At 35.4% G+C, this 144179-nt stretch overlaps 10 protein-coding genes and 1 pseudogene across 37 annotated transcripts in view; 6 read left to right on the top strand and 5 right to left on the bottom strand.

Moving 5' to 3' along the window:
- The window catches only part of LOC140801676 (protein phosphatase inhibitor 2-like), a 13347-nt gene extending 2121 nt beyond the window's left edge, over window positions 1–11226 (top strand). Inside the window, exons 3-5 of one of the 3 annotated variants that reach the window (XM_073156902.1) lie at window positions 6941–7053; window positions 7163–7327; window positions 10616–11226. In XM_073156902.1, the coding sequence (XP_073013003.1) occupies window positions 6941–7053; window positions 7163–7327; window positions 10616–10887 (550 nt within the window). In that variant the 3' untranslated portion in view covers window positions 10888–11226. Of the gene's footprint in view, window positions 1–6896; window positions 7054–7162; window positions 7328–10615 lie in introns of all 3 variants that reach the window. The other 2 variants (XM_073156901.1, XM_073156900.1) reach the window with 2 other exon arrangements.
- Window positions 11227–17870: 6644 nt separating this feature from the next.
- On the top strand, window positions 17871–24843 carry LOC140801814 (lipoxygenase 6, chloroplastic). The gene is made up of 9 exons (XM_073157113.1): window positions 17871–18367; window positions 19611–19891; window positions 20265–20502; window positions 21395–21724; window positions 21894–21979; window positions 22068–22175; window positions 22251–22552; window positions 22863–23129; window positions 23755–24843. Exons 1-9 carry the CDS (start codon window positions 17983–17985, stop codon window positions 24512–24514), a joined length of 2757 nt encoding a protein of 918 aa, XP_073013214.1. The 5' UTR covers window positions 17871–17982; the 3' UTR covers window positions 24515–24843.
- A 479-nt stretch (window positions 24844–25322) lies between these two features.
- On the bottom strand, window positions 25323–30663 carry LOC140801815 (4-coumarate--CoA ligase-like 7). The gene is given in 8 exon segments (XM_073157114.1): window positions 25323–25513; window positions 25645–25747; window positions 26693–26760; window positions 26899–27044; window positions 27562–27748; window positions 28942–29272; window positions 29928–30135; window positions 30138–30663. Coding segments are annotated over 8 exon segments (1668 nt in total). The 5' UTR covers window positions 30637–30663; the 3' UTR covers window positions 25323–25387.
- Window positions 30664–38063: 7400 nt separating this feature from the next.
- Window positions 38064–46316, bottom strand: LOC140801729 (cyclin-dependent kinase G-2). Of its 14 annotated transcripts, XM_073156986.1 has the most exons (16): window positions 44359–46310; window positions 44145–44273; window positions 43927–44062; window positions 43764–43852; window positions 43536–43647; window positions 43327–43433; window positions 43087–43249; window positions 42882–43011; window positions 42624–42752; window positions 41112–41196; window positions 40783–40902; window positions 40628–40718; window positions 39553–39627; window positions 39308–39419; window positions 38686–39186; window positions 38284–38573 (listed from the first exon to the last, which is right to left on the bottom strand). In XM_073156986.1, exons 1-7 carry the CDS (start codon window positions 45864–45866, stop codon window positions 43150–43152), a joined length of 2181 nt encoding a protein of 726 aa, XP_073013087.1. In that variant the 5' UTR covers window positions 45867–46310; the 3' UTR covers window positions 38284–38573; window positions 38686–39186; window positions 39308–39419; window positions 39553–39627; window positions 40628–40718; window positions 40783–40902; window positions 41112–41196; window positions 42624–42752; window positions 42882–43011; window positions 43087–43149. The 14 variants fall into 14 exon arrangements, with proteins under 14 accessions (XP_073013092.1, XP_073013087.1, XP_073013088.1 ...); XM_073156991.1 differs by lacking the exon at window positions 39553–39627 and adding an exon at window positions 38064–38227 and having other exon boundaries at window positions 38437–38573; window positions 40628–41021; window positions 41123–41196; XM_073156987.1 differs by lacking the exon at window positions 39553–39627.
- Window positions 46317–49125: 2809 nt separating this feature from the next.
- LOC140801929 (ribulose-1,5 bisphosphate carboxylase/oxygenase large subunit N-methyltransferase, chloroplastic) lies at window positions 49126–56523 on the top strand. 4 transcript variants are annotated; one of them, XM_073157318.1, is made up of 13 exons: window positions 49126–49608; window positions 49696–49771; window positions 51333–51538; window positions 51682–51768; window positions 51865–51957; window positions 52518–52672; window positions 52817–52901; window positions 52985–53071; window positions 53146–53265; window positions 54332–54433; window positions 54513–54683; window positions 54775–54878; window positions 56196–56523. In XM_073157318.1, the coding sequence occupies exons 1-11, from the start codon at window positions 49258–49260 to the stop codon at window positions 54678–54680; spliced, it is 1530 nt and encodes a 509-aa protein (XP_073013419.1). In that variant the 5' UTR covers window positions 49126–49257; the 3' UTR covers window positions 54681–54683; window positions 54775–54878; window positions 56196–56523. The 4 variants fall into 4 exon arrangements, with proteins under 4 accessions (XP_073013419.1, XP_073013418.1, XP_073013421.1 ...); XM_073157317.1 differs by having other exon boundaries at window positions 49129–49608; window positions 54764–54878; XM_073157320.1 differs by having other exon boundaries at window positions 49129–49608; window positions 56250–56388.
- Window positions 56524–57399: 876 nt separating this feature from the next.
- On the bottom strand, window positions 57400–70939 carry LOC140802089 (exocyst complex component 5-like). 5 transcript variants are annotated; one of them, XR_012111590.1, is made up of 26 exons: window positions 70793–70939; window positions 70546–70719; window positions 70398–70472; window positions 68587–68688; window positions 68370–68420; window positions 68168–68273; window positions 67045–67164; window positions 66869–66960; window positions 66424–66595; window positions 66266–66342; window positions 66075–66170; window positions 65887–65977; window positions 64844–64929; window positions 64549–64716; window positions 61315–61368; window positions 61113–61235; window positions 60898–60990; window positions 60680–60817; window positions 60008–60102; window positions 59844–59928; window positions 59094–59152; window positions 58562–58971; window positions 58301–58461; window positions 57946–58044; window positions 57781–57864; window positions 57400–57657 (listed from the first exon to the last, which is right to left on the bottom strand). XR_012111590.1 is itself a non-coding variant. In XM_073157518.1 (24 exons), exons 1-24 carry the CDS (start codon window positions 70856–70858, stop codon window positions 57588–57590), a joined length of 2376 nt encoding a protein of 791 aa, XP_073013619.1. In that variant the 5' UTR covers window positions 70859–70939; the 3' UTR covers window positions 57400–57587. The 5 variants fall into 5 exon arrangements, 3 of the variants coding, with proteins under 3 accessions (XP_073013619.1, XP_073013620.1, XP_073013621.1); XM_073157518.1 differs by lacking the exons at window positions 58301–58461; window positions 58562–58971; XM_073157519.1 differs by lacking the exons at window positions 58301–58461; window positions 58562–58971 and having other exon boundaries at window positions 57991–58044.
- A 4451-nt stretch (window positions 70940–75390) lies between these two features.
- On the top strand, window positions 75391–77805 carry LOC140802253 (inactive LRR receptor-like serine/threonine-protein kinase BIR2). The gene has a single exon (XM_073157714.1). The coding sequence runs from the start codon at window positions 75554–75556 to the stop codon at window positions 77396–77398; it is 1845 nt and encodes a 614-aa protein (XP_073013815.1). The 5' UTR covers window positions 75391–75553; the 3' UTR covers window positions 77399–77805.
- A 3044-nt stretch (window positions 77806–80849) lies between these two features.
- LOC140801999 (uncharacterized) lies at window positions 80850–91638 on the bottom strand. 2 transcript variants are annotated; one of them, XM_073157403.1, is made up of 7 exons: window positions 91242–91638; window positions 90504–90854; window positions 90270–90375; window positions 87631–87745; window positions 86803–87534; window positions 82146–83802; window positions 80850–81648 (listed from the first exon to the last, which is right to left on the bottom strand). In XM_073157403.1, the coding sequence occupies exons 2-7, from the start codon at window positions 90703–90705 to the stop codon at window positions 81236–81238; spliced, it is 3225 nt and encodes a 1074-aa protein (XP_073013504.1). In that variant the 5' UTR covers window positions 90706–90854; window positions 91242–91638; the 3' UTR covers window positions 80850–81235. The 2 variants fall into 2 exon arrangements, with proteins under 2 accessions (XP_073013504.1, XP_073013505.1); XM_073157404.1 differs by having other exon boundaries at window positions 80850–81560.
- Window positions 91639–96019: 4381 nt separating this feature from the next.
- LOC140802368 (protein Iojap-related, mitochondrial) lies at window positions 96020–102456 on the top strand. The gene is made up of 4 exons (XM_073157881.1): window positions 96020–96378; window positions 96942–97029; window positions 97258–97355; window positions 102052–102456. Exons 1-4 carry the CDS (start codon window positions 96088–96090, stop codon window positions 102118–102120), a joined length of 546 nt encoding a protein of 181 aa, XP_073013982.1. The 5' UTR covers window positions 96020–96087; the 3' UTR covers window positions 102121–102456.
- A 12473-nt stretch (window positions 102457–114929) lies between these two features.
- On the top strand, window positions 114930–116105 carry LOC140802304 (uncharacterized; annotated as a pseudogene).
- Window positions 116106–123310: 7205 nt separating this feature from the next.
- LOC140802303 (thymidylate kinase) lies at window positions 123311–139647 on the bottom strand. 5 transcript variants are annotated; one of them, XM_073157780.1, is made up of 7 exons: window positions 139304–139647; window positions 137453–137555; window positions 134833–135165; window positions 133545–133656; window positions 133398–133457; window positions 132707–132811; window positions 123311–123606 (listed from the first exon to the last, which is right to left on the bottom strand). In XM_073157780.1, the coding sequence occupies exons 2-7, from the start codon at window positions 137539–137541 to the stop codon at window positions 123466–123468; spliced, it is 840 nt and encodes a 279-aa protein (XP_073013881.1). In that variant the 5' UTR covers window positions 137542–137555; window positions 139304–139647; the 3' UTR covers window positions 123311–123465. The 5 variants fall into 5 exon arrangements, with proteins under 5 accessions (XP_073013881.1, XP_073013884.1, XP_073013882.1 ...); XM_073157783.1 differs by having other exon boundaries at window positions 137453–137549; XM_073157781.1 differs by lacking the exon at window positions 139304–139647 and adding an exon at window positions 138377–138470.
- Window positions 139648–144179: the final 4532 nt, after the last annotated feature.

Raw genomic sequence — 144179 nt, 5'->3', positions numbered from 1 at the left:
CACTTGCTACTGTCATTAAAGTAATAGTGATGACATATAGTAGGTTAAACATTGATTGATTATGTAATTTTGGAATTGGCATATAGAACAAATGTCAATGTCTTTGTAAGGGCATATTAACAACTTAATCTTAGAACCTTAGTCCTTAAGTGAGACTTTATGATGCGTAAGATTAAATGAGCGCATGCCCAGGACCAAGAGCCTTATGAGGAGAGGATGTATCCTCTATAAGTAGTTTATACTAGTTCATTACAGGCCTAGATGTCCTTGTTTCTCTAAATCACTACATGATTGCAGATTGCTCATTCTGGTGTGATATTTTAATTTGGATTTGATTTAGAGTTGTCTGCAAGCAAAAGCTTAGGCAATAGTGGATATTTTGCATTCAGGAATAGAAGGAAACTATTGAGATTATTGGTTTTATAGGGGCTTATGAGAGAATAGGCCATCATGTTGTAAGTGTACGTTGTAGGCTATATAAGCCAAGTCGGTAGATCAATAAAGAAGATGAAAAAGGGTTTTTTAGAAAACAATATGGTATCAGAGCCATGTTAGGTTAGCCCCAACTGAGAAAAAAAAAGAAAAAAAAAAAAAACAGGAAAGGGGATCGTCGGCGCAGACTTGATCTGCCGCTGGGCTCCCCTTCGCTCTCCCCCCCTCCTCCACGAGCCTCTGGTCGCGGTGGGATTGCTCCCTCGACCGCGAGCTAATCCACCACGCGATCGAGGCCTTTGAGGAGCACCTCGCGAGCGCGGAGCAAAAAGGCAAAGGGCCCTGTGGAGATCGAGGCAGAGGAGAAGGTTCTAGAAGACGCAAAGCCAGAGGAGAAGGTTCGCGAAGTCGGAGGAGCCGGAGGAGAAGGTTCTAGAAGCCCTGAGCCGAAAATCAAGAAGATTACAGTAGCTGTCGAACTCGAATAGAAGAAAGAAGATGACGACGAGGTGGAGGAGCAGGCAGTGGCTGAGGTGAACCAGAGGAGAAGGGCGGGGGGGCTGGGTGGACATAATGAGAATCCTAAACCCCTATTTATGAGCCTGTGGAGTCCAGGGGAGTAGACCACATTTCACATTTCCCCTACCTAAAAAAAGCAAAAATTAGTAGAGAAAGAAAGAAGAAAACAGTGGACTGAGGGAAAAAAGAAAAGAAAAGGAAGGAAGTCATGCATGATCTGCGTGGCCTAGGCTTGGATCCTTGAGATTGATTTATGGAGGATATTATGAAGAAGTTGAGTGAGATTGAACTCAAGACCTTGCTTCTGGTGTTAGGTCGGCAAGGCGAGGGGTCGATGCCGGCACATCCACAGCTTATGAGACTAGATCTTCCTCCAGTGGATCTAAAACTTGATGGACCAGCTACTTACTTGAGTTGGTCGCGTCGGGTTGAGGCAGCTCTAGTAGAGAAGAGACTAGATGGATACCTAACAGGAGTCAAGGCTAAGCCAGCAAGTGACAGTGCTGAGGCAGATGAGAGTGGAGGACCACACAAGCCTTGCTGTACACCTGGCTACTGAACTCAATGGTTCCAAAGATTGCTTCATCAGTGGATGGCATTCGAAAGGTAGTGGATATCTGGGCGAAGCTGAAGAGGACCTATGCTAGGGCCGAGAACCACATGAGGGTGTTCCAGATCCAGCGCGACATAGAAGCAGTGTTACAGGGTGATAGATCTATTCAGGAGTACTCCATGGAGTTGGAGCAGCAATGGCAAGATCTTGATCATTTCTCACCTGTGTCGAGTTGTAGTGATCCGGAATTCAAGAGCAGGGAGTTCAATGAACAGATGAGGACTATGCAGTTCTTGGCTCATCTGAATATGACCTTTGATCAGAGGAGATCAGTCCTTCTAGCCCAGACAAAGATCCCTTCATCGGATGAGGCCATCTCTGCGATGATACAGGAGGAGAGTCGCATGAGGCTACATTTTGAGCCGGGTGGACTTCCAGGTGCTCGATCAGCATTAGCTATTGTGAGCTCAGGTATGGCAGATGCATAGGGGGAGACCCGTAAGTGCTACAACTGTGGAGAAGTGGGACACCTGAGCAAGGCATGTCCGAAGCCACTGAGGGAGAGAGAGATAAGTGGGAGATGGCAGTCTGGAGGTCGTGGCCGTGGACGTGGAGGCCGTAGAGGAGGCAGAGGTAGGGACTATCAGGCACATCTGATGGTGGACCCACATGGTGAGGAGACAGGCTTCATCGAGGAGGAGCACGAGTTGTTTGAGATGCTCAAGAGAAAGCAGAGAACGGCAGGAGATGGATGAAGAAAGGAGACATCCACATCTGACCCCAAGGGTAACTTTGCTACCTTTGCTCATTCTGCCACAGGTACTTCACATGCTCTTGCCTCTATACCTCCCACGAGATCACTAGATTGGATCATAGATTCTGGTGCATCTAGACATGTGACAGGGGCCTCTAGTGAGTTCACATCTTACACTCACTTGACCCCTCTAGAGAGTATTCAGACCGTAGATAGTACAACCCAGCCGGTGGTTGGTAAGGGTATTGTTAAATGTACCGATTTAGTGACCTTGTCCAATGTATTGCATGCTCCCTCATTTCCAGTAAATCTTTTGTCTATCAGTGCTATTATCCTCCAACAAAATTGTGTTGTTTCCTTTGATATTCCTAAGATGATCTTCATGGAGAAGGAGACGGGCTGGAGACTTGGGACTGGCACGTGGCATAGAGGATTGTGGTACATGGACAGAGGAGGTTTGGATTCAGCACTGACATCTGTGGTAGAGGGGGCTGAAGTAAGAGGTTTTGGGATGACTATAGAGGAGGTGTTTCTACGGCATCATCGACGTATGGGTCATATTTCCTTTTCTGTTTTTAGTCTATTGTATCCTTCATTATATGAAAGGGCAAATAAAGAAAAGGTAGTCTGTGATGCGTGTGAGTTAGGAAAACATACCAGAAGCTCTTATCATAGCTTTGGGAGTAGGAGTTCTGGGGTTTTTGATCTTATTCACTCTGATGTATGGGGGCCTTGTCCGGCAAATACAATCAATGGCTATAGATATTTTGTGACCTTCATTGATTGCTTTTCTCGAGTTACTTGGCTTTATTTGATGAAGAACAAGAGCGATATACTTGCATGTTTCAAAGACTTTCACAAGGCAGTACAGCCCCAACACGGTGCAGTGGTTAAGGTACTTAGATCCGACAATGGGACAGGGTACACCAACAAGGTGTTTGGGGAGTACTTATCTGCACAAGGGATACAACATCAGACTGCTTGCCCATATACACCGACACAGAATGGGGTAGTAGAACGGAAGAACAGACACCTGTTAGAGGTAGCTCGGTGCATGATGATCTCAATGAATGTCCCAAACTATCTGTGGGGGCAAGCAGTCTTAACAGCTGCTCAGCTGATCAACAGGATGCCCTCAAGGATATTGGATTGGAATCCCCCCTGTGAGATGTTGAAGGGTGATAATGGAGGGGTTCTTCCCTTGAAAATGTTTGGCTGTGTGTGCTTTGTGAGAGATAACAGACCAACAGTAGAGAAGCTGGATCCTAGGGCAGTCAAGTATGTCTTTGTAGGCTACTCTGCCACTCAGAAAGGGTATGTGTGTTGGAGCCCAAGAGAGGCGATTGTTTGTGAGTATGGATGTGACTTTTCGTGAGTTTGAGCTGTACTATCTCTCGAGAGTAGCCCCACCCCTTGGTGACTCGCCAGATAATGGAGAAATTAGGCGAGAGAGGGAGAGAAGTGAAGAAGAAAAGCCCATTCAGTTAGAGATGATATTAGGTCCTATTGTGAGAAAAGAAGTGGGTGAGGATGAATTGGAAGTAGAGGTGACAAGAGAAGGAGAGAATCAAGATCAGGGAGAGTTGAGATTGTACCAGAGAAGAAGAAAGGTGAATGTGCCTATGCCTACAGTACCGCTCGTGCCAAGTCCCTCATCTCGGTCTCCTCCAAATCCTGAGACACCTGCACCATCCACCACAGACCTATGTGATATGATTTCTTCCTCTTCTCTTCCCGTGACACTAAGGAGGACCTCTCGCAGCAATGCGGGAAATCCTCATGATCGTTTCAGACATTATTCTAACCTCTCATCCATATTCGAAACACTCATTTCATCATTGGACATTGTCTCTATTCCCAAGTGTTGGCAGGTAGCAAAAGAAGACCCAAAGTGGAAGGCAGCTATGCATGAGGAACTAAGGGCTCTTGACAAAAACCGCACATGGGAGTTGGTGTCACTACCATTCGAAAAAAAGGCAGTTGGATGCAAGTGGGTTTTCACTGTGAAGCAGAATCCAGATGGGCAGGTTGAACGCTACAAGGCACGCTTGGTAGCAAAAGAGTACAGTCAGACCTATGGTATTGACTATGATGAGACCTTTGCACCTGTAGCAAAGATAAGCACCGTTCGGACATTGATCTCATTAGCAGTGAATGGTGGGTGGCAACTACACCAACTAGATGTAAAGAATGCATTTCTTCATGGGGACCTAGCGGGAGGTGTACATGGATATACCACCAGGATTTGGCACAGACAAGACGGTGAGCAAGGTCTGCAGGTTGAAAAAGTCTCTCTATGGGCTAAAGCAGTCTCCACGAGCTTGGTTTGATAGGTTCAAGAGAGCTATGGTAGGTATGGGGTATCAATAGATCAATGCCGACCACACCGTATTCTTTCGACGAAACGGGGGTCACATTACCATACTTGCAGTCTATGTGGATGATATGATCGTCACAGGGGATGATGAGAGAGAGATTGCCCAACTCAAGGTGAGACTAGGCAAAGAATTCAAGGTAAAGGATCTTGGAACTCTTCGATACTTCCTTGAGATCGAGATATCTCGAGGAGCAGAGGGGATTGTTCTCTCCCAAAGGAAGTATACACTGGACCTCCTTACTGAAACATGAATGTTGGAGTGCAAAAATGTGGTTACACCGATCGACCAAAGGTTCAAACTTAGTGCAGAGGCCGGAGAACCAGTTGATTGCGAGAGATACCAGAGACTGGTAGGCAGGTTAATCTATTTGAGTCATACTCGTCCCGATATCTAATTTGTAGTAAGTGTAGTGAGTCGCTACATGCATGACCCACGGAAAGATCATATGGACGCGGTGTATCAGATGCTGAGGTATCTGAAGAGTGCCCTTGGAAAGGGATTGATTTTCAAGAAGAATGGTCATGTGAGCATTAAAGGCTACTGTGATTAATTGGGCTAGTTGTGCGACGATCGGAGATCCACCTCGGGTTACTGCATCTTTGTAGGAGGCAACTTGGTCTCTTAGAAGAGCAAGAAGCAGTCCTTAGTGGCAAGATCAACAGCAGAAGCAGAGTACAAATCCATGGCTTTAGGAGTCGCAGAGTTGATGTGGCTGAAAGGTATATTGGTGGAACTTAGGTTGGATCAAGGGGCCAGAATGAAGTTGTCGTGTGACAAGAAGTCAGCCATAAGCATCGCCAACAACTTAGTGTAGCATGACAGAACCAAGCATATTGAAATTGATCGGTTCTTCATCAAAGAGAAGTTGAACAGTGGACTCCTGGAACTAGATCATGTCTCAACTAAAGATCAAGCAGCAGATTGTCTGACGAAAGGGCTCAACTCGTTGGACCTAGCTAGAAGATGTAACAAGATGGGTTTAGTGGATATCTATTGCCCATCTTGAGGGGGAGTGTTGAGATTATTGGTTTTATAGGGGCCTATGAGAGAATAGGCCATCATGTTGCAAGTGTACGTTGTAGGCTATATAAGCCAAGTCAGTAGATCAATAAAGAAGATGAAAAAGGGTTTTTTAGAAAACAATAGAAACCTAGCAGCTTAGCTAATTAGAAGAATAAAGAGCTGGTTTACTTGAAGTGGATAACTTAGAGTCAGAATTATAGTAAATTGGATATTTGATTTTCATATTGTACTCCAATGGTTTCTTAGTGTACTTTAGAGAGTTCCTCCTAGGATTTTTGAGAACAGGAGATTGCATAATGTAAATCCTTCTTGCAGCTGGATGCCGTTTTGCAATGTTTTTGGCTAAATGGTATAGCTACTATTAGATTTAAGATGGATATAGTTATTGCTTAATGAAGCCTATTGTCTGATGCGTTTTCTTTTCCAGAAACCAGATATTATATGGGAAGATTTTTATTTAGGTAGAAAGATGGTGGAAACTACTCATATTTACACTTCGCCGCTTGCCATTGACCTCGTCATTGAGGGGCGATGACTCGACCTCAAGCTCAACTATGAGGTCGATGGTGAGCGGCAAAGCTGCTAAAAGGGGTGCTGTGCAGCACCCCTTGTACCACGTGCTGGTTAGCCATCAGCACAATAAGTGCATGCCCCATGCTAGTCGGTACGACTGTCGTGCTTATGCTTATATGTATGTAAACTGTAAGAAAATGAGACATACACACATAATAATATGTAAAAATTACATGTTACTACTTAAGTTCTTTTGCCCCTACACTATTTCTTTATGAATCTGCTGTGTTCTATTCTTGTTCTATATACAGAGATATTGATGGACTTTCATTCTGTCTCGTTTTCTTTATTTCTTCTGTGCATTATGCTGAACTGAATTTTGAATCACATGTATATTTTAAGATGAGATTGTTCTGATATTTATTGGGTTATGATAGTTGCCATCATTCAATCTCTCTACATGCAAAGTGCCATGATTCTTATGCCTAGGATAGCAGAACAATAGTGCATAGGAAGAATTAAGCTAACTAGACAAGTATTCTTTCTAATTTTACCCATGCATAAATTTATGGTGGTTGATTTTGTTGTCCCTTCTTTAAGGATGAAATAGATACTTGCAGTTGACGAGTGCCATATTCTGCTAGTAGCAAACTTCACCATCACTAGAACTTCATGGGCCATAACCATTTTTTTGGTCTGAGAATATTATTGTCATTTTGGTTAGTTACTGTCACAGACCTTTGATCTGCCCATGGTTCTCTTTTTAAGGGGCCGTGTGAGATGGAATGAAGCAAACTTATATGAGATTGAATCAAATAAGCCAGTGCGGCAGAAAATTACTGAGCCCAAGACGCCCTATCACCCTATGGTTTATGATGATGGTATATCTCTGTTTCTTCACTTCATTCTATCTCCTTATACTCATATGATAAAGACACTATTCTACTGATGATTTCTGATGAATATCTTTGACCATTACTTTTTCTTTAGGTTCTGCATCACCAAGATGTGCTTTTGATGAATGCCTGGATGATCCTGCTAATGCTGAAGCTATTTTATCTGCTTTAACTGATGTAGCTTCTTCAAGCAGAAGTTCCAGCAATGGTGATTGGGCATCCTCTGAAGATGAAGCAGATGCTATGGAGCAAGACGAAGGTATTGAGTATTACTTATTGTTGATTAGTCTTGCTTTTAGTTGTTACTATTCTAATTTTACTTGCCATCGTTATATTTGTTTTGTTCTTTTTTGGCTTCTATCCACGTGTACATGTGTTAATTAGCCCTATACCCTAGACCCTAAACACTGACAACAACTTGCTTACATGGTTTATATCATCATGTGAATCTGTGAAAGATGAGTTTTGTGATAAAAATCCCTAGACCCTAAACACTGACAATAACTTGCTTACATGGTTTATATCATCATGTGAATCTGTGAAAGATGAGTTTTGTGATAAAAATGGGAAAATTATGGGAAGTTAAAATCTATATTGTCACGACCTGAAATAGGAATCATGACCGGCCATGCATCTCAATATGGTTGAGATACACGAAGCCTTATTAACACTTTCTACGTGTACGATGACAAAATAAATAAATAAAATGAAGATCTACTTTATTAAATTTATAACTAATTGCAATAAACATAAAACAATGTTAATGTTTTTGAGTCTCTAAACGAAATAAATAAAACTTCTAATCTAAAGCATAAAATCCAAAAGAGCGGAAAAGTAAATAGGTGAATCCTAAGTGGAGGTGGAGTCCGAGTACATCTCGCTCAGTCGCCTCGCTGACTATTACCTAAGATTGATAAATAAATACAAAAAAAAGAATCCATGAGCTAGCAACTATAGCTCAGTGAGTGGAGTCCCCTCGAAAACCAAATAAATTCTAAATTATATTAATGATGAGTAAAATTAAACTAAAAGCAACAATATCCATAACAATTTGCAATAAGCATGCTCTTTAAATAATGACAATGATAATAACAGAGAGTCACAACTTGTAACCTTGCACAGTTTCATCGTATTAATATCTTTTCAATATTTATACTGTCAAATGTCTCAATGAGTCTAAACCCTGTGGATCCACAGCAACTAGAAGTCACCTCGAGATGATGCTCATGACTTTTCTTCATAGCTAATCCGGTTAGGGTCATCAGATGGTATCACTATGTGATTAACACATTCTGTCTTTTTCACTAACCGTTGAGAGAAGTTAGTCACCTAGGAATTTTATCATTCATCCTAGGACTGTTCCCTAACCCCGTCAGAGTCACTTAAGAAAGTCACCGCAGTGATCTGATTTAGGACTTTCCCCTGGACTTCCAGATAAACTTGAGTTGCCACGGAAAAATCGCAAGTGATTTATACCGGGACTGTTCTCTAAGTTATACCAATACTAGTCTCATTTTTCTTTTCACAAATTTCGATATTTGTACAAAGTATGGTGATGCACTGAATATAATGATTAAATGCACACGGAAAATGTAAAAATTAATTTTTGCACGTACGGATAAAAATAATAATTTTGCACACAGAAAATTTACATGGTCCGAAAAAATATACGAAATATAATAAAATAAATATGTGAGTGAACCCACTTACCTTAGTCTAGGCAAGACAACCGAAATCTCAAATCTCTAGCTCACGTACTAAAAATCACCACCTTTAACAATAAATAATAATAAAATTTTTAATTTGAATAATATCCATATTTTTAAAATTTTAAAAAAAACTAAAAAGAACTAAAATAGGTTTAATTACCCATTGGATTGGGCTGGGCTGCTGCTGGCCCGACCCAATCCAAAAAGAAATCTAATTAATCAAGTTGGGCCGAGGCCTAACCAAAATTAAGTGGATTGGCTCCGGGCTAACCCGCAGCCCACCCAAATAAATGGTTCGGTTCGGGTCGGGTCTTTGGATCTGAAATCCAACCCGAACCCGAACCTAAAACTTAATAGAAAAGGGTTGGCTCAGGTTTAACCCAAGCTCCACCCATAACCTTCTCTTCCCGCGATCGACGCGAGGAAGAGAAGGATCGAGAGAGAGAGTGGCCGCCAGCGGTTCACGGCCGGCTCTCTCTCTCTCTCTCTCTCTCTCTCTCTACTTCGTCGTCCTCACGAGGTGGAGGAGAACCCACCACCGACGGCCGACGTCGATTGGAGCCAGGAGGGGGCTCCCTAGAAGATATCACCGACACCGGGCTTAGAGCACGAAACTTCCGGTGACGATGCGGTTGCGACCCGAAGTCGCCGGCCGGCCTGATTTGCTGATGAAGCTGAGAAACCCAAATTTAGGTATTTTCGCTATATCCTATTAATCTTTAATTAAATTTGAGGGGTGGGAGAAGGTTTACCAAGGAGTCATGTGGTGGTCTCCGATGGCTCCGGCGGCGCTCCGGCAGGCCGATTCCACAGCGTGACTCCGTCGGTGAGTGAGAAGAAAGCGAAAGAGGGGAAGAAGAAGAGAGAGAAGGGGCTGAGGTGAAATCCTTTCTGCGCCTCGTCACGTGCCGGAAAGGGAGAGGGGAGGGGCTGCACGTGCACCCTTCTCTCTCAACCCCTAATTAAATTTTTTTTTCTTCTGGTTCTTACATATATGATTATGCTAAATTAACTATACTAATTTAAAGAAAAAGAAACTCTCCTAAACATTGGAGTCAGTGTTGCAAGAATCACCTAGATTTATGAATTACCAGTGGGCACAAAAATATGAACTTCTTAGTTCTTGATAACTAAGCCTGACAATGTCATGGGAGAGGTAGTGAGAACTTGTTAGATGGTTTTAGGGGAGAGGATTACTGCTGAAAAGCTTGATGAGTGAGCATAAAATGTAACATGATGTTCCCTCCTTATTGAGTACTTCTGATATTCTCTACTGCAGGAATTATGAGCTCTATTAATAGAGATGAAAAAGAAGTGGCATTGTATTCTATGGTCAAAGTTTCTCATTGGTGGTAATTAATGATAAAATGTAGAAATGACAGTATGAAATTGGAGTGTGAGGTTGTACTTTTCTACTCCCTGCACTTCCTGAATCATCCCAGTTATTTCTTACATTTCACATATGTGATACATTTTCATGGAACGTACCTTCTCCCTCAACTTATAGACTTCAGCTTGATTACCATTTACATGAGTGACCTAAAATCTTCTAACTTTACAACTGTGCTTTTTCCTATTGCAAATTTACACAAAAAATTGCTAATTTCTGATGAGATAAGTGTGATGTAGAGATCAGTGAGTGTATATATATATATATATATGTCGAACAACTTAAGTTCTCTTTGCTGTCATTCTTTTTAGCTTCTTTAAATGTTTGCTTTTTTTTATTGCATTTTTCATGTGCATAGTAGTTTGTTATCATCTCAAGGGAGTGCATGTGCATTGATGCCAGAGGCTTTATTTCTATTGGGCTAAGATGTTCCATACTTCCTTTTTAGATTCTGAGATTGATAAAACAAGATTAAGTTTCAAAGAACATCGTAAAGCTCATTATGATGAGTTCAAGAAGGTGAAGGAGCTACTGCGGACAGGATCCCTTGTAGATGATGAGGCTGATGAAGATGGGGGCCAAGAAAATGGTAAAGAAATCTTCAATTCAACTTTTCCGAGGGAAGGTTTGAGGAAAAGTAAAGATAGTTCAGTCTCAATTGCTGAGTTGGAGAACCAGCTGCAGGAACTGCATCCTCCATGTGATGGAACTGATAAATAATACTGGCTGTCTTGAGGGTAAGCTCATGGCGAATGTATTTCTGTTACCCTCTTCTCTACCAAACAAGAAATAACTAGTTCAGGGATGTGGCAACTGTGGTCTCATCTGTTCAATCTGTATTACATCTTTCCAAGTGTTGGAAGCTGAAATATCTGATGTCTTGCTTCTATAAACAGTTCTTTGTTTAGTTGTGTTGAGAAGTGCATCTACTAAAGTTTGACTTTTTTTTTTTTTTTGGTTTCGCTATGTTAAAAGTTAAACTGATTCTGGACTCTTAAATGGATAGGTTGTGATTCCACTGGGAGACTCCAGTACAGGGAAAGATGTAATTATCCTTTACATTTGTTGCTCGTGTCATATTTCTAGAGCTCTGTGATTTGCCATCGCATAGCATCTCCAGTGGGCTCTATATTAGGAGTGCACCGGGTCTATATTTATTATTTAATTAATGTGATATATTTATATTTTAAAATACTTAATAATAAGTACTCTTAGCATTATTATTTTTTAATAAAAACATATAGTTAAAAAATTAGTAATTTTTAAAAGTAATATTCAATTATTTAAAATTATGGAAATCCATAGCCTATTTATTGAGCTGACAGCACAATAAATTGCATTTCCTGCATCTCCTCCAGATCGATAGCCGCCATCGGAGGAAGGGGTGGGAGAGGCAGCGGATGCATCGAAAACGTGGGCATTATAAATGCATCGGAATTATATTAATAAGCACCCAAATAAGCATCACTATGAGCATTGGAGTTACACGAAATAATTAGAAATTAGTATTTAATAATAGGAATAATAAGTATTTAATAATTTGGTGAAAATTACTATTGCTTCTAATAATTTCATGTCTTTCAAAGTCTTTTTGAAAGAAAGCACATTTGGATGTTTGTCCAGATTTTCAATTTTATGGTAGAGACACGGGAACGAAGAAATATAAATTTTTATTTAATATATTTTATGTTTAATATATTCTAATATTTGATGTTTATATTAGAAGATAATTTTGAGTCACTGTTTAAATAATTTTGGGTCTAATTTTGAATAATAAATAAGAAAAATATTTATTATATAATTATGAAAATTAAAATTTAAAAATAATTTAATATTAGACTCGTTATAAAGGACTTGATATTTTTCCAATATTACTATGCTTGTTAAAAACCAATTAGTGAAACTAATTATATATTTAATTTTAATAATTATATTATTTAATAAATGATACATACGTAATTTAAATTATTGAATGGTACTTTAGGTGATTTGCACCATAAACCAAATTTTTTCAGAATTTTGTCTTACTAATCATTTTAAGTTTCTTTGCATCTTCTCCAAAAAAAATTTCAAAAGTACCCAAACTGTCTTTGCACTGATTTTAAGGATATCTCTCTCTACATTAAATGTAAAGAGAGATCTTTAATTGTAAGTTATGATAAGAGGTATTTTAAATACAAATTGATTAAATCATCATCAGAAACATATTAAATGTTATTGTGTCATTTTCTGTTTTTATACTCACTAGTAATGACTAACCAAAGATAAAAAAAAAGTACCAAAACTTTTTTTTTTCTTCTATTACAGCAAAACAAACTCCATACTTATTTCAGAAAAAAATTAAGTAATACTGAACTAAAAGCTTTTTAATAATAGATTCCATAATTAGTATCTTTGGATTCTAAAGTTACTAAATATGAATTCCAAAGATGCTAATCACTCGGAGTTCCACCTCTTAGTCTTAGTCTTGATAGCTCCTCATGACCGAATGGGCCACAATAAAAAGTATATAAACAAATGAATAGGAGGATCGCTATGACTATAGCTCTTGGTAGATTTACCAAAGAAGAAAATGATCTCTTTGATATTATGGATGACTGTGAAGTAGCTAATAAAAAAAATTAACCACAACTCAGGAGATATAAAATTAGCTCAAGTACATAAAAGAATTGCTTTTATATAAATTATAAAATATAATCAAATAATACAATACAATATAAAAAATATATTAAATATTACTCTGACTATTTATGTTTTTTTTTTTGTAAACGCATAATTAAGAGCTTTTGTAATTTATGAAAATAAAGACATTCATATGCAAAATTTGTGACAAGTGAATAAACATATACCCACAAATCCTGAAGTATCTTCAATCCCATATAAAGTGAATACCTCTTCTCACTAGCTCATTTTTTTCTCTTCCTCCAATTCCAAGAGAATTCATTAATAAGAAAATATATATTACAAAAGGGGAAACAAAAATAAGAAGGAAACTTGCCTAAACTTTGCGCTCTCTAATTTCTCGACGAAGGAAAGGTAAGCCTTGGCTGCTGCGCGCACTGATTCTATTAGCCGTAGATAAAGGTGAATTTAAGAAGAGGAGAGCTCTCATTAGCGAGGAAAATATTCGAATTTTGGATGGTTTATTGTTTGAAGGAAAAGGGTTATGAAAATAATATTCATAAGAAATTTTAATTTTTTCCACCAAAGAAAAGATAATTAGATTTTTCGTATTTCACATTTAATGTAAGAAAATATCCTCAAAGTTGCAAAGAAAACTTAAAATGGGTAATAAGGCTAAATTATAAATAAATTTAGTTTATGGTGCAAATCACCCTTAACCTGCTTATATAGGGCAGGACTGAAATTATGAAAAATTAAATAGTAATTTAGATTTGAGCTCCAAATTCTTAGGTCTGACTCCAAATTTGGTCATCTTAGTATTATTATTTTTAATAAAAATATATATGGTGAGAAAACTCTTATTGAGATCTTTAAAATAAGACTAATATTCGATAGTTTCAGAAGTAATTTTAAACTACTAATTTTTTAATTAAACGTATCGAAATTATATGATAGAAATAAGCATCGAAATAAGCATTATACATTATTAACTTAATATATCAAAATTATATTATACAAAAATAAGTAGTAATTAGTATTTAATAATAAAAATAATAAATATTTAATAGTCTGGTAAGCCATCTTCATAGCCACTGGTTTAATGTATTTTAATATTTAGTATTTATATTGGAAAATAATTTTGAGTAGATATATTTTAGAACACATCTCTTTTAAATAATAATAAAAAATTTAAGATTTAAATTAACTCAAAGCTAATTTAATATTATACTCGTTTTAAAGGTCTCGATAAGTCCTTTCCAACGGTACTATTTTTTTTGTTAAAAACTGATTAGTAAAACTAATTATATATTCAGTTTAACTAATTAGATTATTTAATAAATAATTATATATGAAATTAAAATTATTGAATGAAATACTTATCGGGCAAAGTAAGAATTTTTTAAAAAACTTAAAAAAATAAAGTCGGGCTCTCCAAATTTGGAGCTAGCAATGGAGCCCAGTTGGAGCTCAACCCGACACGGATGGAGATAGATGCTCTAATAGCTCTATCAGACTCCAAATTTAGAGTTTAGAGGCTAAGTTGGAGATGTTCTCATAGGGCAGAACTGAAATTTTAAAAAACTAAATAGTAATTTAAAGCCTCGTTACAACAGGCTTTAAATTTGGAGCTCTACTAGGCTCTAAATTTAGAGTTTGGAGCCGAGTTAAAGATCTCTCATGGTGCATGGGGGCATGGTTATTTATTTAAGTGCAGTTCTGAAATTAGCAGTAATGATTTACTGTTCGATATCAATCATTATCATTATCATTATCAATGTTTGGCAGGCTACCCATTACGTTCTCAATTTCTTCGAGAGTCTCTTTCAATTAGTCAATTCTTTCTATCAAAAAGAGATACTTTAATCTCACGTCTTTCAAATTGATTGCGACATACATACGTCAAAGTCTTCAGGGTCTTATCAACCCATAACCTCTGGAGTTTATGTATTCTGATCTAAAGAAGGCATGAGAAAACTTGGGAGTGATAATGTTTGGATTTTTTTTCTCCTCATATTACTTTATTTATTTATTTATTTCCTATTCTAATTTCAATCAGATATCTTATTTATTCTACTGTAATAAGCTAATTATATTAATATTTTATATGAATACATTTTTTAATTATTATTTGAACTATCACTTTTTTTCACAACGATCCTTTGAACTTATTTTGATACATAATAACTCCCTAAACTATTTCAAAATGACTCATTTGACTCCTTCTATTAAGGGATTATTATGTATCAAAAATAAAAATTTTAAGAGGGTTATTATGTACAAAAAATAATTCAGAGAGTCATTAGTAAAAAATGACGATAGTTCAGGCAGTAGGTGAAAAAGAAATTATCCCTACTCTGTTAGCAAGTTTTTCTTCTTTCTTTTTCGTTTTCCTTTCTCTAAGCCAATCGAATCGGCCCAAATAGTTCCTTTCCATTAAAGGATCATTATGTGCCAAAAATAAAAATTTAGAGGATTTATTATGTACAAAAAAAAGTTCAGAGAGTCGTTAGTAAAAAACAATGATAACCCTACTTTTATATCCAATCGAATTGGCAAAGTACAGTCCCCTTCCACTACGGGATCATTATGTGCCAAAAATAAAAATACAAATAAAAGTTCAGAGAGTAAAAATAAAAATTATCCCTATTTTTTCTTTCTTTCTTCCTCTCCTCTTAGTCTTTTCTACAAAGTACTGTGCAAAAGAGACATCTAGCACTACGTCGGTGGAATACTCGTGCTAAAAATAATTTAAAGCATGGGAAACGTTACTCTCTCTCTACAGATGAAAACAAACTTTAAAATATACTTCTTCTTGGTTTACTTTTCCCCACGATTTGGCTTGCTCTTGCCTTGGATCAATAATTGAAGTTCCACTGCATGTGCGAGAAGGAAATAAATAATTTATTAGGGAGTAATTACAATAACTATTGTTTATTTTTTACGTAAAGATAACAAATATATATATATAATAATTATTTTATCTTAATTTTTCTATTTTTTATTTTTTTAAAATAAAAGTATCTAATGAAAGGAGCATCTTGGGTGATGTTTTTCTAATCAAAATTTTTTTTCTTATAAAAAAAAAAAAAGAAGAGGATTTAAGAAATCATGCTTTCCTTAAAATTTATATATTAGAAGAGAGAGTTTAAAGTAGCTTTTAATGGATAGCATTTTCTAAAGTAAAAAAGGGCAAGGATACTTCTGGTCAGAAAATCTAATGGTATTAAATTAGTTTAAAAAAAGGTTAAATATTATAGTACAGTCACAAGAAGCATAAATAATTTTCTGTTATTCTTTTAGAAAAAAAAAGAGGATAAATTATGTTCGCACGTGGGGGCCATCATATGATTATTATATTCTTTTGCCCCATAAGGACAAATGAAAATGTTCATATAAAAATCTAGCCAAAGTTTTGGTATTTTTATTTTTTTAGAATCTACATAACACCCAGTCCCGACCACATGCACGAGTTTAAACAGCATCTAAAACACCTCAGAGGTCGGCAATAAGTGCCACTAGTATAAATTATGTATAATTATCTAAACTATGAATATTATCATGCACATCAAAGCAACGCTATAACATTTTATTAACAAAATATACCACTATTATATATACACAAAAGGTTAATATATACATAATATATGTACTAAGTCACCTGCTTATATCAAGCTTAAGTGACATATATCTAGAATATAATAATGCTCCTTGATTCCTGGTAAGTTCTTTGGTAAAATAATACCCAAAGTCTTACCCCTGTTAATGAATTTTTCAACGTCTCAATCATTAATATCAATTTGATTATACTAGATTACTGTGAACAGTCCACACTCAATAAACTGGTGTTACAAATTCTACCCAAAGTCTTACCCCTGCTTATAGGCCTAATCTATATTGTGTCAATCATATAGTATATCAACCTTCCAGCCAAACTGATATACTAATCTAGCTGATTGAAAGTACACGGAGATCATTTGTATATTAATAATCATAGTAATATATATGATGTCATACACTTTCCAATCATTTCCGTATCATATACATAGTTTACCTAAGATCAAATCAACAATTAAGAGATAAATAATATGTTTATTTTTAAATATCTCTATATACGATCGTATAATCATGTTAGAAGTTAAAAAATACGACGCAATATCTAAGAATTGCAAAATATAATCTAATTTGAGAAATGTGTCTAAAGGGTAAGATTATTTACTGTACAACTATAAAATACTCAACAACTACTTCCCATATTTATTAATCCCATGTTAAGTCCTAGTTAAGGGTCCGAATTTGAGCAGGGAGGTCGGGATCTTATAACATTAGCATAGTGTAAAGTTAGTCATCTATCTAGTTATAATTGATTTGAGTGGAAGATGAGGTTCCAATTATAATTAAATATTACTAATCCCAACTCCAACTCTAATCTACAATCTATGAGCTCGTGATTGCTAATAGGATAGAGCTCAATTGGCTAAAGGTAGAGGTGTAAACGAGTCGAGTCGGGCCTACCTCGACTCGATAGCAAAATTTCCCTAGCTCAACCTTAAGATGAGCTAGAAAAGGCAAAAACTTGAGTTTGGCTCGACTAACTCGATGGTGCGATAGGGAAGGAGATCGAGCTCTTAGGAGGAAGAAAGAGATGAGAAAGGGTAAGGACGAAGGAGATAGGGTTTTGAAGAGGAGGAAGGATGATCATGACCATCAAATATACATAATCAATGAACTAACATGTATTTGATGACGCATCACGATAAACTCGGATTAATCTAAATGCTTTGAAACCCTTGCCTTTCCACGCAAAAAGAGTTGCCCCATAAGGATCATTTTCCTTAAATAACCCAACCTAAATAATAGTTCCTGTCAAGACACGATCGACTACACTACAGTTGACCTCATGCCCATAGAGATATTTTAGTATTTCATCCATTGCGGTTAAGTAAAATTTAACTCTCGGACTGTTTTGGAGGTATTAAACTCATAAAGTAGGATGTAAATGGTATAAAAACAAAACATATATTATTATTTTTTTATTAATTTCCCACAAATATAGTTGGAAAAACAAAACATAGTAGCGCTTAGTTGGAGGACAATTTATATTTAAGAGTATAAGATCTAAGATCACTCCCATTTCAATCTTCTCACAGAGCAAAAATCTTCCTCCTCACCGGCTGCGTTGACTTAGACAAGATGCTATCGAAGTCAACCACGCAAATCCTGCGGAAGGCGGCTCCCTTCCCCGTCTCCAATCTCCGTCGACTCTCCGGTGGCCGGAGCACTACGACCCGCCTCTCCGGATCCTGCCGCCGGCGTCCGGTGGTGCGCGCGGCGATCAGCAGCGGCGACAAGGGAGTCAGCTCCGCCACGTCGGCCGCCGGTGGGGTGCTGCCGAGGACTTCTCCGGTGATCCCACCGGAGTCTGACGAGGACCTCGTCGACGTGCGTGCTGTGCTGACGGTGAGGAATAAGTTGAAGGAGAAGTTGGTGGATAAGATCGAGGAGCAGTGGGAGTATATCATCAATGGGATCGGCCAGGGGATCTTGGTTCAGCTCGTGAGCGAGGAGATCGATCCAGGTGAGCTACTTTTTGGGGTTAAATGATGTGAATATTTAATGGTTTCTTGAGTTCATTTTTTTTCATCATCAAAAGTTGGTTTGCTGAGGTTGCCCAAATTGGAATTTTGTAGTCGGAGGCCTCCTCTTTCTTGTGATCTATCTTTTGCGGCGTTTGTCGTACGCCTGCATATTGTTTGTTTGTCCGTTCGTTTACTGCGGTTTATTTTGTGTCTTTTATTTCGTAAATATATGGATTTATATATGAAGTGTTTTAGGAGGTCTGCACAAGGATATGAGTGGCAAAGGAAGAGTAGCAAGTTCTTAATGGGTTTACGGTATCATTCTCAAGTTGGTGCTTGATTTCTTTTATTAGAGATTTGACTAGACGATGTTGATCTGGTGATTACTCAATGATTTTGCTTCACTCTTCGCTCTTATGGCAGTAAAACTTGTTTTCATCCTAGCTGGTAAAATTGACACTTCTTGTCTTTATTTTGGTTCCATCCAGAATCAGGGGAGTAATATTGTTTACACAATGCAATTAGATTAATGAGTCTTTTAGTCCTTCTATCTGCAATGTAAGTAAACATATATATTGTTTTGGGTTTGTGCTGATTTTTAATCTACAACAATTTTCATGTTCCTTTAACACATGATGCTTTGGTGTTAAATTGTAGCAGTATGGTCTTTACCTAACATTTTGTGGAAATTGATGATCTTTTACTAGTCATGATGGGCTTTGTAATTTTAAACTAATTATCGTGATCATGGCCCTCGTAGCCTCAACTGTTTGTATAATGTAAACGAACAGAAGTCACTGGCATCAAGAGAGTATCTGGTTGGATAGCAAATATATGGTCTCTGGTGACTGTTGTCAGGAAAATGGTGATAGATAAAGTTCTACGTCCATGGTAATGGGAAAGTAATATGAAAACTCCCGAATTGCTTTAAAAGCTTAAACTGATAAACAACACTGGTTTTAAAATAATATCCAGTATCTTGGATGAACAAGGATAAACAACACTGGTTTTAACATAAGATTCAGTACCTTGGTTGATCAAAGGAGTAAGAGCATGTCATCTTCCTTTTTCTTTATGTTTCTAGTTTGAATTTTCTACTACCCGTCCCGTTCTCGGCTCCATGCTTTTCCTTTTTTCCTTGGGCTGTTTGGCTAGCTGGGCATAGTATCTGAGTTTGATCGTATAGTTGATATGCATGAACTCAGGGAGAAGTTCATTCACATTTTTCTTGTCCTTTTGCAGAGACCAATGTAGGCAAGAGAAGTGCACAGTCAGCTGTAAGAGGATGGTTGCCAAAGCCATCAAATCATCCTTCTATAGTTGAATATGCAGCCAAATTCACTGTGCCATCTGGTTTCGGTCGTCCTGGGGCCCTTATCATCACAAATCTTCATAACAAGGAATTCTTTCTGATGGAGATCGTCGTTCATGGTTTTAATGATGGCCCAGTTTTCTTCCCTGCAAATTCATGGATCCATTCTTGCATTGACAATCCAGAGAGTAGGATTATATTCAGTAATCAGGTATGGATTGACATGAACACATTTGTTTTCTAACTAGTGTGTTGAATCACCTATATTGCCCAAACAATTAAAGCAACATAAAGTCATGATATGTATTGATATAGAGTGGGGCAAGTTTTGTAAGAAGCAGTATTAAATCTACAGAAACGCTTGTTTTGGAAGCAGTATTAATCCATGTTACTCTGTATTCTGCCTTCCGAGTTAGCCTAAGAACTATCCAACTTTTCTTCAATTAATGAACTTCCAGACTCATGTTTCTTGATATTTGTGGCTAGTTTCTTCCCAAGATAAACAAGCTTATTAATTTGTATATACTATATAAGTTTATTTGGTTTCCCTTTTACTACTATGATACCTTCTCTGCAAATAACAGACATTTCTACCTTCACAAACTCCGGCCGGTATTACGGACCTGCGGCAAAATGTTTTAGTTTCTCACCGTGGCAATGGGAAAGGCGAGAGGGAGAATTTTGAAATGATCTATGACTACGCACTCTATAATGACTTGGGTAATCCTGATAAAGATGCGGATCTTGCTAGACCAGTCTTGGGTGGATCAGAGAGGCCATATCCTAGACGATGTCGAACTGGCAGACCACCAACCAAATCAGGTACTTTTATTTCCACAAACAATTACATAACCAATAATTATTCAATAAATTCTGAAATCCTAGATCTTGATATTTGATCATTTGATGTAACCTATGAGCATTAAAATCATAAAATGTCTATGTACAAAAGAATCACTAGTTCTGGAACCTAATTGCCTATAAAATTAGCATCTCATGTTATATAATTTAGGTCAGTTCTTTCCAATAATTTGATAGCAGATGCGACAAGGTTAGTTTGTGATTTTTGCCCACCAAAATTTAGTCAATGTTCTACATTTGAGAAATTATACATTTTCCTCTATGATAATGAATTGAAACAATTTCCCAACCTTCTGTGGTTGCCATTATTGGAACTTTCATATATAGTACTGAATTCTCAAATTAGTTTTTTCCTGTATAGGCGTATAGCTGACCACATATTGTTGAGCGTTAAATAATTGTGGAAAAGATACAGTTGAATGTGTTTCCATGTAAACTGTACATTTTACTCATGCTTGTCAACCTCATTATTCATACTCGTTCGTCCATGTATTGGAGACAGACCATTTTAGAAGTTCCAACTTCAAAGTATACTTGCATTACTCCAGACCTCATAAATATAGAAATCATGCATATCTCAAATAATTTTCTATTTTGTTGATTCAAAGCTTCTAAACCTTTCTATTTGCTGGCATAAAGTTCTAGACATAAATGAGCTTTTTCCTGCTATTTTAGTTGAAGACTAAATAAAATTGTTCTTAATGCATTAATGGAATTAGTATCTTAGCTCTTGGTCCATCAAATTAGTTGTTTCATTGTCTTCTTTTTTAAAATTACTTACTTCTATTTTCACTATCAATAAGAACCAATACTTTGTTAACATTTTATATTCACTTCTTGAACTGTAAAACAGATCCAACTGCTGAGAGTATAATTGAAAAGCCCCATGCGGTATATGTTCCACGGGACGAAACTTTTGAGGAAGTCAAGCAAAATACTTTTTCTGCTGGTGCTATGAAAGCATTACTCCACAACCTTATTCCTGCCCTGGTGGCTGCACTCTCAAGTACAGATAGCCAATTTGAATGCTTTTCTGATATTGACAGACTGTATAAAGATGGAGTGCTTGTAAAGACCGAAGACCAAAATGTTACTAAGAGCTTTACCCTTCCCGATATGCTGAAAAATCTCATGAGCATTAGTGAAAAGCTGATGAAATACGATGTTCCATCAATTATATCAAGTAATATTCTTGGATCATCAAACTGAAGTTTAGTTGGTGCATGTCTATTCTGTTGTTCTGTTTGTGAAGACTGATGTATATCTTGTAATATTCAAATGTCCAAAATATTACTGATATTCTTCATAACCTCTGCTACTTTAGTTCTTCTCATTCATGGCATTATCCTCAGGAGATAGATTTTCTTGGTTACGTGACAATGAGTTTGCTCGACAGGCATTAGCTGGTGTTAATCCAGTTGATATCCAAAGACTGAGGGTATGTTCAAGAATTTGATTCCTTATTTACATTTTTTTATCTTCCACACTGTGCTCCTGAAAGAATTTATGTTGGATGAATTTTGAAGGAGTTCCCAATTCTCAGCAAGTTAGACCCTGCAGTTTATGGCTCCCCAGAATCTGCGATAACAAAGGAATGCTTGGAGCATGAATTAAATGGAATGAGCCTTGAAGAGGTCAGAGGCTATATCAATTAATTTAATCACTAACTCTGTCTTATATTATTCACTTCTTTACTGCTAACTTTGCAGGCAATTGCAAACAATACACTATTTATACTTGATTACCACGATATCCTTTTGCCCTATGTTAAGAAAATCAACTCCTTGAAAGGAAGGAAAATCTATGCTTCAAGGACAATTTTGTTTCAAACACGTCAAGGCATCCTTAGACCAATTGCAATTGAGCTTAGCTTGCCTCCTGGCCCTTCAACTGCTCCATGGAAAAGAGTTTACACTCATGGACATGATGCGACAACTAACTGGATCTGGAAATTAGCCAAAGCTCATGTCTGCACAAATGATGCTGGTGTTCATCAATTAGTAAATCATTGGTGAGTGCACACTTTTCTGAAATAACTTGCTGCTCGATATTCCAATGTCATTGTCCAATTCATTTTACTTCTGTTAGCAGAAAAGTACATAAGTTATACACAATGAGTTTCAACTTTCAACCCACACATCTCAAATGCACCATTAGTTCTTAGACACCTTTACTTTGCCATACTTGAAATGACCAAAATTCTCGCTTTTCAGTATATGCTTTTCCTTTTCTTCCATATAAATTGTCATTTATCACCCTTTTTATGTTCTTATTTGATTTTTCTTTGTATGATAATGCAATATGTAATTTGAACTTTCTAGGTTGAGAACTCATGCTTGCATGGAACCATATATCATTGCTACTCATAGGCAGCTTAGCTCGATGCACCCAATTTTTAAGCTGCTTCATCCACATATGCGGTACACAATGGAAATAAATGCTTTGGCAAGACAAAGTCTAATAAATGGAGGAGGCATTATAGAAGGTTGTTTTAGTCCTGGAAAGTACTCAATGGAGCTGAGTTCAGCTGCATACAAGAGTATGTGGAGATTTGATATGGAAGCTCTACCAGCTGACCTGATCCGGAGGTAAGGGCTCTATAATCTTGGCTTTGTTTGTTATAGTTGGTAAATTAAACCGAAAAACTTTCTTGGGCTCACACATCAAGAATCAATTTCATGAATGCATTGATACTAACAGTGTTCAACGTTCATAGACACTGCATTATTATATTCCCAAGTTTTTATCATAAATGTTCTTCCAAGGCTAGGAAGTAGGAATCAGGTTCCCTGCCTCGTCATTACTGTTGAGTCATGGACTGCTTATATTACCTTCATTCTAGTCTCCTAGATCTATTGTATTAGGTTTATGTTTGGAAGATATCATATTAAAAATCCTGTCCACAGTGCATATTTCAGACGATTTAGCTGATTAGTTTTGTCAAATTTATAGATTATAATTTTAGGATCAGAGTTACAAGTTCATTATGGTTCATTTTCTATCTTCCATTTTTACCGAGCAGCATTATATATTTTTTCCTGGTAGTTGTTTTGTCACTGATGTACATATGGCTTCTTATCAAGTGTCATTTGAATTATGAGATATCAACAGCCTGTGATTATGTGCTTAATATACTAGAAAACAATTCAATTACTCAACTACTTTTTACCAACAATGACTTGAGTTTTGTTGTTTCATCTCTATTAAATACAGAGGCATGGCAGTGGAGGATCCTTCGATGCCTTGTGGCGTAAAACTTGTCATAGAAGACTACCCTTATGCTGCAGATGGCCTTCTTGTATGGTCAGCAATAGAAGATTGGATCAAGGATTATGTAAATCATTTCTATCCTGATGCCAATGCAGTCTCATCTGATGTAGAGCTCCAGGCCTGGTGGGATGAGATAAAAAGCAAAGGGCACCCAGATAAAAAAAATGAGCCATGGTGGCCTAGATTAACCAACAAAGAAGACTTGGCGCACATACTAACCATAATGATATGGACTGGATCTGGGCAACATGCAGCCATAAATTTTGGTCAGTACCCATTTGGAGGATACATGCCAAATCGCCCAACACTAATGAAGAAGCTCATGCCACAAGAAGGCGAGCCTGAGTACGAGAAGTTCCTATTAAATCCTCAATACGTATTCCTTTCTTCTCTTCCATCTCGACTTCAAGCGACACAAATAATGGCTGTTCAAGACACCTTGTCAACACACTCTCCAGATGAGGAGTACCTTGGCCAGTCAAACGAGTCACATGCACATTGGTTCAATGATAGGCATGTCTTGGATTTGTTTGAGAAATTCTCTGCCAAACTGGAAGAGATTGAGAAAATCATCAATAAGAGGAACAAAGATTTCCATCTGAAGAATAGAAGCGGTGCGGGAGTTCCTCCGTATGAGCTCCTCCTCCCCACTTCACACCCAGGAGTGACAGGTCGTGGTATTCCAAATAGCATATCAATCTGATGATTCAAATCATGGCTCTTGCTGTTGCAGAACTTATTGGTATGCGTCTACACACCTAGATTGTTCTGGCATGCAAGTTTTAGTTATTCCAAAAGCTTTTGTATCCATATTCTTGAACTGTACTCTCAAGAATTTTATAAAATACTACTATCGTTTTATAGAGCTATTGTCGACATAGGATGGATGAACTCTTTTTTTCTCCTGTCAGTGAGCAACTGGCTGGGCTTAGAACCTATGGGCTGATGTTTGAAGTCTTAACTATTTTATTCCTGTAGATGTTGTACTTAAAGATGCTTATTTTATCCATGCTTTGCATAATTAGTTCTTAATATTATCTCACATGTAGTAACTCTTCTTGCATAGCTGCCTTAAAGGCAAACTTCTACTCATTTGAACTGTCTTCTGAACATTCTTATCCTAATTATTCTTTCCTTTCATGAATCCTTCGATCACCCGACTTAACAATACTTGCTTCTTGAATGGTATATATTCTTCTGGAGAAAATAGTTGAATATTGGAAAGAGCCTCAATTATCGGCATCATATCGACAACCTGATTAGTTATAAAATCACTGAAAAATTGTATGTTGGATTATTAGAGATAAATCACTATTTTAGTTGTCTTTCAGCAATCTGTGTGGTTAAGGATAATCATTAACTTTTCAAGCCATTTCCAATTTATAGAGGCAACACATTTTTACCAATGCTTATGTTGGCTACTGTTGATATTAGTAAAAAGCTCTGTAGGGAAACAATCATTTTGCCTGACAGCTAGGAGAACACAAAAGAATATCAACTGAGAATATAGATTAGGCAAATATAAATTCTTTGACCTCATGATTTTGTAAGTTTATTTCATTATCTGATACACAGATTACAATCTTGATATGGAGCTTCCGATCATGTAGTTCTTTAATTCCTTCCTCAAGATCTTCCCAGAAGGTGATTTTGGTAGCATCATGACAAACATAACTTTCCGTATCTTCTTATATGGTGCAACCTGTAATGAAAACATCCCGATCGTCGCAGTTAATATCAAGAATTATTTTCACAATTAGGTTATCTTGGATGACATATAAAGATGAGCATATGCACATTCTCTTCTTATTCAAAAAAAGAAACAGAGTGTACCTGCTTTGCAACATAATCAATTACATCAACTTCAGTGATCTTGCTACCTGTCTGTCTTACCACAAGTGCCACAGGTATTTCTCCTGCTTGTTCATCAGGATACCTATGATCATGTAATCAGAGAATGATTGAGTACAAGTGAGATATAATCATATATGCTTGTGGTCTTCGCAGTGTTTGCATTCTAGCCCTAAACCAGTCAAACTTTATGAACAAGAAGCATTAAAGTAATATTTGTCTTCAGAATTGGGTACAAGAAAAAGCCTTAGCCATCTCTCAAGATGCTTTAATCACTTGTAATAGGAAATGTTATACTTTGTTGCTGGTCAACAAGCACAAAGATAAACTGATATATGTGTACTGTTAAATTTTGTTGATCATTGTTGCTATTTGTTTCACTTATAGGAAGAAATGAGTGCATCTTGTTAAACATTTTTGTCCTTTGACAAAAAGGAAGATCACTATAATTCTTTTTTTGCATTTGTATAATTATATTGCATATCATGACCTATATTTTGCGCATCATTTCACAAAAAGGAAGTGTATTTGATGTCTAGAGACCACTTTGACAAAAAGGAAGAGCACTATAACTCATTTTGCAAGCCTTATGATGGAAACCCTCTTCTTTTGAGGTATACCCAAACAGTCCTAATTTTCAAGTATTTTTTTTTTCAACAAAACCATCTTTTCCATTCATGAGGTTATCAAAGGTTAAAAAAGAGGGATAGAGGATAAGAGCACCTTACTCCAATAAGGAAATAAACATATATTTACTGAAAATATTCCTAATAAATGAGGTGCCCTAAATAATAAGACGTGAGACACACCGCGCCGCAATACTAAAAGTTAGGCAATAAAAATGGGCTAACGAGATTTTGAGAACTCACGACCTCTAAAAATACTACCTTTGATAACGGGCCAAATAATCAATTGACTCAAAAGCTTAAATTCTTTAGAAGAACAATTGGTTTTTGTATTTTATATTCAGATAAAGTGGTATATTTTTAATAAATATGCAAAAGTTTAAATGTGGGTTTCAGGATCATACGCTAGAACTGCACAATCAGCAACTCCTGGCAAAGATTGGAGAACATGCTCTAACTCTGCAGGTGGAACCTGTAACAATTAATATCCAAATAATGCATAGCTTAAAGATACATACTCAAAGCAAAATTTTATCCTCTGAACTAAGAAAAAGATATATATATATATATATATATATATATATATATATATATATATATATATATATACCTGATAAGCCTTGTACTTGATCAACTCCTTAAGCCTATCCACCACATAAAGGAAGCCATCTTTATCAAAGTAACAAAGATCTCCAGTCTTCAACCAACCATTGGAATCAAAGGCAGAAGCATTTGCTTCATCATCACCAACATAACCTGCAGCAATATCAAGTATTTTTACATATGATTAAAGATGAAGGGCATTAACTCTTCTACCCTAGTCTGTTTTGGTGTACTTGGTGTTTGACTCACTTTTTGATTGTTGTAATTTGTCATTTTCATTATAAAGTAAATTGAATCAAAGAGAAGAAAATTTTCATTTTGCATCCTGCAATATCACTTATAGTTCTTTTTTTTTTATTCAAGTTTAACATAACATTTCCTATAAAAAATGCATAAAAAAGGAAATCGAAGTTTATCTCGTGGGGAATAAATAGTAGTGCAATTAGGTGATCATTGTAGCCACTTAGATCAAGTCTTATTAGCCCGTATTAGAGGTCATGAGTTCTAATGAAAGTTGTGGTTAATATTTAGTGAATTTAAGCATGTTGTGATTTATTTTTGTGAGTGTGAGCTCAGTTATCTAATCTATATATCAAAAAAGCGGAAAGGGCTCAGCCCTTTGTCTAGTATTAGTTTATAAAAAGAAAATAGTAATGCAATTCTATATTACCAATCATAACAGCAGGGCCTCTAACCCATAATTCTCCTCTTTCGCCAACCGATAAGGCTTTATGGGTGACATGATCAATAATTTTGGCTTCGACATTCTCCGTCAGGCGACCGACAGAGCTCAAACGACGACATTCTTCCATACCTACCATCCTTGCTATCCCTCCGGCCTCTGTGGAACCATATCCCTAGCAAAGAACATAGATAGACTGTCATTAGAAGCTAGTTGCACCTGCAAGTTATCTTTAAGAGGAATAGGAAAAATAAAAATTTCTATGTAGTTTGTAGTAACATGCAACCATTAATATTTTTTTTTTCATCCAAAGATAAAAGTGAAGGTAATTTTCTAGTAAGATTATCAATCTTTCAACATTTTGCCCTTGTATTTATTACATATTCTATCGACCAACAGAATAGGGCCTTAGATTTTTCATTTAAGAAAGAAATAAAAAAGAATGGGAAATTTTGACTGACCTACAAGCACAAATATAGTTGATGGAGATGGCGTCTAAAATAATTCGACTTCGGTTAAATAAATATATAATGTGAGAAAAATATCATAGTGGCCTTATGATGTAAAAATAAATAAAAATAATGGCAATGCATAACAATTATAGTCGATAGCTTGCTCTTAAAAAAAGGTTCGATGGAGTTAAAATGATTTCTATTCAAACTTTAAGAGTAAAATATATTTAACTTTACAAACAAAATAACTGCATAAATCACTCTGAATTATGACTTCATGTTACATTGCACCTCTAAGTAACAAAAGTATATATATATATATTACCCTTGTTACAATCTCTACTGTTATAAAAGAAAACAAAGTGTTACATTTTAGATAGTATAACTGTATAAGAACTGAACTGTATGCTTTTATTCTTTCATATTTGTTTCATTATTTATCTAATAATTTGTTAGAATCCTTGATTAATTCTATATCTCTCTCTATATACTATCAATACACATCACCAAGAAGAGGGCATATCATTGTTATTGATCCTCTATTGGTAGTGCAATTGGCACAATAAAACGGCGTGCTCCATATGAATAACATTCAATAATGTTTGGACCCTTGTAATGAATGCCCCCCACCCCAGTCCCCAGTTAATAATTGGGACTTCTGATGTAAAGCAGAAGGAACCTAAATTGCTGAAGTACAACTTTTGACCAAACTAGCCCTCTAAACTTTTTTCTTTCTTTTTTCCTTTAGCGAGTTATATTTTAGAAGTTCTTAAATTGAAAAGGGGCTGTAGAAATTTTGTAATTTTAAGTTTGGAGGTGAATTAGATTTCTAAAAGAAATTAGTTAAAAACTCGAAATTGGTGCAGATGCAAGTACCAAACGTAGGTATCATAGGATCGTACGTACAGCAACGTACCTGCAGTAGCTCCACGCGCGGGAACCTCTGCCGGAACTTCTCCGCCGCCGCCACGTGCAGCGGAGCGCCGCCGGACACCACCCTCTCGAGCTTCCCCAGGTCGAACCCCGCCGTAGCCTCGTCCCCCCTCGCCATCGCTACCACCACCGGCGGCGCCGTCGTCATCTGCGTCGCCCCGTGTCGCTCCGCCGCCGCCATCATCTCCCTCAGCCCGAACCTCCCCCCGGCCATCACCACCGTCGTCTCGCCGAGCGCCACCGCCTTGAGCGCGAAGAAGAATCCAAGGGAGTGGAACATGGGCGCACCGAGAAGCCCCACCTGGTGCTCGGCCCTGTTAATTAAAAAGATTAAAGTTAAACTAATTAAATTTATATTTCACCCTCCTCTAATTAGACGTTACTATAAAAAAAAATTTCGTCAAATGCTATTTCAAGAGATGTTATAATTTGGACAAAAAATGCCCTTCTAAAATTTCGGTAAAATAAAAGAAGATAAAATTTATAGAAAGCACCCTATATTTTTTTACTTTTATTATCACAAAACATTCTTATCATATTGGTTTATTTCTCGATATTGATATTTAAATAATATATCTTACTCAATTTTTATTTCTCTTAGTAAATTATAAGTCTATAGACTAATCATAATAGGAGCTTCCGCTTATCATTATAAAAAAATAAAGTAAATATACCAATCATTATGGGTGTATGACTTTACTCACTAAACTCTTTTTAAGTATGAGAATAAACAACTATGTAAGGGGTATTTAGAAAAAATACATATTTCTTTTAGATTTTTGGAAATAATAAAATATTCAGTATTTGGTCGGTCACTATTTGACTTGCTATATTTTTTAGACAACAAAAGCGAAAAAAGTTGGCGAATGATAAATGCCATAAATGTCCAGGTGCCAATGATAATAAAAGCAGAATATAGGGTTTTATTTATAAGTGTCCAAAAAAGATATATTTAAAAGTAGTCATTACCCCGTAGGTCGGAGCGCATGGAACCCTGCCGTCATCGCGATGAAGCTCCGGTGCGGCAACGCAGCCGCCTTCACCCGCCCCGTCGTCCCCGATGAGTACTGGATCGCCGCCGGGTCCGACTGCCGGATGTCCTCGATCACGTCCCTTTCGGAAACCCCTCTAAACTCCAACAACGACCGGAACTCCGGAGAGTCGAGAAGCACGACGGGGAGACCGGGGGGAGCTTGTCCATCGTGGACGACACGGCGAATGCGACGGCGGGGCTGGAGAGGGAGACGAGGCGTGAGATCTCTGTGGCGGTAGAGGCGGGGTTGGCGGGGGAGACGACGACGCCGAGGGAGAGGAGGGCGAGGTAGAGGATGGGGATATCGAGGCTTGGGGGAGAGAGGACGAAGGCGACGTCGCCTTTGAAGAGGGCGGAGCGGAGGGGGGAGGAGGAGGAGGAGAGGGATCGGACGCGGGAGAGGAGTTGGGGGAAGGAGAGGGAGTGGCCGGAGGCAGCGTCGAGGAGGGCGGGGTGGGAGGGGAGAGGGGAGGGGAGGAGGGAGAAGGCGAAGGAAGGGAAGGATAGTGGGAGGGAAGGGGGAGGGAGAGGGATGGGGGGGCGGAGGCTGTGGAAGGTGGCGGTTTCCTCGCAGAAGCCGGTTCTTGGATTGGCGGAGGAGGTGGGCGGAGGAGGATGGGCGGTGGTGGTGGTGGTCTCCGCCATTTTAGGAAATGGCAGTGAGGGATTAAGAGAAGGGAGAGTAGTAAGGGATATTAGAGCATCTCCGATGGTGGTTTGGGCTCCATATATAGAGGCTAGATCGCCGTGTTTATTTTTTAATTTTTTTAAAATAAATATTTTAATAATTAATGAATATTTAAAATAAAACTAATATTGAATATTTTCATAAATAATTTTAAATTATTGGTTTTTTTATTAAATAGAGAATTTAAAAGAAATACATGAAAACTGAACAGCAATACTATCTTAAAATAACTTAAAAATAAGTTAATCTTAGACTCGTTATAAACGTCTAAAGAGATCTTTTCTGTGGTATTATTTTTTATTAAAAACTAATTAATAAAACTAGTTATATTTAAATGATCAGTTTATAAAATAAATGACAAATAAAATTGAAAATGATAGCTTAAATCATGAGAGGATTAGAGTTGGAAGTTTTAAAAAAAATTAAAGTTAAATATAGGAGGGCCTCAAATTTGGAACTGTACTGTAACATGCTAAATTTAGAGCCCTATAGCCCGGTCGGAGATGATTAAGATAAGAGTAATTGACATTTATAGCGAAGCAGGAGAGAGGTTAGGAGTTTTGGATTATTATTTTTTTTACATTTAGAGTTTTGTTTATTTATTTATGGTGCTAGATTAGGTTTAATTACTTTACTAAAAAAAGATTAGGTTTAATTACGGGGAAGTCTCAATAGAAAGTATGGAAAAGTGATTTTTTTTTTTAAAATTCCTCTGTTACTTTCAGGTGTCTAATGAGTGAGTTCCTTACTTTACCAAAATTGCCCTTTTTTAAATTTTGGATCTATCTACTTATGTGTATGTTTTATTGATGAAAAGTTGGAAAAGAAAATGGTGGAAATTTCTAGTGGAGTCATTTCAAGTAAGTAATCATCACATATTAGTATTTTTGATAAAATTAAAAGTGTTTGGTGAAAGTAAATAATTATTATAATTAATGATAAAAATTACTCTCTTCTTTTGTAAATGGGAAGTGAAACGAGAATTGTGTGGTTTTAGGGAAGGGGAGATTCATTTCCCACTCAATTTTTTTTAATTTAAATACTATAAAATCTTGGAACTCTAGAAAATTATCACTTTTTTCTTTAATTTACATTAACGAAACAAACCCTAGCATAATTAGCTTCTCTTTTGTAACTTAGAAAATTATTGATAGTTTTGTAATTTATATGGATATTTATTATCCGATTCCTATATTTTACTCTTATCAGAATATGACATTTTACAAATCACATTTTATATTTTACCTATTTTGTGATTCATAATTCATCTTTAAGGATTTTATAACCTGAACCCTTATTTTTTCATATACTTTTCATTTAACACTGTGAAGTTACTAACTAATATTAACCTTATTATATTTTTTATATCACTATCTTATCAAATTACTAAAATACCCCATCGCTCCTTCCTCTCCCCTCTATCCCATCTAGTGGATCTCAGTCAGGGAACAGAGCTCACCTAGGTAGATAGAGGAGGTGGAGCTCGGCGGATGAGGAAGGTAGAGCACGGTGATGGGTTTCTATAGTGTAACACCCCATTTAAAAAAAATGGCGTGCGCATGTAGGGCACATGCGCCATTTGCCTCGTCAGAGCACAATGGAGGCTTACCGTCGACGCCAACAGATTCACTGGTAAGTACTCTACCAACCCCCTTGTAGTTAATTTGCGCTAGATCACTTTTTCATTCGTTTCTCCCCTTTTTGGCCTCATTGGCTATTTGGCCGGCTAGCGACCTTGGTAACCGTCGTGCTAGTCCGAGAGCTTTACCTCGTGAATCTCTCCTGGTTACTGCCCTTATTGGGCCCTTTTCATCCTATGCAAGGCTGCTCATCGAGGCTTATCCTAGTGGCCTTGTGAGCTATTTTCCGACTGTCGTCCAGCTTCGCTACCCGACAAGTGGGTTAGTTTCCTTTTCACGAGGAGTCTCCATGGGGTGCCCACATTTGGGCCCTTGTGGCCGAAGTTGTCGAGCGGTCCTTCACATTAGCCGGTGGCCAAGGCGAGGTGGATTCTCACCGTCAGTCGCCTTTGGCAACTCAGCTTCCCCTCAGCTGGCTTCTGCTTACCGAGGAAGCGTGTCGGTGGGTTCGATTGGGTTGTCGGCAACCATTCCTCCCCCCTCCCCCCACCGATTGGGTTGTTGCTCGTCTATGGAGGTACCCGCCTTTCCCACCAGACGGGTAGGCACCCTAGATACCTTCCTCTGCTATGGGGTGTCAACCGATCTGTCGGTCCTAAGTGCAGCCCAGCTCGGGGCCCGCATGCCGGGTTGGGTGTGGCCCAGCCCGGGTCCGCATTTCGAGTCAGGCTAGATGCGGCCCAACTCGGGGCCCGCATGTTGGGCTGGGCTAGGTGCAGCCCAGCCCGTGCTTTGGGGTGTGGTTGAGCTACAAGCAACCCAGGCTACTTTTTTGTGGGTTCATTTTGGCTTTGTGCTGACTAAATAGAGTAATTACTCTCTAATTATCTCTTTAAATTATTTAAGTTATTTTTAATTATTTTTAGTGCTGGCAACCGTGAGCCTTATTAATAATTGTTTTTAGCTAATAGTAGTGTTCGTTGCATTAATTATTTTATAAATTTATTTTAATGAGTTAGATCGTGGCCTAAGAGTGTCGTTACAAATAATACATAATAGGAACGAACTCCAATTAGATATTAATATTTGCTGATTATAGTTTTGGGCTAATTCAATTTTATCAAAGGAGTCGATGGTCTGAGTTTATCTGTATTAATTGTTCATATCTGAGAATTAATACAAATAATATAGGAAAATGATATTATGCAAGTTGCATTATTTGAGGAAGCTTATTAATTAAATATTATCTATGCGATCTTTCGTAAATTTGATAATAGTGATTTGGGCGATAATTTGAGGAGAATATTTTTATTATATTTAATAATTCATTAGGCCTTGGTACAATTATGCCAGCTCTACCTGATTAATAAAGGTAAGAATTACGAGATGGACCTACCAAGCCTATAGTGATATAAGTTTATTTAACTAATTAGTGATAGGCATATTGTGCTTATGCTTTTTATTTACTTTTCTTATAGTTGCAGCTAGTATCAAGAAAATGGTTCAAACAAATAAAACTTCTATAATCTAGGAGTAGTGTAGAGAATAAAATAACTTACCTTATGACATCATCACATTCATAGCATGCATATGCATACGTTTTTCTTACAGTTATTATTGCACGTCATGTATAGTAATGTGAGCTTTTCACTTGTATATTATGTTAAAATATTGGTCAGTATGTCACATGATAATCACGTGGGTTCTACCCACGTAAGGGCCACGTATTTGGTGACGTGTTACATATAGTTTCTTTTTTTTTTTGGTTGTGTGAGGAAGCTGATGAGTAGTGTGAAATAGAGGCTTTTTGTTAGGTTTTTAATTGTTGGCAATTGTGTACAAAATATTCTAAGTATATTTATACATGTATATGAGCTTTTATACAAGTCTAGAAAATCTCTGGTTTGAAGAATTGCAAGATTATTGAAGAAAAGTTTATGAGTTCACATCGCGTTCACACAGACCGAGAGCTGCGTTCACAAGCGCGTTCGAACGCGGGCTCACGCATTCACACAGATCGAGAGCTGCGTTCACAAGCGCGTTCGAACGTAGGTACATACGTTCACACAGACCGATAACAGCGTTCACAAACGCGTTCGAACGTACCTGAGAGCGTTCGAACGCACTTGGGTCCATTCGAACGTACCTGAGATCAAGTCAGGTCGTTCGAACGCACCCGGGCCGCGTTCGAACGCACCAACGAAGTTTGTAATTCTTGGACTTTCGTGAGTTCGGATAAGACTTGGATTTGACTCTATCTTGAAGATCATATATAAGTATTGTGATGTCCTAACTCTAGGGGGGTTGAAGAAGCAATTTTGAAGGAGACTTCTTGATGCTACATCAGTTTTTCAACTAATAAGGTTCTACTCTTCTTAAAAGCTTAATCTTTCATCTTAAGGGCTATCTAGACGAAAGATCAATCTCGAGGGCTACTGAGGTTGGACATTAATTACGAGAAGCAGTGAATCGTGGGTTCTAGCGAGCAAGACTGAGAGGAACAAAGTCGTTTAGATCGACGGTTTGTTTTGTGAGTCAGTCTTGTAACTGCTACTATCCTAGTGATTGGTTTTGATCCGAGTTTGGATCCATGGTTTTTTCCCATTTGGGTTTTTCCACGTTAAAATCTTGGCGTTCATCTCTGCTTTCGTTTTTAATATTTCTTCGGACTTTTACTTAAGCGAACGAGTTATATCATTGCCTAGTATTTAGATACATACTTGTGTCTCGGGGTTTTTCACTTTTCTCTCTCCTTTTTTTTTTTTGTGGTTTTAGCTTGGCCGAGTAAGAGAGGAAGGAGAAGCTTAGTGGGAGGTTTTTTAGTTTTTCGACGGTGGTAGGGTCATTCTTCATAAATTAGAGATGAGAATAGGGGTAATTTAGATATTATATAATTTACGCAGTATATGTTGGTACCATTTTGTTAAGTTACTCAAGGGTGTTAAATAAAATTTATAGGAAAAGAAAGGGTCTAAGTTATAAAATCCTCAAAGATGGGATATGAATCACAAAATATGTGAAATATAAAGTATAATTTATAAAATTTCATATTCTATTACAAGTAAAATACAAAAGTTGAATAGTAAATATCCTTATAATAGAGCATGAGTGGATAATAAAAGCATATTATAGGATGATTTTAATTAATTTCCCTAGAAAAGGTGGATGTGCCCAAAAAATATTTGTCTTAAGCCTCTATCCATTTGTACACTCTTGTAATTAATAAAAAGTTTTAATGATTAAGTTTCATTCGAGTTTGGGTCCATAGCTTTTTATAAAATATTTTCATATTAAAATCTGTGTTTGAGATTATTTTTTTACGCTTTATTTTTTATATTTTATTATTAATAGCATGCGATAGATATCATTTCCTAAGTCATATATTATATTTTTTTTTTTAATTAATATCAAAACATACCTAAGGATTCACGCATTTTTTCCAAAGTGCACTCTTATCTTTCTCTCAAAATTAACGGTATACTCTCCTCTCTATCTACAAAAGTCATTGTATTCTATTCTCTATTTCTCTCTTTATCATGGAAATTTTTTCGCAGTGGAAGGAAACATGACCGCTAAAAACACCAAAATGCCCCTTAATTGATATAAATAAGTACTAATATATAAATATTATTTAATTAATCCTTACAAGTGCAACATTTGAATTTGATGAGAAAAATGCGGATTTTCATCGTTCAGTGCATACTTTTTACCATATAATGTTAACATATTTGTTGTTCTATGGACAATTTTTTTTTGCATACGTAAATGTAATGCAAATTTATATAGATAGTGCGAATATATTTTCTGCACCTCGGATAAATTTTTTTATGTATTTAAATATAATGCAGATTTATATAGATAATGCATAATTTTTATTCTGCAATGTGAGCATATTTTTTGCACTGTAGATAAATTTAGATATAATGTAGACTTTTAAAAATAGTGTGAGCTTTTAGCTATATAGTAATTGTATGTCACATTAAATAAAATTATTACTTCTTATATTAATATACAACTAAATATTAGAATTCTTTTAGAATTGGCATTATTCCATAATAAGTGATTGGAGCCACTTTTCTTTCCATAGAAAGGAGAATAGGATCAAGTTAACCCTATCTTAAGCAACAAACCAAAAAAATGGTTAAGTTAATTAATTTGATTTGAGATATATTATAGCATTCAATAGGGCTGTCAATAAAGCTTGTCGGCTCGTGAGCTCAACTTGTTTAGAGCTCCACTGGAGCTCTAGATGAGCTAGATTTTTTACCTCAAAAGATTAATCGAGCCAAGTCTAGCCAGAGTCCTCAATTCAAATAGGCTCAATAAAAATATATAAGATGGTATTATATATATATATATATTAAAATAAATATACAAATGTTATATAGTATAATTGGTTAACATAAAATCTGAGTTTGAATTCTATCTTATACCATTTATTTGTTATTTTTTCATAAAGATTATAGACGAAACTATGAGCCGAGCTCGAGTCTCATCGAGCCGGAGAAAAGATGAGCCGAACTGAATTTTTCCACCTCTCAAGCTAGACGTGATCAAACAGCCCAGCCCACCCGTGCCCGACCCGACCCAGCCCAGTTTGGACTAGGCTAAGCCCGACCCGGACCCGGTTTAGGCCCGGCCCGGCCCGAGCCCGAACTACCCATGGGCAGCACGGGCTAGCCCTTTGCCCGCCCAACTCGGCCCTGAAGCCCGCCCGTTCTGCTACAGTATTTACCTGTTTGCTACAATAAAACCAACTAAAATTTTGGTACTGTACCATTTTATATTTTTTAAGCACATATTTAAATTTTTTAATTTATTATTATTTTTAAATAGAGGAATATAAATAATTTAAAAAAAAATAAGCTAATAGTAAAACAAATTCTAAAAATAACTAAAATATGGGTTGGGTTGAATGATTGGTGAGTCGGGCCGGTCCGACTTGACCAGCTAGCTCGATCTCTTACGGGCCAACGGATGATAACGGGCTAGACTATTCTAGCCCGGCCCGATTGGTAGGTCGAGCTATGAACAAATATTTAAGCCCGGTTGGCCCGAACCCGGCTCAGCCCACCCGATGATCATGTCTATCTCAAGCAGAACTGAGTTAGGGCCAGCTCGATTTGATTTGTTTATACGCTCTAGCATTCAGTAGGTCAGTAGGGATCCCATGTAGTCAGTCACCAAAATAAGCTTCTAATATACGCAATCCTAAACGATTACCAAGTAATAAATACTTAACTAATGTTTAAGAGGAAAAATAAAAGAATCTAGTGCAGGAACTTGCGTACGGCGAAGTGAAGTACACAATCTTATCCTTATTTCTAAGGAGATTATTTTATAAGATTTAAATTTAATTTTGCCAATAAATAATGTTAAAAAGACTCGTATTATATAGGTTCCCAATTTCGAAACCCAATGGTCAAACTCATATCTCACAAACCGAACACTAGGGCTAAGTCAAATTTATGCTCGATCCAAGTCGGACAACTTCAACTCGGGCTTGAAAAGGGCAAGAATTTTGATATGATTCCTAAGTTGGTGCCTAAAACTAAGGGCATTTATATAATACAAATCTTGCACAACCTCAAAATATTTTCAGAATAATGATACCTAAATTTCTTGAACAATTAACCCTTCTTTAATACAAAGCATTGAGGTGGAGATCGCATATGCGTCACCTGGGTCACAACACTTCAACGCAATCACCTAGCAATGCCACAGCTGGATGATTTAATAATAATCCCTTTGGGTACCCATATATTTTGTTTCTATACTCTTTTGAGAAGTTTGCCCTAGTAGAGTTTCCATAAAAATCTTTTAATTTCCAAGGGAATATACAAGAGGCCAAACCTTTTTGGCAACCTTTTAGTTCTTATGAAGCCTGCAGGCTTACGCATAAAGCAGTAAGCATTTTCAGAGGTAGACAACTCAAAGGGGTTAAAGCTTCCAAATCCAAACATCCTCCCTATGTCAAATTGGAATGGCAAAGTTTAGGATACGTACAGTAAGGCCAAGGCCAAAAGAAGCAAAAATAACCTCAAATTTCCAACCAGTGATAAGATCCAAAACCCTACACACACAGGCTCAGTAACTCATATTAACAAAAAAAACTAGGTCACTTGTCTAGAGGGGTTGTGAAGATCCATGAATCCATTCAGATATCGGTGGACTTACCATTGTGAATTATTTTGACCAAACCGCCGCTTGGTATATAGAAAGGTAGATTAATTGACCACATGAGCTCTAGAAACATCAGAGCCAGAAGATGGCACCGGAGAAGCACCTTCCCAAAACCTTTCATTCGAGCCAATCTGTACCCAGAATAAAAATTTTACATTTTTAATGCTTTGTAACGTATAATCCGTGCATCAATAATAGCCCATACTTGAAAGCAGCACAAAGGAGTGCCATCAGGAGAAGCACCTTTCCTGCCCACGCTTCTTTCACTGCCCACGCAGTAAAAGAAGCACAAAGGAACTAAGGCACAAAGGAGTCCCAAGCAGGCTTCTTTCACTGCCCACGCTTCAGCTTTCCAATACGGCCCTGAACGGCCGGCGTCTATTTCCTGCAATGATAGGAGTGCCGTCAGGACCAATAATGCTTTCAACCATATACTATGTTTCCACGCAAAACTTCAGACAGGAACTAAGGCACAATTGCAACTTTCCACATAGGCCGTGCAACCGAAGCTTCCCCTTACAACAGCAGCTTTCGTAACTCTCGAGAGTGATAACGTTTCAGAGGTAAGGCTACGCAAAGCAATAAAGTACCATACCAGATCAATTTAATCAAATATGTAATGCCACTTCCGGTAAACTTCCAATGAAACCTTTCCAAAGGATAACTGCAACCACGGGGTACTGCACTCTCGCAGTGTATGTGTAGGGCCTAGGCGTTGGCCGACTGGAGCAACTAATATACATCCTTCGAGAAAGAATTTACAAAAGAAAAGGACACGTTGAGACACTAGCTTAAAAGAAATCGACAAATGAAATGAAAAGAAAAATAAGGGTATTGCTTAAAAGGGCGTCCAAATCCACATTACATCATCTCGTCGGCGACTTCACTGTATCAGTAGAGAAGCAGCATTATTTGGTAGAGATCAATGTGACTATACGTGCTAGCTTGCATATCTCCAGGACAGCAGGACTAGCCCCCTAGAAAATAGAAAGAAAAAATAATACATAAAAAGGAGAAGGCCTCTGCAAAAATACAAATTATTGTTTCTCCTTCACATATGAAAATATATAAACTGGCATCCTCAAGGAGTATACATATTTAAAGCTCTACCTCAAAAGCTCCAGATGAAATCCAGGATGAACACTCAAAAAGCACCGCACCATGTGTTACAGAATAAAGTACTTCCTACCGAGAAAATCAGCAACAATAACAAAAGGATATTAACACAAAGAAAAGCCGAGTACCGTCCAAATCAGATATACCATAAAATGGAGGTGCACAAGTAGAGGGGGGTAAGTGTTCCAGTAACAGGATATCTAAAATACTAGCCAACCAGTGATGCTTACAAGAAGGGAACTATTATGAAATTTTTGTTTCTTGAACAGCAAGTCCACTAAATATTGCTGATGCCAGAGAAGGTCGCTGATAAAAGGCGAGCAGAAACAGTCCAATTACACAAAACAGAGATTGAATCCAACCCTGCTAGATACATAAGGATCGGCTTGCTGGGCTTTCATCTGTGCAATGTTCTACAACCAGAACGCACCTTTCTTCACATCTCCAAGTTAACAGTAGCCTAACTCTCTTCCTACCTATAGCATGGTTCTATAGTCTGGCCTTCAAAAGGAGGTCAACCACAAAAGAAATGGAATCCATTGATGAAGCTATTTATGATATTAGGATAATCAACCAAATAAATTATTCAAAAAGAAAATGACTCAGAAATATCGCTGTGGTTATGAAAAACATTTAGGTCAGTCCTTAGGACATGTAAACGAAGTTTCATAACAATGCCAATACGAGCTTAAGAACAATGTTGTTGGACATTCAATATTGCCCTTGTTCAACCACATTCTGTCTTTATTTCCAGTTCCAGAATAACATAGCCACGGCAATTCTTAGCCATTTACCCATGCAATTTTCTTCAATTCCAAGGATTTAAAAAAAGACAAGCAGATAAGAGTGCCTAAGCAGGAATATAGAATTCATTGCAGCTAAAAAAAAAAGAGACAAATAAATGAATCAAGAAATATGTAAAAGGAATGTTAGTCCAACTTATAAAAATTCCTTAAAATAACAATATTATGTTTATATTAAACATTTGCAACAGCAAGCTAGTACACTAAATCAGATAGGCAACATCTCTAAGTAATCCAAAATCCGGATAAAATCTCTGCAGGCTCACCTAAGGCAGGTGGCTGGATACCAAGGAGACTTGTCTTCTGAATCTATGATCAATCGCCACCTTAGGAAATTTACTAGAGCGTTCATCCCACCTATTTATGCAGTCAATCCCACCTCTCCCAAAAAGAAACAAATAATAAAAACTTGAAAGATTACCAATTTCAGTACCATCACTTTTGATGCCCAGTTCCTCAAGAGTCAAGATATCAATCTTTGCAATGTTCTTTCCAAAGAAAACAGGATTCCTTACAAGGTAGCTTGTACAGGTGATGTTGCCTTAATACAAGATAATTCCATTAAATGTAATAACAGTACAATTTGAGATTGGCCTTAATCAGAAATTAGAAACTGATAACCACATTCCTTATACAGAAACTTCACCAAAACTAGCATACCTCCATGCACAAAAGTAACAAAATAACCAGGTTTTAGCAAACAACCTTATAATGAATCGAGCATCAATTCCCAAGGATGTAAACAATCACCTGACACGTACTTGAATTGCCTGGGCAGTATCATCTACCGCATTCAAGTTGCTGTCTTTGATACTGCAGCATCATCTCAATAGTACTGTCAAAAAGATTCTACACCATCACCAAATCTCACAGTGGTTGCATTACATTGTATCAAAAAGACTAAAAAAGAGAATAGGACAAGATTTGCAAATAAATCCCTCGAGTTACACCGGTTCAACTTGAAAACTACATTATAACAAGTTCAAAACCAGAGATGAAGAAAGGGCACTGGGAAAGAGCAGATTAAAGCGCTAGTTCAATAAGAAGCCAGACATGCTGAATTGACCAGAGTTAGTTAGCTTAAACTGTGCGGGAAGTTACAAGGATAGTGGACTAACCAAAAAGAACTTGTCTTGCAGTTAAGTAACAGAGTACCATTCTTCAAGACCTTTCACAACAAAAAGTCAACTAGCTATTAGGCACGATAATTCGACTTAGATCCCTACAGTAAAAGCTTAAGCTGACATGCCATAAAATAGTTGTAATAAGTTTGGCAGACCTCCAAGCAGTTCTGCCGCAACAGAAAAATGAGAAGGACAAACAATTAACTGAAAACCTATAATCAAAAAGAAACAGATAATGTTTTGTCCTTCTCAGATGAGATAGAAAAAGAAAACTTGCATACTTGATAAGACTTTAAAAAAAGCATGACACCATTATGTTATTCCCTCATCCAATGGAAACCAATGATTTGCAACAAATTATGATGTTTATGCCAGACAAATTGACAAGATTTAATAACTGCGCATGAATTTTGTACATGTACCAAGAACTTCCTTGTCAAATCCAAACATAGAAGCAAGATGTTTGAAGCTGCTTAATTTCTTTGCTCGCGTTTGTTAGGGCAATCACTGACATAATGGAATTTATTCCCCTTTATTTTACTCAAGTACCACTTTCCCTACTAATGATTTCAACACAAGTTCCATTTTTATGTTACATAGATTTTAATTTGCACATGAACAAGATCTCAGCTACCTTTGTCTGAGATTGACATGTTTAATATATTTGTCTCTTTTGCATTTAACTATAGAATAGTTGGTATACATATTGTAAGATAGTTTACATAGGACAAGGCTGTATAGTCACAGTACCACAGTTAATATAGAAGGTACCTTACCTCAGGAGACAAAACCTCCTAGATGAGATTGTTTTAAGTGGCAGAGTTAAGCACCACAAACACATGAAGAAACACTAAGATCATGCTGTAGCTACCTCACACAAGAACCAGATTCTAATATCATTACTTCAGAACACGTATATACAATATAATATCTCAATAGTGTATGTCACTCTTGAAAGGGATTCCACCTTACACAGAATTTAGTCATTTACTTCATGATAATATAGTACTATTTAATTTAAATACACATATAGAGCCTAAGGCATTATAACAATGAGATACAGAAAGCACAAAAATTCATCATCAGAGATGCAACAACCATCTTCACTTAAAAACATCGGTATCTATTATTGGATTACCTTTCTCCTTAAAAAACAATTCTCTGAATTCCTTCAGGAAAAGCAAAGAGCATCCCTCCGCTTCCATCATTTGTCTCTTGCAAACAAAAGAGAGAGATCAAAAGGAAGAGCACTGGTAGTATAGACAACCTATCCATAAATTTCTCATATTTAAAACCAAGATGATTGAAGCTTCTTACAGCGTATCAATGAAATATGTTACATAGAGTGGTTTCAAAACTAAAACTGATTTTAGCAATAAAATCCAATATGCCACACCTCGCGATGCAGGCTTCACTATATGATGTTCTTTATATGATCAATTGGATCGAAGAATAATTAATCCTGCAATAAAATTTGTTTTGACGAGGATATTAAGGCATGTAATCCATCCAAACCACCAAGGTTCCTGCTAAGTAACAGCATCAATTGTCACCGGCCAGTGGAAAGTTATGATACTTCACCCTCAATGCACACCTCTCACCTCAGCGAAATCTGTCACAAAGGCTACAGCTAAAACACAATTGCATTCAGTATTAGCCGCATGTTAGTCAAAAAGGCTGCGAGTCCCTAACTCCCCTTGTTGCAGCTCTCTTATTCGCTGTTCCTCTAGTGGATCAGGACTCTTCGTAATTCTTCTTAGACGCCTACAATTATGTAAAAGAATTGTCAGAAATAAGGCATTTCAAGTAAAGATTCAGTTGTAAGATTCATTTCCACATACCTGTCGTGCGCATTTTGAGCAGGAAAAGTTGGCATGAAATCCTTGGACTTAGGCAAAGGAACTTCACGAAACCAATCATGCTTAAGGGCAGCTTCTGCTGTTATGCGCTGCAAAACAAAGGCAGAATTAGCACACAGAGTGAAATATTTTAATTTTTAAGGAAAAAAAAAGAAAAATATAAATGGTCCATGAACATTTTAATGTATCACCTTCTCAGGGTCATAAGTGAGTAGCTTATTTAACAAATCAAATCCAGCTTCTGACAAGGTCGGGCGCCCAGAAAATGACGTAGGGGGGAACTTTTCCCGGAGCCTGTTATACCTGAAAAGAGAATAAAAGGTCATTGATCATTTGCATCATCTATTAAAACGTTAAGTTTACACCAGACTACCATTTACATAAACAACCAATTAAGTATATCACAATTATAAACTTACGGCTGTTTGACAAAGTTAACTTTCACTCGAGGCAATTTCCCAAATCCTGGCCATATCTTCTCATTTGGTGTGCCAAGTATTCTGAAAATCTGCAAAAACATAATTTTCTGTAATTAGCTCAGATCAAGAACAGCTAATTGCACTTGACATAACAGAATGATACCTTATCAAGTTGATCAAACTCAGTTTTTCCATTGAAAAGTGGTTCTTTGGCTAAAAGCTCAGCCATTATGCAGCCCAAAGACCACATATCAATAGCAGTAGAATATTCTTTTGCTCCTAATAGAAGTTCCGGTGCCCTGTCATTACAAAACACATGAGATCAAGCAAAATAATAATAACCGATAATCAATATGCATAAGATGTTGGCAATGAAACTACCTGTACCACAAAGTTACAACCAACTGAGTATACGGCTTCAATGGGCTCCCATACTGACGAGAAAGTCCAAAGTCGCATATTTTTAACTCACCACAATTATTCAAAAGAAGATTTGAAGTCTTCAAATCCCTGAAGAAATGATACAAACTTCAGAAAAAATGCAAACTCCTATAATCAAATAAAGGATAAGAATGCACAAGATGAGAATTCTTACCTATGTAGCACCCAGTTATCATGAAGATACTTGACACCCTCCAACAGCTGCAACATTAAGCACTTAACCTCACTCTGACTGTAGGGTTGCTTCATTGTCTCCATGAGCCCTTTAAGGTCATGTTCCATGTATTCCATTACCATAAAAATACTATCAAGACTGCTGCCTACAACAACTTCCTTGACATCTACAATTGAGGGATGATGGAAAGACAACAAAATATTTATTTCCCTCAAAGAGGTCAATGGGAAACCCTCTCGTTCTTTCTCCATCTTCACCTTCTTCAGCGCAACGATTTCACCAGTTTTCTTGTCCCTTGCTCTGTATACAACTCCATAAGTGCCTTCATTTATTTTATTAAGCCTCTCAAACTCATCTACACTTCTGCATCCTTGAAGCATGTTTATACATCTTTGGGGTGGGTGTTGTACAGCTTCACAAGTTCTATCCCTATCATCCTCATTCTCGAACGATGTATCAGACAAATGGTCAGATACATCATTGTCACCCACAACTTCATATCGATCCACCTCCATCTCCTCATACTCAACTCCACCTTCTCCCCTGGAATCAGATGACTTGGATGAAGCCCCTCCTGAACCATCTCTAACAACCTCCCCAAGCTCTGGACTGGCCTTCTTATGCCACCTTCTGTCCAAAGTATCTGCCGGTGATATACTCTTTTTCTTGGCCACAACCTCCTGTTCATCTTCATAGTCATCAAAAGAATTATTCCCATCTGCCCAGCGAGAAGCTGAAATGTTTCTTGTCATATGGTACTCCTCGTCGTCCTCTTCCATCTGAATGGGCCCCTTATCTGCATCGCCAAACTGCCGTGCATGAGGCGAATCAATTGAAACCATTGGATCGACCAAAGATGCATCATAGGGCTGCTCCATGGACAATTGTGCCCCCACAACCAGATCTGATGGGACATCAACCTGAGGCAAAGGAAGAGGCGGCGGCGACGGCAGCGGAAGTGTGACAGGTTCCGCTGCCTCTTTCCTACTTATTGGAATAATGGTACTGGACTGCTTTGCATTATCCCTATCCCACACAATAGGGGAGAACTTCCTCTTCTTGCTGGGCGATGGAAGTGAATTATCTTCCTGACCACCGTGAACCCCATTTTCTTTAATATGCTGCAGAGGTGTCCCAGAATCATCCGACCCGCTTCCACTTGACAGCTCCCCAGGCTCCCGATCTACCGATCTCCCTAAAAGTTGGCTCTTTTTTTGCTCATCTCCACTGCCACTGCTCGAATAGCTTCCATTCACCATGGGAGAGCGGCTGCGGTGATGGTGGTGGTATCCATTCAAAGATTCCCTCTTTTTAACGTCTCCTGGCCTATCCCTAATCCTAGCTCCCAAATCGAGGACGGCGCTCCTATCCCTGTCCCTCTTCCGGTACCGATCCAGGTGATTCTCTCTCCTCCTGGAAGCTTCGGAATCCACTTCCCGGTCCCTGACTTCGTAGTCTCTATAGCCTCCGTAGCGTCCCGCGGCCATTAAAGACTCAAGAAAGTGGAGAACGAAACGAAACGAAAATGAAACCCTAGGAATCTAAAGGGGAGGAGACAAAACTAACTCGTAAACCTAGCAAACCGGAGCCCAACAAATCAAAGACAAAGGATCCAGGCAAACGACAAGTTAACCTCTCCTAATCGCGTTAAAAATCAAAAAAAAATTATCAGATCAGCCCCAACGGATTTGAACGAGAATAAATGGAGATGGAAACCCTAGAAATATACAGAGAACAAATCGAGAGGGACGATGCGACCAAGACTGGATCCCCGATCACGAAATCGAACTGCGAAGAGGAAAGACACGGAGAAATCAACAGATCTGACCTGCGGCAGCGCCTTCGGCGACGCGGTTTTGGTTCTCGGCGATGCGAAAGTCGTATAGGTTTAGGAAAAAGGAGGAAAAGAATTTTGCCCTCACTTGCCTCCTTGTGTCGGTTTGGAATATTCGTCTGATGCACTTAAGAGTTGAAAACGGGTCGGATATTCGACTGGGATCCAAATTGAATACCTTTTTGGATTTGGATCCGAAGACGGTTAACCTAGTTATATGATGTCCATTTACCCACACAAATCTAACCTGATAATTAATAAATCTTTTCTTTTTTTGGAAAAAGAAACTTGATAATTGAGCCATTTGCAGCAAGTTGCTCTTTTATTATCGAATTAGTAGAAATAGGTCCCTCCATTATCGAATTACAATTACGAGCATTTTTTAGTGATTTAATTCTAACAAATTCTAAAAAGACTGTCATATCCTAAAACAGTAGAACTAATACCTGGCAAATTACCTCACTACCTCATTTACTGATTTATGCTAAGAGTAGCAATCGAATCGGATTAAGCTGGTTCGGGTCAAGTCGAGTTCGGGTTTGCTCAACTTGAACCTGACACGAACACGACCCAATTAATAAATTGGCTCGATTTGATATACACAAATACAACTAGATTATTAACCATATATCGCGACACAATCCATCAAACATGTTTAATAAATGGGTTATTATTACAATCCCTCTAAAATTAATATATATATATATATTCAAAATATTTAGTTTTTGTATACATATCTTCGATCTCTCTCAACCTTAATTAATCATTAATATTTTGTCAAGTTAACTATAAAAAAAATAAAAACACCCTAATTCTTATTTACATATATTCATTTTTAATTAAGAGTATTTATATTTTTAGCATGCTAAAATTACTAAATAATTTTAATTCACATTGATATATGTCAAATGATAACCTCAAGAGTATGCTTGTTTGGGGGATATAGACGATAAGATTGATCAGTTATCTTGTGGATCTCATATATCATATGTTTGGCATAAATAAATTGGAGTACACTAATTGTTTGAATTAGATGCCATAATTGATAATCTTCTCAAAAGAGGAAATATAATATTTATAAACCGGGAAGTGAGATAGTATATGTAGATGATAGATAAAGACCTTACTACTATATTGACTTTATAAAAAATAAGTTTATATATTTACTTAACCAAGTAAGAGCAATTCCAACCGAGCTTCAAATTCTAAATTTGGAGCCTGGTTGAGCTCCAATGGGGCTCTAAAATTAGCTCCAAATTTGGAGCTAGTAATAGTGGGGCTCCAAATTTGGAGGCCTGTTTTATTTGTCATTTCAACCTTTTGAAATACCCAGATTGCTCAATAATTATTATATTCAATAATTTTAATTTCATTTATATCCTTTATTAAATAATTTAGTTAGTTAAACTGAGTATATAATTAATTTTACTAATAGATTTTTAACAAAAATAATACAATTGGAAATGTCTCATCGAGACCTTTAAAATTAGTCTAATATTAAATTATTTTTGAGTTAATTTAAATTTAAAATTTTTTTATTATTTATAAAAATAAGTCTAATAAATTATGTGTCCTAAAATATAATTACTCAAAATTATTCCCAATATAAATATTAAATATTAAAATACATCAAACATGAAATACATTAAAAATGAAACCGGAACCGAAACTAATATCTACGAAACCGGAACCAGTGGCTACAGGATAACTTACCAGAATATTAAACATCTATTGTTTTTATTATGTTTAATTTTTGTTTATTTTATGTAATGTAATTTTGATATTTTTAGTTAATGATATGTAATGCTTATTTCAATGTTTATTTCGTGTAATATAATTTCGATGTGTTTAATTAAAAAATTAGTAATTTAAAATTACTTCTAAAACTATTAAATATTAATCTTATTTTAAAGATCTCAATGAGAGTTTTCTAACAATATATTTTTTATTAAAAAATAATAACGCTAAAATGACCTATTAAGTAATTTAAAATAGCTAATATAATAATATATATTATATTATTATTTTAATATATATGGAGCCCGGTGCGTTGGAGTGCACCGTGCTCTTGCTCCATTTTTGGCTCCATAATTAGATTCTTTGGGCTCCAAATATAGAGCCACGGTCGGAGATGCTCTAACAATCTTAATTACTTAAATTTTATATTTTCATTCCAAACATTTTATTTTTATTTTCTATTTTACTTTAAGCTATGGTATTTACTTAATTAAAAAGCTTTATTTTTACTTTTTTATTTATCCACTTACCTTCTCATATTACTTTAATTTTCTTTCTCTATTCATATAGCTTTAAGGAAATAATTTTTTAAAGACCCTATATTGTGAACTTTTTATTGTTCCCATGCATTTTACAAAAGAATTATCTAATGAAAAATGTGAGATCATTATAACATTGAACGAAGATAATTTAGAATTTTTTTATACAAAATATATCTTTGAATAAGATCTATTATTTTAATAATAATGTTATTTTATTTAGTTATTTCATCTATAGTTTTGTATAAGCTAAACAAAAGACTAAAGTTAGAAAATGTGAATAATTATCCTAAGTAATATGTTGTCGGAATAAACCTAAAAATGAATTAACCAAATGGACCTTCCTGCAAAAATCATGGAAATATGAAACTTAGAAAGGGTACAAAGCGAATAAAAAATTCTATAGGTGCAAAAAAGAAAAAAAAACGCTTAAAAGTAAATGATGGATAATTTTGCTATTTGATTAATTACGCTTTTGTCCGCATAAAAAAAAGTGGATGCTATTATAACCCCTGCCATTTTCTACAACGACATGCAGGTAATCTCATCCGTCAATTTCATCTCCGTGATCTTGATCGGACGGGTCTCGACTCAGTGCCTAATTCTCCTATCTCCTTCTCCAGAACCTTATCGACTATTATTCGGAAAAAGAAAAAATAAAGAGAAGGAAGGAAAGGTTGCTCTGCTACCTTCGGAGCTAATAGGCAGTCCCTTCTCCGCTCGAGCCCGCACCCAAACCCGAACCCTAATTCCTCTCCGGCGGCCGTCATGGACGTCGCCCTCCTCCTCAACCCCTTCTTCTCCTCCGTCCCGTCCCCTTCTCCCCGCTTCTCCCGCGTCTCGAGTTCGATCCTTCGAAACCCTGGTCGTCTCAGACATTTCCGGTCCATCCGTCGCCGAGCTCTCCGCTTCGCCTGCCGCGCCGGGACCTTGGTCGCGGGGTCGCAGAGGGAGGAAGGGAGCTCGTCGCACGCGCTCAAGGGAGCGGAGTCTGGGGATCTCAAGTCTTGGTTGCACGCGCAAGGGCTTCCCCCTTGCAAGGTCGTGCTCAAGGAGAGGTCTGCGCACGACGGGAAGCACCGAACGATCCATTATGTCGCGGCCAGTGAGGACCTTCAGGTGGCTTGCTCACGTGTTGGATTGTGATATGTTCGTTAGCGTGGGTTTTTTTTAAGTGGTAAGAAGGAATTGAGTTTTTGTTTGCAGGCGGGAGATGTGGCTTTCTCGGTGCCGAACTCGTTGGTCGTGACGTTGGATAGAGTCCTGGGAAATGAAAGCATTGGTAAGATATCAATTGATTGATTTATCATTTGCTTGCTGAAGCTGGAATTTTGTTGAAATAAATATAGACTAAGATGGTGGATGTGAGTGAGAAGGGAGTGTTTGGCAGCATTGAAGCAATAAAAGGGAATTAGTGAAGAAAAAGTAAATTTAAGGGCTTAAAGTCATCACTTTTATATCTAACTGGCAGGAGCTGGGCATGCAGGCTGACGGTTGGACGGGTTGAGGGCATTTGGGATGGCATGAGCATATTCAAGAGAAGTTGAGATTGATGATTTATCACTACTGTAGTTTAAGATACTTGCCCTTGATTCATAGATAGATGAATCCACAGAGACACATGGATGCAATCCAATAAATACGGGGAAGTTCATTTTGCCCTCCTGTGGTTCAGCCAAGCGAACAATTAAATAAATCTAGTGAAAAATGTAGGAAAGAGAGACTCTTAACTTGAGTCAAAAAGCCAATCAAAACACGGGATGTCACTCGGAACTTCCATTTTGTGACATTTAATCTACTTGGGACTGAGGCTTTTGTGCAACCATTAGTTTTTACTTGTCCAAATATTACATAAAGGCAATTCATGCAAATTCTATCTAACATTTTACTATGATTTGGGATGTCTATCAACCTCAAAAGTAAAAAAACAAAATGAGGGTTTGGGGATGGGAGAAATATCTGATTTATGAATCTGACAAAAAAAATTTCCAATTGATATTATAAATTACAAGGGCCTTTTGGTTTGTTTTGCATTAAAAATAATGTCTGCTATGTAGTTGCCAATAGGTCAATAACTTAATATCATTAGGAGGTTAAGTGCCACAAATGGAAGTTTGGGAAGGCAATTTGAATTTTGGTTTACTCATAGGAAGTAAAGCATATTTTCTGCAATAAATTTCTAGTCCTAATTGAGTATGTGATTCATAAATACACAAAATATCCCATTTAACAAGTAAGATAAGCCCATGATTTCATTGTACATGTAATCGAAAGTGGTTATAAATTTTGACTTGCAACATAATATTGCAGGGCTAGGTTTTTAAACCTGTTATATTCTTGCCTTTGAATTTGTTCAGCCTCTCAGAAAGTTATTGTAAAACTCCTCGAGAAATTCATTTTAATGTTGGTTAGCATATAATATTGCTAAAGAAGATCAGTTAAATTTTATATCCCTGCCCTAATGTTGGATATATATCGAATTGTTTACAATTAGATTTGGATTTGTATCCTTTCTAGAGATCAGTTGAAGTCAAGTAAACAACACATTAAAGTATTGTCCTTCTTGGACACCATATGTTAAATATTTAAAGTTTTTTTTAATAAATCATTGAGTCAGAAATTGTCATCCCTTACTTCTTTTTAGTTCTCATGGCCCTAAATCTGTATCTCATCCCAACCTGCAAAAACTAACAAATCATATTTGTTGTTTTAACAGACTAACAAATTGTAGCCTTGTCCAATAAAGAATGTTACTCCTATAGTTTTAAAAGAAAGGCTATGACATGCACAACTGGTAAGTCTCTGTTATGTACCTGACCTTGTCCAACCTTGCTGTTGTGCAGCTGAACTACTTACGACAAGCAAGCTATCAGAACTTGCTTGCTTGGCACTGTACCTCATGTATGAGAAAAAGCAAGGAAAACAATCTGTCTGGTACCCTTTCATAAGGGAGCTTGATCGTCAAAGAGGAAGAGGACAGCTAGCTGTTGAGTCACCACTTTTGTGGTCTGAAAGTGAACTATCTTATCTGAATGGAAGCCCTACAAGGGTAACTATAATTTTATTTGTAGGACATACATTAATTGGTTCTGGACTTGTTTTTGGAGTACAATGCTCATAAATCTTATCTCAATATTGAAGATTAAACAATGTTTTGTGCATCAAGAATGTTAAATAGAGTTAGTGGTGTAGGCGGAAGTCCTTGAAAGGGAGGAAGGAATAAGGAGAGAGTACAACGAGCTCGACACAGTTTGGTTCATGGCTGGCTCATTGTTCAAGGTCTCCTTTTTCCCTTTCTTGCTGCTTGAGCATTGCTTTTATGTGAACTATTGCACATGACATTTTTCCATTCTAATGTCTTCTAGTGCTATGCAGCAATATCCTTTTGACATACCTACCGAGGCTTTTCCATTTGAGATCTTCAAGCAAGCATTTGTCGCAGTTCAATCTTGTGTTGTACATTTGCAGGTAACATGATGCACAACTCGACATCTATGTTTTGTCTTGATTCTAGAATCAAAACATGATATTATATTTTTCCTCTGCTCTATGCAATTAGACATGTGAGATTGTCAATTGGATAGGAAGAGAGAAGATTCACCAAGCCACAAAGTATTCTTCTGATTGTTATGCATCCAAGTTAGGTCAAGATTCTCCATTCCTTAATGGACCAGAATGCTTTTTGAGTTCTCTTATCCTAGACCATGCTTAACTAAGCTAGAGTACCCTGTCAAGCCTGCTCAAATTACAGTAGTTGGTAGAAGATTATTAAGAACCAAAAGGATCGAGAGACATCCCAAACCTAAGATCCATAGCTGAGTGCCTGAGTCCATGTAATTTGCGTTGCATTCACAGATTCTTTTCCATCTTAATCTCTTGCTATTATCTTGTAGATATTTGCTGTTATGTGTGAACAGAAATATTACTAGTTTGTCCAAATTTTGCAATTTTCTTTAGTCGAACATGCTGGATACTTTTTGCTATTTGTTTTTAATTGAAAAGTCATTATTCTTTTTACTGAAGAACAGAAAGTTAGTTTGGCTCGAAGGTTTGCCTTAGTTCCTTTGGGACCACCATTATTGGCTTACAAGAGCAATTGTAAAGCAATGCTAACTGCCGTGGATGATGCTGTTCAGTTGGTAGTTGATCGTCCATACAAAGCTGGGGAGCCAATAGCAGTATGGTATTATGATTAATTCTCTTTGCAGTTGACATATTAAGTTCATTATCATTTTTTATCCAGTGGTATCCTTGGACCAATTGGTTGATAGCAAGTATACGTATGTAACATAGAATGTAAGCATCTCAAAATCTTTAGATTTTACAGGTGTGGACCACAACCAAATTCGAGGTTGCTTCTGAACTACGGTTTTGTTGATGAAGACAATCCCTATGATCGCATTGTAATAGAGGTGAATGAATCACTCTTTATACATTGAAATTCTTATTATTATGCACACTAATTGATCTGACCTTCGAGTAATTTCTTTTAAAGGCATCATTAAACATGGAAGACCCTCAATACCAAGAGAAAAGGATGGTTGCTCAGAAAAATGGGAAGCTCGCTGTCCAAGTTTTCCAAGTGAGGAATACAAATATTTTTGTCTTTGTTGTTATAATATCAGCAGTAAGCGTCATATGCTTCTTTTCTGTCAGGTGCATGTGGGTAGAGAGAAAGAAGCCATTTCAGAAATGCTGCCCTTTTTGCGACTAGGATATGTTTCAGATCCAGATGAGATGAGTTCAGTTATATGTTCTCAAGGTCCTATATGTCCTGTAAGTGCGCCTAGCTATTTTTGCAACTATTGTTAATATGACAATTTTTAAATGCTCTGCTAGGCTGGGAATTATTCTTCATAATCTCAGGTGCAGGATGGAGAATAGGATACATACTTTCATTACTCAACGAACAGAGTATTGAGTATTCTTTACTTAAACCTTTGATGAATATTATTTTGTATATATAAGCTTTGATATCTGATTTACATATGGAGGAGAACTATGAAACTATCTTTTAACCTTTTTCGAACTTCTAAATCTCTGGCAGATTTGGTCAATTCTGCAGGTATATCTATCTAATGCTATCATTTAGCATTTGTTTCTCCTTAGTTTGATGTCATCCATATTTGAAGAAAATAGGTAGTGAAAATTTTGGGTCATAAGACTATAAAAGTTTCAAAATTTTATACCAATTTGTTCCTTGCTGTGGACCAATGACATTGATGTGTGAGCTTCTTATAGACCATCTTATGTGTAGTAGCTAGTTCACCAATTAATAAATATCCTTTGAATTGATGAACATATATAACCATTCAAAAATTTGTTTTGCTTCCAAAACTTTATATTTGTTTACTGATCGGGTAGCACTTGTTAATCAAGAAACATGAGCAGGCTTATCGGGCCTTTTCTCATCAATATGGAACTAGATATATAGAACAACTTTGAGTTCAAAAGGTCCCATCCAGTACTGAGCCTATTAGGACTCGCTATGAATCTGATCCAAACCAGTGTGGGTTCTTCATTGGAATTATGTTAGCTCTTGAATAGGATATCTTCTTTATTATTTGCACTTTAAGTGATGTAATCATGTCACCTTGGTGCACAATGCCCTAACCTGGGAAAGAGTTCAGATGAAGAGGATTACACAATGTTTCTTAACTTTTCCATGTGTTTCCTAGTTTTATTGTGCTAAATGCTAATCTTATCCTGCATCCTGAAGTATGTCTATTTGTAGTGGTTACAGAAGTCATTCACAAGAAAGCTTTACTCTACGAACTGTGAAATTACATTGTAAAGGAGGAATAATATATCTCATTGGCTATCTTTATTTCATTAATTATAGGTTAGCTCCTGCATGGAGCGAGCAGTGTTTGACCAACTTGTAGATTATTTTACATCTCGGTTGGCTGGTTATCCCACAACTTTAAGTGAGGATGAAGCTATGGTAATGGGCTTTAGAATTCTATTCACGATAATGTCAAGTTATCACATTACTGAACTACTTGTCACCATCTGATTATCAGTTGGCCGATGGCAATTTGAACCCAAAGAAGCATGTTGCTGTACAACTTCTGAAGCTAGAAAAGAAAATGCTGCATGCCTGTCTTCAGGCTACATATGAATTCATAAACAAGTTACCAGATCATACAGTATCTCCCTGTCCTGCTCCTTTTGCCCCTCAATTGAAATAATAGGTACCATCAATAATCTGCCCTCATTTTTATTACCCGTCTAATTGCCTTGTTTAAGTTTTCATATTTGTGATATTTTACAGTGCTTGTACAGAAGCAGGCTATACTTTCACTGCTCAGACATATGATATAAGATGTGCAGGTCAAGTGTGATATTTCAGCTTTTCATTTGGTGTGGCAAGTGAGGTGCAGTAGCAGGTAACTCATGTAAAATGATAGAACAAGTATCAGTTCTTTGAAGTAAAAGTGTAAAACTCTTACATGAAGTGATTTTATTTTTTAATTACTTAATCAACTATCAGAGATAAATTTGCAAAACAAAGAACTTTTGACATGGTACATTCAAGATAGCAGCTTCATACATCTATCGGTCTTTTATAATGATAAGGTCCCCCTAATTTGGGTTTATCTAGAACTAGTAGATTCAACGGAACAAGACACCGTTAGTGTTTTTTCTTCTTCTGCCCTCTCAAATCATTGAAATTGAGACAACATAACCTCAGTTGGTTCTCCTGTACATAGGTTTATTTTAATGTTAGAGATTTTGGCCTGAAAAACACATGTACAATTCAAGTATAATATGATTATTCATTGATTCCAAGTGTCGAACAAAGTTGTCTATGGGGCAATGATTGCCGTGTTGACTGGCACGGGCCGTGCCAATTGGCACTTACCGTGCCGCCAGCGTACCGGCACGTGGCACGAGGGGTGCCACACGACACCCCTCCTAGTAGCTATCCGTTCACTGTCGACATCATCGTCAAGCTTTTTGTTGCCATCGACCTTGCCATCGCATCCCATGTGGATGTCCTTGCCCTAGGCTGAGGAGGAAAAAGACCTTGGGTGAGTCGGGTGGGTGAATAAAGGCTTAAGTTGTGGATCCGGATTGATGACGCCTTCATCAATGCAGCGGAGCTCTAGGACGACGGGTGATGAGGTCGGCGGCAAACGGCAACGATGAGGTCGAAGAGTGAAGATGAATAGTTTCCCTCTTCTTCTCTCCCTTTCTTGCGGCACGGCCAGCAAGTGCCATGGCATGGCCATCCTTGCTGTGGGATACAGCATTAATGGTCTTGCTAGCATGGCACAAGATCACAAGTACCATATAGCATCAAACAATATCACTCAATACATGTCGGGTGGTGACAGCTTGCCACCCGCAAATTATAACCATAGGAGCTGCCCAGCAGCCAACATCATTTACACAAAACTTTAAGAAAAAAAAATGCGAAGAAAGCAAATGCTGCCTTCACAAATTACAACCAAAAGCTTCGACCAAATCTTTGAGATAAATATTCTTCATTGTGGGGTGACTCCTCCATTGCAATATTTGTCTGAGGTGGCTTGAGAAGAGCTTTTAGGTAACAAGCCATGAGTCGTTCTTTGTTCTGCTACTTGTGCATTTATAGATGTAGTTATAGCAAATGCTTACAATGTCTGTTCGTGTGCCCCAAATCAGCAGTATCACTCAAAAGTATAATCTATTGTCCTTGATTTTATTGTTGTGTATTGCAGGAATTTCAAAGCTCCCTCTTGCTACAGAAGATTCTGAGATTTTATTGGTTTCAGGGGGCTTACATTGGATGGATGCTTCATGCGGATCTATGGGAGCATCCTTCAAAAGTTTGTGCAGTTACTTCATATTTTTTTTAGAAAAATGTGATTTCAGTCAGGTGGATCGTGGAGATTAAAGTAGTCAGAATGTAAATCTAGGTCTTTGTTTTTCTCTGGCGGTGACACCCCCGCCCTTGTCATTTACCTGTTGCTAGCATTGTTAACCATCTTGTAAATCGACATTGTGATTGTGTAATTGAGCTAAGTTCATTAATTTTTCCTTTGAAAACCTGCAATCCTGTTCATATAATTTTACAGCATGTCATAGATAACTGCATCTATAGAGTGAAAACCTAAGATATTTATTGTGCAAGTGAGTTCAAGTCCGACGGTATTGTACTTTGTCCTTGATAAATTGTTGTAGTCTCTTATTTGCCATAGCTGGATCATGACGGTCCTTTTTATTTTCGTAGAAATGAAAAGAGGATATAGCCTGATTGAATTAAGTTGCTTATGTTTTAGAATATAAAATATTAATATTACTGTTTTTGATAAGCTTAAGTTATTAAAATAGTTGATGAGTTAACGTGCTGTCAAAGCTGCTGTTTACATATAACTTCCATCTATTTAAATCAGTAATAGAATATAGAATATATAAGATTTAAGTTTTCCTGAGTGGTTGGTGTGTAAACATCTTCACAGTATTCCTAACAGACATTCAGATATATAGAGTTAAACACTAATAGACGTGGTATCAAAGCTAAACTCTTCATTGTTAAATCTTTGGAAAAAGAAAATGCATCACGAGATTAATCACCAGAAGGATGGCAGATCTATCATTTCACTCTAGAACACATCTCATTTAGATTTGCTGGAGTAAGTGCTGTGACATTGACGCACATCTCCCTTCTTATGCATCTTTCTTGGCTTTTGTTTTCCTTCCCATTTTCCATTTTTTTCTTCTTCTTGAACTGAAGCTTAAAAAGTATCACACTTCACACCCGACAAGTCTTGCTCAGGTATCTCGGATGAATCCTCATTATTCATTAATACATAACATGCATTCTTTAGCAGTTCCGAAGTCCGATTCCGAGCATTAACAGCATACTGCCTATAAGGCTGTAATCACAAACTTAAGGTTAACCTAGTTTGAGAGATCTGGACATGTACAAATGTAATTCAATTGGATAACTTTTGGAGTTCGTGAAAACTTAACAACAATAATTTAGAAAACGAATGGACTCTATCACAGAAAAATTCATTTGGTCAACCAGAATCACTAAACTGAGGAGAAAAGTATAAAGGGCTTTTTCTACCAAGAATGCCCATTTCCTGCTTCCATTGTGACTACTATTACGATGTGATGCTGTTGACTATAGCTGCGATTTTGGCAGTCTTATAATCGTCCCTCAGTTGAATGAATCTGCAATCGGCAAAACACAGTCAATGTAAAAAAGAATACCTCTAGTATAAATGATACTCTGGTAATAGCGAAAGCATGCTTAATTGAAAAAAAAGAATCATTATAATATGGTTCATGATTTACTTTAATGCATCTTTCTGCATATTTGGGGTTCCTTCTACCAAGGAAGCAATGCTTTCCGGAGCCACAATAAAGACATTTGCCATGCTGAAAACATCATGTTAGCTCCTCAAACTCTCTCTCACATAGGAAAATTTTTTTTAATCAGATGGAAGTATATATACATACGTCCCCAGCGATTCAAATTTTTCATCAATGGAAGGGGCATTAAACCTGCGAATAAATTCCCCGTACTCCGTAATGTCACGCTTCAACCGTAGGCCGCCACTGCAAATAAGCACAATAGAGAAGATGAACAACAAAGGTATACGGTGCAAGAAGCAAAAGAAGATGATAGAAGATAAAGCAATTCTGATAAATATCAGCCTCCTCAGGTATTTCTAGAGTTCAAAATCCCCTCCCAAACCTTTTCTAGTTTAGATGTTTGAAAGGGAAACTGCTGAAACTAATTACATATGACATGGTGTCCGACAAAAGTAATTGTAACGCAGAAAGTTTAGTCCATGTTTCAAGAGATAGTTACCTGCACTAATCACCTGATAAAGGAAGCAAAATCTTGAGACTATAAGTAAAATTGCATAAAGTTTTTCCTTTTCCAATGTTGCCCCATTTGTCAATTGTTTCATCTTGAGCCAACTTTGTCAGTTATTATCTCATAACATATCCAATTGCTAGTGTCTAGCCCTAATTAACAGCATGTGTAACTTGGTGAGATAAAAATCAACATGGTCATAACCCAAGATGGAAAATGAATAACTTTCCAGTAGACTATAAAATATAATACCAGATAAGTTGATCATGTTGCAACTATCTGCTCTTCAGAACCTTCATTGAGAAACTAGATAAGAGTCTGGATCCACTTGGATAATCTTCTTTCATTCTTAATTTCTTATTATAGTTCTTCAAATGCCGCATCAATTGAATATCAGCATTTTGCAGCTCAAATGAGGTAGCAATGCACAATCACATACAAAATTATCCTTTTTTGTTAATGTTTTTCAACAGCTGCATTTGCATCTTAGCTGCATAACCCATTGATGTTTGTGCTTTTATGTTGTCATTGCTAAATGTTGCAGGCCTCAGCCAATGTCTGCTAAATGTTGCAGCCTTAGCCTATGTCGAACCTTTAGATTAATGTTACTTTTTTCCTTGCTATCATTTGATCTTCTGCAGATGCGATCTTCATTTAAATACCTACATAAATTATTTGAAGTTTCTTCATGTTCTCAATTAATATAACATTATGATCCATCAATCAACTCTAATCATCATTATTTTGAGAAAGACAGCACAGCTATATAAATGAGAAGGATTACCTGGGACTAAATATAAACTTCTGCCAATGAGTAAGAAGTCCCTTGTGCAAGCGATTTCCCTAAAATCACAATATCATCCAAAAAGTATAAAAATAAAGCTGAACAATCCTTTATACGATACCCGTTCTAATTAAGTCATCTGATAATGAACAAACAGAAGACAGATCTTTTTCTCATCAATATAACAAAGTGCATATATGTGTTGATGTGCTTAACATAGTAGTCTAGTAGATTGGTAAAGCACATGTATCTTTTTCTCCCTATTGCAGGTTGCCGATGCGTGACTACTAGATGAAATGGCAACTTGATTCTCCATAAGTCATAGATCTTCTAAACTAAACTGCTTCTCATGCTAGCAACTCATCTCATCCAATGTAGGTCAGGAGTAGCAGGAGAAATATCAGGAAACATGCAAAAATTTCCAGGATAAGGATCCTAATCTCTTATTAATTGAAGTACACATTGAAAAGTAGATATGTGCATGTCCACAAGCACACAAAATAAAGAGACTCTGATACTCTGAATTTTGTAAGACTTGTGTCATAAGAGTTTGACTTTTATAAGCCTTGTATGGGTTCAAGTTTGTGTACACAACTGAATCCATATATACAGGCTACAAATACATACTCTAAAAAGACAAGGATAGTTTTACCAGATCAGTCATAAACTACACTACTTCTACCAGATGATCATATTAGATACATCAAATGTTCTGTTGCAAGGATTATTCAGCAAGAGGTATAAGCATACCAGTTCAGTCAAAAATGATTGTTTGTTGAGACCTTCTAGAGCATTAAATGCACCTTCCAGAACACGAGATAGGTACGAGACAACTCTTGACAAAGGGCAGCAAATGTGTTATGTCACATGAAAATTTGCTAATCTACAAAAAAAGAACATAGATATAAAAGAACCTTATGCAAGCATCTGTTGGTCGGTGGTCAGGTGCAGTTCCATCATCAGGAGCACGGTAATCTGTAGGCCTCTGTTCTGATGACAATCGCTCAACCTACAGGTTTTGCAATTAGTCTATGAATTATGTAGAGTTATATTATATTAAGGTTATTTTGATTTTATCAACTGTCTGAGCTTAGGCACACATCCGTTAGGCCATTTGATGGTCACTCTGTTTGTGTTCCTTATTACATAATTTTCTACAAAGATATGATCAGAAAAAAATCAGTAAGTTAAAATTAAAGACTGAATGCTTTTACTGCAATTAACAATCTTATAAATTAAACTGTCTTCCAGGAAATGAGAAATTATCTCAGACAAGATGTAAGAAGCAAACATGTCTTGCTCAAAATTGTGTCACAATTCAAAGGATACACGTAAGGCTTCTCTGTTTAGCACCCGCATGGAAAATCATAGTTGCAGTAAACAGAGAACATGATGACACCATACAAATCATTCCAAATTCATTAGCATATTGACCTCTGCACACATGGTGTGGATACTTCTACCAATATCTTAATTGTTTTCCCGGATCAAAATACTTTGTTAAGATGAGACTTCTATAGTCTTGAAGGACGAAATTATATCACATCCAACAATGGAAAGAGGAAATATACTGCAAAGTTACATACCTCAGCCATTACAGTGTCGAGGCACTGTAAAAGCCCCTTATGAGCAGCAGCTTCAATGCTGGAGACTGCTGTAGTCATCTCTTCACAGGAATTAGAACCATGCACAGGAAGGAGCGGAGAGATAGCATTGGAGAAGTACTGAATAAAAAGAAGAGTCATAAATAGCGGCAAAATTGCAAGAGACATAAGTTAAAACATTAAAGTTTTGCATAGATTACTTGATGAACTATCGCCAAACTGTTTCCACTTTGTTGCACAGCAATCATGAAACATCTGAAGCTACTCTCACCAGCCGCAGAAGCAGCCTCCACCTGCAAATTAACCACAATGAACTGATCATGAATTTCCATATATGTTTTGTATGAATAAATGGTCCAGCATTGGTATCTCATTAAGGAACAAAAAGTTCAGTATCAAAAGAGAAGTATCATACTGCAGAAGTAGGTTCTGCAGTAGCCCATCTCTTAACACTAGCCCCAATTCTATCTCTTAATGCTGCAGCCTCAGTTAAACTCTCTCTGGCATGCTCAAGTCCTTCAATTAAATATTGGCTGACCTGTGGATGATTCACAAAGCAATTATAGCACAGATGACATAGCATGTAGTCTAGCACACAACAATTACGTTATACTTACTTGATCAAGCAAGCAAGTAAACACAGATCTCACATTAGCTGCAACCATAGCAGGCTGTCAAAGAAAAGGTACAAATTATTTTTTGCAACCAAAAGGACATTATAAGACTTTATCAAGGTTCTGTGATGAATCTGAGCAAGTACTGCCATATTCCTCAAAAGAAGTTATGAGAATAGTTTGTTATGGCTTACAAGATATGTACTTGCAGGAATAGCTTTCATCAAATGAACTACAATGTACTTGAGCAGATGCAAATAAAATAAAGAAAATCTTCACACTGAAAAGAAAATGTATTCAATTGCCTATTCAGTCTATGTGTCTCCTTTCCCAGACAACCTTGTTTACAGGAAATAAAGTAAACCATGTTACCTCCTCCTTCCACCTTGTCTTTTATCAACTATATTATGCATTCCATGATTGGGAACTGAAACAAAATCTAGTGCGGACACCAGTCTGAGATTATTGATCAAACATTTATAAAATCGCAGGTACAGAAGGACGGCCCACCCAATGACACTTTGAGGGTGACAGATTATAAGAGAGAGAGTGAGAGAGAGAGAGAGAGAGAGAGTTTCTATGTTTACCTCTTAAGTACTTTGATCTTATTTTGTATGGATATTTTAGTCTGTTTTTCTTTTTAGTTATTGCATATATAAAGGCTTGTAAGGCTTTGTTAAAGGGCAACGAATGATTATTATTTTGATACCTTCATATTTTCTTTTGTTAATAGATTGCAACACTACCAACAATTATTATTGTTCATCGCCTAGGATATTGTTCTACATTAAATTGGTATCAAAGCTGAAGATCCTACTACTCATCATTTGATCATCCTTGGCCACTTTGTGAAGATCCTAATTTATGGACGGTCCACCCTTATTTGCACTTCCTCACTTGTTTTAAACTCAAGAACTTGCATTGTGAACGCTGAATCAAAGATAGCCGTGCCAGTGGTGGCATGACACCTAGCACGGAGTATGCCAATGGCACAATCTTATGCCGATGAAGAACCTATATATATTTTTTTAAATTCTTTCTTATTTCTATCGATCATCGTCAAACAACTTTAGTGTTATTTTTGTGTCGGCAAATAAAGTCATCATTATTAATATGATTGAAGATTATCACCATTATTTAACGTAATATTCTCGTGCTATTCTTGTGCCAGCAAATGAAGTAATTGATCCTCCCCATAAATCTACGTTTAATTAGATATTAGTTTTAATTATTGAACTATTATCAATTCATATTATATGTTAAATGCTATTATGTGTTCAATTCTAGTATAGAGTATTCAATCATTAATATAAGTTTTAATAAATATATTTAATCATATTATATGTTGAATAATATTTATATTTGACTACTGCTATATTTTTAATAAAATAGGTCATTTATAGAAAATAATCTAAAGATAAAAGACTATAATGTAGGTTTTAATATATATATTCAAACTAAAAACTAAAGATTGACGTGCCGAAGTCCTAAAAATATCTTTTAATATTCTATTTTTTATTGAAAATATGTCAAATGTATGCCAGTAGCATGCAAGGCCATGCCACTAGCACGTAGGGGTATGCCGAGGATATGTGCCTTCAACATGACCACCGTTGCACCAGACTGTATCAAAATCCATCACACATTAAGCACAATAAGTTTCAAACTTGAAGAAGACTTCAATGCCCTCGCTAAGCTGCAAGGAGAGATCATTGTCATAATCAAGCCACATAAAGAAATTGTCATCATCGAAAAATAAGAACTTATTGTCACCGTCGAACCACGAAACAAGATTTGGCACCCATCTTCTCCAGTTCCTCCATCGTCATCATCATGTTGTTTTTGTGTCATCCAATAGATGTCAGCCGCTAAGTCCTTCACCGTCTTTATTATTGCAATCTCTTTAGTAAAATAAAAATAAAAATACAAACTAATAAATTTCACTTTCTTTCCTTTTCTACCAACTTATTTTATTTTCTTCCCTCTCTATGTCCCACCACGAATTGGGCTAACTTCAAATTTGGCATTTGCCCCCAAATTGCAAAGTGGAATTAATTTTCTCCATGTGTCCCACCACCCAAACCAAATTCTTTCTTTCCAATTTCTGCAGCAACCTAGCTCGAGCCCCTCCCTGCTATTTTTTTTTTTTTTGTTCTCTTTTCCACTATTGCCTACTCAAACAACCCCACCACCCAAACCCACCTCGCCACCTTAATCTCTCTTGTAACACCTGTCATATAAAATCCACATCGATGCAGCCACCCAACCTCAACACCGCATCTTACGTACTTGGACGCTAACACCATCTCACACTCTCCAGCGATGCCGCCATCACCTTCAGCTCCGTCTCTTCTACCGCATCTCCCACAACCTCAGTTGTCATCGCCACCACAACCGTCATGGTTGTCATTACTGCCATCATCATCCTGCTCCTATGTCACTATCAGTTGCCTTCACTATACCACATCGATTGTGACAGTACGATAGACGTTCTAGTAGAATCGTCGAAATAGGTAATTCTTTCACATAATATATGTCTTAAGCTTGTTTCCAATAGTGTTTATCCATTTATTTATAATAGTATTTGTCTTAAGCTCAGTGTGGAATCTCTCATCACATACCCAAGCATCTAAAAATCTTATACCTTACCTTTTGCTAGTTTGATTACACCATCATAACTCTTTTTGTTACTAAACTTATTAATGGTGCAGCAAGCCAATTTAGAGGAACTCTTGACATACTTTGGTCACTGTTTACATGTACTACTAGTTTGCAATTAAACTGTCTAATCGAGCCATTTTTCAGCATATTAATTCCTCATAATCAGTTTTAGATTATCCTATCATTATTGGTTGTGATTCATTAATGATCTTTCGACATCTCATTGCATGTCTTACATTAATTGGTTGCATCTTACGTTATGAAGTCACATTTGCATGAACCTATGTAGTGGGTGTGTGACATCCATAAAATTATCCAAGAGTCGTTTGAGAGACACCATTAGCCTCACCACCCATCATTATGGCTTGGTCATGCAAACAAAAGATAAAAAGTTTAAAATTCCTAATTATGATCTCTTTCTCTTCAAGTTATTAGATCCTTGTATCCTTGTTGATATATGAAAATAAACTTGAATAGTTTTTTTGACTCAACATATATAAGTTAGTTTTCTCTAATGCCATGATCACCATCTATAAAAAATTATCAGAACATTCACTATGATAAACTAATCCAAACCTGAGATGAAAATAAAGTGCATCTAGATATTGCTTCCTCATTCCAGTGGACAAATTCTTTTATTATAGTAATAGATATCTGTTTCTTGGAGGAATCAAATGCTTCTTTTGACTTTATAATCCCAGTTGATTCAGATTGTTGCTGGACCTCAGCACGCAACTCCTCCATCTGCAAAGAAACAATTCTTAGAAGTTAAAATGGCAGTAGTGCAGCCTAAATAGATATTCATCTACAATGGACAAGGCTGGCCAAATTAACACTCTCAGTGAACCAAATAGAGTTATCAAGGAATGACCTTCAACTGATATAACTGTTCGAGTGATGCTTGCTCAATTTCAACATAATCATCTTTGTGGGGAAGAAAAAATGATTCAGTGAGACCTGAAGCAAAAGAAGAAAAATGAAAGAATATCTATGCGATACAACTTTGAAATGAATATGGTTCTGTGGTCAAAGAAAGCTGGTCCTTGAAACATTCGAATCCTGCATCAGCTTGATATTCATCCTTAAAGCATTCAAATCCTGCCTCAGCTTGATCTGCATGTATCTGACAATTCAATTTTTTGTATTCTGTTCAATACCGTTTGTAGGCATGGACTCAACAACAACAAGAAAGCTGACAGATACCCAAAGACGAAATCAATATCTCATTGTGCTGTACCCCAATTGAATTCTTAAAGCGCGAGGATGCTGAGGAATGTCAGTCTCTAAAAGATGGGGTATGTATGTCAAAGTACCTAATTGGTGGAAGTAGGAATGCTTGCAAGAGTTGAACAGTGATGTTTCTGCGTGTAAGATTCTTCTTTACAGGTAAGTTCTTGACCACTCTCCTGTGACTATGAAGTTCTTACTATTGATTTGCTCATCTTCAAAGGTTCCTCTTTAAGATAGGTAGTGGTATCCCCTTTCTGGTCAATGAATCCCACTGCGAACTTGTCTTGTTTTAGTCTGAAGAACGAGACAACGACGAAGTAGGAGTAACTATTGCCTATGGGGATCATTATTGATGGGCTTGCCAACCATGCCCCTTTTGCAGCGTGTGCTCTGCCAATGACTAACTTGCATGCAGCAATGCTATGGTACAAAGTTTTTGACAAATTACAACATTCACTGAATCTTGAGTACTATCATTGTCATCCATAGGTCATGACCATTTAAGAAATATTTCACAGTTTCAAGCAAAATTGCATGGAGACACCTGATAACACTTCATCTAGATAGAGAACCAATGAACTGGCTGATATTTTAGTGGCATGGCGGAAACTGAAGATGGCAAGATGCTGATGTACAGTATCAAGAAAATGCATAAATACAATAGTTAATGAGCATCCTATATACCTTCAACATCCAAGTTCCCACAGCCCACAGATCTCAACTCTTTAGCTAGTTCTTGTGTCTTACCATATGTCAATGCAAGGATTCTTAGATACTGCAACCCCATTTCAACAGAAATAAATATTAACATCCATGGACCCCTGATACGTGTATACAGATAAAAGTGAAAAAAAAATAGTAACATGACTTACTTGTAGAAGGCCTCCATATTGGATAGGAGGTATGTTAAGGGATGGTCTTACCAAGAGCTTGTCAAGAATTGCTGTCACCCTTTGCTCTAGTACTCGCTGAAAATTGACATGACAAATCTTAAGTTCATACATTAGCTGCTTCATGAATCTTAAATTCCAGCTTCCAACAGTATGGGAATCCATTGATATACCTGCACAAAAATTGACATGACATCATCTGGAGATGGGAAGACAGCAATTACTGTTTCTGCCTCGTACCTGATGGTGCCTGCAAAGAATGTCTACAATTAGGAGGCCCTGATGCTGAAGAGGAATATTTTTATATTCACCAACAAGAAAATATAAGAACCTGTTATTTCTTTATAAAGTGAAGAAAGACCATCTGCAATATTGCTAGTGCCAGGAGTTTGCGAATCCTGTTCATCAAGGACAAGTTTGATGTCTGTGTTCATAACTTCCACATCAATAAACATCGGGCGTGATCCTACGTAATGCTGCATTGCACTAGTCCCCCTGTTAAACTTCACAACCAGCCATGCAAGATCAAAGTTCATTATAGAGTTATATATTTTTCTGTAAAGTAATAATGTTACAAACTAGTTTTACACTGCAAAATTAGGGTTTACTCTGTAACCAACAAAGATAACACCGTAGTTGAGAATTTTAGTCAATTAGTTGAGAACGGTGACCAATTATTTAGCATTTGATGGCACTGTATGTAATCATATTATAAACGATGTAGATAATATATCAGAATGGAGATGAGGTGAAATACTGAAATTGCGGTCTCATACCTGAGACAAAATTTTAGCACATTGTGCCATAGCGGGTAAGTCTTGTCTCTGCGACGCTGCATCAAAACGAGACAACAATCTATTCTCCAATTCTGAAGGTGGGCATCATAACAAATTAGAGTTAAGAGGAAGGGAAAAAAGATGCAAAAGTAAATAACATGTGCACTGAATCCTACCATTGCAATAATCTTGGAGATTTGCAACAGCAACTTCTAACCCACTGCTTGCGTTTGCGTCACCATCTCCTAGTGGCGCACCGGCACCATGTCTACTTACGTCCTCTTCAGCATATGACCCTATTTTAGAGAAAAAAAAAGCTCTTATCAAGAAATAAGCCCATCTAGGCATGATTATGAGAATAATAATTATAGCCGAGATCGGGTTTTTTATTTGTATGTATAGCTTTCAAAAAGTTGGTTTCCATACGGAGACCCAAAACACTATTGTTTGCACCAATTCCAAACCTAACAAATCATTAAAAAATTTATTAATCTAATTATAAACATACAACAATACTTTTAATATTGTCTGTAATTGTATACATTCCTACCAGTTAAGGATATTTATGTCTTCTCATTTGTTACATTAATAAAGTTTTAATTTGTGAACTGTCAAAAATTAAAATGAAGGTAAACCACGAAAAAACATGGATTTGAAAACTACATATACAAATATAAAATTTAGAAGGGCATCTAGGCAAATCAAGAAATATGGGAGGATGAATGTAAAAAAGAAAAAAGGAAAACCCTCCGTATATTTGAAAAAGTTCTTGGTTGGTGAAAAATATAACTTTACCTTAACGAAATAATATTTCCAAATCTTGACATGGTAGTAAGATGGGCTATATATACAGACACTAAGTAATTTGACCATGTATGCCATGAAGAATTTCATGAAAACTCCAGCCAAACTCTACTCACCATTGGACCACCGATTGGAGTAACCCTTTAGTAATACATTTTCTGTTTTCTGGTATAATTCCTATTTATAATTATCTCTATGTGGTAATAGGCATGGATAATTGGAAGATCAATAGCACTACATGAGTTCCTTCCCCCCAAATCTTAGAGTAGCTAACCAGAATAATGCAAGCAATACCTGGGGAGAACAAACTACGAAGCGGATCATAAGTGAAAAGCAAAAATCTTCAAGCAACTTCAAGTATAACAAGTTATACCTACAACATGTAAACAACGCGTAGAGTTTACATTATTAGATACTAAATGCCCTAGAAAAATAGTACATTTTGCTTTGAAGTTTGATCAAAGAAACTGAGCTTAAAAATTAGCAAGAGCTCACTCAATTTAAGTGCAACTGAAGCAGCCTCAGCAACACGACTGTCATCAGAAAACAATGGTGAAAGTCCAATAAGATCACCAGGGCTGCTGTTGAACTCCATCAGATACTGCAAATTTTTTGATAAAATTTATTTAAGCCATACGGGAAATTTATCATAATAACAGAAGCTAGATACCTCAAGACTCCATATTCACGTACTTACCTTTATATGCTCTATTGTTCGATTAGCAGTTTCTCTCTGAGATTCTGCACTCTGACAAGCAAAAGAGAAGGAACTCATAGATAGGGGGAAAACAGTGTATAAGTTGAAAGATACTCTCTTTTTTCATTCATGTAGAAGAAATTAAATGTAAGGTATCTAGGGAAGAAAAGGACAGTCAAATCTCACTGTTAGCTAATGATCTGCAACTAAATTTTACCTGCAACTGGTCCCCAATTCTTGCAGCAGTCTGCCCGACAGTTGAAATTCGGGAATCTAACCTTGCAAAGTTATTAAAAAGGCCATCTACAACTTTTTCCACCTGAATAGGATTATTAAAAGAATAATAAGAAGCAACCAAAAGCATTATTTAATACATGATTAATAATTGGTCTCAATAAATGTAACTTCCTTACATAGCTTGGTAGGAAATAACAAACTAATCATTTTATTCTTATAGCGTATTAGACCAAAAACAACACGCTAATCATAACCATGTGCTGACCTCATTAGTTAGAAGCAAGTGCACTTAAAAAATGACAACAAAGATCTAGTCATAATGAAATAAAAAAAATGTCAACGAAAATCAAAAAGTTCTCATAGATTAAAGAAAAACCAAGTAGAACTTCATTCAGAAAACAGAAGAAAAAAAATACAATGCGGTTTCAACTAATAGGGCATTGCAAGATCACCAATAGCAAGTCCACAATCAATCACAAGAAATAGAATCATAAGATATTAAAATTTAAGTATACAGAGGTTGGAAAAGGAAAGCATTAGAGAAGCTTCAAGCTTCACACAGGTGTGAGAGATACAGGGGAACTGGTAGCAGTCATGTTTCGTGAAAGAGAAGAAGCTTCTCTGGATTTGAGTTAGGTTTTTTCTCATGTAATTGATAAATTGTGCTTCAAACATAATTTTATTCATGTATCATGTCTAACTTTTATGCACGAGCTTTAGCATAAGTTACGAGATATTAGATGAAAAATATTGAAGTGAAAAACGAATGAAAAACACATATAACATAGATTTTTCATGTACTAGACATTTAAAGATAGTTCTAATGGAGTAAGATCGAAAAGGCAGAGAAAATTTCTTTCTAAGGGATGTTCGAATGTATGTACAGATTGCAAAATTCTTGAGACGAATCTACATTGTTGTGAGGGGTAGTTCTAATATTTTGTGGCAGAGATATACAAATGACCTAAGATTTAACCCTGGGTTCACTAAGATGGAGCATCAATTTCGAGGATCACTGAAGTTGGGAATTAACACGAAAAGTAGTACATCTCAAGTTCAAGTTAACAAGACCTTAGATATATAGTTGTGGGTATTAATGTGCGATATTTAAGTCTATTTTGTAACAGCTATATTTGGTTTTAGTAATTAGTTTGATCTCAAATGGGATCCTTGGATTTTTACTATGAGTTTAACGGGTTTTCCACACAAAAATTTGTGTGTTTATGATGGCCTCTTTACACTTTTTAAATATTATTATATTGATACTGTGTGGTAAGATCGGATCCCCTAGGGTTTTATAATTTTCATAATGCATCAAGAACCCACAATCGGGAGAGCTGATAGAATGGAAACCAAATTGGATTGCATATTGGTTAGGATACAACGAGCAAAAAGACAAATGCATTAAAAATGTGTTGCTTAAAACCTTATGTGCAGATGTAATTCAAGTTAGAAGGCACAATTATCATCAATGACAATAAATCCTCCTTTTAGTTGTAGAGATTATAACACTCCAATTCAAAATTATTAGCACTGACATATCCCTAACCCCTGGAGATGCCTCGATCTGAAATGTGTGGTAAATTATTTTATGAAACATCACACTATCAACTGCCCATATCTATAGTTCTTCAACCATCTCAGTCCTTCGCACAAAACAAAACTCGACAAGAAAGTCTCAGAAGGAGCGTTGAAATCTTTATAACATGTATACCTTAGACAAGAAAGCTATCGAGTACACAAACTTTGACATTTATGAATGCATCGTACACAACCAATGCGAAGACTAACCTTCGCAAGTGCTTTGCGATCCGCAGCATCGTAAGCGGCGACCTCCTCCTTCAGATTACGGAGCCTTGTGTCAACCTACAACTCAAAGAATCCCAATTCGCTCCACAAACCCCAATAGCAAAAAAATTAATAAACAAAATCACGGCACCTGGCGATGGAGATCAACCAATTCCTTGCAGGAATCCGTGAACAGCATAAGGAGCTCATCCACCGCCGGGAACATCGGCGCTTCCGCCCCCGGCGAACCCGATTCCTCTTCTTGGAACTCCGGGAGGAGCTCCTCCACCAAGCTCTCGAATAATCCATCAAAAGAGAAATCTCCCTATAGATTTCGACGGGAATCATATCGAACATCCAAAAATCCAAAAAATGAAATTGAGAAGGGAATCGAGTACCTTGAAGTCTTCCAAGGAGAGAGTGAAGGGTAGAGCAGTCGAATCCGAAGACTTCGGGGATGGCATATGGATTGTCGAAATCTTAATACTCTTGGATTTGAATCGAGAAATTGGGAATTTTTAGAGAGAGAGAGAGAGAGAGAGAGATAGAGACGGCTTCTTCCCGCTTAATTCAGTTGGTATTCCGGTGGGAATGCTCTGCACGTCAAAATGGACGGTGTGGATGGGAGAAACGTAATTGGATGATGATGATGTAATAGGGAATATGCGTAGCTGTATACTTGTCTTTCTTACGTAATTGCCACTGTAAACTTTCAAAATATCTATGTTTAAAATATTATATTTCCCACTGTTAGACTCTTTTAGAATTTGTTCTAACTTAATAAATACATACAAATTATTAAATTACCCTTTTCTTGGAATTTATAGCTTAAAATATTTAATAATTTAGCGTTTTATTTAGGACTACTGTGAAATAAATTAGTTTTAATATTAAGTTTGTGACGTGGTACATTTGGGTAAATAAAGTTTAAATAAGTCTTGGTCCAAAAATCTTCAGGTGGAATATTATTAAGAAAATGAGGTCAAAGAACCCCATATGAAAGATATGTGCACTACTTTTTTTTTATTACAAATTTATGATTGACACCCTATCTTTTTAATATTTAGTTTGTGCCCGATGTAAAATGATTATATAGGACAATAGAATGTCGGATTTTTTTAAAATACCCTCTCTTATCTATCTAGAAGAGAATCCTTTAAAAATAGGATACAATAATTTTAAAATAATTTTGACAAACTATTTTGTTTCGATACATTTGCAATATATTTTTTTGGGGTAAATTATAATTAAAACTCCTGTGATGTTACCTGATTTAATTTATTTTAGCGTATTTTAAACTTAAGCACTTAATTTCTGTATAGTTTAAACTAAAGTTGCCGCTGTTAATTAACTATTAATGAAAATATAAAAGATTTAATTATCTCTAAAAAAAACTTAATTTTGCTTGAGGATGGTAAAGATAATTTGGCCATTTGTATTGTTTATTTGGATAAAAACACTTTGGGTAAGTTCTATTTTTAATATATATGATTATGTCTAAATTTACTCCACCTTCCAATAGTTTTATTTTTATCACTTTACTCCTATGGTTATAGTCAAACTGAAACTGTTATTTCTTTTTTCAGCATATCTGACCAACCTACAAGTTGAACTTAAACATACTTATTAGAGATAAAATTGTAAATAATGGGATAAACTTTCTAATACATTTAAACTATTCGATCCAAATACGAATTCATATATGGATAAAAATTTTATAAAAAATTCATATACGAATTTGTATGGGTAGATTTTTTTTTAAAAAAAGTAGAATATGGATACCGATATAGGTAGGGTATAATTTTTAGATATGGATATTTGTTTGCTCGCATATTTTTTAAAATAATTTATAATTTTTAGTTTATTATTTAGATAGTGAATACTTATATTGTTATTAACGATGTGGTTTATGTTATGTGTAAATTTTGGTTTTGCTAATTTTTAAATGTATTTGATATGCAAAATTTTTTTTTTAAAATTCTTAATATTTTTGTTAATTGTGTCTAAAAGAAATGTCATAATTCGTTTAAAATTCAATCCGTATCTCTGATCCTCTATTTAAAAATTATTCATATACGTTAATTCGAACATTATTTGAGCACTATCCGATTCGTCTTTCACTTATTGGTTGAAAATTTTATCAAATTATTTATAATTTTATCACTAATAAATATCTTCAAATTTTAATTATAAATTAGTTAAATATGATAAAAATAATAGTATTTTAAATTTAAATATAATAGTAAAAGGGATAAAGCAATACAAATAAAATTATACAAAGATAAAATAAATTTAGATCTAACAACGTGCTAATAGTGATTAAATTTAAAATACAAAAATATAAGTTAAAATTAGACCAAAACATAGGGAGTAAAATATAATTTATCCAATTTGTTATCATACGTTAAAAAAGTGTAACAGGGTGTAAGATGACATTTTATCCCAGGTTTTCTTAGTCTTCTTACTTTTCTTTTTTCTTCCTTTGAATGAATCTGATACTTATTCTTACGGGACTATAAACTTTTTGTTGGTAATTTCATATATTTGACATAAATTTTTTATTAAACTTGAGCTAAGCTTTAAGTATGGCTCATACATTATTAATGATAGTTTAATAGTATAATTAATTTAGCTCAAAGAGTACTTTATTGTCATATATTCACTTAGTTAAATCTATGAAGAGAAGTGAATGGAAATTGGCTCTAAAGTATGTATAATGGTAATGGAAAAAAAAAAGTAAATTTAGTACCATATTGGATATTTAAGAAATGTCAATTAGATATATATGCAACAAACTTCTTATCGGCTTTGGGCTCCAAAAGGGATATCTATTTTGTGGGTAAATATTACTATACAACGGAAGTAATTTGTGGAGAACGAACTAGACTCGATTATTTAGAATTTTATATTTTTTTATCAGATTTTTGTACCTCTTTGGAATCAAATTGTTACCGCTAACACTTTTTATTTTTATTTTTATTTTGACAAATTTAGAGCTTATTATTCTAGAACTTGTAACTAGCTGATACCTTAAAAAGCTAGGTGGGGAACATAAATCCATCTTCTTTTTCAATTGAATAAGAATTTTTTTTCAAAAAAATCCTCTAGCATTAAGTTTTTCTCTCATATCTTTTTTTATTTTGTGTCTTTACTGTTTTAAAAATCTATAGCTTTTGTGTGATGCCCTTGAGATTATTTTTTGATACCTTTGAATTAAAAAAGTAATTATTTAACATATGAAAAGATATAGTTATCTTTTTTAACTTTTTTTATTATCTGAGTTAGTAATTTTATTTAATATAATTTTTTTTCGTCCGAATAAATAGCAAATAATAAAATTATATAAATCATCGGATAAATAGCCGTTTTCTTTTAGACTAGTTCTCTAAATAAGTTTAAAATTTACTTATTTGAGTTTCGCAAATTAATCTAGAATTGTCAAAAACTCAAAAGGATAAATATATTATTAACTAAAATAAACAAATATATATATAAGAATATTTTTATCATTTTCAACCCTTCCTTATTTTTAAACCTTACAAGTGTTTTATTAAACATATAAAAATATAAATGTCGACAACCTTTAATCTGTGTCAAAGACATGATAACCTCATTAGCCCTTTTATAGTGCTTTTAACTTTAATGGCAGCTGATGTGTCTGAAATTCGACCAATTTAAGTATTAATTTTGGTGGACCAATTGTTTGGGTTAAAAGGTTTTGGTCTAGCTGCCTAACTTAGTTCACAAGTTAAAAGTCCACCTCGGATCAATTTATTGTGGGCAAATTATTTGGGTGTTGGTGGTTTAATTTGGCAGCTCAATTTAATTGAGTTTAATAGCTTCAAAGGTGTGAAGATGTCGGCGATGAAGCTAGGAGCAATAGTTCAGTTGCACAATGATTTGTAGTGTAGATTTAAGACTGTCTGTTGGTTAAATACCTAGTAATATATAAGAGGTTATTTGATTGGAGGTTTCTATAAATACTGCATTAATAGATACGGTGTCTAATCTAAAACTCATTGTTTAGTTTAGTACATCAAATTTAAAGAACTAGTTAGACTCGCATATATTTTTTTAGTACCCGTTTGATCTAAGTGAATGTTAAAAAACTACATTTAGCCTAACTTGATCCATCTCTCTCATCTCATTTCAACTGAAACTTGATTTTATATTTCAACTGAAATTTAATTTTCTTTTAGTTGAGAATATAGTTGCAGTCTTTTGGTTCTAAGAAATACGAGCAAATATTTATAATTATAATGTCAAAAATAGTATTATAAAATACAACAATGAATACTTATTTACCAAATTCATTATTATAAAATACAAGTATACAACAAATCAAATATGTATTTAACAAATATTGCATTATAAAGTATAATCATCTATACAATCTATTTATTTCTCCAAATACAACATCCGGAGATATAATGCATATGTATTTTTAAATACAAGAAATTAAATAGCTCTCGAGTGTCTTTATATATGTGATGAACAAAAGACTAATTCTCCTTAGATATAGAAGCATTTAACTATCACCGAACTTTTAGCTATCTAGTTTAAGCTTCAAGTCATATACGTCGTCGAAGAATTGCTCCGAACCAAACGCCGAGACTTACTCCAAGCCGTTGCGCTGCCGAGCTATTCCTCCAAGCTAATCACACTGCAAAATCATTAACCGAATCGAGTCAAGCCAATAAACCACTAAATAATTTTTCTATAATATTATTTAGGATGGAGTTAATCCTACGTAGAGAGGTAACTCTACTAGAGTTTGGTTAGTTATACGAGGCAGGATTAGACACTTTTATCGGGTTCATTCAGAGTCTTCGAACTCGTGATAAAGAAGAAGATAAGTGTCTCCTTTAAAGTTTTGATCTAGAATCACTACTCAACCGTATACCCAATAACAGGGCGACAACAAACCAACTGCAGGAAATTCCTGCACCCGTATTCCCACATACAATCACCATCCTCCTTTTCTCTGCCTATCTTCTCACAGTTTGAAGTCAAAGACCACCAGCTCCTCTTTTACGCCCCCGCGAGTCCACGACTCCACGTCTCCGCCTTCCTCCCTCCTCCCTTCTCCTCCCCATCTCTATTTCCGACCTTCTCCAATCTTTCCATCCAATCCATCTATCAAAACCCTACGCAAAACCATGCCCCAATCCCGTCTCCACCATCTCCTCCACCTCCTCCTATTCCTCCTCTCCGCCTCTTTCCCCTCACTTCTCCACGCCGCCGCGGAGGACGACGTCAAATGCCTCCGCGGCGTGAAGTCAGAGCTCGGCTATCCGGAAGGAAGGCTAAACTGGAACTTCTCCAACTCCTCCGTCCCCGGCTTCGTCTGCAACTTCGTCGGCGTCAGTTGCTGGAACCAGCAGCAGAACCGCGTCCTCGGCCTCTCCCTCCCCTCCTTCTCGCTCACTGGAGAGATTCCCTCCTCCCTCCAATACTGCCCCAACGCCAACACCCTCGATCTCTCCTCCAATTCCCTCTCCGGCCCTATCCCTCGTGCTCTCTGCGATTGGCTCCCTTATTTGGTAACTCTAGACCTCTCCTCCAATTCGTTCTCCGGCCAAATCCCGCAGGAGCTCTCCAAGTGCCGCTATCTCAACACGTTAATATTGTCGAATAATTCGCTCAACGGATCGATCCCGGCTTCTCTCTCCATCCTTGATCGCCTTCACCAGCTCGATCTATCCAACAACCAACTCTCCGGCCCCATCCCTGAGCCGCTGGGTACGCCTTTTGAAGCGTCGGCGTTCTCTGGTAACCCGTCACTCTGCGGCCGCCCGGTTAGCTCGGGATGCGGCAGCGGCGGAGGGTTGACTCGGACCAGCTTGATCGTGATCGTCGCAGCCGGGGTCTTCGGCGCCGTGGCTTCGTTGGTCCTCGCCTACCTGATCTGGCGGTGGTGTTTGTCGCCGAAATCTAAGGTCAATAAAGGCGGCGAGGATGGGAGGTGGTGGGCGGAGCGGCTACGGACGGCGCACTACCGGCTGGTCCCGGTCTCGCTGTTCCAGAAGCCGCTCGTGAAGGTGAAGCTGGCAGATCTGATGGCGGCGACGGGGGACTTCCGCGCCGACCACATCGTCGCCGCCGGGAGCGCGCGGGCCGGGACAGCATACAAGGCCGTCCTCCCCGACGGCTCCGTGCTTACCGTGAAGCGATTGCACTCTTGCCGGCTCTCCGAGAAGGCCTTCCGCGCCGAGATGGGCAGGCTCGGGCAGCTCCGGCACCCGAACCTCGCGCCGCTCTTGGGGTTCTGCGTCGTGGAGGAGGAGAGGTTGCTCATCTACAAGCACATGCCTAATGGCACTCTCACCGCCCTTCTCGGCGATCCATCTAATGTTTTAGATTGGCCTACGAGGCTCAAGATTGGTATCGGCGCTGCCCATGGCCTTGCTTGGCTCCACCATGGTTTCCAGATTCCAATTTTGCATCAGAACATCAGCTCCAGCGCTGTCCTTCTTGATGAGGACTACGAGGCTAGAATCACCGATTTCGGCCTTCCTTGGCTCATTAGTAGATCATCCTCCGGTGAAGGCTCCGACTCTAGTCCATTCTTGAATGGTGATTTTGGGGAATTCGGATACATCGGCCCCGAGTACGGCAGCAATCCGGTTGCTACCACCAAGGGTGATGTGTATGCATTCGGGGTGGTGATGTTGGAGCTTGCGACTGGGCAGAAGCCTGCGGAAGTCATAGGCGATGTCACAGATGAAGGGTTTAAGGGGAATTTGGTGGACTGGGTCAATCAGCTTATGGGCACCGGCCGGATTGCCGATGCCATCGATAAGTCGCTCCGGTGGAAGGGCCATGATGATGAGATTGTGCAGTTCATCAAGATTGCTTGTGGGTGCGTCACACTCCAGCCCAGGGAGAGGTTCTCCATGTACAGGGTTTATCAATCACTGAAAAGCATTGGAGAAAGATATGAATTCTTGGAGCAGCTCGACGAGCTACCTCTTGTTTATAGCAAGGATGAATCAGACAACTAGTAGTTTCAGATGTTGTTGGCAGCCCATTGCATCAAGCGATGAACCAGATTGTGAGGTAAATTGACAATAATTACTAGTTTTCAATTCTATCCTAGTGTGAAGTAATCATATTTATGTTGATCCATCTGTACTACTACTGTTGTATATTCATATATATTATATGCATACTTTGTAGCTTTGTCAGTGCACGGGAACTAATTTTAATGGAGGGCGCTCTTGGTATGGGGCTCCCTCCTCTATGGTTGTAAGTTGTAACACAATTACATGAGTTTTTTTCTTCATACGGTTGAGCATTAAACTTTATTTGCTCAGTACTTGCTTCAAATAGATATGAAACATCTTTAGTAATGGAACCATATGTAATTGTAATTTTAATTTTGAGTGCAATAATATGCTGAACTTTTGCTGTTTTGTTTGTCTGATTAGTTTCCTCTATTATATTAATGTTCTAATATCGTCATAGGTTGATTTTCTTGTTGTTACTCTGCTCTATTCATCAGAACTTGCACAACTTGTTTCTCAATATTTCTCAATATCATGTTTACAAGAAGTTATTCAATACTTGCACTGCATCAGAAGATTTATTAGGTCTTCCAAATTTCTATGCCAGTATTTTGACATGTGATGCTTTGCATACTAGAGGGAAGTTGTACTGATGCCGGCATTTCGCTGTATAGCTCTTCACTTTTTATTCATTGTAATATACTGTATCTTTTGCTTGTTAGGCTATGCTCACTGCAATTGTTTAACTTAAAAGATCAGTTCAAGGGAAAACTTGAGCCATTTCTGTGAGAATTATGTCTTTAGTTGCTTAGTTGCTTACTGAATAGGGATAGTAGTCAGCCCACATCTTTAAATCCATATTTTTGCTCCGGTTACGGATTCAAATGCGGATATTAGATAGATACCAAATGTAAAACCATATATGGATTAAATGGATACTGATATAAATGAGATACAAATTTGAAGTTAATTCTATATGAGTCTGAATCAGAATCCATATCTCAATGAGTTTATCTGCATCCAAGTCCAAATTCAAACAATTTTAGAATTCCTATCCGTATTCGAATTCAAATCCAGGTCGAATAGGAAATTTGCATCCCATATCCTACATTTCTTTAAACAGTACTGGGTCAGTGAGGTATTACCCGACCCGTTTCACCCCTATTACTGATTCATCTGTCTTAGTTGCTATTTATGTTATAACAAAAGCTCAAGCTCAACTCTGTTAGATCTAATGCTAAGAGCATATTTTGGTCCTAATTTGTCTAAAATGTTTATCATGATCCAACTAAACTTTCTTCTGAAATGGTGACCAACATACTAAATATATAAGCAAGTCAAAACTTCTCATTCCCTTATCTTAACTTTCTAAAGTTCTATTTCATTTTTTCTCTATTTGATTGATACTTGTTTTCAAGTATAATATTGCTATGCCAAAGTAGAGCACCAGATGATGAATCTTTGAGTTACTATTCCAAAGTAGAACAAAGAAAAATGTAAACCACTCAAGAGTCTCTAATGCTGCTGAGCATGATAAATCTGAATGAAGAAAAAAAAATGATACATACAGCTAACTCCAAATAGTTAGAACTAGAAACTTGTGGTTGTTGTTTTATTGTATAATTTACTTGGTAAAATTCTATCAAAAGAACTGGTCGAAGTAATCGAAAGTAACTTCATCATTAAAAGTTTGCCTACTGAGAAAATGAGACATTGATCTTTTGCTATCTTTTGCAATAACTCATTTGCAGAATAATCTTCTCTGGACATTGATGATCTCTAATTTTGTTTCTAGCTCAGTTAAAGCTAACAGTCAACTATACGAATTGTAATCAAAGTCATGCTAGACTTGCTAAGAGACCTGGAGTAAAAGCTCTCTCATAAGGGATTTGCATGCATGATCAGCACTACGGAATTGAAGAATTAAAGGTGTAATTGGAGATAAACAACATATTCATCAAGTCATCCACTACTTTTGTCAAATAAAACAAAAGTACAGACTTCCATCAACACACTACCGCCTCACGATGAGTCTAGTTGGTGTTGACAAGTGACAACAAAACTTTTGGTCAATTCTTATCTGTTGTAATGTTCTTCCATGAATGAGTTTTTTTTTCCTTTTCTTCCTTTGATTTGATTTATATATATATTATATATATTTGTGTTCTTATTTTTTTTTTTTAGAAAAAGGAAGACGAGATACATATACTAGCTACTTATTAGACATACTTTCGGCGAGTCTTAATTTCCCGAGTGTTAAATATCTAACTCGGGAGGGAGAGAATTAAGTATCACCCCTTAAGTTTAAAAAATGTTTAGATCTACCAAAGGTACAAGAAAATAATAATTATTATTATTATATATATATATATATGATGTCTCCTGCATCGCTGATCATGAGTAATTGAGTATCACTTCACTTGGTCGGATTTGTACTCATGTCATGGCCCTCAAAACATAATTTGTTTATGTATTTTTTAGATCATCAAAATAGTAGAAGCTTTAACAAACTTTGAACTTGAATCACCACCAGTAACGTGAAGGGGAATCATCTCCCAGACCTCAAGAGTGTCACTAACTCAAAATTGAAATCATAAGTGTTACGACCCAAAATCAAAATTATAATCGACTTTGTACCTCAATGTACTTGAGGTACAAAAAGCATAACAGCAGCAATCAATCGTAAAAAAAGGTGGTATATTGTCTCTTCCAATAGCACATAGATTGGGCAACCGATCGATTAATCATAATGTGTAGGCTATAAGAGGATCCTAGTGGGGATCCTACACCAAATGACTTCCATTCAGGGCTACTGAACTAGGTTTTTGGTCGGAGGAAATTATATATGGATTTGGTATTGTTCTTTCCCTGCAGGATCTGGCCACCAAACCTTTAAAATGCAGGATTTTGAGAAAAATATAAAATAAAAGCATGCATAAAAGAAATAACATTATAAATACTTGGGCTAACAACATCCCAATAATTATAATAAATCTCCGATCACCTTCTCATTAGTAAAATCACTACCCATAGTGCTGCACTACGTGATCTCCAAAGAACAAATTTCGGATGGAATTCAATTTATTTCATTTAAATAGAATTCAATTGATTGCATTTTATTAATCGTTCCTTTATAGTATTCTCACCTATTCAATAAAATATAACCAAATAAGGGTTAGTTTTGAGATTCAGAATACTTTATTTTAAGTGGTAAATAAATTCCCTCCAAATCTGACTTCAAATCATCAAATTTTGCTAGATATTTTGAAATCCATCCAAATCCAGTGAAACCAATTGAAATCTATCACTTGGTTGTTTCAGATTGAGAATTTGGAGAACGTAATAAAATGTTTTGTGAAATATAAAACAAGCTTTATGATCTTCTCAAGAAAAAAAAAAGTTTTATAAAAGAAAAAAGGGATTATAATGGGACAAGAACTATGGATACTTGCTGAATAGAACACGCGGCCAAGCCATTACCTTCAAAAATTAAGAATTACAACAATTATGAACAATGAAGCCACAACAAAGCAAGAGCTCAAGAAAAGAAAAAGAATTTACAAAAGAATAGAGCTCAAACTGCACTGGTGTCCTCTGAACAAAAAAGATCAGCATCAGAAATAAAGCCGTAACAAAAAGAAGGCAGTGGTGGTAGCTCCTCAAATCACTAATTCCATTCTTGAACTTTCCAAAAGCCATGTCACTGCTGCATCGTGTAGTCTTGCAACTGCATTGAGACCAGAGCAGATGATATCTTCTGAGGTGATGAAAACCGCCTCAATCACCAACAAGAACAAGAGATCTCCTCGACGCACTGCATGGATTGGTTACTCTTTACATAATTGTACAGTTGCACTTTGTTTCCATCTTCGGGGGCTTCAAACTGTCAACTGTCTTCGGAATTTCATCAATGGAAGGTGGGGGGGCTGAGCTCTCGATGTTCTCTCCTAACTCTATGGATGGTGTGTTTGTATCAGCTTCCAATCTTTTCCGTTTGACCATACGAGAACGAAGACCATGTTCATTGGAGACTCGATGCAGATTCTCCTTTTTAGATTTTCCTAAAATTGTAATTCTTGGGTGAGGAGCCTCAGGTACGCTCACCTCCTTTTCCATTGCAATGGTTGCAGCTTTGTAGGCCAAATTATTAATGATAGAACTGCAGAAGAGTACAGTGTCAGTTGCTTCTTCCAATGTAAAGCTTCTCTGCATGTTTCTCTGCCCGTCAACTATCACAACCAGTTCTTCTGCCAGAGGTGAGGAGTAATAAGGTCACTAAAACTTTTCATTGACCAACAATAGAACAGTAATTTGCATACTCAAAAATTCTCAGTCCAGCAATATGAAGTGACCAAAAAGAAATTATCTTAAACATGTACATTATATAGACACTCAAAAACCAAAAATAAATTATATCGTAAACACAATTATCTTCTCTAATTATATCCTTTTGTTCCTTGTTTTCTGTAACTGTATTCACTTGTGTGTCTCACAACAAGCCATGAATTCAGCTATTCTTTTTCTCTCTTTTACTTGTGGCATTACTTATTCATCTCATATGTTCTCATATCACCTACAATGGTCTACTAGTTTTTTTTCCCTAATTATTCTACATACATACATTTTTGGTATTGTCTATGCAAAAGTAAAAGAAACAGACATTAGGCATCAGACTATAACCTTGATGATGGGGCATAGAACATCTTGGAGAGAAGAAAAGTTAGTAAGTCATGAAACCTCATACCAGTGAGATGATCAGGATGTTTAGCTACGTTAGGTTCCACAGAAGAAAGCATGATGTCCTGAGATGATGTGAAAACACAACTTTCATGTAAGTCATCCGCATTACTTGAAACCTGTGATGGTTCATGCTTGGTCTGTGGATCCTCAGATATGTTCTGATCACTTGGCTGTTCTAGGATGCCAAAGGAACGGCGACAGCTAGTAGCATCAGAAGCCTCATCCTCACAAACAGTCTTTAGCATATGGCATTCCTCAGTGATGGATGAATGTGGGATGACACCTACTTCCTCATCTTGATAACTCATTTTGGTATTCTGCAGTGGACCAGTAGCAATCCTGCATGCAGTGTGGTCCTCCACAACCAGATTATCTATGGATAGGCAATCAAATTCTTCACTTATGTCACTTTTGGGGTAAATTGCAGCTGAAGAGCTGCTAATTGACATATCTGACACTGAACCACGGCTTTGACAACTTGATTTGTCGAACTCAATTCTCCTCCTACTCAACTGGTGATGCTTGAGGGCCTCCATTTTGTTAGATGATCCAAGATCAACAGAAGAAGCAGCTGAGGAACTGTCACGCCCAATGCTGCGTTTCATGGCACTCGTATAATCTCTTGCATAAGAAGGGTCAGAACAAAGTATATTTGAAGCAGAAAAAGCCCTTCCTTGCACAATCGGCCACTTGCTGCTGGTTGACCTTTGCAATAGTACTGAAATTCCTTTTCCTTCAGGATTGTCAACCTTGAGACCTGGATGTGCAGTTGGTTCTTCTTGTTGACATTTAGCACCAGTTTCAAGTCTGGAGTCAATCACCATATTGTGACTGTCTGGTTCCCCATCAAGATGATATTGTGATATGACATCTCCAGTCTCGCTGCCTATTTGCGCATCAAAAAGATCTTTTTCACTCATATCCATGATATTTCCAGATGACCCGACTTTGGGCAAACAATCCAGCTGCAATTTATCATTCCTTCCATGATGGCCAAGAAAAACTTCAATGTGATCCTTTTCGGACAATTTGGTAATGCTGGAGAGATGCACTTCATCACAAAATCTTCCATTTACATTTGAAATTTCTGATTGAACTGCTTCATCCTCACGAAGTAGAGTGCCAATTTCCGTATGATGAACTAAATCCTTTTCAGTACACTCTCGACAAATATCTGTAACTTCATCCACTTCTGGGTTATGGAAGTGCTTTCCACATATAGAGCAAGCAGCACATGAAGGACAAGAAGTAGCTGTTGTGACTGTCTCTTCACGAAATTTACCTTTGGTACTTTGTACATCTTCTATCTTGTTTGTCATATTTTCATCAAATTTTTCAGTGTCACTTTGAAGCATTATTGCACCCTCATCATGGCCAGTATCTTCGTTTATCTTGTCCACCTTATCAAAGATAGATATTTCCTCTTGGATATCAGAACCTTCTGCCTTCTCCCACCCATAAGCATTCAGGTCATGCTCAGTTTCCATATAAGGAGAAACAGTAACACCAGGTTCAGAGCTAGCATTACTGCTTGTTGTAAGTGATGAGTTCCTGGAGTATACAGGCCGGTAGATATTGTTTGCATTCCTAACAGAAAGTGTGGCGGCAGGGACACTTGATAGAAGTGGCCTAAACATATTATGAGGAGCCTTCTTATGATCCTAGAGAAACAAATCAGAAGTTTCATTATAAATGTAACATAGAAGTATTCAGCTAATTTATTAGCAAAAGAGTAGTTGATAATAAGTCGGTGGAAAGATGATCAGAAAATGTACAATTACCAACCCTTTAGATTGGAGCACCCAGATCTATCACCATCTACTTTAGATAAAAAAAGAAAATGAAGAAAATAATGAAATTACATAAGTTGTTGAGTAGTGAGGATTCAAGTCCCTCTAGTAAGTTATTTTTAGAGTGTGATTCTAGAACTGAAAGTTCCCAACAAGACCATGCAATTAACCTGTCAACAATAGAAAGCTATTCTATAATATTGTACATCCCCTAGAAAGCCATTTATAATTTTTCAAACAATCCCCATGAAAATGAACCAGATAAAAGAGGCAAACGATAAGAAGATGATTAAGCAATACTCTGGCTCTTCAGTTATTTCACCTTAAGAAACAGATGGATAAAATAAAAAGTGCGAGAATGTTTTGAGATGAATGAAAGATGAGTTAAAGAATCATAGTAATAATGGTTTTCTAAAAATATTGAAGGTTTTAGGAGGAGATAGTTTATCCTCCCCCTCCCCACCCCTCCTCTTCCTGTAAACTGCAGCATCAATAAAAGGACTGCAGTTCTGACTGAGGGGAAAAAACAAAAACAAAAAAACAGAAGGGAGGGTGGATCTATCGAGTTTATCCCTGCTATTCTTCATAAGGATGCTACCTTAGCTGGAAGAGATAAGGGGCAGAATATGCACTTCAGAGAAAAATGAGAAAAGGTGAAACATTTACATTTATTACTGAATCCTGATCCTCTGTAACCAGTATACTTATACATATATTCGGCCAAAATGAAATACATGAGCTTATTTCTTTATAATAGATAAAAAAAAGAAGTTATACCACATTTTTTTCTCCTCAAACTAAATCTGACCTAAGGTTATAACTTATAAATGAACATTGAAAAAAGACTCAAGAAATTTGTATTTCTATATGTTGGAGAAACATATAAGAAAGATCTAGAAAGATTTATCTTGCCAGCACAAAGAGGATAACTCAAATATTAAAGTATAGAAGTTTTGAGTATTCCTCGGCTGGTCCAATTACATTCAGACAGCTCATACACACTAACAAAAAAAAAGATAATTGATGTGATGGTTCTTGTTTTGGGCTCAATAGGTTATTGAACAGGAAATTTCAGTAGTTTTTGTCAAAAGATCTGCAAAACTCCAGACAACCTATAAAAATTCTAAAATCTAAACAAAACAAGAAAAACCATTGAGGACATTTAGAACTACCCAATTTGTTTATTCTAATCTAGGTAAGTTCACCTCAACTAGCACTTACATTAGTATCTATCAGTGCTCAAAGTTCATCAAGTCAACTTAAAACTCGGTGAGACACTCAATTAGTTGGATATTTTGTGATACAATCCAGGTCTAATCGAATCACATCATGAGGGCATTGAGCTCGATGAATTAAATCTATTTATTTTTTAATTGATTCATATTTATCTCTTATATAAGCCCTTAAGGCAAGTCTAATTATATCATGTAAATTACTAAGACAAGTTCAATTAAGTCAAGTAAGCTACTAAGGTAAATTCAATTAAATCATGTAAACATCTAAGGCAAATCCTAGTTCAAGTCGTATAAACCTTTAGGGCTAAGTCCGAGTATGACTCATTGTATTCGAATCTATATATAGAGGGGGGTTGAACTTCTTTGTTTATTAATCCAAGCATTCAAGCATTGAGAAATTATTTTAGACTTAAGTTTATCTTAAGAGTAATAGTAGGATAATCTAGGAGCAGAAGTAAGTTAATCATAGCCGTTTATTTTCTTAAGAGTAGATCTAAGTTAGAAACTTAATTCTATCTTCAACACATAGCCGCCATCACCTTCAATAGCAACCCTACTATATGGTCGTTCACCACCACCCTTGGTCGTCTACCAACCTCCAACGACCGACGCAACGTCAAATATTTATCAATCTCTCCCGCTCTGACCTTCGTTTACTATTTTATTTATATATTTTCATCCCAACTTTTGATTTACGTAAAACCAAAATCATTAGAAGCCTAACTTCCGAAACTACCACCACCTAAATTTTTATAATTTTCTTATATCTAAATCAGTCCAAATCTGACTCGTAACATTTTGTTAAGTCAACAAAATACTTAGAAAATAAACTAGGTTCATGAGGTGGACTCACTTAATAAAATTCTTCTAGTAATTGAAAACTCGGATAGAGTATATATTTATCTCCACGTCTTAATGGCTGTACATGGAGGGTTAAATTAATAAAGAATGGGTAAGACTATCAATAGACAAAACGCACATGATTTTATTCCTCAATAGCTCCGTCACCCCTTAACTTTTAGCCCTCAATTTGTTGAATTTTCCTTCTAGATATGATTCTATTTGATCTAGTTCCATTGCTGCAGGAGTTGTCCATAGTTACCAATTTAACATCTTTGAGCCTTCCGAGGACCATGCAACTCTATGATGTAGAAATGTCCAACTTTCCCCATATAGTACATCAGATTCTTTCGATTTGGTGCTTAGTCATCTTGGTTTGATTATGTTAATCTTATATCGATTTGGAGCTTCAGGTCATTAAGTGAAACAACAAGCCATTTATCCAGCCTTCCCCGTCCCATTCTAAAACACCACCCCATGCCAATTCAGAAGAGGAGTATTCAGCGCACCAAGTAACGCAAAGAGATACGCATGGCAAACCGAAGGTCTGACTGCACTATGTCAAGGCGACCTTTGCACACAATTTTAGGCCAATGTAAATAGTAAAACAAGACTTGATATATTGTCAATTGATTAATTCAGATTATTGCATAAATCAGACATCTTTTACTAGGAGTGCTTAAGAAGGTAGATATAAAGTTTATGTGGTACTAATTAAGTCACTAAAATACTATTAGTATTCTCTAGTTCATTTAGAAATAAAGCAATATGCAGAACAGCTAACAGTAAATCTTACCATCAGTAGAAGTGCAGAATCAAAAGATCTTTTAGGGACAGAACTTGCAAAGGAATTTCTGGATTGTTTGTTTGATAATGCAGCCGTTCTACTGTTAGTTATGACTGCATGTTTTCTTGCAGGGGGGTTGCGAGAGAATCCTACAGGTACTGAGTGCATAAAGTCCATATCATCTTCTGTCGAAGATGCTTCTGAAGTCTTACTATAGGAGCTGAAACGATCCCGTTCATTACTATGTGATGAACTGGCACGTCTAGATGGAGTTGGTGACACTGATTGTCTTCTGAATTTTGATGTTGAATCCATTCCAACTCTAGATGCTGGAGACAAACCCCTTGCCCGTGAAGCTGCCCGATCTGTCAGAAGATTTGGTGGTGCATCTAAGGGGAAACCAGGAAGATTCGGTTGCCATCCTGGAAGTTTTGGTGATGCAGAAGTTCCACGATTAGCTTTTGCCGGGGAGGTTCCCCTTTTTCCAGAGGAGAATGCTTGACTGGTTGAACCAGTGCTCATCCTACGGGGCGTTGAAGACCTTGACGTTGGTGTTGTTGGTTTAGCTGGAGAAATAGGTCTTCTTGACGGTGTTGGCAACCGCAAAACTGGAGGTGGGCTAGATCGAGAAGCTGAAGATGGCCTTGTTCTTGACTGAATTCCACTACTACTAGAGCGTGGAGATATGCTTCGTCTATGTGGACTGGCACTGCTTCTACTTGTCCTTGGAGTCTTCTCAATCTGTCATAGCAAATAAATACGAATGATTATCCATATGGGAACAATTGAATTACTGATTAGTCCAAAGAAAGAATGATAAGAGACATGGTCACTTACCGTGGATGACCTTGATAAAGAATGACTTTGTGGCCTGCCCCTACGGGGCTGACTAATGGATTGAAGTTCATCATCCAATGATGGAAAAAGAGGTGTATCTGGGGGAGTCAGTAGCCTGTTATAGAAGCAAAGGCAGCCTTTATTTCTCACAAATCAGTAGCTCCACTACTTCACATAAAACACAATAAGCAATGTATGAAATAAACTATAACTCCACTTATAAGGTACTTATTCATAATTGAATCTTTGAAAGCCTAAGAAGAGAGGCGCCTCTTTGCTCGCTTATGCAAGAGAGACTTTGACTTCCGCAAATCTAGTCTTATATGCCTTGCCCTAAAGAATAGAATACTAATAATCGGGAGCACCCTGCTTTTCGTCATCCATAGAAAGGAAGAGAGGGATCAGCAAGTAGGTGTTCCCACTTTTACCAAACGCAAAGAGCCCCCATGTTACTTCTCTCATCTCCCTTATCTATAAATACCAGGGGTTAATTAATTGTGATAGACCTTTTTACGAAGTAATAATTAATTGTCATAGACTGGTCTTTTTAGGAAGTAATAATTAACTGTGAGTGATTTTATTCGTATGTTCCTTTAAGTATACAACTCTAGATATAGAAAAATAAGTCATTATGTGAAATAGAATATTTCCCTTTAATTAATTTTCGGAAATGTCACCACAAGTTTTATAATGATTCATATTTGTGACAAATTCTGAGAAATATTGATAAGAAAGACAACCTTAAAAGTTATGGGTACAAGTCAATTTTGTCATTCAAAAAAATATTCCATTTATTGGTGGATATTTTACCTAACTATATTTCTAATTTATAAAACTTCTGTCAATTGAGCAAATACAAGGAAAAAATAAAGTTTGTTGCACTACATAAATAATTAATTGGGCAGATTAGCAAAGCTAACATCAACTGCTCTAGTAATTAAACTCCACTTTTTTCTGATTTTTCAATTCAGAAAGAAACCAATTTGATTTGGACATGTAGTCATGTGATAGTCAATTCAATATTGAACAATTAAATAGTTTATGAGTTCTTACTTAATTTGCATTATCATGCCCTTTTATAAATAATGAACAAATATAGATATTGAAAATGTGCTACTTAGGAATTATTGACAAATAATGACTTGCTGATAATGTATGCCCCAGGTGACATTTTAGCAACCTGCATGTATTATGGACATTAAATCTATAAATGACGAAATAGGACTTAAATTTTTTTTGTGGAAATAATCTAAATCAAGCACAGAAATTGCCACAGACAAAATAACTATATTTATCATTTTGCACAAGGTGAAAATTTTTGGCTTAAGAAAAGGGCGAGATGAAATCTTGACAAGAAATGGTTGTGATGCCAAATATTACAAAAATTGCTGGAAAAGAAAGAATAGGTGCAATTGAGAATCCTTATAAGACAGAACAAAGAGAAAACCAGAATAAAGGAAGACCAGAGAAGAGTCCTTTTTATAGAGTGATCTTGGCATTATATGAGAGGGCGAGGGAACAGTGCTCTGGGTGAATGTGACTTTGATAGCTTGTATAAGAAATTAAACATTCTTCTATGTGAAAATGACCCTGGAACATGTATGATCAATTAGTATATCTCTGTCCAAAGGTGTCATTGACATCATGTCAGCAAATCCAACTAATATTCCTATGCTGATGTGAATGTGTTGACTTGGGAATAGATCCTGCAAGAAGATGACTATGACGACTTGAGAGCAAGCTTTGCATAAAGATGACTCAAATTCTCAACAATTTAAGGGAGACTGTCAAATTAGATCATTTTGATAATTTCCTGAGCTGAGCTGACCATATGTATGACATTACAAGATGGATGATCCCAGGACAGTAGATATTACTTATTATAGACATGTAGATCCAGGCTCAGAGGATTCTAAAAAAACAGTACGACATTTGTAGAATATACATGAAGAAAATCTTTAGGAGACCTGCTTCATTAATGCAAAATTCTTATGTAAAACGACTAGCGTTAGCCATCAATCATTCATGTGCGTTACACATGTGGTTGCTAATACGTGAACATAAATATTGTGACAAATTCTGAGTTTTAAAGATAATTAGTAAATAATATAAATACATATGTACTATAAGACTATAAGTGTACAACTTGTATGGACATTTTACAAAAGATATCAGTTTTGGTCAGTTTTGGTTTTCATATACGCATAGAAGGACTACTCTTGACCTATGTTGACTCATCCCTTTAATCTTATAAAAGAAATAATGAAGAGAATTGAATGGACTTTGGCTGCTTTAGTTAGTTAGTTACACCTCAGTTTCAGTTTATAGTAGACTGACTATTAGTTAGGATTTCAATATTATGCATTTAAATTCGAAAATGATAATAGATAATATTGAGCTTTTGTGGTTTAGTAACTTGTTTAATGATGAGAATGCTTAAAGTATTGGCAAGCTGTGTGACTGTCATTTTTTTATCATGAAACAATTCAAATACGAAATAACATTTCAAACTCAAAGTAGCATAGAAGGTAGGGAGAAAAATCAAGTATAAAACATTATCCATAGCAATAAAAAGAACAGAACACAGCCTGCTAAGCATGAAGAATGTAGTAACAGCCTGTTTAACGAAAGGAGCTCACCATTCATAATCATCTTTATCACCTTCAGCATGCAGCAGATCACTACTCTCTCCACGTGGTGGAATGGTGATGCTCAGTTTGAAATCAGACGAGTGTCGCAATTGTGCTGCCAGCATGCAGAAACAGTATATAGCCAAGAAAATAAATTATGTTATCTATTAGAATGTTGAGAGCTTCAAGGTGTAGAATGTTTCCTAACACAGGAGAAAGAAAAAGAAGAAGAATGGGAATTACATATGGATTCATCAATATCATCTGATGTCTGGAGCAAAAAACTGTCCCTCTCGTGGTTTTTTATATCAGTAAACAAGCTGAGATCGTCATCTTTTGCTTTACGATGTAATACACTTTCAAAACTGCGACCCCTCTTGTGGATAGACTCTTCAACGCGCTCCCTTGCAGGTGAATACCGCAATGAAGGTGAGGGTGGCATCATTTACAACACCGCGACTCTGGCTCACGTGGGTATCTCAGGATTCTCCTTCTCTTTCACAAACCAAATCGGTGAATTCCATATACCCAGAAAAACCATGACATGCAATCTTCCATCCAAGATGTTGTGGCCAGCAGCTCTGATGCCATTACCTGTTATTTACAACCAAATTACTGCTCCAAACTGTGCAAATAAATACCAAATACAACAGAAGTAGGCATGACCAAGAAACTGAACAAAAAAATAATATATATAGAGAGAGAAAATAAATCAACTAGTTTCTCGAATTCAGATAAACTTTACTGAGCCCAATTCATACGAAAACAGAATTGGCATTAACTATAAACCCAAAAAATCCATAAAACCATAACCACTAGACCAAAACAAGATCACGACTTTTCATGAACCACTACACCAAACTACATGTCCAGTAAACTAAACGAACAAAGAACAAGAATCCGACCCAATTACACCGAAAGAGCTAACTCAGCAAGCATTTTTCTCGCCACAAAACCCCCCCACAAGTTTTCGCAGATTACCATTGCCAAACCCCCAACAGCTTCCGATCCCCTCCTCTCCCACCTCCCAAGCTAGGGTTCGAATCCCGGGTGCAATCCGGTGCTCCGGCAAGCAAAATCGAGATACACCGGATCGGGGAGACCGATCGCCGATGAGCAAACCCTAATTTCGCAAGTAAAATTCCAAACTCGGAGAGATTTCGCGAAGAAGAGAAAGAGAAAAAAATTAAAAAGGAGAGGGTTGAAAAGAAAATTTCTTTCTTTTTCTTTTCTTTTCTCGTTTCCTTCTCTTTTGCTGAATTGCGTTTCACAGAAGCAAAGCTCTTCGCGAGAGCTGAGTCTTTGCTCTCTCTCTCTCTCTCTCTCTCTCTCTCTCTCTCTCTCTCGTTAGTGGTTTTCTTGTTCTTTTCTTTTTCTCGCTTTTTTTATTGTTTCCTATTTTAGATAGAGAAGTCGAGTTTACCGTATTGCCCCTGATGAATGGAGGAAATAACGAGATCAGGATCCGAGGAGGAGGGCTTGAAGTGTACTGTTATGCCCCTGGTGGATAACGGAATAACGAGATTAGGAGGGAAAAAAGGAGGGAGGTTTAACTAATTGACCTTCGGATCCTTATTGGATATCCGATATAAGAAGTACCGTGATCTGTCATCCCGCTCATCATTATTTGGATATCCGATAACTAGATTCGAATTTTAAGGCTTCCTATCAAAATTTAATATTATATTTATGCATAAAATTATTTTACTCTTTTTATATTTTTTTTATTCAAATTAATAGAACCTGCTAAAATTACCAAAAAAACCATTTAATCAAATATAATAAAATATTCAAATTACTTTTCTCTCCAATCAATTTATCTTATTATTAACCATTTTATTTTAGTCGTAAATGCAAACAATAATTTAATACAAAACAAAATTATATTAAAAAGTAAAATAATTTTCTACTTAAGTATATAAGGTAAAATGCGCATTTAGCCCCATTTATATTTTTTTAATTATCTAATATAAATTTGCCATTTACGATAAGAACACTGCAAATATTATTAGGAATAAGAGTATTTATACGAGAAATTACATGTGAATCAAAATAATTTCCTTCTACAATTTCTAAAATTTTGGTATATATAGGGTAAAATTTAGGGATTAATTTATTATCGCGGCTAAAACTTTTAAAATACCATAATAAATGAAAGTATCATAAATGTTATGGAATCTATCCGATTACTATTAAAGGTGAACTTAGGGTAACATAAAACTATATGAATTATTTTAAATAATTTTACGACTATTAAATGTTACCCAATATCATAATACGAAAGAAAAATCTCTCTACTTTGTAAAAGAAAATAATAGTGATAAAATTTTACGCTCTAAACTGAAGAGTATTTTAGTCATTTATAATATATTTCTGATATTGGGAATAACGCGATGGCTATTATGATATTTAAAAAAAATCAGTGGCAATTATGCAAAAGGAAAAAAAGAAGCCCTAAAAATTATTATTCTATATGTAAATTAAAAGCTGTAGAACTCCACAAAGTATATGGATCTTTGGAACCTCGTCATTTCCTTTTTATTTCTATATTTCATAATATTTTTTTTTCTTCTCTCATCTTTCTAAGACCCAAAATTATTGGTCAACCATCAAATCATGGAAAGCAAAACATAGGCAAGGAAACATTCATCGTCTCAAAATCCGGAAGGTGAGCTTTTCCCATCTTTCACTGATCAATGCTTGTTTGTGAGTCCCTCTCATTTGGATAAACTTCGTTAGTAGAGGAAGCATCCATCATATATGGATATATATATATATATATAGAGAGAGAGAGAGAGAGAGAGAGAGAGAGATAGAGAGAGAGATCTATATCAACTCATCCACTCATTTGACACTACTCCATTTCAACTACCATTCACTTGCAGACGAGTTGTATAAATGCACGGTGGTGATGGTAGACTGACGGCTCTTTCCAATAATTAGGTTAGACAACTAAGTCAATCCTTTTATAAAAACGAATACTAATAGACCAATTCGAATCACACTCGGTGTAGTTTTACCGGTTGTAAGTAAATTTAGAGCAAATCTTGTGGTTTGAATATAAGAGTTCTCGTTAGCTAATTTACTTAAAAATTTATCTCATTTTCATATTAGGTATATATTATCTTAACACTAGTAGTTGTGCTCGATTAAAGTTCATATCCATATTTTAGATTTTTATTCTCAAAAAATAACCCATGTGAGAGGATATTTTCAGAGTTATAAACAAACATTATCCTCTTGATAGCTTTCCATGATGCTATTTTGAGAATATGATTCAAAAGTAAATATTGAAAACTTTAGGGCGTGGAATGTAGTTTTCCCAACTTAAATAAAATTAATGAATGGGAGAGGAGGAGGAGGTGGTGGAATGTTTCTATCATTCTAATGCCAAAGATTTTAGTTTGAAATGGACTACTACTCTAATACATCTATATCAGGATTTTGGAGGCTTGGATAATAATAAAAAAAGGTGTGGAGAAGCACACAAAATATTTGGCTTCATTCATCTCTTCTCCAACTAAAATCTATCCCTATTGGAAAATTTTCTATGTTTATGGTATAGATGAGGGTGTAATTTGTAAAAAGGTCTTTTCCCAGTCTTTCATCATGAAACTTTTTTAGTGAAATAGGTCTATTTTTCAAACTTATAGGCTAAATAGGTGAGCTTTCAAACTTTAATTGTTTTTTTTTCCTCATGAAAATGATACACTGCTAATTTTACCATCAGTTAGATATTAAAAAGTATACTATCGTAAATACGCATTAAATATATAAATCTAAATAGTTTAAAAATTCACTTATTTATATAATAAATTTAGTCTAAATTTTTTTAAGGTAAAATAATAGATTTTATTAGAGGATACAATGAGTAAGTTCAACAACTTAAGAAAGTCAATCTATCGATTAAGATATAATTAGCATATATATCAGAAAGTACTCGTCTCTTTCTCTAGTCCATGATTAGTCTACAGGCTCATGATCTATAAAAAAAAGAGTAATATTAATTTTGGTGAAATATATTTACTATTAAGATAAACGATTCTTCACCGAGGTATTTTCTGAAAGTTACTTTCTATTATTTCTATGATATATTACATGTATAAAAACACTAAGCTCGAGACCAAATCACTTTCACAAAAATAGTTTAACTACCTATTACTCTAAATATTTTGCAACCTCACCTATTTATTGAATACATTTTACAAAACAAGTTCTTCAACATAGAATCATGGGTGCATGGTTTCCCAAGGGTAGATTGGATAATTTCTACAATTCGAGGGGCAATCTTTTATAAATAAAGAAAAATAGTAGGCATGTAAGAGAATCTATCAGAAAGAAACAAAAAAGAATTGAGAATTAATTAACCCAACCTTCAACAACAACATCCTGCCTTAAAACATTATCTTTTAGTCTCCATTGAACTCTTCTCTAGGATACCATTAAAAAAGGGCCAATGTATTAGCCTAGTCAACAACCTTGGCAAAAAAAATATATTATTATTATTATTATTATTATTATTATTATTATTATTATTATTTCCTTGCCATCTCTTTTTTTGTTTCTTTAATCTAATTGCAACACAATGTGATAGTTGACAACACTATATTTCCAAACAGTCATATTTGAAAGGAAATTTTATATTCTGAGTTGGTGGCAAGTTCTAAATTTTTTAACCTTTGGGAAAATAACTATCCTTGAACTGGATTACTTTATACTCTAAAAATAATAAAAGAAAACTAGTTTGGAAAATACAAAGGAACTAATTGTTGAGCATTTCAAGCCTCATTGTCTGCATTTTTTATATTTTTATTTTATTTAGATAGAAAAGCTAGAAGTAAATGGAGTTTGAATCTAGAAAAATTTGTATATAAATACCTAGCTTTATACTATAATTATGATTTACACCCTATATTTTTACTATTTATAAATCAAGTCCTATAATTTAGTAAATATATGTAGAAAACACATTGTGCTATACTTGAATTAACATCGTGAGAATATTTAGTTAAGTAGAGATATTTTATTTCAAAAATAACTAAAATGTCATTAATATGACTTGATTGATGATATTTTTATAATTTTATTAGTATAGTTAATCTAACTCAGAGATTTAATTAAGTTTAACTAACTGATCTAACGGTAGAGTATTTTCTGCACATATTTGCTAAATTATAGGGCTCTATTTGTAAATAGTAAAAATATAGGGTGTAAATTATAATTTTATTAAAATATAAGGTGTTATATGCAAATTTCCCTTGATCTAGTTGTTAAAAAATTGCAACATCTATGTGCTTAGTTTCCATAAACCATCTTAATCAATCCCCATATGAGAGAAGGTATCACTCCATGCTATATTTAAACCAAGCATAATATTTGGTCGTAAATATTAAAAATAAATCAAATCAAATCAAAAGAAAACTTTAGATATTTAAGCTCAAAATTAATCAGGCTAAGCCTTATCTAGGCCGAGTCTGGCCCAGCCCATTAAGCCCGCTCGCTTCCTATATTGGTCTCATATCAAAAGTTTGGTACAACTGAGGACTATTATATAAATTTCTCAGAAAGAAAAAAGAAAAAAAAAGAAAAAAAGAGGACTATTATGTAAAAGTATTTTTTAATATTAATAATATTGCTAAATATTATTGATATGTCACAAACTAGTGGGCGGGGGAACCCGGCCCGCCTAAAGATTCATATATTTTATTTCGATAAAATTTTGTTTATATTAGGATCCAGATACAGCCTGACCCGGATCCGATATGTTGCCACTAGCATAGTAGCAACCCTCGATGCTCCTGCAGTCGAACACTCTCGAATACCTTCGATGCTCTCCTCTCTGCGATCGCGAGCTCTCACGGCTTTGCTCTCTTCTCCTCCTCCTCCTCTCCAATGGAAGCTTCCACTAGGGTTTGTCCGCTCCTCTTCCTCGTCGTCGTCCTCGAAGCTAGGGATTCTTGATCTGGGCGAGGTGGAGAAGGTCCTTAGCGACGTGAAGGCCGATGACGTGCGGGTGATCCCCGTCGGAGACCAGTGCGATTGGACCGACTACATGGTCATCGCCACCGGCCGATCCACCTGGCACGTTCGTAACATCGCCCAAGCTCTAATCCACAAGGCAGGTCCGATACCCTCCTCTTCCTCATGGAATCACGCATCTTTCGGTGGTGCTGCGGAACCCTAGGTTTTGATTCTTTTGTTGTTTTGGATCGGATTTGTTTTGATGTTGATGTGGTGTTGTATTAGTTGCATTTTTTTTTTGGTTTAATGGAATCAAAAATGGAAAGGGGGAAAAAGTAACCTTTCTGCAAAATGGTAATTATGGCTCGTGTGAGATTGAGATTGTATCAAATAATAGTAGATCTTTTTGTGAAATGAATATTGGTGGTTTCTCCGAGCAAGTTACATGTAAGTGTAACGATCTTATCTTGACAGATAAGTTCGTACATTAACGAAGTTTACATGACTTTAAAGTATGTGCTTGGAGTATAGTCTTCCATTTTTTCTTTTTCTCCTTTTCTTAGTTTTATGTAGCTAGAAGACTGTTGTTTAATGCTGGATTACGAGTTCTTCACATTGTTCAATTGCATCTTAGGAAGTCACAAACTAGTGCAGCTTATGAAAAATATGTACTTGTTATATGTTATTATCATAATTCATTTCTTAATTGCTGCTGAGCAGGTAAAACAAAAGCAGAAGGGATCTGAGAGACTACTGCTCCCAAGTGTAGAAGGCCATGTAGGTGGAAAGTGGATTGTCATTGATTCTGGTTAGTACCTCTTTCACAAATTCATATAGTTCTATGACTTTCAATCTAATTTTAATATGTGACTGGATCCCGAGATTCAATGGTAAAGATCGTCAAAGAAAATATTTATCTAAAGCAATACTGCTTTTGATTGTTGACTAGGGTGATCAATAGTGAGGTCCTTTTTTTTATAAATGCACTTTATAAGCTCATTGAATTATTTCTTTGGATCTCTTCCTAATCTTACAGGTACTGTAATAGTTCATGCACTTGATGAAAAGGCAAGAATATATTATAATTTGGAAAGTCTTTGGACAAAAGAGATGTCACCAAAGGTTCCAAACCAGGTTAGTTTGAATAATTTGTTAATTGATGTGTAATGTGATTGCTTTTTTAATACATCTCGTTGCTAAAATGTTAACCGATAGTTGTAAGGATCAGTAGTCACGATCATGTTCTCTTAGTTTTCCAATGATGTGGTCTACTACTCAAGGTTCTTTTGTATATATGAAAAGTGAACAATGTGAGAAAAGTGATTCTTGCTTGTAACTAAAACATTTATTGAGGTGGCAAAACTTGCACGATGAGTCTGGCTCATTATTTTTAAGATATGACTTGTGTAAGAAATAAGGTTATTTTGTTAGTTTAACGTAATCACAGAAGTTTGTAGTAGTCACTTGGTGTGACAGTGAGGCTTGTCCCTTGCCTCCAAGAGGTCATAGGTTCAAATCTTGGTAACAACCTCTTGAATATTAAGGTTAATGTTATATACATCTTCCTCCATAGGCCCTGTGTACGGAACATCTTGGTGCGTTGGCTTCTTCTAGATATTGTACTTGTGCATGCACATGCAAGTTAGTATGTTTCTTTCATCTTGTAGAGATGATATTTAGGAACTATTCTATTAGCATGTTCCACTTTTTCATTTTTTTTCATATGCTGTGAATCAATATTTTTTCTCAGCACTAGGCCTTCTTCCTTTCTATTTGCTCTCAATTGTTAGCTTCCACTTTGCAATTATTTAAGCTTGTATATGATTGTGAAAGGGGATTAATGAACCAGTTTTGTTCAAGCATATTTGAGCAATTTTCTCTACCATATATATATATATATATAATTTCTAGTTATGTTTAACTTCAAATTTCCCTAAGATTGTTTATGAACCAGATCTGTACTGATCCGAACGTAAGAAAATTATAAAAATTTAGGTGGTGGTAGTCTCATGAGTTAGAGTTCTAATGGCTTTGGTTTCACCTAAATCGGAGGTCTGAATGAAAAGATATAAATAAAATAGTAAAGGAAGGTCAAAATAAGGCAGAACGGTAAATATTTGACGTTGCGGCTACCGTTAGAGGGTGGCGGACGGCCAAAGGTGGTGGTTGACGATCGTATAGTAGGGTGGCTGTTGGAGGAAGATGGTGGCTAGGGTTTGGGTGCTTAGAAGGGCTCTACGATTGCGATAAATTTTTATGAAAATAAAGACGATCTAACAGCTACAATAAAAACGGCAAATGCGATAATAAGAAAATAACTAAACTCAATTAATTTTCAATGCTTGGATGTTTGGATGATTAAACTAAGAAGCCCATCCCCTCGATATATAGAGGTTAAGTATAATGAGTCATACTTGCACTTAGCCCTAAATGCTTATACGACTCAAACTAGGATTTGCTTTAGAGACTTACATAACTTAATTGAATTTGCCTTAGTGGCTTACATGACTTAACTATACTTGCATTAAGGGCTTACATAAGCATGAAATAATTAAAAAATAAATATGCTCGATCTATCGAATCAATGTCCTCATGATGCGATCTGTCCCGGTTTGCATCAGAGATGATAGCAACTTTATAAACATACAAAGGATCTTTGTTTATTCTAATATCTAACCTATCTAAATTATCAAGTGATTGTATTTTTGTATACCAGCAGTGCATGATATTGCATGAGACTTGATAAACAAAGTGCCCTCATCTTACTGAAGCTAGTGAGAAGTTTAGGCACTATGCTGGATTTTTACAGTAATCAGTGAAAAAAAGTACTATCATGCAGTTGATATACTTGCACTAGCTAAAGTTACTTTGATCCTTAAAAATGAAACACACGTTAACGTCTTTTGGTGATCTAATGTATGGTGATCATTGTTTTAAATAACTTCACCCTTAATCCCCAGGCTTCCGTCTTAGATAGAATATAACTAGGTTTTGCTTAGGTCTCACCGAGCTAACCGCCTTAACATCTTGTATCATATTTTAGTATATAATTGACTTTGAAAATCAAAATTATTGTATATGTTGATGAATTAGTGGATTTTAATAGTTTACTATAGTTCTCAACAAGAATGCATTAATATATTGTTTTAGATTGTAGGTATAAATTTTAACTTATTTTCTAACTATTAGTTCTTTTATTTGTTTATTTTTTAACTGTCTTGAATTGTAGGCGTCTGCCTACACATTCGCCTAACGCTTAGGCATTACATGATCCCTTGCCAGTCTCTCCTCTGTCCACCGTCTATGGTCTTTTAAAACCTTGATGGTAATGCATGCTAGGAGTACTGCCATTCAATAGAATTCTGTGAGTTTTGAAGTGTCAGAAATATCATATCACTGGAAACTTAAATCTATATGCTAGATGTCGGGTACCGATGGTTTTGAAACTACATTTGTGAAATGTCCACAACACTAGAAACTCCAAGCTGAGTCACTCTTTGAACCCCACAATGTTGTATTCTGTGTAGTGACTTTTTTTTTATATTTATGATAACAAGTCTCGCCATTTTTTTGTTGCACATATCTGCAACATCTTGATAACCAATTTGGGACAGCTTCTCATGGATATTGTATCATAGTTATGCCACATACTCTTGTGCAAAATCTATGCATTCTTGCACGAACTAAGTTCTTGCCTTAAGGTTATCCTCATTCTTGACTTTTTATCCCATGATGGTGTTGTTGTTTATATCTCTATCTTTTGATCATAAACTACAAAGTTGCTAGTCTTAACTAGATCCTTTTATATATTTTCTGATAACATATGAAAAGAATCAATCTGTATGGTAAGAAAATTGTTTATGAGCTGTATTGAAGGATTTTACGGAAAAAAAAAATCCTGAGTCTCACAGCGCCTAGTGCCAGTCTTTCTTTCATCTCTTTGTTATCATTACCTAATGGACTAACCTCAATCTCCTACAGGACTTGGTGTCCTGAATGTTATATAACTATATTAGTCCCTACTGTCTGAACAAGGCTCAATTTGTAATTGCAAGATTGACAAACAAACACTTGTATATCTTTATTAAGTTGAATATTTTGACATTTTTTTTTACTTAAAAACATGGAAGTCTTCCAAATCTGTTATTTGTAGGTTGAGTTTGCCAATACCTAGTTAACCAACCCGTTATGTGCTTTATCTTCAAACTTTCTTTGTTTCTGGAATCTACTTAATTGTGAAGGCCATTTCTTCAGGTTTTCTGATCATGTTGGAACTCATAGTGAGAGGAATAATAGAAGGAAATTTGAGAGTTCTGCTTTTTTTTAGAATGGGAGAGCAAAACACTGATTGCCCCCCCCCCCCCACACACACACACAGAAATGTGGTTGTACTTACTGATGGGAGAATGATGTGGGACAGAAATAGGACCTAGATGTCTCGAAAGTATTGCAGCAGAGTTGAGCTGATGAAGACGGACATCAATCTCGGCCATTGTCCAAATTCTGAGTAATAAATGCACCGGCAGTACCTAATCATGGGGCCTAGATGCTTGCATTAAAAGATAGCATTTTATATTGGAAGGTAGCTATGCATGCATTTTGCCAAGATAGGCCTAAGCATATTGGCATTCAAAGAATGAATGCTTGCAAATGTATTGCAAAGTGCTCGGGAAGTTGAATTTTAGTAGTAAATTGATTGCTGACAAATGCAAGTGGTATATTAGTTGGAGTTGCTAGTAAAATTGACAAAAAATTAGGCTTGGGTTCTGCAGGGTCGGTTATTGTACTTCTAGTCAGACCTGAGCAGAAAAGGCCTGCCCTGGCTTTAGGCGGAGCAAGTCAGTGGCTTAGTCGCTGGACAGAGCTAGGCTAAAACCGCCAAAGACCAAGTTTATCTCAAGCTTGGCTTGGGCCTGAAATTTATACTGGCCCTTCCCTACCTTTCTTGAGCCAGCCCTAATTGGTGGATCTATGAAGGAAAACTGACTATGGATCTGTCTCGTTCACTTTAGCTCACTTGCAAGGTGCAACCTCTGATGGGGCTCTGCAAGTGCCAATTAGCTAGGATAGCCGTTGGCTGCTCCTCACCTGGGCATTCTGTGGCTGAGGCTTAAATCTTGGTTATTCCTCTAGGTGTTAATTTGTGGTGTCCGATTAGTCTTGGATCAAAAGGCCTTTTAGCTTGGACTTAAAGTAGCCTTTGTTATGTTAATGCCAACTTATTGCGCCGAATGCAGTTAATGCTTGAACAGGAACATTTACTATGAAAGAGGCTCATCTTCAATCTTTCCAGGGCAGATTTGCTATTTTTGATATGACAAAGATGTAAATCATTAGGAACTTATTATGGCCATTCGTCTCATCTGCTTTCTTTCAATCATGAATTCTCTCCTAGTGTCTATAAAAGTGTGTTAATATACTGTTCCACCGAACAATATATGTCGTAATTTTATCATGAGACCATGTTCTTTGTTTTAGGAGGAGTCCAAATTTGCAAGGTCCTCAAGGTACCCAGGTGGTACCAAAAGTTTTGCATTTTGCTATATTTTAACTTTGCTGTTGAAGATTCCTGTTGGCTTTATTTATGGACCCTGACCTAGTCAAGACTGTCAGGTGACTCAGGTTGATTGCAGGAGCCACTGTGGTGCTTTATTGTGACCATTCAATCTTTTCTTCCAGAACCCTAAATTTAAAATAACTTTAAATATTTGGCGTACATATAGCTAATGCAGCGGAATGTTATAAAAGGAGTCCAGCATATAGTTATGGTAATTTTGTTGCTTTCAAATTACTTAATTAGTAAGTCTGACAACATGATTTTTGCCTGCAGGAGTTGGAGAAATCTCTTGAGAAGACTCGGCGTAGAAACAACTCAAAGAAGGTCATGAAAAGTGTATGAATGAATGGCATGACCCACTAGCCGGTTTTCCCGTCATGCAAGATAAATTCTGTTTGAAGAACATTCATTAGGTCTCTGTTTAGCCACTGCTAAAGTTACTCCCCAATTAATTATTTTCCTGTGGCTCTTAGATAGTTGGAACTTAAAAAAGAACCATCCTCTGATGATTGTACAACTAGGTTATTCAGTGGTTTACCAACATAAAATCTAAGTGAAATATGTGATGGAGCAACTGCAGGGATGTAGTTTCTAATCCAATGTACTAATATATTCCCAGGCTGAGGATAAGATCCTCAGTGGATTAACTTGCAGTGGATCTGTGAGATTCTTCTTTTATTTGTGCCATGTCTTTTTCAATATTCTGTTCTATGATAGACACATACACACACAGACTTGGATGTGATATCTTCAGAATCGTTACTGGTCTGCTGTCACAATGGAACTCCAGTAGGGTGCTTGCGGTTCCTTTTGGGTGCTCTACGAATCTACCATAAGAAGAAATTGCGGTGGTTGTTCGGTTGATGTCTCTTTCTCCTCTTTTACTTCGGACGGGAGATATTGGGTCGAATTTTTCGTTGTTGTTTGGTTGATGTCTCTTTCTCCTCTGAACTTCCAATTGGAGATATTGGGTCGAAGACTTCATTCGCTTGCTGTCTCTTTCTCTTCTCCACTTAAAATTGGAGTATTCGGTCGAATGTTTCGAATTTCAATACTAGAACACAACTCTTTCTCTATTTCAAGAAAGAGGCTCAGCTATGTAACAGTTTGTGGCCTGTTATGGCACGTCATGGTGGTTGATGACATGCCGTGCCACACTTCCACGATAGTTAATGACGGAGAAAAAGATAATTTGTAGTAGGAACGGAGTCATTTTCTAATAGAGCAATTTAATAGGTTTAACTGTATAACAGTGAGAGAATCTTTGTTGTCCATTTTATTTTCATTTTATCATTGGTTGCTATAAGTTACTATTCTCCTTTAATTTTGGGCATATTTGATGTTGATTTTGTTTTCAATTACAAGGCAAACAAACAGTAATCCTATACAGCTCAATATTTCCCGTATACGATTATCTCACCATTTTGAGGGTACGAACTAAGAACAGTGATCAGTGCTCTTAATTAATAGAGACTTTTAATCCAAAATTACTTGGTACTAATGACAAATATAAGCAGTTCTTACCAAAAGTAATTTAGGTTTAGGGCCCCTTTCAATGTCAAATAGACTGACCTCGACGACGACCCCATCTATATATCTATTTCCATTATATAGCTATTTGCTCGATCCATTGGCTAAATGGTTTATTTAATTTTATTTTTGTATCGCTCCTATGCATTATACTTCTACTGTAGATGAAGAATGATTTGCAAACTAATTCTCTTTATGATCACATTTAAAACTATATACCAGAACTCATGATAGCTTGCAAAGAAAGAGTATAATTTGCTGCGATCATTTGTTATCACACACTGTTAAGGCCTGTCTAATAGGCGATTCACTCTTATTAATCAGGGTTTAGCCCACCATTATTCTCTCAAAAGAATACATTACGTATAGAAAGTGCACACTATTTATATAAACAAATATTTACATAAACATAAGCATACCATAACCAGAATTTGCATTTAATACAGCTTGCGTGTGATTTAAATTAACCATGATTTTTTCGATATTTGCAAATCAATTAATCTATTTTACTAACAATTAAGTTACAAATAGGTGAAAAAGCAAATTTTTTTTTTAAAGGTGTAGTTATGCCTAAAAATTAAACTATCTCTTTTAACTTTTATTTGTATCACTTTTTCTCATGTGATTTAAATTAATGTAAAGCTATTAACTTTTTTCATCCAAACTAATAGAAAAGTACAAACTATTGTAATATCCTTTAAGGTTAATCTTCTACCTATTTTTCTAAGATGATTAACTTTTATTTTCTTCCATGATCATATATTTAAAAGGAGGTACATTACGATAATCATAAAACATCTATCTTAGATAGGAGAAGATATAAGATGTTAAAAGTGTATTTTATTTTAAATTTGAAGAATAAAATAGCATGAGTAAATTTAATAGAATGAGAAGGACAATTATGATATTTTTAATATTTATTACAATGAGAAATTTCTCTCTAATAATGTTTTAAATTTCTTTTCTACTTTCTCTATTAGTTGGATAGAAAAGTTAGCATTTTCACATTAGTTTGAAACATATAATTAAGGATAAAATGATAGAAATAAAAGTTAGATAAGGATAGTTTAATTTGTAGGTATCCTTCTTTATCTCAATTGCTTAGACTGGTCCATTTTAGAGGACTTTATAGGTGTCATCCAATTAAGCAACCACTTCTTTTCTCACCTCCCAATTAGAAAACGTAATACTTGTCCAAGAGCCATTGGATCTCCCTGCCCAATTAAATTCCTTACCTACAATGTTTATATCAGCAGGGTGAAATGACTAAAACAACCTTCCCAACACCACCACCCTTCCTAGGCTCTCCAATTATAGGGTTCAAACGTGGAAGTACTTCAGGAACAGCTACTCATGGTTGATAGCTACATAGCAACAAATACTTTCATCAGAATGATTGTGACCATGCATTTTTGCCCTCGATCAACTCCCTGCTTCATATTCCATTCCTTTCAGATCATTATACTTGTCACAGAGGAGAAAATGAAAGTTGAAGAACTCTATATTGGCACCTTCTCAGGAAGCTAGAGACCAATGAAATTAGTGGGGTACGTGGGGCATGCATGGATGGGAAGGGAGGTCTCAAAATAGCCTCTACATGATGTTTAATTTTTTTTAAGATAAATTGTACTCTTTTCTTCTTGTGATTAGGTCAATATCGTAAAATCTTAATGTATTTATCATTTAAGCACTTAATCTATTGTGACGTGGATAAACTTTTTAATGTATTTAAAATAATATCGATTGAACTTCAAGGATAAAAATATACCAAATATGTTAAATAATAATTTTTTTTTGTTAATTTAAACTTTGATCGATATTATTTTAGATGTATTAAAAAAATTTATCCAATCATCTCAACTGTCCTTGCTGAGGATCTTTAAATTTTACCTTCGGTTTCATCAAATATGCTAAAAAAAAAGATAACAGTTGTATTTCAAAGAGGTAATTAAGTGCTTAAGTTAAAAGTATAAATAATTTCACTTAGATTCCTTAAACTATTACTATTTTCTACATACATTTTTTGAATTTTTTTTTACCGCATACATCCAAACAGTTTTTTAGTTTAAAGACTCATATAGTTACTTATTTTGTTAGTTTAAGGGATACATATGAATATTTTTCTTAGTTTAGCGAGTATGTGTAGGTAATAAAAAATTTAGAGAGTGTATGTAGAAAACAGTTATAATTCATGCCATCTAAGTGAAATTATACCTTAAAAATAAATTAGAGTTTTTACTCATGCAAGTTAGGGTATCAGTCTACTTCCATACTAATACAAAGGAAGATGCAACTTCTTTGTACACATGTTAATTTGTCATACTAATACAAAGGATTCTTAATAGGCAACTAACTATATATTATGTTTGCTTCTACACAATACTTCTTTTATCTACTCCTTTTTATGCTCAAAATATATTTTGTTCATACTTAAAACTGTTAATAGATTGAGTAATAGAAACTGGTCTTGTTTGTGTTATTCAAACTAAACCAATGATTGATTCTAAATAAAGGATTTTTCCGATGTGCTAGAATTTTTCAAAATAAATACTAAAAGCCATCCCTAAAATATACATTTCATAATTCTACTAAATAACAAACTCATCTATTAGTTCAACTATGTACACATGCCATATTTGTATGGACAAATAATATAATAGGATATGTAGCCCAACATTGCAACAAAATAAATAGTAGAAATAGAGACTAAATGGCAGTTGGTAAGATCTCTATTATAACATCATTTTGATATGATCATGCAATTTTACCATGATAAAAAACTCACGTCAATGAACATGCTTAGGCTACTTTAGTATTTCAGTTCAAACTTACATCAAGAATTCTTTTAAATGAATCATCATTTCAATCAAGTGGAACAAAATTTATCCAAATCCTTTGTATGGCCTATTATTTAGATAACATGCGAACAAGACAATGAGATAAAAGGTCTCTATCCAACTTCACACTATATATTTTTCAGTTGATAGTAATCTATACCACGTAATTTTTTCAAAGCATGCTTATCGTCATCATGTATGATATCAATGCTGAGTAATAAAAATTCAATACCTTACAAATTTGAATCATTGAGCTCGAGAATATTATTGGTTTTGGTAATGTCTCCATCATATCGAGTACTCCACTAGGCTTGATCTCATTCTCAGTTAGGTTTAGAGGTGACTAATTCGATATTTATGGGCAAATATCAATACACCTTTAAAAATTATAATCTTAATCCAACAGCTATAATAGTTAGTTTTCTACACGTTTTTTTTTCTTCTTTCGTTAAGATTTCTCTTTTAAATATAATTATGCTTTAATTATAGGAGATATCATTTAATATTAAATAATTTAAATTTGATTATTTGGAGATAAACTTCAATTTAAATATAATTCTCTATTTCTATCTATTAAAATTTAATTTAAATCAATCTTAAACTAATGGGAGATATATGCAAATAATAAAAAATAATCAAAAAGATAAAATGTAATTAAATTTTCATCAAGTTAATTATAAAAGATATCAATACCCTTATTTTGATATATATACATTACTCTCAGTTAATGATATATATGTCTTTTACTTAATAAAATATTAAGATAATATAATTGTTAAAAAATAATGTGTAAGATTATATATCTAAAAAAATTACCTGCTGAACCGGTAATATCTTTCATTCCTATTATACTCTTAACCGTTAGATCTTCATCAAATTGATTGATAAAGAATTAATTCTATTGCATGGAAGAAACCCTCATATTTATGAAGAGCAAAGACTAATATAGATGGAGTAATTGTGAGGTACGAAAAATTCATTTGAACTATTCATTTAATTTTGTGAGAATAATCATGAAAAACTACACTATTTTAATGTTAGTTCAGATAATTACTATATTTCCCAGGTTTTTTTTTATTGTTCGTGTTTCATATAGTTATTATAGATTGCATAGAATAAATAATTTAATTATTCTAGCAAGACAGCAATGTGATAGGGTATTTAAGTTAGTAATTTGCATTTTTCACATTGTTTTACATATCCCAACAATTTAAATTCCCAGACTAAAGCAACCTAGTTTTATTGGGAATTATCCCATCGGATATATCCTCTCTATTATTACTTAAGAATTTGGTGACCATTCAAACTAACCTTTTATTTACCTCTCCTCATTCAATAGCGAAAATTACATAACGTTGGTAGTAATAATCTGATTCCAAAAAGTCACAATTCTATGACATTATCTCCAGAATGGATGCACCATTTCGGGTCTAACCAAATAACAATTTCAAAGTGAAAGGCAGGTTTAAACTTGACCCGTGCGTGCGAACCGAGTCGATACTCACTTTATAGCCAATTTACATCTTTTACGTACAAAATAGGTACCCTTTTTGGGGCCCAAAATCCATAAGAAGTTTGACACTTATATACCATATTAACATTTCTCAGATATTCAATATGGTATTAAACTTATTTCTCTTTAATTTTTCATTGCCATGATACCCACTTTAGAGCCAATTTATATTCACTTCTCTTAATGGATTTGACTAAGTGAATATATGATAATAAAATACTCTTTGAGCTAAATTAATTTCATCATTAAACCATCATTAATAATGTGTGGGCTCCACTTAAAACTTAGCTCAATACATAAAATTTCCAACATATAATATTATTGATAATTAACTAAAATTTTTGGTTCTTGAAATACCAACTATTAGTATTACTTAAGAAATTTCTATGATATGTGTGTTTTGAGTAGTTGAGAAACTTTAGTTTATGTATGAGAAGCGATTTATGCTAATTAATTTAGATTGGAGATCTTGTTCATCAGTTGAAAGGAGGAAAATATTTATTAAAATATGTCATCCTACCTAAATTAAATACCTCACTCAAAATAATTTAGTTTAAATTTTGAATCTTATCTATGTTGTAGAAATCAATATTAATAGTTGACTTCCTATCTTTTCACACGATCTATCATTTTTAGTAGATATATAATTTAATAGCCTAAGGTTTTGAGACTAAATTAACTAGTTGGACAAGTAATGTGTATAATGATAATTTTATCTCTCGATAAATTTGAAGGATAAAATCTCATTTCAATAATTCTTTCGTTCCATTTGAATCATTGCTCTACAAAGAATAAGTTCCAATTAGTTTGAGGCATGTTTGATTGCTGGGAAGTGATATTGGGAAGTTAAAATCTTGAAGAACTTATTTCTTAATGAAAACTTGACACTTCCTAATATTTGGTGACACAGGGTTTCTACTTTCTATTATCTAGTTGAGAAAAATAAAAAATAAAGCTAGAACTTCAAAATAAAAACAAAAGCTTTTGTATTCCATAGTTGTCTAAAATTCTTTATTTATATGCGTCTCCTTTTAAATTTTATGTTTGTGAGTATATTCTTTAAAAGCCTTAGTTTTTGCAATATGTTTTCTTTAAGTTTATTTTAACAAATATAAATTAAAATATTTAATAACTTAAAATATATAAAATATAATGATCATTAACTGAAAGAATATATAATAAAAACAAAAATAAGGTCTTTTATGACTTTTTAAGTCAAATTGATGAACTTTTAATGATTTATTAGATTTAATGAAAATGTATCCATGTGAAAAGGATTTTAAAGCAGATAAATATAAATATTTATAGTAGGGGTATACATGTACGGAAATAATTTGGAATAAAGAACTTATTTGAGAGTAACTTAGAAATAGGGGAGGAAGGTTAGAACATGGCAGATTGGTAAATATCTGATACAGTAGACGTTAAAGGGTGGTGGTGAACAGCCATAAGGTAGGGTGGCTCGTGGAAGTGATAGTGGCTAGCGTTTAGAGGTAAGTTAGAACTCTAAAGTAGATTTACTTTTAGAAAAATAAATAATTATAATTTATTTCTACTCCTAGATTATTTTACTCTCACTCCTAAGATAAACTCAATATTAAAATAATTTCTTAATACTCGAATGGATGATTAAACAAAGAAGCTCAACCCCTCTATATATAGAAGTCAGGTATAATGAATTATATTCCGACTATCCTTAAAGGCTTATACGACTCAAACTATGAAGCTTGTAAGATTTTATTGGACTTGTCTTAGAGATTTACATAATTTAATTGGACTTGTCTTAGAGGCTTACATGATTTAATTAGACTTATCTTTGAGGCTAATATGACTTACTTAGTTTGTCTTAAGAGCTTACATAAGAGATAATTATAAATTAATTAAAAGATAAATAGGCTCAATCTATCAAACCCAATGTTCTTATGATGTTATCTGACCTTACCCACTTTGCATTAATCCATCATATTTTTGACCACCTTGTCCCCAAAGTGTCCATAGTGGTTTCCATACCTTTCATCACTCTTGAATTGCATGTCATCAATCTTTATATGGGTCTCATCTACCACATGGAGGAGGGTCCCATGGTGGGTTTTGCTTTAGAGCCCCTAGGTGTCGGTGGCTCGAGCCAAATTCTAACCACGAGTGATTTGAGCCAAAGTCTTAGTGCATGCGGTTTAGGCCATGGTTCGGGTGTAGGTGATCCAAAGAAGGTGTTGGTGGTAGTGGCTTGGACTAAAAGTGCCTATATCGTTGCCGATGGAAAACTAAGGTTTTGACATTTTTTTTCATCACATCTACGAAATATGACAATAGGGTCATCGCTGGGGGATGCACTAGTGTCACATCAATAGTGGAAATGGTTTGTAAAGATCTACCACAATCGGAGGTGGTGCTTTGGTCACGTTTAAGCCAACACTTTCCTTCCTCACAGTTTGGACTTTCTTGCTATGGGGAAGTTGGTTCCGCTATGGCCGACGGCTTTGTTAGTGCAAGGGGGTTGAAGGCAGCTAGTAAGACATCGGCTAAGGCCTAGATCGAATCCTTGATGGCAATTTGGATCTCCTTCAAATTCTCTTCAATTTGACCAAATTTTGTAAATATCGTCTTCGCCCACGTCGGTGGCTTGTAGATGACAGTTGTTGGTGGTGCCAAGGAAACCTCCATAGGGATGGAGATAACTTCTTAGTCCTCCATGGCCATGATCTCCCCTAGGTTAGCTTTGGATCATGTGTTCACCAACGTCCGAGGAACATCAACTTTGGAACCACTAGTATAAATCAGATATGAACCGATTTGGATGTAAGAAAATTATGAATATTTGTATGGTGGTAGCTTTGAAAGTTAAGGTTCTAATGGTTTAATTTTATATAAATCGAAGGTTGACATGAAAAAATATTAATAAAATAGTGGAGGAAGATCATAACGAGATAAATTGGTAAATATCCGATGTTGCAACGGTCATCGGAGGGTGGTGAACAGCTAAAGGTGGCGGTGGACGGTCGTAAGGTAGGGTTGCTTGTGGAGATGATAGCTAGGGTTTGGAGATAAAATTAGGGTTCTAAATTAGATCTATTTTTAGGAAAATAAGCATCTATAATTAACTTACTTCTACTCTTAGATTATCTTACTCTTACTCCTAAGATAAACTTAAGACTAAAATAATTTTTCAATGCTTAGATGCTTGCCCACTCCTTCTATATAGAGGTTGGATATAATGAATCTTATTTAGACTAATCCTGAAAGCTAATACGACTTGAACTAAGACTTGTCTTACATAGGCTTACATGACTTAATTGAATTTATCTTAGAGACTTACATGATTTAATTTAATTTGCCTTAGAGAATACATGACTTAATTGGACTTATCTTTTGAAGCTTATATGATTTAACTAGACTTACCTTAAAGACTTACATAAGGGATAAATATAAATTAATTAAAAGATAAATAAATTCGATCTATCGAACTCAATGTCCTCGTAATGCAATTCCACACATCAATTGAGCTAAGAATAGGAAAATCCTATAATTTAGGGAAAATCAAGTAAATGACTTTTCAACTCACTTCGGATAACCAAATAGTAAAAGTGAGTTATTTCCTAAAACTATCCACTTTACTTTCTCACTTCTCTGCGTCGACATCCACAAGAGAGATAAATAAAACTCCAGTTGGACACACTAAGATTTTGCACCGAAATATGACCCAAGTAAGTTTTTGACTAAACTAACCTTTTCTTAACTTTTTTTTGGTCAAAATAGACAAGACTCAAAACTTAATATAAAAGGAGTCTATTTCAACATAAATGCTAATAAAATGCTTTACTTATCGGTATTTTATCTAAAAAGAAGAAGTGCTGATAAGTTCAGCTCTTATTCTGATAAATAAGCCGTTGTTTGATCACCATTTTATATCATATGTGGTAAGAAAATAAAAAGCAATTAAGTTTAAAATATAAGTTATTTTAATAGATAAAATTTAGAAGAGAGTTAGAATGGTCAAAAGTTCCCCTATCAAATGTAACCATACTAATCCTCCTTTCTGAGGCAACCTAGTTGACTAATAATCAAAATGACAACGCCACTCCATACGGCCCGTACATTAAATCTTCACGACAAATTAAAGAGCCCAGCTCTACCATTTTGACTGCAAAAAATAATACACATCTACTATGCTCTCCTCGATAATATATGCGAAATTTGCATAAAAACACAGCAGGTTTTTACTTTTGTTATGTCCATTTTTAGATTTCTATAAGGATGATCTATTTTTCATCTAAGCTTAACCTTCTATTATTTACTGCTTATTAAATATTGATAAGACAATATAAGAATAGATAAAAGTAATTCATACTCTCTCTTTTTTTCTTCTTATTCTTAATCCTTCTTTTTCTCTATATAAGTTTTTTTAATCGCTCTTTAATTAATAAAATAAAAGATTAATTTGGAGACAATAGTAAGATAATAGGATTAATTAAATAACAAAACACTAGATCTATAATCAATCTTTCAAAAAGAAAATTTTGTTTAATTTAAAATGATTGGTCTTCTCTAAAAACAACTTAATCTATGTTGTAAAAAGCTACAGGATCTAGTTACAGATAATGTAAATTACTAAGGTATTAATATTATAAATATCTCTAAAAGGTTTGAATAAGATAGTATCTATCCCACTCTGTTCATTCTTCTTTTTTAGACAGTATTTCATAGTTAAATTACAAATTTTATAAATGAACTATAAATTTTGTATGGCGACAAGGGAAGCCATGACGAACAGGAATGCACCATCAACCCCACGACGCGAGTCTACCCCCATGAACCCACCGCCACCGGTTCAGAATTTGCAACCATAAGAGCCGCTGCTGCCACCACCCTATGGGCAGAGACAAGTAAGGATGGTTCCACCAGGCCCAATTGCAGGTGAGCCCATCCAACGAGCGAACCACTATGGAGATCACCTTGGAGATCTGGATCTGTGGGCAGGGCAATACGAACTTGAACCACGACGAGTTAATCAAAAATCGAAGGAGGGATCATCAACCATTCATGGTGCATCCTCCTCTGGTTAGACAAGGACTTGGACTTTATCCGGATCGAGACAAAGGCATCCGTGGGCAAATCATGCATCTCAAATTCCCCAAGTTCAAAGGTGGCAATTCGATCAATTGATTGTATAAGGCGGAGCAATTCATCGCATGCCAGGATACAGCGGAAGAATACAAGGTGACGCTTGCGAGCTTCCACCTTAAAGATGCGACGCTTCATTAGTTTTGAGCAACCAATGCTAATGAGGCTATCGAAACTTGGGCTGACGTTTGCGCCGATATCATATGAATTGCAATTAGAATCTCATAGTTAATTTACGAATTATGTACTTATATTTACTAACATTCTTTATCTTCTTCTTTTTTTCACTAAAAATAAATGGTTGTCTTTTTTAAGTACTATAGCACTAATTATCTCTCTTTTTAAAAAATTGATCATAGCATTTGATAATTTTAGCTCTTTCAATTGAAAAAAAAAATATCATGTACACTTAAAAATTTATACCTGATAAAATAAAATTGTTCAATGCATTAGAAATATATTAGTGAGTATGAAATATCTTCAAAAGTTTAAATAAGGTACCATCTCTCTTACTTCTCCTCATCTACCTTCTTTTATAATTATCGTTCGTAATTTATTCACAAAATTCACAGTTAACTTACAAAATTTGTTTACTTTACTCTTCTTCTACTTATTATTTCATATTCACTCATCCATTACCTTATTTCTTTTGAATGAGAAACTTGTAGTGTTGTTTCTAGTGGAGAACATAAGTAAAGATATTCTTTTAACTCTTTCAAATGAAAAATAATTTAAAAGAAAGTTGGTGCTATAAGTAGTTAAAAGAAATTGAAAGAACAAAAAGAATCAAATATTATAATTAGTCTTTCAAAAAGAGAATATTAGTACTATGAATAACTAAAAGAAAGAGACAAATAATTATCTTACTATATGATTTCATATTAGGTACACACGCATTATATTATAAGACTAAATTTTATAAGTAAAATACAAATTAAAGTTATAAAAAAAGTGGACGAGGAGAAATAAAAGAGATATTAACTTGTTTAAACTTTTGGAGTTATTTTATAATTATCAATATTTTTCTAATTCTATATAAACATCTCATGTAAGCTTGCTCCCATATAGTTTGATTCACAATTGTCACAAATGCTTATATTTCATAAGCTAAAAGATATTTGTATACCCCTATATAGGTTACTAATATTAAGGAATTTTGAAGTTGTTCATGTTAATAAATGTAAAGGAGAAAAGTCGCAACTTCTTCGAGTTGTATATTTATTTAGTGAAAAGAGAAGAAGGAGGAGAGGCAAATAAGGACACTAAATATAACTACAAAATTTATAAATTACTAGAAAATTCATATTAAGGAGAAAAAGAAGAAGAAAAAAAAAGCAACAGCAACACCGATAGAAGAAGAAAATAAAATTACGAGTCACTTCTCTCAATATTAGAGTGTCCCATTAATATTCTACGAGACTTTAAATAATATAAATGCAAATTTGAAAAAAAAAACTCATAATGTGTTTTTAATGCAAATTTCTCGTATTATTTTCAGATTTTTCTTTTTTTCTTTTTTCTGAAAATAAAGCTTGGGGAGGGGGGGGGGGAGGACGTAGCGGTAGACTTGAAATTAGAAGGGCATTATCGTCCATCTAAAGTAAAATTGGAACAGGCGCTTCCGCTGACGTCAGAGATCTCCTCGGAGATCCACGTCCCTATCACCGCATCCACGCGTCCCTCCCTACGCACTCATAATAGCAACCTAGCGACCACCCCCGCTCCCCTTCGTCCCCTTATTCGTCCACGTGTCCTCCCCTCTTCTCGAACCACCTTGCTCCCTCCCCTCCCAGATTTCCAAATCTGCCCCCCGCTTTTTATTCCAAATAAAGCAACCACCACGGGCCCCACTTCTCGCTTCCCAACTCTCCCACCCCTTACGTGTTCCTTTCCTGTCCCAAAGCATGTAACACTCCTCGCCCTCCCATTGGTCCCTTCTCGCATTCCAATCCCTTCTCTGCCCTTCACGTGCTCCCATGTAAGGCTCTCGCCACGTGTCTGTTCCGGCCAATCGCCGCGTGATGCGGGAACTACACGTGTCCTCCTCCGTCCCAGTGTTATATCAACTCTGCTGGCTTCCTTCCTTCCTCTCAAAGGCGAGTTTTTTTTCCCTTCTTTTTCTCTGGCAATCATTTCTTTGGGCGGTGGTGGTGCTGGTGCTGGTGGTGGTGATGGAGAGGAGAGGAGGTTGCTGCATCGCGAGGTTCGGGGGACGCTGACGTGGCGTGGAGAGTGGGGAGGATAATGCTGCGGTTCCGGCCCATCGCTCCGAAGCCAGCGGCGGGGTCCGGCGCCGGAGCTGAAGTGGCGGCAACGGGAGGCGGCGGGAGGAGCAAGCGGAAGGCAACGGGCGGGGGAGGGGGAAGGGAGGGGAAGAGAGGAAGGAAGCCGAAGAAGGTGGAGTCGCGTGGGGAGGAGACGGCGGAGAAGGAGGAGAAGTCGGCCTCGTCATCCTCGTCCGCGCCGAGTTCGATGACGGATTCGAGCCCGATCGTGACGCTGCCGCTCATGCCGGAGACGCCGGATAGGAGGGACGCATGCCCCTCTCCCCCGACACCAGCCGCGGAGTACGAGCCGCCTCCGTGGTTTCGGCGGGAGCCTTTTTCCACCGCCTCCGTGGTCATCCCCCGCCCGCTCCGCCCCGCAGCGTCCTGGTTCACCGTGGAACGTGTGACCGCTACGTGGCAGGACAGGGAAGAGGGGAGCCAGATGAAGTCGGCTCTGGAGGAGGACGAGTCGCCGGGTTTCACCTCGGACGAGTGGGGCCGCGTGACGTGGACGAACGAGGCGTACAGGAGGATGGTGTTCGCCGTTGGAGCGGCGGCGGAGGAGCAGCACGTGAGGGTGGGGCTCGTGACGAATGGGATAGTGCCGGCGTGGGGCACATGCGGGGGGTTCACATGCCGCGCGCGCGTGCGGTACGCTTGCGGGAGGAAGGGTAGGGGCTCACTCGCGGCGCCGTGCGACGTGTGGCGACTCGAAGGCGGCGGCTACGCGTGGCGGCTCGACGTCAAAGCGGCGCTCAGCCTCGGCCTCGGCTTTAGCTTGCACTAGTACCACGAAGGGGTACATAAATGCCCAAAAAAGAAAAAGAAAAAAAAAAGTGGTGTACCAATAAAAGAAAAAAAAGGAAGAAAGGAGCGGGTGAGATTTGTAAATATTTTCTTACTCGATCCTGTCCGGTTTTATAACGCTTTCGTTCAAGATCTATCTACCTTCATCGTTGTGGATTTTGTTTCCTCTTTTCCCCCCTTCTTTTGGGGTCTGAAGTAGTGATCGACTGGGTAAGGTATCAACTATCAATAAGATTTGTACTTAATTCTCCAGGACGTGGCTCTTCATGATGGATTCAGCTCCTTGTGATCTTCTCACAACTTGCCTAATTGAGGTGACTGTTTGAATTTATGACACCTTTCCTGTGAACTTTTTATTAGATCATTAGTGGCTAGTGAGTACGTTTCTTATAGAATTTATGACACCTTTTCTGTGCTCTTCATGGTAAATTCGTCTTGATTAATTGCAGGAAGAACCTCTATTTTCTAAAGATCTTCTACTCTTCTATTACATTGCTTGGAGAACATATATATATATATATATATATATATATATATATATATATATATATATATATATATATATATATATATATATATATATATATGATGTTCTAACCTCAAAGACATGGATTGATAGATAGATTGGTGTGCTTTCTTTTGAATCGCTTTGCAAGATTTGAAGATAAATGTGTTTGATTTGTTGAATGACTTCATGAACTCGAGGTGAGATAAAAATTTAGTTTGCCTCCTGGGATCTTGAGAACAATGAACTGGTTGATGATTTCCCTTACATACATTCAAGAATCTTCCCTTTTCTTCCAGATTATGGTGCTGAATCATTTTGTCCCCATAAAGTAGTGGAGAGATGATTCCTAAAGAGTCTAATTGATCAGGTGGAGTCTAGTATTAATTAGCGGTCAGTCTAATTGATATGAGCTTTTGGGCCATATCATTGACCAGGAAATGAGTATTCCAAATTAAGGTGATTTAGAGTGAGGATTATTCTGACTTGATCATAGAGTTAATTTTTATCTTGGCGATTGGAAAGCAAATATATGAGGATGAAATAGCAATTGATTTATGTCTGTTCATCAATTTTTAGTTGCGGAAATATGTTGTTAAAAACATCTGAACAATATAGATCACAATGTCGTACTATTATTGCATGTCATTATAACAACATTTGTTATTGTAATTCGGTTACATGCAATGGTGCATGGATTAGTATTAAAAATATATACAATAGATCATTGAGCCATGTGGTTTCTCCATAATAATAATGTTCTAACCCTTTAGCCAGTGTTTGATTGCTAATCATTTGGCTTAAGAAAGAATCAAAGAATTAATAGAAATAGACCCATAGAGAATCTACAATTCATATGATAACGTACTTGTAAGGTATTGCGTCTTACTGGTAGATTAGGATTTGGAGGAAAGTTATACTATTAGTTTGGGGAGATTGACAGGAAAGACTAACAACAGGAATGAAAGATTCGAAAATACTTGGTTGGATAGATGTACTATCAACTGATGTACTTGATATTTTTTAGTATGCTACTACTATATAATATCACTGGCATTCATAAAATAAATTTACAAAAATTAATCCAAGTTAACCAATAAACATGATGAAATATATCTATCAAGCAAACTTCTTGAAGCTTATCTTCTATAACAAGGAACTCACAATATTTAGTAACGAAGGGCAAAAGATTGAACTGATCTTATCACATATATAACCTGCAAAAATATAGTGTTATTTAAAATTTACTTGGATGGCCTACAAATATAGTACTAAAGAGATTAATTTAAAATTTTGTGTTCATATATCATTAGCATAACTCCGGGAAGAGGTGTCTCTGGATAACTTTTGCAGTTCGTGAAAGGCATGGAAATTGCCTTCTTCTGGAAGTGGCCGAGTTTATATTATGTATCTTTCTGAAGCCAGTAATGATGCACATCACTCAAAAGTGGGGTAGCCGCTTGTACTATATGTTGTCCTAGCACTGTTGAAGGTGAAGCTACTGTCTTCCTACATGGCCTCATGGCACTGCATGAGTTAGATCTTTGCTGGGGCTGTTGATTGTCTCATGGTTGTTAAAATTTGTCAAACCTTACTGAGTTCTCCAACTGGAAGATCTACTCTATATGGATTATCTTGTTTAAAATTATTATAGCTTCCTTCATTCGCAGGGTTGGTGATACTCTTGCTTATGAGCTTGGCAATCTTGTTTGTCGAGATCTCGTATGAAATGGACTGATCTATCTTCAGATTAGTTTGTACCAGCTTTTTGAACGAATGAACGGATGGTGTCTACGGACTTTGATTAAAAAAGAAAGTGGGGTAGCCATGTTTATCCATCATGGTCAATGTTGGTTGGTAGGAGTTGGAAAGCGAAGTAATTAAATGAGGAATGAGATGCAGGCTGCTGATAGTCATTGAATTTTCTTTTATATATATATAAGTCATCTGTAAATATGTTAAATGGGATAATTTACTTAGAACTATTGCTCATTTTTATATACATCCTTTAAAATTTTTATTTGGTACACAAACCCCTAAACAATAGAACGCCTCTCAAATATTTCTTTTATTAGTCTTTTATTACTTTTTTTTATTAATGAGTAATGACTCATACGATGATCAAATTTGTAATATTTATATTCTTAACTTTTTTAGAGAAGAAATAAAGAGAGATATTAATATATCAAAATACCATTATAAGTAGAGCGGTGGTTTTGTCATTTTATCGTTTTCATTAATGTCCGTCGAAGGGTCAGAAGTTTCAATAGTTTAGGAGGATCTATGGGAACTAAAAAAGTTTAAAGATATATATAAAAATGGGCACTAGTTTAGAAGATTTAAATAAAATTATTTGAAAAAATATCGGGCATAATAATTTGCAAGATAAATTTTGCTATATAATACATTAGCAAACATGAACGGAAATCAAAATCCATGTTGCTTGCAAACAAGAGCTACTTTGTTCAGTGAAGCGCCTTTCTATAAGTAATACTCACTTTTTTCGCCATGCATCTGTGTTTGTTAATGTGATCGTAGAGTGGAATTAAGTTGCAAATTATTCATTTTAAAAGAGAGGTAGTCACTGTAATTGATTTATTAATTCATAGAGTTATCTGCACTTTGGAGAAGCTGGGAATCTAAACATATCCTAGATTTGTCGAACTTTGTTTTTACTTTCTCTAGAGAAGTGGGAATTTGTCATCGAGACACGAAAATACTCTGTCAATAATAATCGACAAAATTCCTCATGTCGACCATAATCGACTTGTAGATTAATTTACACCTTTGATGTCACGTTCTCGATTTGGGAGCATGATATCCGCAAATCTTTAAAATAAAATTCGGAGAAAGATGATAGTCCAAACGAGAATCAGGTCCTAAGTGATAGTTGACACAACGAAAATATACTCGGTCCTCAAAGTCCTCTCTAATCTCGCTTCTTGATTTCCTAAAAGTTAATATATCATAATGAACTAGACTAGCAAGTAACAAAAATCAAATGCGATAAATAATAGAGAAACATGAATCATAATGATATATATACATTGTTTGGGAAAATAAATAGTTTTCTTATATCTTATTTCATTTCAAAGTTTCGAATATGCTAAATTAAATTATATGTCATTCATAATATCTTATATTGTGCTGGTAGGAAAACCCACAATATATAAATATAATAGTAGGTGAAAACCATAATTCATAAAGTATGATTTGAAAATTCAACTTCAAGTGTGCTCGTAACATGAATAAGAAGACACGAGTAATAACAATATGAGTAATAAAATAATAACATTTGCAAATTTTATTATGCAGAACCTCTCTCTCAATTAAATGTTATATTTATTTTTTTTAGATTTATACCCATAAATTCACATAATTAAAAGTCATCTTGAGATGACACTTAAGTTTTTTTTCTCATAGCTAATTTAATTATGATCATAAGGAGATATCACTGAGTGATAAATGCATTAGGTCTTTTCTTTTAGTCGATGAGAGAGAATAGAATCACCTTATTGAGGATTTTGGTCTAGCTTAAATTGTTTTCTAACTCTGCCGGAGTTATCAAAATGAGCAACACAATGATCAAGAATAAATCTATTCCTTGTGAAAGTTTAGGAAGATATAAAATTTCTAGACTAACTAGGTAAAGATAGATATGAAAAGTAAACGTTAAAATCTAAATCAAAGTCAAAGTTTAAATCCAAAAAAAACTAGGAACTCTACTCTACTGGGTTTAGAAGATTGGTTGCAAATTAAACTTAGAAAACCGAAACCGAGTAGCAAGTGTAAAATCAAAACCAAATCCAAACTAGGAAAATAAGTATTACTCGAATAATGAAAATAGAATTTAAGTCAAAAAGTAAAAATTAAGTAAAAGAAGAAAATATAAAGTTAATAATGAATAAGAAAAAGTAGGAGTGTAGCCGAATTCAAATCCAAATTATTTGTTATCAAATCCACCCTGAATGTGATTAATTCTGATCGGAATCTCAATTTTCTGATCTATTTAATAATGGGTAGGATTCGAGTCGAGTATTAGATATTACTCTAATTCTTATATATACAAAGAATCACAAGTCTCTCTCGCACTTCTATTATGTTTGCTTAATGGATTAAGCTTATGTCATTTTTAGTGAGATAATTAAAGTATTATGATGTAATTTTAGCTACTAAACTATCATAATTGAGTGTAAAATGTTGTGATTTATTTCTTTAGAAAAAGACTATTGTATTTTTTTTCATAAATTGTGAGAAATTCGAATATAATCCAAAATCTGATTGAATTTGAATTTGGCTCGAGTCTGACATGATCCATTAATAAATGGATCGGATATGGATATGACAATTACATATCCCTTTAAAATTTTATTTGAACCAGCATTCAATAATATTGAAGGGATATGGATTCAATTTTGGCACTTATCCGATCGAATCCAATTAGTTACACTCCTACTATAAACACAATAACTTTTTTAACATAAAAACTATACGATAAATACAATGACATAATTTCTTTTAACATAAAAAACCTCTCACTAAATAGAGGAAAAACCCACGGACCCAAGTAATCTCTCAAATCATTCTTTTTCATAATCAAACGTAGATATAACACTCTCAATAGTCAATTTTACCGTATGTCAGACTGCCACTTATTGAAATCATTCTCTTATTCAAACTCCTCGTTCAATAAACAACTTAGTAAAAGATAGATTGAATCCTCATTTAATTGTCCTTAACTGTTCGCAGATCAAACTCTCAAACTCATCGTGTCAATGTAGATTACTCAGTTCAACTCTTCCGATGCTTAATGATCAATATCTGAAGTAGCTAGCACACAAACATATACAGTAGCTCTCTTTATACATTGGTAGAAAGTATTCTGTGAGGGAACTAAGAACTCGTAGATGTTGAACTTGAACTTTCTTAAGTTCTCTTCAGATGGATGAAGTATCTTCATCCCTAATTCAGCTCCTGCTGATATGCTACAAGATGTAGTTGGTGATGACTAGCACTTGAACTAAAGCATTTCCTCACAATTGATAGGAAGATGAAAGCTTCAAATAAGGGATCCTTAGAAGGATGGATCACTTTGTTCTGCCTACAAATTTCTTTTATTGAATGTGGAGCCTCTCTAATTCATACTATAAACTCATCAAAGGAAATTACCAAGTTTGAATAGGTTTCTAAACTTTTATATGCCATTCTGCGCAATCTGTTTGAATCAGACTCAAATGGGTTCCCATCAAACTTATATTCCTTAAGCATTCCAATGCAAACTTTGTGCCATGCTTCAGACCAAGCAAGTTTATTCAAACTAATTATGTAGAATTATTAAAATTAGCTGGATTTTGAAATCATTCTTTGATCTCTTTGTATATACTAGACTTTCATAAATAGTGTGACTTGATTATACATAAAATTTAATATTGTATATTATATTCAATGATCTTTTGTGTTCAAAAAATTATTATTATAAAATATTGTACTTAAATCGTGGACTTTAAATTAGACTTGAGTCACCACAAGAGAGATTTTTCATCTAGCATGGAACTATTCTCAAAGTAATACATATTCATAATTTAGGTTTCCCTGGATACTCATGATCAATATACTTATAATTTTGCATGAAGAATAAAATACATGAAATATATATTGCATGAAGGATAAAATGGCACACAGAATAATATATCTAGCACTTTATGACTAGTAGTAAAACTAAGTGAATCGACTCACCTTTGTGATCTAATAAGATGACTTAGCTCTCAATATAATTCATGTATGAATTATCTATAATTAAAGGACATCATAATGCTATATTTTCTAAGATATATACATCTCAAATCTTTTTTATAAATCATGTATATAAAATATAAATAAATAATAATCAAAGTTTTGATCCCGTAAAGATTCTCAACTCAACCTTTTATAAAAAGATAACAAAGGGAGATCTCTTATTTTCCACATCTTCGAATAAAATATTATAAATAAAGATTTCCTCTTATATTTTATTGTCTGGAAATAAAAGATAATAATAAATATTTTCAGAAATACGAAATTTATTTAAGTATAATATTAACTAGATTAGAAATATTAATAAGTTTCATCTCCTATTATTTTTCTATAAATATAATAAATAGAGTTTTCTATCAAATCACTCTAATTAAAAAATTTAAATAATATTTTTCCTCAATTTTCTATTCATGTAGCATAATTAACGTCACCGTCATCCCAATTAAATTTTATGTCAGTAGATTGGACGTTATAAAATGGACCTAATAGAATATTCTTCAATTATCTCTAATTTTCTATTTATTTCTTTATAAATTTTGGGTTGTCAAGACAAAACTTGACATCATCTTAAAATTAACATAGAATCATATACTAAGAGTGATCTAACTATCTAACTTAAATATTCTTATTAGTAAATTATTTGTGATCAAAACCTTAACTATATAATCTAAGACTCTTGAGTAACTTCCACAATAGATTTATTAGATAGATCTGAAGCCCAGGATATTTGCTTTCTCATGCTTGCTGATGGTAGCTTCAGCTGGTATCAAATCATGTCTTCAGTGAAAACAAAGATGCTAAGTATTCTTTCTGAAAAATGATGTGAATGTGGCATCCATCCACATTTCTCACATTTAAGTCATCTCAACATTTGTACCAATGATTCCGAGCTGCAGCAGCAGTTCTGTAGGGCTGGAAAGGACACCATCTGTAATAACCTTGCCAGTCCTGCCATCAGGCATCATATGTCCCATGATTGGACTGACCCACCTCTGGATCTCATTTGTAATGTATGTTCTCAATGAATATCATATGTCTACGGACTTCATAAAAAAATAAAAGGCTGTTTGATTCGAAGGCCACTAATTTCTCATTAAAAAAAGAGCAATCATACATCATATCACAAGTGAGATAAGACCAGACAATTATCAAATGCTCAGAAGAAATAATATAGGAATTTTTCTCACTGATTTATCGAGAAGTATGTCTGAAGAATTTTACAAAATTGTGCATAGCCTTGGTTAAAATTATTATAAAAATTGCAGCACTATGTATGTCCAACTGAAATATACAACCTCCAGTTTGATGAAATAATTAGTTGCAATGTGGACAATCTTCTTTACTTGACCAGAGATTCATCAGTGGCTTTCCTTGTTGGCATTTCATTACGCAATGCATTGAAAGATCTCTGAGCTGTCTCTGGATCGCCTCCATTGGTAAGGAGCCATCAACAACCTGAAATGAAGAATGAAAAAAAAAAAAACTGATTATGAGCTAGGATGAGAAAGATTGTCAGTTGAGATTAGAGTACAACACCTTCTAATGTGATATGAGAGTGGTTCTGGAATCAAAAGAAAACAAAAAAGAACCTAAATACATGTATAAATAAAGCATCTTTACTGAACACAAGAACAGGGCATTATGACATAACTCCATAGATATGTAGACTGTAGAGGTTATTTGCAGCAAATTCAGAATTGACCAACTTGAATGCCCGTCGCCACCACAGTACAAGAAAAAGGAAAGACACTAATAGCACCGTGAGACAAGCTCTTCTTTTTTAAAGAAGTACAAAATCAAAAGTTCATTTCTTTGTGGAGCTTTTGCTGAAAAACGTTTAAGTTGCTAACCCTGGATGCACCTTAATGAAGACAAATGGTCAGTGTGGAGTCTTGGAGATAGAATTAACCTAATAAGTCTTGTTTCTAAGTTTTTACTCAAGTTTGTTTTATATAAGATCTATGGCTGAAGCCCGAGTGTACATTGGTGGGGTTAAAGCCCCACTACCTTGACAAATGTCTCTTGATACATGTGATCTATACCCTCTGATTCTCCCTTTTGACAAAGTTATTGCCCTGGAGACAAGATCTACTATGCTCAAGTTTCCTACAGAAAACAGAAGAAAGGATAAGAAGGCCAAGGTTTGAGGTGGCTAGCGATTGAGAGGCGATGCTCCTAGGATTCCAAGGTACAGGAGGGAGAACAAGACTGCTCTGGCTCAATGTTTTAAAAAGCGGCCGCGGGTGGCAGGCAGTCACCCCACCACCTAGCGCTTAGGTGGAAGACAGGCAACAAGGCGGGTGACAAGGCAGTCTAACATTTTTAATATAAATAAATAAATAAGTATAGTATATATAGAAATTTTAATAGTGCACTAAACCAAAACACTAAATAACATAATCACATTAGCTAATTGCTTATTAGTAATAACTGAATAACTGAATTATCTATTTACTAACTCTAGTTTATTCACATGAATCACATTTCAAAATCCTTTAATCAGAAATTATATACTTAAATAGCAGGCAATTAGTAATTCTCCCAATTAATAATGCATGACAGTGAAAAAAAATTCCTTCTCTGTAATCTTAATTCAATAATTCATAAAGCAATTAGCAATTAACTCCTCTAAATTGGTTAGTTTTATTAAACTGATCCGCTATAAAACCTGACCTGCTCACTAATAACCACATCTCGACTTGGCGGGCCAAAGCGCTAGCCCGCCAAGTCGGGCCAGGCAGCCCACCTAGCACTATTTTTAGCACCTAGGCAGCCCGCCAAGGCGCTTGGCCGCCTTTTGTCGACGCCTTTCAACATGGCAGGGCGGCCGGTGCACCACCCCGCCATGGCGGCCGCCTTTTCCGCTTTTCAAAACAGTGCTCTGGCTTGCTCTTCAAAAAGACAGTTTATTATCCTCTGCTTTCCAAAGTCGTCGTTCAGAAATTGTGATGATTCTCTACTCAATAATCGCTTCCTTCACATTCTTCTCCAAACTGTCAACCTACTTTCTTCTTTTCAACTTAAGCTTTTAAGTAATCTCTTTAATTCTCATCCATAACTTATTTCCTCTTTTGGATATTCTATTTACAAAGAAAGAAGTCTTGTTTTCTTCCAATAGAAAGGGGACTACAGATTGGACCATTAGGATATGCTCTAGGCAAAGCTACCTCGAGAAGAATCTCTTATTGGCAACATGATAGGAATAAGGGACTGCTCGCCTAGGGTTGTCAAAATAATCAAGCCGATTTGAGCTCAGCCCGAAAATGAGTTGAGCTGAGCTTGATCTTCAAAATAGGCTCGAAAATAATTTAGAGCCAAGTTTGATTATGAGCCATCTCGATAAGGCTCAAAATAATTATCATATATATATATATATATATAATATGAGTAATATTTTCTATACTATATTATACTTTTGTTATATTTTAAAATTTACTTAAGTGGATTATTATGTACTTTGATCTTGCAAGGTTTAGTTCTGAATTTTGATCTTATCAAATCTTTTCTAAATACGTGGATATTTTTATAAGTTTATAATTTTGAATTAGGCTTTATTTTAAGCTTGATTCAAGTCTAAATTAAACTTAATTTAATTCAAGTTTGATCAAGCTAGAAATTTGGCTTGAATTGATTAAGGCTTGAAATTTCTTATTGATCGACTCGTCTAAGCTCGAGCTCGGTTCAAGCTCAAAATTAGTGCGAATTGATGATTTTAATTCAAGCTTAATAACAATTTAGGCTCAAAATTATTTTCATCTCAAGGTTGTTCAGAGTTAGGCTCGATCAAGCTCAGCTCGATTACACCCCTATGCTTGCCTGAAGTTGTGAGTTCTGTAAGGGACATCATGCTGAGTATTTTTCAGCCTTATTTAGCCTCTAATTAAGCCAATTATAATGTTAGTTTTTTTAACATGATAATAAGACGGTTCCTTAACTAAAGTCATTTTACAATAATTCCTTAAGGCCTCATTTGCTTTGAGATTAATGAAAAATCTAGAATAGCTATTCTAAATTCTTACTTCTAAAAGTGTACCTTAAATCTAGGGTAGGGTATTCAAATGTTTATTTATAATCTAAAATAGTGGTGTAACAATTATCTTTAATGTGAAATAAAGTTGAGATAAAATACAAATGAGAATTGAAAATTTACTCAAATACCTTTGATTTGACATATAAATTTAAATTAAACTGTTCTCATTTATTGTAGGTATATAATGCATATTTATAGATATGCATTGCATATTTGTAGGTATGCAATGCAAAACTGCAAATATGTCAGGAGATAGATAGGTAGCAAGAAAGAAGAGATAGGTACGAAAATTGAGCATAAAATTGTAAATTGAGTAGTATAAGAGAGGAGAGAATTTTAAAGAAACTTTTCAAATCAAGGGTAAAATTGTAAATTGAGTTTATGTGTGTAATAATTTGAGTATTGTTTCTAATCCAGAGTAGGGATAATTTGATATTTCTTTTCTAATCTAAAATAGTGTTCCTTAATCTAAAATAGGAAAAGAAAAGGAAATCCTGAAGCACAGAAGGGCTAATTGTCAGTTTGCAAAGAAATAAACTATGATAGAATTTCCCTCTTCATGGAGTTACCATGTAGTAAAATGAACTTGTGCAATCTTTAGGGAAAACTAGTATTGGTATACTAAGAGTGATGTACATATGGTATATTAGGCTAGATGGCAAACTCTGTGTTTCATCGTTAGGGTCCACATATTATGAGATGGTCAAGATAACTTATTAACTTGGTAACACTAGATAAACTTCTTTAGACCTCTCACTGTTGACTAGCTGGAACCATCTCCTTGGTGGAATTTATGTCTTCCATTGGTAAGTGATTGCTAACCTGAAGCTCTGGTGAGTAATTTAACAAGCCCACTTTTTTTTTTTAAACTAAGCTCACATTTTGATAGGCTTGGAGCCTTTTGCATGAAAAATCTAAGAAATTTTGCACTTTACAAATTGACCCAATTTCCATTTTTGATTGCAAAACCACCCAATCATGTTGGTTTTAGACCGAAGTGCCCTTTCTTTATTTTTAGATGGGGAGAGAAAGGTTGTTTCATTTAATAATATATGTCATTTTTCAAAAGAGAACAATATATTATTTCTAGAGAAGACGGTACCTTTTCAAACCCAATGAATTAAATATTTTTCCTCTTCTTCATCTTTTTGTTTTACCAACATTTTATCTAAATAAACTCATCGATATCGTCTGCACAAACCATATACTAGCTCATATGACTACTAATTTGATTTTTTTTTTATTTGATGTCATTTGGTACTCAAATAGGCCTTGTTTACTTTAAGTTTGGGGACTCCTACTGAATTGGCTTAAGAACTTCTAAACTGGTTCAGTAACTAAACATTTTCTTTTTTATCATTTTCATATCTATTCAAGTTTACTCTTCAAAAATTCAAAACTAAAAATTTAGACTAACTAATTGAGTTTGGGGCTTAACCTCAAACCAAACAAAAGCCATATTTACCTAAAACTCAAATTTGAATTTACTAAGCTTACTTAAATTCTGATATTCTAAATCCACAGAAAATGCTATAAATCTACAAGAAATAATATAAATCCGCAAGAAATACTATAAATCCGCAAGAAATGCAGTAAATATGCAGAAAATGGTGTAAATCCACTAGAAATGCTTTACATTCATAGAAATAATATAGTCCATAAGTAATTCTCTAAATCCGCAAGAAATGCTCTAAATCTACAGGTAATCAACGTAATCCATAGAAAATCAACATAATTTAATGATAAATGATGTGAATCCGCAGATATATAGTGCATATGCTCACCTAATATAGTATTTTTTTTCATTTGATGCGACCTTGTATTCAAATACATGTTTGAGGAGTACTTAGTATAAGTTAGAATACATTGCATTTGATTTTATGCATTATATCATACAATTTCACTTTTTATGATCACCAGTTTTTCTATAATTAGGAATCTGTTACTTAAAACATCATAAGATAAATGCATAATCTGCTACTAAATGTCTTAATCCTTTTCCATATGTCGAAATACGTTACTAAAACAATGTACATATGTTCGACTTTTGACTATATATTTATCACCTCAACTTCAATTGATATTTAATTAGAAAACTCATCCAATCATCTAAAAATTTATCTCTCACGAGAATCTTCAAATTCACACTTATCTGAGGATAGCAATTTGTTGAAAAATGATGGCTAATTTTTTGATAATTAGGAATCCACTGAGAAATGTGTAATCTGCTGCTAAATTTCGTAATCGGCTTTTAATATCGTAATACATTGCTAAAATAAATGTAGATATGTTCGATATTTTGGTAGGGATGGCAATCGGGTCAAGTTAAACGGTTTTAGATCGGGTCAGATTCGGGTTGGGTCAACTTTACATTAACACAAACACGACCGCTTAATAAATGGGTTGCGTTTGGTAAACACGAACACAATCCGATTAATAAACGGGTAACACGACCCGACCCACCTAACCCGTTTAATAAACGGGTCGAGTTAACACGACACGCTAACATGATCCATTTAACCCGTTTAACCCGTATACTTAAACGGGTCGTGTTAACCCGATACGTTAACACAACCCGTCTAACCCACTTAATATAAATCCAATACAAAAAAAAATATGCTTGTATTTAATTTAACCACTTGTATTTAATTTAACCAGAAATGGCAATATCAAAGAGCAGAATAACCAGTGCACAATTAGCATAAAATGGGCAATCCAATACAATACTCTCTAAAGCAACAAAACTAGATCCAATCAAATCAATACTCTCTAAGAGCAATATTTATTTTGCTTATATAGTTTAGTTAAAGTTTATTTAATTAGCTAAGTTCGTTAACTTATGCCCAGTTTCAGAAAAATATTCTGCAGATATTCATCAGTTGACCGAATATAATATTATGAAACCACTTGGAGCAGATTGAAGACGTCCTAATCTACAACTTTCGCATTCAAAGTTTCTCCAAATTAGGATACCAACTGTGGCATAATGAAGAAACATTCCCAGAATGATAAGGAAGGATAATTTAGCTAAATCATATTTATCTCTAGGTAATGTTTATCTTTAATGTAAACCCTTAAGGTAAGTCTAGTTAAGTCTCTACGGTAAGTTCAATTAAATCATGTAAGCCTCTAAGACAAGTCCTAGTTCGAGTCATATTTTATTCATCCAAGCATTGAGAATTAATTAACTTTAGTTTTTCTTATTCTCGCATTTACCTTTTTTATCATAGCTGTTAGATCGTCTTTATTTTTCTAGGAGTAGATCTAGGTTAAAAACTCAAATTCTACCTCCAACCCATAGCCACCATCACCTCTAGCAGACACTTTACTATACGGTCATCCATCACTGCCCTTAGCCATCTGCCACCCTCTGACGACCGCCACAACATCGGATATTTACTGTTTTGCCTCGTTGATCTTACTCCACTACTTTAATTATATATTTTCATCTAGACATCCGATTAAACATGAAACTAGAGCCATTAGAACCTTATCTCGTGAGGCTAACGCCACCTAAATTTTTATAATTTTCTTACGTCCGGATCAGTCCAGATTTGGTCAGTAACAGCTAGTAACGTCCTTAAAACCTATTTTACCTAGATATTTGAGGACAGCTCAACAACAGCAACTAAGGGTAAAACTGGGTCGAATTAACTCTGACCTAATCCGCTATCTAACTCGATTCGGATCGGATTCAGATAAAAATTCTTGCACGACCTAGATATGGATTCAGATAAGTAAGATTTTTTTAAAAAACCCAGATACGGATTTGGACATACGTAGAGTTATTTAAAAAACCCAAATATGGATACGCATCAGATATAAATTTCCAATACGGATACGGATATAGGATATCCATTTATCTGCATATTTTTTAACTAATTTACAGTTTTTAATTTGCTTATTTAAATATTGAATACTAATATTATTATTAATAATGTGTTCTACATTGCTTATAGAGATTGAGTTTGCTAACTTTATATGTATTTAACATGCAAAATATTTATTATTTTTTAAAACTATTAATACTTTGTATTAAATTGTCTCCAAAAGAAATATCATAATTTATTTAAAATTTGATCCACATCTATTTAAGACTCAACCCTCTATCCGAAAATTATCCATATTCTTTAGTTAAATAAGATTTTAAATTTTGTTATACATCTAATATCCGTATGTGAACTAAAAAATATGAATTCGAATATAGATTGAGCACAATCCAATTCGTTTTCACCCCTAACAATAACTCAACAACTATCTGACGACATCATATGTAAGATAGGTAGGGGTGAAGATGGATCGGATTTAATCCGATCCAACCAAAACCGTATCTAGATTGGACCAGATACGAGTGCAAATTTGTTACCTGTCCTGTGCCATCGATACAGATTTAGAAAAAAAAAAAACAGATCCAAATTCGGATACGGTTTTATATAATTTAGTCGGATTCGGATATTAAATATCCATTTAGCCATTTATATATAAACAACTAAAACCTATCCCTAACCTAGCCATTCATCCAATAGACCTCTCTCAGCCACCACCAAGCTCCATGGTCTCCTTCTTCCGCCATGTGTCCTACCACGATCACCTCATCCTCGCCGATGTCAACTCCGATGAGTCGCTCTCCTTCATCTTCCTATGCTCTATCGTCTTCTTTGACGACGCCGCCATCTCCTCCCACCTCTTCGCTCTGTCATTTTCTCTAACTCCCACTTTAAAGTGATCTTATCACCATTATCGCCAAGCCCACCAATGCCCCTACAACCACATACTACCATCATTGCCAAGATGACTCTACATCTACCGGTTCCCTCCTCCGAAACCTCCATCCTCTGAACCTCTTCGAGACCTCTCCCTCCTCTCTCCAGATCTCTCCTCCTCTCCTCTTCGCCTCACTAATCCGCCCGTCTCTCACTCCTTCGCCCCCGTCAAAGATCGAGCGTCGACCGAGGTGTGCATCTCTGATGGTGACCAGCAGGATGCCACCCTCGAGGACTTGGAAAACATTTGTGAGATCTACCGAGTCTTCTCTTTCTCTTTTTTACCTCTCTTTAGGTGGAAAATTAGCAATTTTTGCAAGATTTTTGTCTTATTTTGTTAAATATTTGTAGGTTTTGGAGCTTCTAAGGACCAACAGGGATATGCTTTTTGGTGATGTAAGATTATCTTATCTGTAATCTTCATTTGACCTTTTCAATTTTTTGGTGACTTTGATCCTTTGTATCTAGAAATCATCTGTAGATCTTACATTAGTAACCAGTGAGTTGTTGAAAAATCTATTAGTTAATTATTTTTTAGCAATCTATTGATTTGAGTATGTGACTTTAGATCCTTCTTAACTTTTTTAAATTTTAGTCATGTGACCATTCCTGTGGGCTGTGGCAATTCTAAGCGTAGAAAATTAGGGCTATTAGGCTGTTGATCTCTTCTGGGAGTCATACTTCTTAATGTATTTGTTACTTTTCTAATTAGACTTAAATGCTTGGAAGTTGTTTAGGAAGATGCTTATACTATTAAACTTATGAGATCCGTACTTTATGATTTTGATTTTAACTAGCATCTGACATTTTTAGGACATATAATGGTTCAGATCTATAACAAGCTTTCCAGTTCTAGTAAAGGGTATCATCACCGCAGAAGATGTTTCCATCTGTTCTTGGTTCTTCACCCTCTTTTAATAAGACTAATTTTGGTTAAAATTCACCTATTTGACAAATATGAGCAGCCATAAAGGTAGTCGAATTTGCAGTTACTTGCACTTGAAATTTGTACTACAGTTTTTTGTTATATGCTGCAACTCTTATCTGTAGGTGTATTATAGTCTATAGACAGAACAAATTATATACAAGAATGTATATTTGTGTATATTTGTGTATATTCATGGTTTCACATCAGCATATAAAATTATTTGTATATATGCAAGTTCATTTATACTTGCGTTTTAAAAAAAAGAATTCCTTATCTATTGAGCATTGTATAATTTAATTTAGTGATTGAATTCATATTCATATCCAGTTAAGATTTGATCCGTATTCATTTAAGATCCAATTCGTATCCGACTAATATCTGTATCCGTTTAAGATCTAATTCGTATCCGACTAATAACTGTATCCGATTATTTAGGATATAGTTTTAATTTTTGCTATTTATCAAATATCTACATTCGGATAAAAAAATATGGATCCGGATGTGGGTTGAGCACTATTCGATCCGTATCCAATCCATTTTCACCCCTAAAGACAGGTCACTCAAGTCAGACACCAATAGTAGTGCAGACAGCTGAATGGCAATTAACAAATATATCCATATTCACAAATAGGACATCGGAAAGCTAATGCTACCTAAAAAAAGAAACAACAGTTGTTATTACTCATGCAAATATTTGCATTACCAATAAAGCCAAAGGATGGCTACTCAGGTAACAATATGCATTTGCAAGAACAGATCAACTGCAGATGTTAGAGTAGAAAAAGTGAGCAAAAATTTAAAGAAAATGGAAGGCATTTGATCCTAGTAAATTACCTCCCAGGAAGCATCACAGAGGGTATGATAGTGCTTGGCAACTTTTCTCTGGAACTCAAGTTGCTTGTACCTATCAGTGCCAGAGCCTCCTCTTTCAGCGGCTTTCTAAAACAATTTCATTTTACTGAGATTTAATAACAAATAACAAACAATAAAAAGTGAAGACTCAAGACAAGAAGAAATTCACTGTCATGATTTTGCTTATACTAATAACTGCATGTTCAATCAATGCCCAGTTGTTACAAAGATTACAATAAGTGGATATGATATGGTAGAATCTTTTTTCCTTTTTCAGTCTCAAACTGGATGGTTTGATATAGATTGTAGTGCCCATGAGAAAGAGACCAACAATAGAGAAATTTTTATATAATGGACTAAGGTCCATTTTTTGCCAGACTTATCTTTAAATCTGAAAATTGGTTTTCTTTTTTTTTGGGGGGGGGGTGGAGAAAAGTCCCAACCAGGCCCACTCAATTAATAATATGCCTGTCTAGCCAACAAAAAGTACTAGAGCCCTATAATGAGCACAAGTCAACCGTAGGAAACATTAAATCATCTGACCGTTGAGAAACAGTTGCAGTTTAAAACAGCAAGAGCATGAAGACATGAAATTGTTGAGAATGAGGATTAGTTAAACTCTTATTATTTATTAGAAGTTGGTATGAAATAATGCAGAACTTTTGGGACCTACCTCTGGAGGTATATCAAGAAATATGACTAGATCTGGAGCTATTAATCCCACTTCCAGAGCCTGAAACAAGGAACATCATTTTCTCCGTATGTAAAACATGCTACGTCTAGAAGATGTAAAAATTCCTTAGTTTCTAATGCAATTCACCATACACCAACCCATATCAAGTCCTTTGGCAACTGAAAAAGCCACTCCTGAATAAGAGTAGCGGTCAACAACAATGGTGATTCCACTCTTTAGCTTGTTTTCCATCAAAGCTCTGCAAATGAAGAACCAACTTAATGGAGTTCAACTATTGCTCTACATCGCAAAGTCATTTTACATTGCTAAAATATCACTCCAGGAAATTGGCACTTGACAAACACATAGACATGTTTGTCTTGCAAAAAGTTTTGAATTTTGTATGAACTTTTAGTGCAATAGAGAAATCTACTATTTTGTTGTTTGAAAGAGATCATTGTGACTTAGAACACTAAGTAATGGATCAGTAAAGGCAGCTGCTGATTTTAAAAAAAATGTGATACTGATCTTTTAAGTTGTGCTTTAAACCTTAACCATGTTATTCAGTTCTGAAAGATGACATATGGAATATAGAAGAATATCAAAATTCATGATTAGAGTCTCATGCCAAAAGACAATTCTTCTTCAATCACATCTCTATTCTATGAACATGCATATGATCTTCAAGAAAAGCATTTTATCTGGACAACATGCACTTTAAGGGCCATTGTGAAAAGAATTCAAACTTAGACCACACTCAAATGGATGACTTAGATGATTGGTGCATATTTAAAAATTATGTTGTGGCTCATGGCTTATTTTGTTATAAACTTATGCTGAGAGATAATTGGAAAGAAAGTTGAAATATAATCAGAAAGCTAGTTGAAATTGACATAAGTAGGATTCTAATTAAAAGTCTAGTTGAACTGACATGTGCCCATAAGAATTTCTTACATAAATTCAGCTTTTTTTTCAGTTATTGGATGCTTGTTTGGAATATCAAGATATCAGAAAAGTGAAAGCAAAATGTATAATGCTTCATAGATGGCAATTTTAGCGTCATTTATAGTATCCGACAGAGCAGACATGATGTTGTTTCAACATCAACACAGTACGAGGCTTACCAACAATTTGGGGTCTAAGAGGGCCAAGTTTTACACCGTATTAAGCTCATTAAGTGAGAAGTTGTGTCTAGAAGTCGAATAGCTGCCACTAGGGGACACATTGGCAAGACTTACCATCACACTAAGCGAAAGCCCTCAAAGGTCAGCATGCTGACTAATAAGCTCCTGGTAGCTTGTGTGAGATTCTGATAAACCACATTTAGATGAATAAGCACTACATCAAAGCGAACACGCACATGCATTTATCTATTAGATCTTTCAGACCTACATGTGCTAAATTATATAAACAATATATGTCAACAAGTACCAACCTTTTCTCCCAACGATTTGCACTGAAGAGCAAGTGGATTGCTTTATCATCTAATTGTGATTCATTTGCAAGATATGCAGATATCAGTTGCCCAATACTAGTGCCTCTGTCAGGAAATCGCCATGCTTCAACTGAAAGCCCTGTTCCTCTTAAGTATGAGAGTAAATTACTGCATTGTGATGTTTTCCCACTTCGATCTAGTCCTTCTAGGACTATAAGAGAGCCTCGTGCACTATTATAATGACCATTATCCATATGTACAGCGGGGAAAGATCTCTTTATATGTTGACACGATAACTTTGCACCCCTTGAAGTCCTTAATGCTCTGGCATCTCTACAACAAGAATCAAATAGTCAAAAAGAAAAGCCAGTGCCTAGTGTTTTATATTAGAAAAAATACTTGTAGAAATTTTCCAAGTTTCAAGAGATTAGTTGAGGTGAATGGAATTAATGTGCTCAGGTCATGCATCATCAGTTTGAAGCATAAAACTCTAGTGCAGACAGAAAAAAAACACTTAGTTGCATGTCCAAGCGTACTTCTGGTGTAGGAAGCAAAGGTATTATAGGTCCAGCAAAAAACAACTAGTTGCTAGCAAAAGAGTGCTAGTCTGAGGCATCATACGTCTACCTAGATATTCAAAGGGTAAAGAAACTTCCATAGTGCCAATTATGGGTAGAAAGAAAAAGTAGAAATTCAGACCTTTCAAGAAAATTAGAAAAATTAGTTCATTTCATCTTTATTTTCTATATTCTCTCATCTCTAATGCATCCTCTTCAATTTATGCTCAATGTAAGGACTACTACAATCAGAGAGTATCAGAGGCATTTTTATTAGTCTATTATAAAAAGGATTAATGCCACCATTTTCTAATTACTTAGGCTATTATCATGGTACCAAAGCAAGAGATCCTCAGTTCAAATCACTTTAGGTCTATCGATCAATTAAAATATAAAGCTTCTCCCCATTAAATTAAAATCCATATCTTGGGTCTATATGAGTGTCTTTAGCTCGTACATAGGTGGAGTATTGGAATTTTACCTTTTAAACAATCTCTTCGACAACTACCCATGTACTTTTGATATAATTATCAGTCATCAATAAGTGAGTCAGTCCAAAGAGGAGTCGAAAACACAAATAACTAGGTTTAAAAAGTTAGGACAGATTTGATGACCTACAGCTTGACAAAATGACATCGTCAAAGCTAGAGCAAGGAAAAGGATTATGTAGCTAACCCAACTTTTTCCTGGGCATCTAATTGGATCTATTATGGCCTGGTACAAACAAATCAACTCCACCACTACTTTTACTAGAGGCCAGCAAAATCTCGTCGGCAAATAACTTTGGAAAGGGCATTGACTTTAAACAAATGTTCTCTTGGTAATAAACATAAGAGAGAGAATGTTTAATATACTAAACCAAATCATAAAGGGCAAGTTGAAATCAACAATATAAAAGGGAGAAATAAGGGCAAATGAGACTTGATCATTATAACTAAGGTTCCAAGTATCAGGATCAGGATCGGAATTGGCCATCTGAAAAAATAATATCAGCTGTATCGACGGCATCGGCGGTATCGACTTATTTTAATATAATTTTTTAAATACAGAAAAATAATAAAAATTTTAGAAAAAATAATAACAAGATATACATATAAATTATTCATATATGAAGTCTAAAAAATAAAAATATTATTTTCTATCACTCATGGACTCTCTCTCTCCCCATACAAATAATTCTTTTCTAACTCTCTTCCCACTAACTCTCTCACTACACTCTCTCACTAACTCTCTCTCTCTTATTAATTCTTCCACTAATTCTCCTACTAACCCTCTCTTCCATCTCCTCACTATCTCTATTCCCCCTCTCCCTCTCCAAAAAACTTCCAATCCTAACCTCCTCCTCTCTCACTCCCACGCACTCATCTTCCTCTCCTACTCCTCTCTCCTAAGTGATGCTTCTCTGACATAGTTCCGACCTCCATCAACGTCTGACAAACTTCTTCGATGCAAATCCGGCTCCATCAACCTCCAGCGAACTCTTCTGACATAGATCCTACTCTACAGGCCTCTCTCCAATGAGCTCTTCACTCTTTTCTCTCTCTTTCTCCCTTTCTGTCTTGCTATCTTTTCTCTCTTTCTCCCTTTCTCTTGGCCGATCCAGTTCGTTTCGACCAAAACGGCCAAAACTTGGCCAATCCGACCAATAAAAGACTAGTTTTGGAGTGGGATCGGGATCGGAATCGGCCGAAACTGGGAACCATGATTATAACTGCCCAGTTTCTTATGTTATTTTTTACCCTTGCTGATTTACAGATTTAGTTAAGACTTAATTTCATGTTCTATTTTGTTTCTCAATTTCATTTATACCTCAAAATTGTGCTCCCAAAACTTATCACTTAATTAGAGAAAACAAACAAGAAAAAGCCGATTAGATATATCATATTGCCAATTTGCCACTAAATTTTGCGGAGCCTATCACCATTCAGAAGCATCATGTTTATTTTGCTCTTGGTGCAGATATAAGAAAAGAAAACAGCAAAATTCATGCATGTCCACTAACTATAACAGTAGTTCAAAGCAATACTGTACAGAATCACATAGACACAAATGGGAAGACATACATTGTGTATCCAAGTTGCCTGTGCACACAACTAAGTACATGCCAAGGCAAGGCTTGAGAAAACATTTTCAAATGTGAAAGAACAGCCATCCCTGCATCTGATCCTAGCCAAATCCAAAAGAAAAAAACAAGGAGTAACTTTTTAAATATTCATACCATAGCCAAGTCTCTTGGAAATTAATAGAACGTCTAGTTATTAAGTAGCAAATCTGTCTCATATCCGATATAATGTTGAAACTTGAAACCATGAATGCAATTGAGAAATAAATGGATATCCACAAATATTGTCCCTTCTAGGATACGGTTTCCTAGCCTAGCCTCTGCATTAATACCTGACAAGTCACACACACCTAACAAGTGCTTTCTACTCGTCTCCTCACAAGAGAAAGATGAACATTATAGCCCATAATCGATTCCACACAATTTCATAGCTTCCGATGTCCAAATTAACAAAAGAACTCCTGGAAAATTTCAAGTGGCTTTTTTGCATGATAACCTCAATTGCGGATTCATCGTATTTGCATTTTACTTAATCTTAATTCTTAATGCCCAGCAAATAGATATTGCACAGAAACTGATTCTCAGCTTTCTCCTTCTCATAGAGTCCAGGAATATAAACCATGAGAAAGTTATATTGTTCTACTTTACTACCTTGCACAACAGAACTAATGATCCTCGCAAAGTCATAATTAGATATATCTCCCAAAAATTCAAATACATAGTAGTGAACCAAAATAAAAACAAACAAGCAAAATATAGAAAGAAACTGCTGAATGGAACCTATCTATATTAGGTGTGGCATGAGAATTGTCCTCTGCAAGTAGTCTGTGGTGTTGCAAATAGGATTAATTGTTATCGCAAGACTAGAAATGGGTTAAAAACCTTTTCCTCAAAGCTAACTTCCAAAGAGATAAAGATGTCTTACTTTTCAGAAAGTTTTCCTGGCGAAGTCACATAAAATAATATCTCCAACTAAAATTTTTGTCCAGATATGTTTTGAAAGGCACCCATGATATACAAGCTGTCACCCCACCACATAGCATGTAGGTGATATGTAGAGCACCTATGTGGTCTAGCATCTTTAATGTATAAAAATAAAAAAATAATGATATATAATACATACAAAAATAGTAAATATAAATATTTTAATAGTGCACTACAACAAAATTAAAAATAACATGATCACAATTCACAACCATAATCATTTTTAATGTATTACAAATAGCATAATCAAAATTCAAAACCATCAAACAACTAAAAAGTAAAGAAGTTTCAAACATTTAGTCCACTACGCCATCCTTATCCTCAAACAACTAATGAGTGGGACTAGCAAACAAGCATGTATAGCTAATTACTTATTAGCATATATGTGCATATATTCAATTATTCATGAGCATGATTCACAAACACATGAAAAGCAAATAAATGAGCCACTTCATAACAAGAAAAGGAAATAAATGAGACAAAATCACATGGCCTTTAGAAACCCACTTGCCTTGCCACTTGCAATTTCTGATACAACCCCAAGAAATCAACAAGAAGAAAATGCAGACATTTTGATAAGCTAAATAAGCGCCAGGACAAACAGGAAAATCCCAACAAATACAGAAAATTTCCCAAGAAGCGCCAGTACCGCAGAAACTTCCAAGAAATCGCTAAAGAAGAGTAAGTTGGTCAGATTTACAGCAGGGAGTGGAACTCTTAGCTAATTCTAGTAACCCAAAAGAATCGAAAGGAATAAAAGAAAGACTGCAGCACAAGCAGTCCAGCACTAAGAGTGCTAACCCGAAGAATTAAGGAGAAATTAGTAGTAGAAACCAAAATCTTACATTTAACACCCAAATGCTCTCACCTGGGGGGTTGGGGAGGTGCTGCTGTTACGGCGAGAAGGTAGATGGTTAGCGTCGTGCGCCGCTCGCCGCCACCGTTGGAGAAGAGGAGAGGGATCTTCCGAGATTCGGGCTGGCTCGGTGTGAGAATGCATCTTTTCTTTCACCTAGAGCAAGACCCGATCCGTTTGCGCCATCGCGGCCCACCAGGCCCGCAACCGCAAAATCGGCCTGCGAACTGCCAACTCGGCCTGCCAAAAACCGCATTCTCACGGTGCACTCCGTTGGCGGGGCGACCGATGTTGTCCACCTCGCCATGGCAGCGCCTTAGACCGTCGCCAAGAATGCTTCTGAAAACACTGGTTATTAGTAAAAAACCAAATAGATTTCTACCCAGTGAAATCTATCAAGGAACTCCGAGAACAAAAAATAGCGTCTGCTCGAATTAGTAACAAAAGGATTTATAAAAAAATTATTTTTAAACATAAAGAATTTCAACAACAAAAGATGATGTCTGCTTCAGTATTCTCAATGATTTATCGAGCAACCAAATCCTTTTGTTACTAACTTGATTGCTGCATTGATGCTTGAGGGAAAAAGAAAAGATAATTGTTGATTGCTCGATAAATCTTTGAGAAAAAATTACTACAGAAGCTTTAGTGAGAATGTGTGGAAAACTTTCTGCTCAAACAATATTTTCTTGATGAAGAAATTGTTCAACATCGGGATGTCCGAAAGGGATAGTTTAGCAGAATATTTAAACAAGTTCAATACTATCACGAATTAATTGGAGTTAGTTTATATTAAGTTTGGTGATTAAGTAATTGCTCATTTAAATTTATCTGGTCTATCGGGTAGTTAGAACAGTCCGATTATAAGCACCTTGAATCTAAAAGGAAAAGCATCTTGTCAACGAAAGCATCTAGAAATACTTCGGGCATTGAAATCATATAAAATGTCTCAAGAAAAATAACAAAAGTAGAAGATAATCAAAATCAAATAATAACAGTTCAAAAGCTTCATGAGGGTGTTAGAACTGCGGCAAAAAAAGGTATATCAAAAGTAATTATAAGACACTAAAAAAGCAGGTCGAAACAACACTCAGGAGAAGAGTTCGATAAACATCTCTAAATAAATCTTCATCTGATGCTCTTATATTTTTTATGATAATCAAAGTGAATATTAGATATTAGATTTAGTCACATTTTTTTATATATGCTATGTCAAGTATAAATTTGCTTTCTAATTATATGTAAGGAAACTTAAAAATATATATATTAGTGATATGAACGATATAACATTACTAAAAAAGACATATGCAAGTCAAAATAGCAAATTGATTAGAGTTCAACTTGAAAAATATGAGATATATGACTAAATTGATCAAAAATTTGGTTTCTCTCAGTTAGTTGGCAGATTTAGGATATATTACCATATTCACAAATGACTCATGAAATATCATAAAATGACATATGATCATAGTCTGAGACAAATTAATGAAACTTTATATGGTATACAATAACAATGCAACAGTAATTTTTGCATCTAAAGTTAACACTATGATATGACATTGAAGACTTGAACATATGAATTATAAAGAAATGAAAATAGTGATATCAAAAGAGAAACTATATGGTCTTAATTCAATGGATCCGTAATTTTTATGAAGATTATAATTTTATCAAACATTATTTCAAACAACACTATATGAAAAATGAAACATTGAAACTAGTGAAGACTATTGTCACTATAGAGAAGCAAAAACTTGACTTAGCTTTTATTGATCTTCTAGGTTGAAGATGGTGTTGAGACTCTATCGGTGGTCGAGTGAATGTACATGTTAATGGCCCACTTTTAGAAATCATTTGAGAAGTTAGATTAATCTCTAAGTAAAATTATTAAGATATGGAGATGAATTAAACTTTTCTTATTGGGCGTTCAATAGGAAATTCGATGCTCAGTATTTTTAGATAATTTTACTATTCAAGACATTTAAATAAGAGGCCTTTGGACACTCAAATGGAGTTTTGGAGAATAAGTATTTTACAAACTTTCAAACAAACTTCAAATATAACTTCTAGAAAGTTATTGTCATAGAAGCATTCAAATATATCCTAGGGTATTCACATGCATTTATTAGTGATTCCTAACGAATTATGTTGGGCTTTCTTTAAAAACTATGTAAGTTTGCACGAGCAATAGAACATCATGAAATATTTTGAGAGATTTATTGATAAAATAAAAATTGAGGAAGAACTTGAAGTTCTTAGCTTTAGATTGAGATAAATTTCTTCTTTTTAGTCTTTTTTAGTTTTCATATAGTAAAGTTGGTGTGGTCTTTATGGATGTTGATTTAGTTAGATGAACCACATAAAAAATATATTTTTCTTTGCTTTTAATTATTTTTTTCTTTTTGCTTTCCATAACTTTCAATTCCTAAAAGGAAAGTTAGGATTGAGAATGGAAAAGATAGGAAAAAAATTAAAAGTAAATATCAAGATATGAGTTTGATGATGTAACAACCAAGAGTAAATTAGAATAAAATAATAATATTAGATATTATAATGTACAGATGGTAATAATAATAATAATAGCCTAGGTATTAAAAATAGCAATAGAATAATAAGTTAATATAGGTAGTAATAAAAATATAAATAAATGAATACAATAATGATAAAAGTAATATAAAATAATATATAGTATCAATGAAATAGCCTTACATTTTGCAATTATTAATAATAATTTTTAAATTTTTGGTTGGTTTATTATATTTTTGTTTCATTTATACCTATTATTCTTATATTTATTATTTTTATTTTTATTTTTTTTTTCACTCTTCCTTTTCTCTCTCTTCAATCTCAAACTAAAATCAACTTTTACTACTTTTTCTTATTATTTATTTACTCTCGTATCTATCTCTGCTCCTCTCTTTCTCCCTTCATGCCAAATTGACTTCATCTAAACTAACTCATCTCTTATTTATTAAAAATTATATTATTTTTCTTATTGTCATTTTACATTCTTATTTACCTATCTAAGCTCGCCATCTTTAATTTCACTCACTTTTTTTTTATATATCATATCTCCTATCAGCCACTATCGTCAATGGCACATTCTTTAGCCTATGACCATCACAATCTCCATTCTATAAATATTCTTACATGGTAATCAAGCCCCTCGATTAAAATATTTTTTTGCTTATTTTTTTTTATATTTATTTTGACCCTCATTTATGAGTTTGTTATATTTTAGCATATGATTTCATATACAATCAACCCCGTTTAAAATGTTAATATTGTGAGTGTTTCTTTTAATTGACAAATTTTATACATTTCACATTATTTAATGTGATCTCTCAACTCTAACAAATATATATATATATATATATGTTGATCAAAATTCTCCAAATCTCCGTAATTAATGTAATTTTAAGATATCAATTAAAAGTTATAAGCATATAAGCTTATTTATTCATCTTGTAACAAAATATTGGCATAAGCCTATCTTGCTTAGTTGAGTAAAATCGTTGGGACCCACTAATTTCCTATTGAAAATCATGTAACTCTATGGGATAATTAAAATACGCTTTTCTATGAAACAATTGTTGCTAATAGAATCAATGTGTTTATTACTAAACTTGTTGCATCATAGTGGGAAATGATAAAAACAAAAGAGAATGGGAGAAAATTTTTAAAATTCATGCTTGGTCTATGAGCAAGCTTCCTGAAGAACTCAGAGGAGCTCTATATTTAATTATGAGGGCGTATTTCCTAAACTTAAATAGTGCTTCCTTTGTTGCTCTCTCTATCCAAAAAATAAAATAGTCGAACACAGATTTTATTAAGTTTTGAGTGGCTGAAGTGTTTGTTAAAGTAATAGAAGGTAATCATGACAATTGCCCCTGAAAACTTTAGGGGTTAGTTGCAGAGTGCAAAACACTACTCTCAGCTCTTTTATAAATAGTCGGTTAGTGCATCTTAGGAGAGAGGGCAATCGGGCGGCCGACTAGGTAGCCCAGCACGGGAAAAATGGGTCGCCTACGGACCTCATCCCTTTCAAGTTTTGTGTGCTACTTTTATCCAATGCTTCACTTCTATGGGGTTAGGCATAATTGAATCAAACTTTCTATTAAAAAAAAAAAGAGAAAGTGACCAAATTATAACAGATATTATAAAAAAAATATTATAATGAGTTAGTTAGAAGAAATCTCTTACAGCTAAATTACTAATACATTGATAGAAGTAGATACAGAATGCACGATTTTTTATGGTCTCTTACTTAGTATGTGTCAAAAAAAAGTTTTATGGAGGTCCACATATGTTAAATCTCATTGCTCTGTAAGATTTGTCATTTGACAAGTATAAAGGAAAAGACTGTTACAATCCTACTACATCTAGAAATAAAAAAAAAATATATATATATATATACTTGATGATTTATTGTAGTTTATGAGCCTCGTTAAAGTTGTTATATTTCAATTTCTAAGATTTGCATATCTTTATGTGTTGCATATTACTGTGACTTATTATGAACATTCTAGATTCTTTTCGAGATTTAATGCACTTATATTTGTTAGATTTTAATCATATTAACATATCCAACTATCAAATTCACTCGGTTATCAAACAATTTTATAGACCTTGAATATAATTAATTAGTGATTAATTATAAGTATTTGCATACCTTTCTAAGGGGTTTTTCTCTTTATGTAATCTAAGACTTCTTAACATCAGAGTTAAGCCTCTAAATAATGTACCAAAAGATATGAGGGATTATAATTACTTGATGACTTAAAATATTTGTAGCCAGCAATAGATATGTGAGTGATGAAAATACAAGACAATTGAGACTTGAAAGAGTTAGAATTTCCCAACCAAAGTGTCAAATTTTAAAAAAATA

This window comes from Typha latifolia, chromosome 15 (genome assembly GCF_019914945.1).
Source record: "Typha latifolia isolate L0001 chromosome 15, TyphaL0001v2, whole genome shotgun sequence".
Taxonomy (NCBI): Eukaryota; Viridiplantae; Streptophyta; class Magnoliopsida; order Poales; family Typhaceae; genus Typha; species Typha latifolia.
Note: the sequence above shows the minus strand (reverse complement) of the source record. Positions and strands in the feature narration are given on the sequence as shown.

Coding starts and splice junctions, on each gene's coding strand:
- LOC140802368 (XM_073157881.1), top strand. CDS start 96,088: ATGCTCTCCTCTCTGCGATCGCGAGCTCTCACGGCTTTGCTCTCTTCT. Junction 97,030..97,257: donor GTGGATTGTCATTGATTCTG/GTTAGTACCTCT, acceptor CTAATCTTACAG/GTACTGTAATAGTTCATGCA. Junction 97,356..102,051: donor CACCAAAGGTTCCAAACCAG/GTTAGTTTGAAT, acceptor TTTTGCCTGCAG/GAGTTGGAGAAATCTCTTGA.
- LOC140801814 (XM_073157113.1), top strand. CDS start 17,983: ATGCTATCGAAGTCAACCACGCAAATCCTGCGGAAGGCGGCTCCCTTC. Junction 20,503..21,394: donor CAGACCACCAACCAAATCAG/GTACTTTTATTT, acceptor ACTGTAAAACAG/ATCCAACTGCTGAGAGTATA. Junction 21,725..21,893: donor TGTTCCATCAATTATATCAA/GTAATATTCTTG, acceptor CATTATCCTCAG/GAGATAGATTTTCTTGGTTA.
- LOC140802089 (XM_073157518.1), bottom strand. CDS start 70,858: ATGCCATCCCCGAAGTCTTCGGATTCGACTGCTCTACCCTTCACTCTC. Junction 60,818..60,897: donor GTTTGGCGATAGTTCATCAA/GTAATCTATGCA, acceptor CTTTTTATTCAG/TACTTCTCCAATGCTATCTC. Junction 57,865..57,945: donor AAATTTGAATCGCTGGGGAC/GTATGTATATAT, acceptor TGATGTTTTCAG/CATGGCAAATGTCTTTATTG.
- LOC140802303 (XM_073157780.1), bottom strand. CDS start 137,541: ATGGCTGTTCTTTCACATTTGAAAATGTTTTCTCAAGCCTTGCCTTGG. Junction 135,166..137,452: donor AGGCAACTTGGATACACAAT/GTATGTCTTCCC, acceptor TTCTTGTTGTAG/AGATGCCAGAGCATTAAGGA. Junction 132,812..133,397: donor TTCTTGATATACCTCCAGAG/GTAGGTCCCAAA, acceptor AAATTGTTTTAG/AAAGCCGCTGAAAGAGGAGG.
- LOC140801929 (XM_073157318.1), top strand. CDS start 49,258: ATGGACGTCGCCCTCCTCCTCAACCCCTTCTTCTCCTCCGTCCCGTCC. Junction 49,609..49,695: donor CGGCCAGTGAGGACCTTCAG/GTGGCTTGCTCA, acceptor TTTTGTTTGCAG/GCGGGAGATGTGGCTTTCTC. Junction 49,772..51,332: donor CCTGGGAAATGAAAGCATTG/GTAAGATATCAA, acceptor GCTGTTGTGCAG/CTGAACTACTTACGACAAGC.
- LOC140801729 (XM_073156980.1), bottom strand. CDS start 45,866: ATGGCCGCGGGACGCTACGGAGGCTATAGAGACTACGAAGTCAGGGAC. Junction 44,274..44,358: donor GATAACTGGGTGCTACATAG/GTAAGAATTCTC, acceptor TCATTTCTTCAG/GGATTTGAAGACTTCAAATC. Junction 43,434..43,535: donor TCACTTATGACCCTGAGAAG/GTGATACATTAA, acceptor TTTGTTTTGCAG/CGCATAACAGCAGAAGCTGC.
- LOC140801999 (XM_073157403.1), bottom strand. CDS start 90,705: ATGATGCCACCCTCACCTTCATTGCGGTATTCACCTGCAAGGGAGCGC. Junction 87,746..90,269: donor GATAAAGATGATTATGAATG/GTGAGCTCCTTT, acceptor CTTCTATAACAG/GCTACTGACTCCCCCAGATA. Junction 81,649..82,145: donor ACATCCTGATCATCTCACTG/GTATGAGGTTTC, acceptor CACCTCTGGCAG/AAGAACTGGTTGTGATAGTT.
- LOC140802253 (XM_073157714.1), top strand. CDS start 75,554: ATGCCCCAATCCCGTCTCCACCATCTCCTCCACCTCCTCCTATTCCTC.